The sequence below is a fragment of the Biomphalaria glabrata genome, chromosome 2 (assembly GCF_947242115.1).
Source record: "Biomphalaria glabrata chromosome 2, xgBioGlab47.1, whole genome shotgun sequence".
NCBI classification, from domain to species: Eukaryota; Metazoa; Mollusca; class Gastropoda; family Planorbidae; genus Biomphalaria; species Biomphalaria glabrata.
Window position 1 is genome coordinate 52485045 of NC_074712.1, and position 119435 is coordinate 52604479.

General features: G+C 32.3%; 4 protein-coding genes across 7 annotated transcripts; 2 read left to right on the forward strand and 2 right to left on the reverse strand.

The window, feature by feature from the left end:
* The first annotated feature begins 2049 nt into the window (after nucleotides 1-2049).
* Nucleotides 2050-7038, forward strand: LOC106057698 (beta-1,3-galactosyltransferase 5-like). Its single transcript, XM_056021354.1, has 2 exons — nucleotides 2050-2479; nucleotides 4398-7038. Exons 1-2 carry the CDS (start codon nucleotides 2464-2466, stop codon nucleotides 5702-5704), a joined length of 1323 nt encoding a protein of 440 aa, XP_055877329.1. The 5' UTR covers nucleotides 2050-2463; the 3' UTR covers nucleotides 5705-7038.
* A 6661-nt stretch (nucleotides 7039-13699) lies between these two features.
* LOC106057708 (probable flavin-containing monoamine oxidase A) lies at nucleotides 13700-30902 on the reverse strand. Of its 3 annotated transcripts, none has more exons than XM_056021351.1 (12): nucleotides 30748-30902; nucleotides 27292-27430; nucleotides 25073-25160; nucleotides 23693-23867; nucleotides 21494-21608; nucleotides 20401-20558; nucleotides 20231-20320; nucleotides 20057-20144; nucleotides 19566-19666; nucleotides 16198-16377; nucleotides 15673-15860; nucleotides 13700-15336 (listed from the first exon to the last, which is right to left on the reverse strand). In XM_056021351.1, the coding sequence occupies exons 1-12, from the start codon at nucleotides 30751-30753 to the stop codon at nucleotides 15015-15017; spliced, it is 1650 nt and encodes a 549-aa protein (XP_055877326.1). In that variant the 5' UTR covers nucleotides 30754-30902; the 3' UTR covers nucleotides 13700-15014. The 3 variants fall into 3 exon arrangements, with proteins under 3 accessions (XP_055877326.1, XP_055877327.1, XP_013070480.2); XM_056021352.1 differs by lacking the exon at nucleotides 30748-30902 and adding an exon at nucleotides 30268-30286; XM_013215026.2 differs by lacking the exon at nucleotides 30748-30902 and adding an exon at nucleotides 28698-28795.
* A 43-nt stretch (nucleotides 30903-30945) lies between these two features.
* Nucleotides 30946-44922, forward strand: LOC106054209 (ankyrin repeat domain-containing protein 50-like). 2 transcript variants are annotated; one of them, XM_056021349.1, is made up of 15 exons: nucleotides 30946-31062; nucleotides 32482-32591; nucleotides 32692-32933; nucleotides 33065-33247; nucleotides 35779-35992; nucleotides 37292-37438; nucleotides 37806-37919; nucleotides 38397-38537; nucleotides 38658-38783; nucleotides 39032-39108; nucleotides 39243-39369; nucleotides 39889-40103; nucleotides 40570-40677; nucleotides 40798-40925; nucleotides 43746-44922. In XM_056021349.1, the coding sequence occupies exons 2-15, from the start codon at nucleotides 32537-32539 to the stop codon at nucleotides 44083-44085; spliced, it is 2217 nt and encodes a 738-aa protein (XP_055877324.1). In that variant the 5' UTR covers nucleotides 30946-31062; nucleotides 32482-32536; the 3' UTR covers nucleotides 44086-44922. The 2 variants fall into 2 exon arrangements, with proteins under 2 accessions (XP_055877324.1, XP_055877323.1); XM_056021348.1 differs by having other exon boundaries at nucleotides 30954-31037.
* Nucleotides 44923-45847: 925 nt separating this feature from the next.
* LOC106054069 (uncharacterized) lies at nucleotides 45848-99597 on the reverse strand. The gene is made up of 68 exons (XM_056021359.1): nucleotides 99585-99597; nucleotides 99069-99175; nucleotides 97571-97745; nucleotides 97164-97424; nucleotides 96729-96913; nucleotides 96459-96633; nucleotides 95522-95592; nucleotides 95245-95413; nucleotides 94768-95022; nucleotides 94075-94259; nucleotides 93800-93980; nucleotides 92318-92385; nucleotides 91966-92122; nucleotides 90699-90953; nucleotides 90376-90560; nucleotides 90091-90277; nucleotides 89127-89200; nucleotides 88751-88910; nucleotides 88191-88454; nucleotides 86934-87115; nucleotides 85866-86052; nucleotides 85319-85389; nucleotides 84734-84890; nucleotides 84364-84588; nucleotides 84009-84196; nucleotides 82389-82560; nucleotides 81855-81931; nucleotides 81461-81617; nucleotides 80877-81137; nucleotides 80527-80711; nucleotides 79412-79619; nucleotides 78378-78496; nucleotides 78047-78209; nucleotides 74774-76115; nucleotides 73783-73949; nucleotides 73504-73683; nucleotides 71264-71419; nucleotides 70984-71105; nucleotides 70152-70292; nucleotides 69298-69393; nucleotides 68485-68622; nucleotides 67865-67955; nucleotides 67328-67497; nucleotides 67003-67236; nucleotides 66511-66746; nucleotides 66160-66270; nucleotides 65640-65746; nucleotides 65480-65527; nucleotides 65181-65284; nucleotides 61601-61828; nucleotides 60863-61033; nucleotides 58904-59064; nucleotides 57410-57592; nucleotides 57010-57157; nucleotides 56421-56574; nucleotides 55886-55990; nucleotides 55528-55724; nucleotides 55031-55148; nucleotides 53878-54119; nucleotides 52384-52546; nucleotides 51841-52088; nucleotides 51423-51586; nucleotides 50838-51047; nucleotides 50080-50260; nucleotides 49482-49667; nucleotides 48144-48387; nucleotides 47750-47840; nucleotides 45848-46645 (listed from the first exon to the last, which is right to left on the reverse strand). The coding sequence occupies exons 9-68, from the start codon at nucleotides 95003-95005 to the stop codon at nucleotides 46543-46545; spliced, it is 11046 nt and encodes a 3681-aa protein (XP_055877334.1). The 5' UTR covers nucleotides 95006-95022; nucleotides 95245-95413; nucleotides 95522-95592; nucleotides 96459-96633; nucleotides 96729-96913; nucleotides 97164-97424; nucleotides 97571-97745; nucleotides 99069-99175; nucleotides 99585-99597; the 3' UTR covers nucleotides 45848-46542.
* Between the last annotated feature and the right edge of the window lie 19838 nt (nucleotides 99598-119435).

Genomic DNA, 119435 nt, shown 5'->3' on the forward strand with positions numbered 1-119435 from the left:
GGTCTTGGTACAAATCTCAAAGAAGACTGGAATTTTGATGACGCCCCTGTGTCCACTCGGGTATCTGACATTAGTTGGCAAAATAAAGTCATGGTCGTTAGGCTGGCCACATGACATCCCGTTAACCGTCGGTCTTAGAAACTGATGACCTTTACATCATCTGCCCTATAGATAGCAAGGTCTGAAAGTTTTTTTGTTGTTTTTTTTTACTTGTGCACATAGAGATAAACGAATGAAGGTTGGAATAATTAGGACATAGTGCACGAGCTTCTCAGACTTAAGTGTTATTTATTTGTATTAACTTTAATAAGACCAGGACAGAGGAAATGACGAGGACCAAAATAAATGCGCATGCTGTAACTCTTTGTGTCAAGTGACCATATCCAGACTGCTGATCTTCAGTTTAATAGTCTGAATAAAAAATAAAAAAAATAAACCTAGATTGAATAAGTAGTATAGATGAACAAGATAAACATGAAATAGATTTGAGGAAACAGCTAAAAGATGTGAATCACATGGACTGCTAATTAAAAGAGTACACACTGGCCACTTCTGCTAGGACATGCCATCAATATTTAGTTCGGATTTTATTGAGTTGACAGATAAGACATATAGTTTAACTTAGATTGTTTTGTAAAATGTTTTACATGTTTCGGATGTTCCTTCAGAGTTGAAGACAATCTACATGATTACATTCTAGTCCAAACCTCCTGCAGGACGACGGGGGATGACAGCGGGTATGAACCCGAGACTATCGTGACGACAAAACGACAATCTAACGCGCATACAGGAAGACCAGGCAACCATCACAGCTAGGACTGCGTAGCCACGTGACATCTTGCACTCCTTCTTAATCTTCGAACTCAAAGACAAGACTATGTAAATTAGTGCGTGCTTAATAGTTCATGATTTCTACTTGAAGGATTAAATTTTTTTTATTTCGTCCCATGTACACCAAACAGCCACATTGTCTTACTGACCGATGCCTAAACAGTCCTTTAAAGCCTGAAAAAACTCGGATACTACCTATATAAAAGCAACTCTTGTAATCCTTACTATCAAAAGCAAGGAAACTGTTCTTCAATGGATTCCAGTACACATTGAATTAGAAGGCAATGAAAAAGCAGACCTACTGGCCAAAGATGGAAGAACGAACAAACAAATGAAAATCCCTCTCCACCCAGAAGAAATGATGAAAATAATAGAGTGTAGAATAAATGAGAATTGTGCCAGCTCACATCCCAATTACAAGAAAAAAGGACGCCTATTATAAGCTATCTTGACATGAACAACGCATGATTTTTCGACTCAGAACCGGACACAACAGAATAAGACAACATATGTTCCGGAAGCTTAAAGTCGGGACGAGCGAAACCTGCCCTTGTGGAGTATCACCAGAGAATGCTGACCATGTCCTTCAAAGCTCCATACTATATCAAGAGGCCCGAACACGACTCTGGCCCCAAAACCCTCCTATAGAACAAAAAACTATACGGAGAACTGCCTGATCTGGAAACCACTGCGCAGTTCATCTCAGATATAGGATTACTGATCTGAACCCTCAAACATGTAAAATGAGAACGAAGAAGAAGAAGAAGAAGTTTTATTTCGTAACAGGAATACATTAGACATTTAGATATCAGATTTAGCTTCACTGTTCCAATCGTCATGTACACAATGACTATGTTAGCTACACTTATATAAAACGTGCAATGTTAGATTTCTCTAACAGAGCTCACAAAAGTAGTCCAGAGCGCGCCTATGGTGATGTTTCACGGTGTTCTAGTGTACGCTGGGCCTCTGGTCCACTCTAGTGTTCTTTAATTCTCCCGGTAACTAAGCAATGACACGTAGACGTTGATCCCACTATTGACAAGAGGAGATTACTGCACATGTGTGATAAGAGCGGGCTAGCCTATTTTTTATTGATCAATTATTTAATTAAAAGGATCTTCAACTTTGTTGTTTAATTATAACTCTAAAGATGCTGTATTTTTTTAAAATCATTTTTAAAACAAATTTTGTACTAAGTATTCACTATTAGGCTACTCCGAATGAAAAGAAGGAAAATTGTAAATGCATTTTGATGATTTTATATCCGCAATTTGTCCAGTTCTTGTTTGAAATAAAATATCAACAGCCAATCTGTAACGCAATGGAAATAAGGCCTTCAGATCTGGGTCAACTCTCGGTGGTCATTTCTCACATACGCAGGGATGGCCTTCTGATCTTGTAGTGACTTTCTGTGCATCTAAACCCTCGATGACTTGCAGACGTACCATCAGAAATGAAGATCTTTTCGTTCTAACCTGGACATCCTGCAGGAAAGCAAAGGATGGGCAGGGTCACAGAAGAGAGTATTGTGACGACCATCAAGATGGAGCCAATATATGTATTGAGTTTTAATTCAGGTGAAAAGATTCTCAATGGGCTGTAACTCTTCCCTGTGCTTACATAACAAATATGTCAAAGTTAACAGGTGAGTGTTAGACTTAAGTTTTAAACCCAAAATGTTTTCATAAGTAATGTATGCCTATATTGTTTGGATTACTTTGTCGTGTAGTGTTCAAAGTTGAATATGTAACGACGTAGATTGGCAGACGACTCACATTTTATTTGCTCATTTTGAGTAAGTCATAGGATTTATTTACATGAATTATTTTTAAATGTGCAATATTAAATATTCTCAGTAATAGAACTAATATATTTTAATGTACCAAAGAATAGAACTAGGCAACGTAAATCTAAATCATACGTAAATGGTTAACAAAGCTTAGATAAACTGACCATTGGCTACACTTATTACCCACCTTGAAAAACCCGTGTTAAAAACAACTCACAGCTAATAAATAAACAAACACCCAATCTCACAGCTTACACACCTCTGCTCTTGACAGAGAGGTATTTTTACTCATAAAGTACAGTGCATGTTTGCGCAACTGATGAGCCAAAATGAGTGGAGAAGTACTTTTGTCTAACAAATGTGATACTTAACATAGAAAATGTGTGTCTTCGATATAAAGACTTTTCTTGGTAGGCTTTCATTAATTACGATCATGTTAACTTATGTCATAGCAAGTGTCTACAGTTACCAATACTTCACAATTAGAAAATATAGGAAATTAGAAACGTAGCTTTTTTTAATGAAAACATTTCTGGGTTTATGTTTGTAAATCTTTTAGTGTAAATTAAGTATCATGCTAGTTGGAACAGTTAAAGCCAATATTCATTTTCCTAAATTTATAATGTATTCTTCAAACTTCCTTATTTTTATGTAAGAACAAGTACATATCCTTATCTAAGACTAAGACTAAGACTGCTTTATTGATCCTTACGGAAATTTGTTGTGATTACAATGACTCTTTTCTCATATAAAGACAACACAACAGAAAAATACACATAAATACAACAGACACAACATAAAGAACTCATTCAGCGACTACACACAGGTATCTTGGTGCTTTTCATGTTCCCGGTGATAGAGTCTGACCGAGTGAGGTTTTGATTGTAAGAAAAAGTAGTCACATCATGGACAAGATTAACAATGGGCGTAGCGAAGATTTTTCGGACATGTTTTGTAATCTACATTAGGTTCATTCTGGAGCCAGTGGAACAACAGCAGACACCCTCTTTTGCCTGCTAAATGGTTGGGGGAACGCTCCTACTGCGGGGCTGAGCCCATCTTCAAGCATTATTTCCTTCCTGTATTTGAAACTAAAAAATTCATACTCTGAGGATAGCGCAGTATTCTGCTACTCTTCTATTCAAACATAGTAGGTCAAATATCTAATCACTTTATTAATGGAGCCCAGTGTCTGGTAGACAAACAAATCAATGTGTAAAACGTCTTGTGATAGGATTGAAAGTCACATGACTGTAGTTTGCTTTTATTTTTTTAATGTCTGAGGCTTGAATTCTCGAAGATTTATTTTTTCAATGATTCCAGCAATGGCAAAATAAAGCCTGTTGTTTTGCTTAAGGTTTTTATTGGAGGAGTGTTTTAAACGGGAACCCCCCCCCCTTCCTTCTCATGGCCACGCTCGTTAAACTTGGTGAGCGTGGTTTGCTTTAGTTTTTTTAAAAATCAAAGTGGTTGGTTTAACTTCAAAACCCTCTGGAGGGGGGTTAAAACTCAAAAGCCCCTTGGCTACGCTGTTGGATTTTGGTGACTGTAGTTTGCGTTTGCGCTATGCCCCCATGCGATAAACGTACCGTATAAAGAGATAGGCTTACAAATAAAATAGGAAATACTCGGTCATACTTCACTCCTTAAACTGTTGGAATGATTCCATTCACGAGTCACGAGCTCAAATATTTGTAAAGAAACTATTGTAGCTAAAAAACATTTCAATAATAGCGAAATCACTTTGATTATATCTCCTACTATTCTTTCCAAGGTTTGAGCAGGCGAGAATGCAACCACAGAAAGTTAAGGAACAAAGTATGGTATCGCAGAGAAATGGACTTGTTTATGCCGATTATCATTTTGGCATTGCTATTCTGTCTATTTTTACAGAACTTTGCTTGCTCGACACAAAATAAAACTAAGAACAAATTGCATTTTAGAGCAATTGAAAACGGACATACTGACAACGAAGACATCAATGTATCCATACATAGAACTACATTTTTTTCTTTTTTTAAAAAAGAGCCCATACATTCTGCTCCAACAGTAGACACATCAGAAATGTATTTAGAAAATTCTCATTTTGTGTATCGGCAACTGTTCAACAATATCACAAAAATTAAAGACAAAAATGTTCTGTTTTCGGAAATCTCTGAAGATAACGTTTTCACTAATAGGAGTTTCTTTAAGAAACAAATGTCTGCTCACAATGTGTTCAGTTTTAAAACTTTGATTTCTGGAGAATCAATTTGTTCACAAGTTAGACCCTACGTTTTGATAATTATTCTGTCCCAGATTGAACACAGCAAGCTGAGAGAAGCTATTCGAAGAACATGGCTGAAATCAGCTGAAAGAAACAGTTGGCCTCGTTTTAATATCACGAAAACTATTAAACATGTCTTCTTGTTTGGCTACAGACAACATAAACTACTACATGACACCCAAGTTCTTCAGAAGGAATCAGATAAATATGGCGACATCGTGGCTTTAGATTTTATCGATACGTACAAAAACCTTTCATTGAAAGTCATTAATGGCGTAGAATGGACTCTCAAGTATTGCAATGGCGTGGAGTTTCTCTTGAAAGTAGACGAAGATACGTTGATCAATGTCCCCCTAATGGTAGAATTATTAACACACGTTAGCAGACGACGAAATAATGACGCTTTTGTACTGGGTAAGATTCATTGGAATCCTAAGCCGGAAGTTTCAAGAAAAGGTCGTTGGAAAGTTAGTGAACAGATGTATCCTTTCCCTTACTATCCTCTGTACTTATATGGACACAGTTACGCTATTAATAGAGCCGCCTTGCGCATTATTTCCGTTACAGCGAAAAGAATTCGTTGGGTTACACCGGAAGACGCCTTTATCACCGGCATTTTACCGGTGTTTGCGGGAATACAGCGACTACATGCGCCAAGTTTTACTGTCTGCTGCAGACGTACCTACGACTGTGAAGTGATCTGGAATAAGAACGTCGCCATAACGTCTGCATGGAATGCAAAGCGGCTGAAGAGACTTTGGGCTGGCATACTTTTGAACAAGTGCAATCCAGATGTACCTTTCTATAATATTTAAAGTGGGATCGTGTGAGCTTTTTCTAGGTTGAAAGGCAAGCATTGATGAAATATTTTTTTTAATTAAAGTAATTTTTTTTTAAAAATCCTAATAGCAATAATAGATAAAGAAAAAATCAAGAAATACATAAACATTTCGTTCGACTTTTTAGATGTAGGCCTATATTTAAAAAAACATTTTCCTTTTATGTCTATATTTGAATTCTAAGCTCTAGTTTTAGGCTTAAACCAATTAAATATTGTTTTGAATAGTAGCCTAAATATGGATTTTGAAATGTTTTAAAAGGATATGTATTGATCTTGAACTTTTTCGAAATGAAATGCATTGTTTTGAATTGGATTTTAGTGATCATGAAATGTTTACATTGACTCTTTCTCTCCTTAATTATTTTCAACGTTCCGACGGAATTATTCATTTTAATTATATAGGCCTATATTCCACTACCCTGTCATGATTAAACTTTAATGACTTTTTTGTTTGTTATCAGAAAATGTTAACGAAAATAAAAGTTTATTTTGGATAGCGAAACTTCAAAGTTAAAACGTATTGACTGTGGACAAGTCTCCCTTACTACTAGATCTCGACTAGATCTAGACAATATTTTATGATCCAAATTAAATAAAAAGTCTATTTTTTATGACAGTTATTTATATTCTCTCAAAACTAATAATATACATATATAAAACATTTACATTAATTGTCTAGAGTTCACTATCCCATGACACACCCCCTATGAAAATTAGTATAGAAAAATAGAGCCTTTTTTAGCCCCCACTTGTTAAAAATATCGTGTTTTTTTTTGTTTTTTTGTTGTAAAAACATGATCAAAATGAAAAAAATCCGCATTTTTTTCAAAGGGGAACAACTCAAGATTTATTTGTAAGCAATTAAAAGCGTTTTGTAAGGAAAGATAACAAAATAACTGACTTTTATAGCATACACGATAATATTGTTGGTTAGGATGCATAATGGGATAAAATCAACGATAATTTCGTCGGTTCGGAGAGAAAGAGTTAAAATGTATTGATTTTGAAATGTTTTGAATTTTATTGCATTGATCTTGAAATGTTATGAGTTTCATTACATTCATAATGAAATTTGAATGTTTTCACCTTATAATGTTTTGAATTTGAAATATTATTTGTGGTATTCTTAAAATATCATGCATTCTTTCAAAGAATTCATTAAAACTTCTAGAAAAAAAAGATTACTAAAGAAGTAATACCAAAATACCTTAAAACCTTAGTAATAAATTTTCAAAGCATTAGGAACAAAACAGCAGACTTAGAAATTTTATTACAATGTGAGAAACCAGACATAATTGCAGGAACAGAAACTTGGCTACACCCTGAAATTTATAATGCAGAAATTTGCAATAGTAATTATTAAATTTTTAGAAAAGATAGGCTGATAACCATGGAGGAGTTCTTTTAGCAATAAAAAGCACTCTTATAGCAGAAGAAATTACCTTACCTAACTCAAAAAATATAGAATCAACATTTTGTAAAATTAATACCACCTCAACATCCCTAATAATAGGCAGCATTTACAGACCACCAAATTTTAGTTTAGAATACATGCAGGAACTATGTAATCAGATTACTACACTTAAAGAGACAAATAAAAATGCAGTTTTTTGGATTATGGGTGATTTCAACCTACCTGATATAAATTGGAAAACACTAACCATAGATAAACACCAAAACCTTAAGGACATAAATGAGCTTTTCATAGAAACTTTACTCAACCTAAGTTTAGACCAAATCATTAAAAAGCCAACTAGATTAAACAACACATTAGATCTCTTCTTAACCAACAGACCTGGATTAGTAGTTGATTATGAAATTATCCCTGGTCTATCAGACCATGAGATCATAAAAATACACAGTCAGATAAAAGCAGTAGCCAATACAAAACCCAAAAGAAAAATCTTACTCTGGAATAAATGTAACCTAACACAACTACACCAAGCTGCATTAAACTTTCAACAAACATTCTTATTAGAAAAAGACATTAACCAACCAGTCGATGACCTCTGGAATTTCATTAAAAACCATCTTAAAAGCATTATAGAAAATCATATACCAACTAAATACACGTCAAACAAAATAAATAAATGCTGGTTTAATAATAGACTAAAGAAGCTTTGTAAACAGAAGGAAAACCTATATAGAAAATTTAAAGAAACTAATGCAGAAAGAGTTTACAAAAAGTATATAAAATTTAAACACTTAACCCAAAAAGTAAGCAGACAGCTGCAGAGTGAATACAAAAACAATGTAATATCTAAAGATAACAACAAAAACCTATGGTCATACATTAAGTCTAAGAAAATGGAAACAACAGGCATAGCGCCTTTAAAAGATGAACACAACATAATACATAATGATAATGAAACTAAAGCAAACATCCTAAACAAATACTTTGCATCAGCAATCTCAGCCCCAGGAGACCACTAGCGGATCCAGAACTTTGAAGTGGGGGGGGCGATTTTTTTCCAAACCCTAACCCTAACGCCCAATAAACACTAACCCTATGCATAAACGTGCGTAGAGCGCGCGCGCACACACACACACACACACACACAAACATATAAATATATATAGGCCTATCATTTCTCAACCTTCGTCGAAAACAAAACAACTGAGGCAGCGCTATAAGGTTCTCTTGAGGGGTTCGGGGCGAAGCCCCGACGACAAAAGCGTTTTCTTGCTTTTTTCACTGTAGAAACGTATTCTCCTGACATCTACAGCTCATTATTCGTCAATGGAGTTTTCTTTCATTCTTCACTGCAGAAACGCATTCTCCTGACCTAAAGCTCATTATTCATACTATTAAAAAGGACCTTTCGAATAATGTTGTACTTGAAAAATATTCTAATATAAATGTATAGGCCCATAATACATTGCAAATAAAACTGATTTGTTCCTTGAAAAGATAGGATACTCCACATATTTAGATTTTTGCTTTGAGGATTGCCGCCGAAAAAAAAAAATTTTGATAAATAGTATTTAAGAAAATATAAGTATAAATTGTGAGCTATAGTCCCAAGTTTATTTAACTAGAAAAATATCAAATTGAGTAAAGGTTGGGAAAAGGCGACTATGAAATTGTTGAGTTTAGAACTCATCTCAATCATGACTTTTATACTGAAAAATTTCGTTTGAATTTTAACTTTTCCAATGCATAGTCTTTCTTAAAATAATTATGATAAATTCATGTGAAATTACATAAACTTTGGTCTGGAAATGGGAGGGGCGGTAGAGTGAAAACGATTAATCCTCGCTCCTTTAATAATTTCTGCTAAAGATTGCATTGGGCATTAAAGAATAGGTATGGGGCGACTCGATATAAGAATTTAATTTATAGTATATATAAATTATATTAGTGACAGATTTTTTTAAATTTTGTAATTTCTTAACTATAATACAAAAAAAAAAGTATTGATTTGTCCGATTGGGGAAATGCGATTGCATGTATCGCCCCTCCCACCTGGTACAACCCTTTTTCATTTACTAATGATACAATTTGAGATTAGAGTGTGGTACGACATAATATACAATGGGTCACATATCAATACGTAGTTTATATTATATAGATGTTCAACTAATTTTGTTCACAAACTATGATTCTCCACAAAAATAGGACCGCCCCCCCCCCAGCACTCAGAGGGCTAGAGTGGGGAGGGCAGTACATGCAATCGCCCCCCCCCCTTCACCCCACCGAATCAGCCAAGATACCAGAAAGGGAGCGACATAATATACAATTTATATATTAATTCAACTAATTTTGTTCACAAACCATGATTTCTCCATAAAAACGGACCGCCCCCCCCACACTCAAAGGGTTTAGGTGGGAAAGGCAATAGAGGTATTCGCCCCCCCCCCCCCACCAATCGGCCAACAGGGAACGACATAATATAAAGATCGGTTAAAATATCAATAACAAGTTTTAAAAATATAGATATTTAATTGATTTTGTTAGCAAGCTGTGATTTCTACAAACAATTTGGACCGCCCCCCCCACTCGAAAGTGTAGGGGGGGGGGCGGGATTGATACCATCGCCCCCTCCCGACCCCACCAAATCGGCCAACATACAAGAGTGGGGGGGGGCGAAATAATCTAAAAATAGGTTGAAATATAAATAATTAGTATATATTTTTAACATAAGTAATAAATTCGTATACCAATTGTGTGAATCCTATACTAAAGTTCGTCCGCCCCCCCCCCTTCGGTGGGGGGGGGGGGTCGGCCGAGTGGGGGGGGGGCGATCGCCCCTACCGCCCCCCCCCCCCCTGGATCCGCCAGTGCAGGAGACAAAGACATATTACTTAATTTGAACCAAGTAGACAACATAGAAGATATAGTAGTACAAGAAAATGGAATTCAAAAACTATTAGCCAACACCAAACCAAATAAAGCTTCTGGACCTGATGGTATTCCAACTAGATTACTCAAAGAACTAAGCAATGAGCTAGCCCCAGAGTTCAAAATACTCTTTCAGGCTTCACTTAACCAGGACAGAGTACCAAAGGACTGGAAAGAAGCTAATGTCACCCCCCTATTTAAAAAAGGAGAAAAATCTGACCCAGGAAACTACAGACCAGTATCACTTACCAGCATCACATGTAAAAACCTAGAACACATAATATGTAGCAACATCATAAACCACTTAGACAAACATAATGTCCTCACACCATACCAACATGGCTTTAGGAAATATAGATCATGTAAAACACAACTAATAGGACTAATTGATGATTTTTCAAAAGGTTTAGATAATAGTGAACAAATAGATGCTATCTTACTAGATTTTTCTAAGGCTTTTGACAAAGTTCACCACCATAGTTTGCTTAAAAAATTACAATATTTCGGCATTAATGGTCCACTGCATCAGTGGATTAAAGATTTTCTGATAGGGAGAGAACAAACTGTAATAATAAATGGCTCTAAATCAACACCGATAACAGTAAACTCAGGTGTAACTCAAGGAACAGTCTTGGGTCCACTACTATTTTTAATTTACATAAATGATTTACCAAATTGCATTACTTCAGGAACAAAAGTCAGATTATTTGCAGACGATTGCATAATATATAGAACAATAAAAACAACACAAGACACAGATATTTTACAAAGAGAATTAGATGAATTACAGAAATGGGAATCAAATTGGAGCATGTCTTTCCACCCAGAAAAATGTCAGTTGTTAAGAGTAACAAAAAAAACTAAAACAAATTAATTCCACTTATCTTATTCATGGCAAACCAGTAACACAGACTAAAAACGCAAAATAACTCTAGGTGTTATAATAAATGAAAAACTATCATGGAATCCACATATTGATGAAACTACAAAAAAAAATCAAACAAAGCATTAGGATTTATTAAAAGAAATTTCTATAAATCAAATAAGAACATAAAACTAAAATGTTATTTAACCTTGGTTAGGCCAATAATAGAATATGCATCCTCCGTTTGGGACCCCTCAACTCAAGAAAACATTAAGAAACTGGAACAGACACAAAATAGAGCAGTGAGATTCATAACAAAGGAATATTCACATTTGACTAGAGTAACACCTTTAGTAAAATCACTAAATTTAGAAAGCCTTCAGGACAGAAGGCTCAAAAGTAAAGTAGCAATCATACATAAAACACTGAACCATAATCTTCAAATACAAAAACAAAATTTAATAAAATACTCTGAAAGACACAAAGATAAAGGCACATTCCTCGTCCCATATGCTAGGACAAATGTGTACAAATACTCCTTCTTCCCTAGTGCTATTAGAGCATGGAATGGGTTGCCTGAGCTAGCCAGGAAAACCAGTGACTTGGCAGAATTTAAGTCATTGGTTAATATGCATGACTAAATGCATGACGCGTAGGACGTAATCATCTTCTTTTTTGAAGTAACGTCTGTATTATATAAGATAAGATAAGAAGGTAAGCGTTTCAAGCACAATACATTTTCCAAGTTCGAGAAGTCGGTAAGGAGTTCAAAGAGAACGCCAGGTATTGTAACCAGAATTAAATACTGGACGTAACTGGTGGATCAAAGAATGTGTTAACAATAGAATCCAATATATTTAAATACATATAAGAGTTTGTTTTTTCTTTTTATCTTGATGAAATGATTGTATTGGCTTGGCACTTTCCTACTATATTGTTACTATTGTCATTGAACTCTAAACATGACCATTAGAAAATAAAAGCCTAAACACTCAGTCCGAAGAATAAGACAATTTTCTTATGCTGTTTTCTTGTCCTCTGAAAATTTCGCGCGTTTTCACAGCGAGTCTTTTAAGGATGTGGGAGTCTTCCATTCTGAGACGTGGACTGCCCAGCGCAATTGAGACTGTATCAGAATTGTCTGGTTGCCTTGCAGGCCCGGTCTTCGGATAGCTTCTGAGTCAGGTATTTTATCTAGATATTTAAAATTCAGTCTTTTTCTGAGGCAAATCATGCGAAAGTTTTTCAGTCAAACTTTAAGTTCTTCTGAATACTCTTCACATTTCTAAAGCATAGAGCAAAGTTGGGAGGATGACAGTCCGATTGGTACTTGTCTGTTCCACACATTTCTGTGCAGTCTTTACTTTTGTGGATTCTTTATCGATGTTTCCGTTTCGGGCACATTTTAGGTCATTAAACTCCTAGATGGTAGTTCTTTGAGGAAGCAACGTTGAACACATTGTGTGTGTCTGGATATCAAAGTCTTCAATCTTGCTGTTGACCTAGTAACCCACTTGTCAGTCTTACAATGTAGAACAGCATGTCCACGTTCTAGGTCAGGCTCCACACACAAAAAAAGCAACACCATTTTTAATGACTCCATCGGAACGTGTAGCTTACTGTGTGCCCAAAATGAAAAGCTATCACAGCAGATATGAACAATGCAACAGAATAACTAATAGGAAGTCAATCTTTTGTCAATATTCCATTCTAACCAGTGACAACAGCAATAGGCAAATAGAGAAGAGAATTAATACATAAGCAATAGCTATTAATTTTGGTAACACTTCATCTAGATAGTATATTTTATTTCAGTGCCATTAGTGAAATGTGCTTTTGAGAGATTTCATTCCATTTCAGATAGTGATCAGTTTATCTGAGATGAATGCCCCTCCCCCCCCCCCCCCCCCAAAAAAAAAAATAATTTTTGAAAATGAAATTCTTAGAGGTACCTAGAACTCAAGGGCAATCATTTTCAACGAATACCCATCCTTTTTTTAACCAGTGGGCCATTAACATATAGATCTATCTGACATGCATGTCATGGGCAGTATCAGAGTAAAAAAGAAATTTGTCAATTCCCACAAAACTGAGCCTCAGTTATTTCACTGTGGTCAGAAGTGTCAAGGTGCCCATCAATAAGTCAAAGTTAGGGCATCAATTAGTCTGAAAATAAAATTCTTGTACATAAAATTTGGGACAATCCTATTTAAAAGTGCATTTCTTCTCAGGTGAAACCTATTTTGTTATTAACAGAAATCATTACATCTGGAAACAGTAGAAACAAGTTATGTGACTAGGTTCAAATAACATTCTTCAATCCTTTCATTAGATGGTCAAACTTAACAAATCTACATGATACTACAGAAGTCAAGTGAAAATTACTCTACACTATTCTGAAGTGAGTGAGGCCATCTAGACTGGACTTAACAATTGCATGTTCAATCAAAAGCCTATTCTGACACATAATTTACTAATTTTTAGAGTTACCATCTTTTTAATTCCATTTTTTTGGGACCAAAGTATTATTGTAGGTATTTATTGAATCTATATTCAAAGAACAGAAACCAAATCTTACCATGACAATTTTCTAGCATGTAAATACTATAATCCTCGTTCCATTCAAAACAAAAGAATATGATTTGGCTAAAAGTTAACCAAAAGATAAAGAAGCTTATTGGCCATAAATTAACCAAATTTTGGTTTCAGATGAAAAACATTCCAATCCCTTATGTTCATCCTTACAAATGAAAAACACTGAATAAGTCAGAAAGCTATTTTAATTATATTTATATAAAATCTTATTTGCAAAACTTCAAGCTGTAGATAATTACATAAAAAAAATGACAAAATATTTATCACAGAATATAGAAAACAACAATCAACAAATATATTTAATTTAACATTTGAAGTGGGGGTATTGTAGCTGAATGGTAAAGCACTTGGCTTTTGAACCGAAGGATCTTGGGTTCAAATCTTGGTGAACTTTGAACCACTTAAATATTTGAAGCACTATGGAGGCTTAGAGAATATATATAAGAAGAAAAAAAAAGCACTACTCATGTCAGTTTAATGGAGTAACAACATCCACAACTAATTCACTTTTTTTAACTGAGACTTGTCAAGTGCAGAGAGATGAACATTAATGTGTTTATAGAAAAAAAAAAAGGATATTAATTGCATATAAAGAGCTTACAGTTCCAGTTATGCATGAACCATTAAAATGTTTAAAAAATATATATATATATACACTAGCCAATAGAATGCTAGCAGTTTGTAAGACATATAGATTGATTAAAACAAGCAAAACAAAACAAAAGTTTCAATACAATATGGAAGACATGACTAGCAATTAGACTACTTAATGTCAAGTTAGAACAAAAAAAAAGGTTCTAAATAGAATCATAATGAATTTTAGGCATACAAAGAAAAAAAATTTACATCTAAAATTAGAATTGTGTGTGTGTGTGTACAACTTGTTCATTCAAACAAAACATTCTCTTTAGGATGGAATGACATCTGCTGGTAGAGGAGTAGAAAAGTATCTTTCTTGTACATTAGGATTTTTGCAATCAATTTTTTGACCACTCCTTCACATCCAATTGTCATAATAGTTTGCACACAAAATCATGAGCAATGAAAACACATGAATCAATAAAAAAACTCAACAAATTTGTTGATCAAATTAGTCTTAATTACTTTTTAGAGCATTTTATTACATGTGTAAGCATTGTTAACAAAAATATTTTATTATTTTTTAGTATAATCAGAAATGTTACATCTTGTAAATTATTGTTTTTGTATGTTTCTGAATCTGAGGCATCATGGACTGAAAGAGGTCAAGCTAAAAAAGAAATTGCCTATTTTTAAGGTCATAGTAAAATATTTATTTGATAACGCTTATATAACTTAAAAATCTTTTGACTCAGATATGCATTTAAATTTGTAACTCTCTGTGTAATCCAAATTTGATTAACAAATGATACTATTGTGAAAAATCTGAATAAATAATAGAATCACTTTGTATTACAATGTGTGTTGAAAAATACAGAGTCAGTGCAATAATGGACTGACCCTCTATTTTCCTCTCTTAACAAACCAGGCTACCAGATATGCTGAGCCTATCAGTATACCTACACCTACTCCTAGCTTTACCACCACACACATGTGACTTTTACTATTGGTTTTCAAGCATCTTTTGGATGAGTTCTTCCTGCTGGAATCACCATCACCTAATTCACACAAAGAAGTTTCCTTCAAAACAATGTGATCTTCGGTGAACAAGGAGCCAGGCTGTAGCCTGAATAAAATTTCCAGCGCTGCTCTCTCACCAGCCTGAACAGCACCATTCATGTATCCAGTAAAAGATGTTGCAGTTTCAGTGCCAGCAAAATGTATTCTTGAAAAAAAATTATCAAAATGACATTTTAAAAGATAGAACATATTTAGAGATGAATATTTAAATTTATTTAATAAATTATTCAGATATTTTTGTTAAAGTTTTTTTCTAAAGATATTTCCATATATTTAGCACATTTCTGTGAATACGAACACTTTAATTTTATAAAATTGGGTCTAAGCTCACAATTTGGGAACCTCTTATTTAAATTAATTTTTTTTCTGCAATTAGAAAAACAAAATTTGGCCCTGGTGGACATCACTTCTCTAATGTTAGCTAGTTAATGTAATTAATATAATTGTTTACAAAATACAAAACAAGAAATTTAATGACTACCTTCCTTGCGGACATCTTATGCTCTTGGAAAAGTGTTTCATTCCACCAGGACTCACATAAGACACTGGGGCTCCCCAGCTAAAAGATTCTTGGTTCCAGTCTTTCTCTCTATAATCCACAAATTTATGTGCCTCTGGTCCGAAAAATGAAGCAAAGTGATCTAGTACAGCTTTCTGTCTTACCTCTGCCTGTTAATTGTAAATTTAAGAAATATTAAGTAAGCTAACAAGAAAGCCTAACATTTCTATGCCAATGTATGGGAACATTTTAATAATTAAACTTTCTGAAACAAAACAAGCTTATTTACCAGATAAAATTGTTCTATATGTAACATTTATTTATCACATAACATAGTAATAAGAAAACATATTATTTACTTCAGAATGGAGCTTCAAGTTATATTTCATCAAAAAATAACATTTCCAACAGTAAAGTAATAATTTTTATTCTAACTTTTTTACGTCTAAAACTTTAAAGTTATTATATGAATTCTGCATAATTTGAAGAGTCATTTAAAGTACTTACTGATTGATTTGCCCATTCTATGGCTGGCTCTCCTGCTATAAAAGCTACAAGAGCTGGGGAACCACTATGAGAGGTAGCATCGTAAGAAACACTTATTGGACCTCGGACACAACCTTTCACCTGGGTCTCTCCTCCGTTGGACACTATCTCTCCAGACAACTTCTTGATTCTCCAAAATGCCTAGAAATTATTTTCATTTTAAAATTAACTATTAGCACAATGAAATATATTTTAAATAAGACTACCAAAAACTAAGCTTCATGTGGTCATAGATTAACTTTTAGTCAATATTAAATGCTATTTCAGGAAAATTTTATGACTTTTTGTTTTTTTCCAATGCAGTAATGCCTTCAATCAGTAATAAGAGCAGCTGCAATAAGAGCACTTGGCTGTGAAAGAAAGACAAGAAATCTTGGGTATCTTCAGTAATACTACTACATGGGCGTAGCGGGTGTGTGTGTGTGTGTGTTCATTCCCCCCCCTGATTTTTTGCTTTGATTCTATTTACTTTAGGTGAGATTTTAATACTAAACCATCACTTTTAAAATAAAACTTTTTAATAGCAGGATAATGCACTGTTGATACCTCAGAATATGCATTTTGTTGGCTTTTAATACCGGAAATAGTGCTTGACTCTGCCCCGCTTGGGGAGCTCACAGCGATCCCCCAGACCCCCTTGCTGGCAATGGCTGGGAGTCTACAATTTCTCCACCAATTCCAGGAAGAACATATTTTAGGGTACAATAAACGTCATCCGAAAGAACGAAGGGATTAATTATGTACACACACATGCACACAAATTTTTTTTCCGTGTGGAAGGAGAAATCCCCCCCTGAAAAGAAATCCTGGCTGCGCCCATGCTTCTAATAGTATCTATGTGACAATACAAACAAAAAGAATTTGAAAAGCAAAGACAAAGAGCAGTTAAACCCAGAGAAATAAATAGAAAGATCAAATGACTGATTTTTAAAAAATTAAGGATGAATGTTCTCAGCTCAAATGTTGTCACCAACTTGTCTGGTATTTTACTGATCACTGAGTTCTACAAGAAAAACCTTAAAGCTGACTTGCAGTTGTCAGCTTCACATTTTCCACCATGAAGGACACCTATCCTTCAAAAAGAAGTTGAAAAGGGTACTTAAAAATCACAGCCAACTGGTAAAGATAACATGCCATCTAAATTCATCCACACAGTATGTGAAACATGTAAGCAACTATATGAAGCAAAATCTGGCATACTGGTTCATGGCATAGCTTGCAAAACATCCCCTGGACTCTGTAATTACTAAGAATGGCAACCTACTGCCATGTCAAAATTACGGAACAACAAACAATCACAATCAATCAACTTATGAAGTTCCTGATCATAAAAACTAAAAATAAAATCACACACTGAAAAAAAAAAACATAGCAAAGGATTATACCAGCATAGTAGGGAAAAAGTACAACAGAATACATTTTAACCTGCTAGAGATAAATACCTTCAACAAAAAAGAGTTCTTTTCGAATTTGGAATGGGATTTGGCAGAGTAGGCATGCAGGCACTAGTACAATATTAGTGCAAATCTTAAAGACGATGTCAAGAGTCAACATTACAAGTAACCAGTGTAGCAATGGTTGATAACTGGTTATGTCAATGGTTTGGAAAGAGACATGGGAATTAGACAAAGTTGCTTGCTTTCTTTTGTTTTTTGTTCAACATATTTTTATGGAAAGGATGATGCTTTGAAAGATCATGCTGCATCTAAAACATAGTGCTTGAAAATGTGGACTTTTAATATAGTGGAAGAATATTAGTCTGGCAAATCTAAATAAAGACAAAAGATATACCAAGTAGACTATCATATGGATTCATGTTTATTTAAAAATTATGAATTTTAATCCATAGGTTGAATTATTTACACAAACAAAAAAAAACACATAAAATATTGCATGGAGGTGAGTCTATTTTAAAATTTATGTAAGAATGTTAGGTTTTGGGTAATAGCTAGAATCAATACGAAGTAAACCCAATATTTGACACTGTGGATGCTGTAAAAGCTTAATAGATTAGGATAAGCATAATTATGTAGAAAGATCTTTTTTCTCCCTTCATTTCCATGGGAGTCAAATGCTGTCAAACAATTAAGTATGTATATTTTTCACTGGACTATATTTCTTTTATACTATGTTTCATCCACTTTGCCTGCCTACTTTGTTTTGACCAGCTGTTTTCACCAAGAACCAATATGGCTGATGGAAATGACTACAATGAAATCCACTTACTTTAAAGTGAAAGAGATTAACATTTCAATCATGGAAATAACTGAATAAAGTCAATAATTTTCTACAACTATAATTCCCTTGTAAATGAAATACAAAAAGTGAATATTTCATGTTATTTGTTTGCTCACAATTCTTGAATACTGTTGACAAAGTCCACGACTGTACACCATGGAACAAACTGTTATGCATACATAAAACACAGTGCTAAGAACTAAATAACAGCAGTGTGCTGTTGACCACTGGCTTTTTATGGGTGGGTGAAAAAGCATACAGAGCCCAGAAAAATGTCAATTATCAGGAACCTGGCATAAATTACTTCAAATTAACCACCCTTTTATTCCAATAAGGATCAAAGAGAAAAAGAGAATTCCAATAAAGCAAAGTTTTGACTTCTGTGAACTACCACTGTATGAGGAATGATTCAACACATCCTCAGCATTTAGTATGTAAATTAGCAATAGAAAGATGAATATCATGACCAACAACCTTTGATAGTAAAATGGCAGACATACATAGAGGAACCAGAAATTCACTCTTTCAGATAGCTTGGATTCATTTAGTTAAACAATGCGACAATATCACTAGCATGAATTTTTTTCAAGTATGCTTATAAATAAGATGTTTTCATAAAATTTTAACATTTTAAGCAAAAAGCATTCAACAAATGATGATTTTTCTAAAAAAGTTATTAAAAATTATTTGCTCTTAGTTAAGTATTTCTATAAGCCAAAAGACTTTGATACTTGCTATAACATCAAAGATATTTCTACATAAAGGGAGATGAAAAGATAGTTGAATGACATAAAGGAACAGACAAGCCTATCCTTTGCAGATTTGTTGAAAACAGCACAGAAAAAAAAACAACAACAGATGGTGTATAATTGTGAAAGACATCATTGGTGCCCTAACAATCCTGTCTTCATTTAACAAGAAGGCTACAAGATTGAAAAAGAAGACATTGGTGAAGTCAACAACTTTAAAATTTTGAGGTGTATTTATTTTCAAAAACACTCTTTTACACAGTCTAAACTGAAAAATGCTGCTCTAGAATAAGAATGGGATGTTTTTAAAAAAATGTCCTTAAAATGGAAAATATAGTTAACCTGTTTGTAAGTTACGATGACTTTAATCATGTTTCCCATGGGCATTCTCTTAGTAAAATCGACCCAGTCTGCTGACAATCCTGGAGTTATCTGTATATGTTCTATCAGAGAAAACAATATTACTTAACAAACAGTTATAGAGCAGTGATAACCATTTTTCAATAAAAAAAAATTAGATTTAAGTTTCAAACAAGTAACCCTCATGTTACCCTAACCCTCAAATACAACAAAAACTTGAAATGATTTAGAAAAAAAAACTTAACAAAAACAGCATTTCTAATACAACACTGAAAATGATTTTACCTACTGCTTCATTTTGACAAACTTTAAAAAAAATACTTTGTAAAAAATAAAAACAAATCCACAGAAATACTTGTAAAATGTCTTATTTATCAAAGACCATTTTTACTTGTAAATGATCTGTAATTGTCTAAGAAATATGAAAGATAAGCAATGAAAACATATTTTAAAATAAAATTAGCTTTTGTTACCAATAGCCATTGGAGGCATTGCCAAAATGATGTAAGAAGCTTGACCTCTCCACCCACTTGCAGTTTCAACAGTAACCTTATCATCTGTCTGAAAACCAAAAAGTAGAATAGAAAAGCACTATATAAATATACAGTAATATTTGTATAAACTACCTATTGAATGAAAACAATTACTTGTTGGATTCTTGTTACAGCATCTCCCAGCTGGACATTTTCTTTGCCAATAAAGTCAGCAAGTTTCTCTGAAATTTGCTGTGCTCCTCCCTGAAATAGAGACACTTTGACATTGAAGCCCATGCACATAAGAAATTATCATTGGCAATAGTGAACAATTAGGTACTTACAGATATCTTCCATTCCTGAGCTCTGTTCTCTGTAGCTTCAATTAAATTTTCTATGCCTCCAGCAGTACTGATGAAAAAAATATAGTACAGAAATGATAACTGGTTAACTTCACAGCCAAACATGGTTCGCACAGCAGCTTCAATGGCTTCTCTGGTAGCTAAGAAAGAAAGAAGATTGGAAATACAAAATTCATTTAAAACCATAACATTTTAACTTTTCTTTATTTGTAAAATGATCTTATAAAAGGAAACATAAGTAAAGCCTTCATAAATTGTAGAAAAAAATGGTAGAGAAGAAAATTTTTTTTTCATGTTTGCACTTTGAATTAAACACATGATAATCAGGGTTCCAATCCTACCACTCTGCAGCAAAAGGAGCTATAAAGACAATGTTTTTTTCAAACTCTACATGTTATGACTGGTCAATGGTGGGGAAATACTTATTTACATAATGATTAGTGATTAATTGTTAAAAAAAAAAGAGCTTTCTTGAACTATTTTGAGGTCATGATGACTTCCAAAGTTATCTGATTAATTTGTCTAAAACTTGTTTAAAAAATCCTTTTTGTCAAATCAAACTCTAAAATTAAATGGTATAAGGTCATAGCTAGGTAAGAGAGAAACTTTGACTCGTTCTGTAGTCAATTTAATTTCTAACAAAAAAAAAAAGTTCTAGAATGTTTTTTATTCAATAACTGTACAGATTAAAAGATACATATTAAGATTTCCAAATGATTGCATGCCATATCAAAATAAAGAATGGCAGCCTAGTTGTGTGGTATGTTACAAGCAGCCACTGCATACTGCCCTGCAGGAGGTTTGGGCTAGGATGTAATAATACACCAGTATTTAATTTTGAAGGAACATAACATAAAACAAAACAAAAAATACAGAACATGAGAGTTTTCAATAAAATAAAATTTTGACTTTTTGACTTTTAATGTACACAAATCAAAGACTCTAAAAGTGAGTTAGGTAAAAATATAACTAAACAAGCTGTTAACACAATTTATTTTGATTGTGTAAAAATAATATTTGTTGTATTCTTATTTTATTTCTCAAGGTTATTGAACCCAATCCTTTTTAAATTTACCTCTGGTGTAAACATTTTTATTCATGAAAGTGTCTAAGGTCATACTGTCCCATTCAGTTGCTTGGGGATGAGAAAATGGATCAACTGTAGAGAGTTGTCTAGCCAATTTATCAACCTTAAAATATATATATATATATAGAAAGAGAGAGAGGGGCATTCACATGAGCATAAAAGGATGTAAACTTAGATTATACAATGTCTTCATGCCTTTGTTTAAAGAAATAGCATTTTAAGTAAGCCTAAAATCTAGAAATAAAACTTTTTATAACGACTAAAACAGAAGCAACCGCTATAGCTCTAAATATGGGATTTATAAGAAAATGTCTGTTACATGCAGCCCCACTACTAGGTAAAATGGCTCTTTGAAAGCAATGAGAGACTTAGGAAGTATATAATTTTTTTATCATAGACCAGTGGGCAAATTACACGCTGCGGGCCACATGTGGCCCACCAGTCTCTTATGTGGCCCGCAGACACCTAAAGAAATCAGGTGTGCCCAAAGCTTATACATATAAAAAATGCAAATATATTTCAAAATAAATAATTCTAAATATAAATTTTAGAAAGTGCTGATTCTTATCACTTATGAGGAAAAGGCTAAAGAAACATTGTCTCTACATGTCATTCTCAAAAGTTTAAAGTAAACGACAATTATTCATATTTGCAATATTTCAAAACATTTAATCAAAGACACAAACTCATGCCAGTATTTATTCAATCTTATGAAGAACTATGTTGAAAGTGTTGGATTGGCTTGGAACAAGACAGCATGTGTAACAACTGATGGAACCCATGCTTTGACTGAGAAAAATAGAACAATATCCCAACCATAAACTCTAAATGGAAACATATTATTGACCTAACTATATCAGTGATCAAACCTATCAGAGCTAAGGGACTTAATCACAGGCAGTTTCTAGAAGTACTTAAAGATTTGGAAACAAAACATTCCGATATTTGGTACCACAGTAGTATCCGCTGGCCTAGCATAGGCAAGATGGTATTGAGAAGAATATGGTATCTTAAGGAAGAAATTATGTTTCTTGAAAGACATTGACTGTAACTAATAATTCTAATGAAGAGTGGAAGAAGATTTCACTTTTTACATCGGGAAAAATATTGTAGTCAGTTGTTTCCACATGCAATGTTAAATCTTTTCAAACAAAGCTATGCCTTTTCTCTAGGAAAGCAATTAGCAATTGAAAACAGATTTTGTCAGTTTCCTTTGTTGAAAGGTGAAACTATTTCTAGTGAAATGGCTGAAAAGTACAAGACTTATTTGGATTCCTTGGTTTCGAATTCGAAAGCAAATTTTAAGACGTCAAGAGCTTGGAAACGGTTTTCATTATCCTCAGCTCACCATTTAGTGCAGAAACTTATTCAGCTCCAGAGGCCATACCTCCAAGCAAATTACGATCTTAAAGAGAAGTTGCAGTCAGTTCTTCCGCTGGAGTTTTATGGGTGCCAGAAGCTGTATATCCACACTTTAAAAAAGACTTAGCTGCTAAACTTTCACATTAATAGGGTCCACATGCTTCTGTGAACAAGCATTTTTTTTTTTGAAAATAAACAAGTCTATGCTGACTGACTGTAATTGGAAAGCAGTCACAAGGAGAACAACTAGTAAGCTAGTTCCACAGTTCCGGAACATGAAGTACGAGTGTAAACAGCTAAATACCTCACAACTTTACATTTCTGGTGAAATGTTGTGATGTAAAAAGACTATACAAAAATGTTTGAAATTTTCATAAAATTAGTTTCAGAAATGCCTCTTGTAATTTTTCTATTGGGATGAAGTGTAAAAAAACATTAATGTATAAAACAGTATCAATGTGAATTAAAAGATATTATACACAGTTAGCTAGCGCATATTTCTGATTTGTAATTACATATTTCATATACATATATGCGGCCCCCCATTCCCAAATTGGTTTTTAATGTGGCCCTCGATGGAAAAAGGTTGCCCACCCGTTATGAACTATTCAAGGTTCTATACTAATAATATGTAAATTTTCATTTCATATGTGTAACTATTAGTTAAAAAGCATCTTGCAGTAGGGCAGCAATTCTTTTTTTTATAAAGACCTAATTTGTTCCATTTTGAAAAAATATAAATTATAAATAATAAAATTTAAAAAAAAACAACCAATTATTAATTTTTAAAATTATTAATTCCTATAAATATTACATGTTACAGACCTTTGATATATTGAAATGAAGATCCAGCAAAGAGAACAGAGACAATTTTGGAATATTGGATTTGTACGTTCTGATTCTTGATTCTCCTAATTGTTGACACTTGGTCCCTTCAATGAATTGTGGATATGTTGTGAGCTCTAGCTCCTTCAGAAGTTTGATGATATGAGTTTGGCTTCTAGAATGATTCAAGAATAAAGACTGTTCATACATTTTGTACTTAACAGACAAGATTTTTATTTGAAAACATATATTATATATTCACTACAAGTGTTGGTAATAGAAAAAAAAGATTATTAATTTTTATTTACTTTTATAATTATTTAAAATTGAATTCTAGGCTTCAAACAAAGCATAAATTCTATTTAGTTCAGTAATTAATGCGTTTGTTTGAATGTGAAGATTAAGGAAGATTGCAGAATTGTATATGGCTAAGAAAACTCAGTTGTGAGTTACATCAGAGGAATGTAGAATTTATTGTAAGTTAATATCAATTCTCATTTTGTTTGCTCATTCTCTTGGAGGATTTTCTAAAACTCTCAAAAGTACTAGTTACTACTAAGCCATGGTCTTTGAATGAGTTCTCCAGCTATCCCATTTAGAAGCCAGTTGATGCAAGTCTCCGTTATGGGCATAAAATTGAAAGAAATACTAGAAATAATTATGTTCTGGAGTATGCCAAGCAATTAGAGCCCAGCTAAAATATCAGCACAGAGACACAGCAAACTATGTTCATTGCTATCTGGCATTATAAACAACTGTCATATTATAATAATAATTTCATAAATTATTTTATTAAAAAAAAAATAGATGTAGTTTATTTAATACTATCACAGTTAGGTTTCTCTTCTTGTTGTTGAAAATGCCTATTTGTCGAAGGTGCTAATATGTAGTAACTGTGATACTGGGGATTGTGTAGATGTATCTCTAGATCTTAATAAGTCTTAGAGATTTAATTAACAATAATATACCATATGTACAGAAATAAAATTGTATCAGATGAATATCTTCTTTCAAAGCTCAATAACAAAATATATTCAGATTAATACTAGAGCTAATAAAATACAAGACTTGTCACTTCAAGTTACAACTCAAAACTAAAATACGTCCTATCTCTATGAAATTTCCTCCACAACTAAATCTAAATCCTGCTTTCTTCCAAATCATCTTCTTAACTTCGCCCCAGACACTTGCTTTTAACCAATCTGATCATTCCCCGCCAGATGTCAAGCTCTCACACGATACGTGATGTCATGGGTTTTTCATGACACCTGCACCTCAACTAAATCCTAAGTTTATTTTACCCTAAATTAGGTTTTTTTAAACTGATACGTGACAAATACAAACCAATATTACAATGATATAACAATAATAGAACTGTACCTGCCAACCCATTGCCCACCTAAATCCCAAAGGTCAGTGCCATTTGATGACAGCATTGATACAGTTTGTGTTCTTCCCCCAACTCTGTCTGAAATGAAATATCACATTTTCATTTATAATGTAATCCATATCAAATGATTAATTTTCTTTTCTGGTCTAAAGTGATCTTGAAAATATCTTGAACTATTAATAAAATGTGATAGTGACAGCTGTAGTCAGACACTGAACGAGTACAATAACTAGTGACGTTCAATAATAAAGTCTAATTTATTTATTTTTTTGTTGTATTTCTACTTCTAAAAAATTTGTTTCATAAAATATTGAAAAATTAATTTGTGATGTATGTATAGGAAATAAAGTTAGATTGCTTTATCTGTCCTTGAACATGATTTTTCTTTAACAGAATAAATATTCACCTTACCTAAATATATAGGAATATGTATTGGAAGCAATTTTATTCGAAATATGCATTTCACATAGATGCCACATCATGGAGCTCAGCAGTCCAAACCAACCAAAAGAAAATAGGAAAAGGCTCAAAATATTGGCAGGAGCAATAAAAAAAACACCCATAAAAACTATGGAGGAAACTAATACCCTGGTTTTCCTAGATGAAAGAAAAGAAATAAAAATCCTTCCCAATTCACAAAAATGAAACATTAGAGATGATCCCACTGAAAACCAAAATCCACAAATCTGGTACTAAAAACCATCCAAAGGACTAATTTCATAGTAAATCTTTGAACCCAAAAAGGAAGTACCAACTAGAAAAAAATAGCTCTGTAATCTGCTAAACAATACAATGAATTTTCAGTGGGACCAAAGTTCTCTTTCCTCTATGAGAGACTGTATTGAAAATATAAACAAAATCTGACTAAATTCCAACAGAACTCGAGGAACAAGTGAACTCTTTTCTACAAATTCATTAACCTAACAACAAATGGGTCAGAGTTTACATTGATGGTTCATCTCAAGAAGCCACCACAAATAGCAGAGCTGGAATACTTATTGAATGGCCCAATGGAGAAAAACTAGAAAAGTCCATTGAAACTAGTGAGCTCTTTGACAGGGACAGAGCAGAAAGTGGAGCACTAGAACTAGCAGCTGCCAGGCTAGTTAGCCAAGTATGCCAAAGTATTTTGAATAATCAGATTGTCTTCCTGACTGACGCAAAAACAGTTCTAGAAGCTTGAAAAACTCTGATGCCTCCAATGTGAAACAACTCAGGACAGCCCTTGAAAGCTCAAAAACAACAGAAAGAAAACTGTTCTCCAATGGACCCCAGCATGTATTGAACTAGAAGGAAATGAGAAAGCTGACACATTTACCAAATGTGGGAGAATGAATACACAATAAAAAATTAAACTCTATCCAGAAGAAATAAAGAAACTAATAGTGATAAGTTCTCATTCAAATTACAAGAAAGATGATGCCTATTATAAGCTATCCTGACATGACCAATGTCTAACTTTATTGCCTCAGAACCGGACACAATAGAATAAGACATCACATGCTCTGGAAACAGAAAATTGGAACTAGTGTCACCAGAGAATGCCAACCATGTCCTTCAAAACTGCATTCTTCACCAAGAATCCAGAACAAGGCACTGACCCCAAAACACCCCTATGGAAGAAAAACTATATGGAGAGCTACCTGATTTGGAAAACACTGCAGATCATCTCTTCTGAACCCTCCAAGACAACTTTGAGAATGAAAAAGAAAAACATACGTACTACATTAAAAAAAAATGTTTTTAAGCAAGAAATGTTTCTCCTTATACATACAATTAATCATTTAGATAAACAATAACAAAAATGGGTTGTAGAAATATGAAATGAAAATGGATTTACTTCAACAAAAATTAAAATAGTGTACTCCACCCGCTAAGCAAGTTCTACATGCCGCAAAGTAAGTAAAATGTACTGGGTTCAACTAAAAATAAGGATTTTGACTTGAGCAAGGATGATCTTCCTGGATGCAGTCTTCTATCATGAGAACCTTATTTTTTGTAGATAGATCTAGTATTGATTTAAGGCTAGACTGAAAAATGCAAGAACACTGACCAATAAATTAAATGACAAGGGCAAGGATTGTGTAAGACTTGTACGACACAAATAATTCAATGCAGCCTAGAGTTACCCATCATCCTCAGATAATAGGAACCATGCAATAAAACTTTTTATAAAAAAAATACATAACATTTAACAAAGAGAAAATACCTTTTCCTTCTAAAACTTTGACACTTAATTTAGGATCTCTCTTTTTGATTGTATGGGCAGCTTTTAGTCCAGAGATTCCAGCACCAACAATGATAACATCATAGTTATTATCAGCCATTTTAAATGCATGAAATTCAACCTGTTGACATATAGTCTAGAATAGAGATCTACTATACGAACTAATGCTTAAAGGATAATGTCTAAATTGAGTAAATATACAATTGAGAATTGCTTCAATTTAAAAAATCAGTTTTTTTTTAATATATATTACAAATTTTATTAACAAATCTAAATCTAATATATATATATATTATATATATTTGGGGTGCACTGGATAGTACATTTTGATATTCGTCCGAAGCTGAATATTGCCGAATAGTAAAAAATGATATTTGGCCGGAGCTAAATATCATAAGTGTCTTGTAAATAGCTTGTGATGCTGAACATTTTACGAAACTGTTAAATAACATACCTATATTGGTTGGTATTATATTTTTTTTCCTTTTATATACCTTATTGTTTTAAACTCTGTTACTGATTGATTTATTAAAGCTTAACAGTATTTATAAACAGATAGGCCTATCACAAATTAATCTGTGTAACATGAGCGTGTCTGTGTGTATGTACGAGGCCACCAACTATAAAGGCTGTGTGTGTGAGGGTCAATGTAAAATATGTTAGTATATATTTAGCTAGTTACTAATGTAAATCTCTCATAAGTAAAGTGCAATCTGGCTTTTATAGTGGTTTAAGAATTTCAGACCAACAACTGGTCATCAGACTAGTAATTTAAAGTCCAAATACTGCTTCTGGTTCTGGCTTCAAGGACTTAATACTGATAGTAGCAGTTAGTTAATAGTTGGAATCTGAAGCGTAGAAGGTCATATATTTATTAATCCATTAATCCAGACAGACAGACCTAATAAGACTTTCTTGAGGTACACCTCAGTTTACTGTTATTGGTGGTGATTTAGAGCCATGTTTCTTCTCTCTATATCAGAAAATTATGAATCCATTGATGTAATGAACCATTAATGCCAAAATATTATAATTTTTTAAGCATGCTATGGTGTTGAACTTTGTCAAAAGCCTCAGAAAAAATAAGATAGATAGCAAAATGGCATCTACTGATCTAGAGTTCTATTACTTCTAAAGTTGTGTTTCACATGACTCTATAGAAAGCCTAACAAGAGGCTGTGTCCGAGCTAGGTGGCTATTATTATATAGTGTGACGCATGAGACATTATGAGCTGCACATAGTCTAGATCTAGAGTAGTAGGCCTACTGATGAAAGGGCGTATTGCCCTATGGCTTGCTCAGTTGCTGTGAAAGGAAAACATGTACATCTAGATTAGATCTAGAGTAGTTTATTTATTCTGGACATTACATAAATCCATACAACTCACTGTTTTTTGTGGCCATTACATCTGTATTTTGATATTTAATATGAAACTAGCACGCTGTATAATGTGCATGTCCATTTTCCAATGATTCTGACCTAATTTCCTTCCATTGAGCTGTCTTTTTATGTAAGAAAAAAGAATTTCAAATTTGTAAGTCTGGTTGTTTTTTTTTCCTGTTACCTGGATGACTTTACCTCTTCCTATTATAGGGTTAAGACTATATTTTTTGGCTGGCTAAGTATATGCTAATGAGCCGGCCAACATTTATTCTGTTTTTTTTTAGATGATTTATTTGATTCATAAGCCAAGTTGTTTGATTTCATACAAGAAAAAATTTAATACAGGGTGTTTGTAATAAATTATGATTTTCTTACCAAAATTTATTTCTAACAGAGGCCAGCCAGTTTTGGACATCAATATTAATGATCTTATATTATATTTGTTTGTTTGTTGTTGTTTTTTTATAGAGAATAAATCTAGGCAAATGTTTGGAGTGAGCTTGATACATTGAATAAAGTTAAATGCCTAGATCTAGACCTACTAGATAGATCTAGATTTATATATATAGAGAATATAGAGGATTCAGCTATTTAGGCAAGAATGGCCATCCTATCTTATCTTATATAATACAGACGTTACTTCAAAAAAGAAGATGATTACGTCCTACACGTCATGCTTTTAGTCATGCATATTAACCAATGACTTAAATTCTGCCAAGTCACTGGTTTTCCTGGCTAGCTCAGGCAACCCATTCCATGCTCTAATAGCACTAGGGAAGAAGGAGTATTTGTACAAATTTGTCCTAGCATATGGGACGAGGAATGTGCCTTTATCTTTGTGTCTTTCAGAGCATTTTATTAAATTTTGTCTTTGTATATTTGAAGATTATGGTTCAGTGTTTTATGTATAATTGCTACTTTACTTTTGAGTCTTCTGTCCTAAAGGCTTTCTAATTTTTGTGATTTTACTAAAGGCGTTACTCTAGTCAAATGTGAATATTCGTTTGTTATGAATCTCACTGCTCTATTTTGTGTCTGTTCCAATTTCTTAATGTTTTCTTGAGTTGAGGGGTCCCAAACGGAGGATGCATATTCTATTAATGGCCTAACCAAGGTTAAATAACATTTTAGTTTTATGTTCTTATTTGATTTATAGAAATTTCTTTTAATAAACCCTAATGCTTTGTTGGATTTTTTTTTATAGTTTCATCAATATGTGGATTCCATGACAGTTTTTCATTTATTATAACACCTAGAGGTATTTTTCTATTTTTCATCAATAGTACTATATATATATATATATATATATATATATATATACTACAAGGTATGAGACCATTTGTATTAGAAAATTATTAAATGAATAAAAAACAAGGTTACAAAGACAGTTTACACTTGTGTGGAAAACAAACTCAAAATTGCCCCCGAAGTGGTCCACCCAGGCAGGTAAAAAGGCAGTTTTCAATATTTTCAGAAAGAAAATCAGAATTAAATTCGATCAAAGACAAATGACAGAGAAGAATGGAGAAAGAAGATTGACAGATCTTGTGTGGTGTGCCAGTGGTCCAACAAACCATCTCCCAGGAGTCCAACAAACCATAGCATAGGTGAAAGTGAATGTCACAGTGAAGTTAGATGTCAACGTGGCCTGACATCTTATATTATAATCATTATAATGAATATCTAGATCTAATTGTTTTGTAAAGAGTCAAACTCTTATTCAAATCCTAAAAAAAAAAAAAAAAAAAAAAAAATTACTTTGGTCAGTTAGTTAGTTTATAGATAGATCTAATCATCTATTAGACTTATTAGTTACCGTAGTATATAAATTATAACGAGTCACCTTGGCCTTGGTATTGCATTGATTGGTATACCATTACCATGGCATGATGATTATGATAAAATGATAGTATGATTAAGATTTATATAACTTATAAGTATGATAATAATTTAAATAATTATAATAATGTAATCGATAAAGCTAAAAGTAAAAGTGGAAATTGAATAGATAGATCTATTCTAGATCTAAAATTTAGACTCTTTAAGAAACTCACACTCATAGATCTCCCAGCAGGATCTTATTCATTGATTAACGCATAGATCTATATATTCTATTCTATACTATAGATCTAGATTTAATAGATCTATTCTAATACCGCCTAGCCCTAGACTATAAGTATAAAGATCTAGTCTAAATAGCTAGAGTTATTTCACTTGTATGCAAATTAAAAAAAAAAAAGTTTGTTTATGCTGCTGATCTCCCTTGAAATACTAGTCTAGTCTACTACTAGTCACTAGTGCAGCCAATGCAGCAAAGTGGAATAGTGCCATAGTCTTGAGCATAGTAATAAATAGTGTAGATCTATGTAGTATGTATATATCTAGAATATAGATTATGTCTAGATCTATATAAATAATATAATAATAAGGCTTGTATTCCAGTCCGAAGGATAAATCATATTATCATATAGGGCAATATAGGCTATAGCTTAGTATAGCAGAGCAGAGTATAGCACATGATACTGATAGTGACATAGATAGTGACATACTTATATTTATATTATACTACATTTACTACATAAAGTACATACTTACTATAGAATAGATCTAGTCTAGAGATCTAGAAAAACATCGCAATTTCTGCATATTGATAATAAATTTAATAATAATTAATAATAGGTATTATATAGACTAATATACTAAATTACTAATATAGTAAGTAATATAGTCACTGCCGGGGACTGAGTAATAATTATTATAGTGATAATAGTCGTTAATAGTGACATTATTATTCTAGTCTAGTTCTAGATCTAGATTCATTTCTACTTTAACTAGTCTAAGTCTAGAGTAGAAATTCTAAGAAATCTAGATTAGTTACTTTTACTAAACAACTAAGACTAAACTAAGACTAAATTAGTAGACTAGGTTACACTGTGACTGTACTGTAGTACAGGTAGGATAGATTAGATCTGGAGAAATAGATCAAGATCTACTAAGACTAAAAATACTAAAATAATAGTAGATCTAGATCTAGTATCATCTACTATCTAAGACAGCAAAGGCTTGAGCAGGAAAATGGTGACGTTAACGCACTGTGTGACACCGACCCTAGTGACGCCATTGAATCTATATATATACTATACTTCTATACATATATTATTAATTATAATATAGAATTTATAGATGAATATATATATATGGAGGTGCAGTGGCTGAGCGGTAAAGAGGTTCGAATTCTGGTGAAGACTGGGATTTTTAATTTCGGAATCTTCAGGCGCCTCTGAGTCCACCCAGCTCTAATGGGTACCTGACATTAGTTAGGGAAAAGTAAAGGCGGTTGGTCGTTGTGCTGGCCACATGACACCCTTGTTAACCATAGGCCACAGAAACAGATGACCTTTACATCATCTGCCCTATAGACCACAAGGTCTGAAAGGGGAACTTTACTTACTTTATATATATATATATATAGAGAGAGAGAGACAGAGAGAGAGTCTATATATATATAGCCTCTATATAATAATATTTATATATGCAATATGATTAGAGAATAGAATGGGTTACCTGATTTAGCCATAAAAACCAACGACTTAGCAGAGTTTAACTCACTGATTAACATCCATGACTAGATTGAGACATAATATGCGTAGGATGTAATTATCTTCTCTTTTGAAGTAACGTCTGATATAATATACATTAATTTTATTAATTTTTGTAGCTTTGGCATTGTTAGTAATTATATCCCTTTGACATTAAATTGAGGATTCATAAATTTCTTTATCCTGCAGATCCATAAATAAAACCATAATAGTTATACTCACCTCACTAAGTGAACTAAAGAGGATGAACCAAGATAACACTAGTAATTCTGACAACCTTAATCCACAACCTTCTCATGGTGAGTATTTACCAATGAAATTTTTCTAAATGCAAAAATGTAATAAGCTTAAAATTACTTTTTCTATTTAATATTTGTCTCTTTTTTTCTACTATTCAAGTCAGTACAGGTTCTTCTGTGAGAAGAAATGTTGATGCTTCTGGCAAAGCTGGATTTGAGAGACGTGAGAAAAGGAGAAACATTAGGCTACTGCAAAAAGCCATAATGGACAGGGACATTGAAATGATCAAAACTATTTTAAGTTCTGAATTTGAAATAGATTTCCAATATAGTAGCCAAACTTCCCTTCAGTTAGCTGTTTGTCAAGGATATGCAGATATTTGTTCTTTACTCATAGCTAAGGTAGGCCATGATCATGTTAATGTTATTGAGTTATTAACTACAAATCCTAGTATCACAGAAGACATAATTTACAAATTAGATTTATAATCTTATGTTTTTATAATTTAAAAAAATTGTTTTCTTGTGACTAGGGTGCTAATGTCAACCAGGCTGATGCAGGTGGGAACTCACTGCTCAACATGGCTTGTTGGAGAGGTTTCTCTGATGTTGTTCAATTATTAGTTGATCATGGTGCTGATTTGGATTTACAAAATGAATCGGGTAACTCAGCATTAAATGCTTGTGCAGTTAAAGGATTTAAAGAAATAGCTGAGGTTAGCAATTCTTACTTAGAGTGATTTTATAATGATTTTTTTAATGACTTAAACTGAGAACCTTAACATTGCTGTGACTACTGCAGTGCAGGCAAGGCTCATGACCAGTCATATGGCAGTTGGGACAAGGGCTAGCAACCCCTTACATTTTGCAAACTACATGAATTAAACTCAAATTGATGTTACGGTTCCCTGTTGGCCTATATATTTCCTCTTATAAATGTTTCCAGGAGACAGTGGTTTAAAAGTAGCACACATCACCATAGCTCCAATGTTACCATAAATGTCTCATCTCATCTGTATGTAGAAAATCTTGGCAATGTTCACAAGCAATGGGTTAGAACAGTGTTTCCCAAAGTGTGGTACGTGAATACAGGAAGAGTTTTTTGGAGGCAAAGAATACTCAGTTTTTGAAAATTATAGATGGTTTAGACATATATGTCAAAGGTTTGGAAAACCATGTGTTAGAGTAATCAATCATGCTTTAAATCAAGGGTCTCAAACACGTTGCCCGCGAAACTATTTTGTGCTATTTTGAAACTGCCACGTCCGCGAATTAAAAAAAAATAGATAAAATTTACAATGACCACATATAAGCCGTGAAATGATTTACAACTGCACAAATCAGTAAATGAGGTGTCACTGTCGACCACCGACTGCTTAGGCTTTCAGCAGAAGCTGGATTAACGGTGGCCTGATTGTAACTGCTGGCCGCTAGCGGCTAGAATCTGGCCACCATTATACCACTGCTCTGACCATTTGGCCGCGTGGCTAATAAGGCCACGCGGCCAGTGAAACAGGAGAAAGAGAGGTAGATGGGGAGGGATGGGGTACATGTTTCAAGATTCTGTGAAGGCAAGCTTTGTTGTTAGCAAGATGATAGCACAGGCATCACGACCATTCACTGAAGGCCAGTTTGTAAAAGAGTGTATGCTACAGGCGTGTGAAATTATCTGCCCCGAGAAAAAGAAGCTCTTCGAAGGCATAAGTTTGACTGCGAACACAGTTGCAAGCAGGATCACCGAGTAAGCGACAAATGTTCAACAGCAACTGATTGCCGCTGCAAAAGACTTTGTAGTATATTCCATTGCACTGGACGAGCCTACTGGTGTAACAGACACCGCATACTGTGCCGTATTCATTCGTGGGGTCGACGAAAACTTGAACATTGTTGAAGGGCTATTGGACTTACTACCCATGAAAGGACGACTGGCCGTGACGTGTTTCAAGAACTGGAAGCTTGTATTGACAGGTGTGGGCTACCTTGGGAAAAACGTGTTTCTGTGGCAACGGACGGTGCACCAGCAATGTGTTTAGAGAAGGTTGGTGTTGTCGGATTAATGGTAGAGAAACGGAATCTGCTCAGCTTGGCGGGACCTTTTGCAGCCATACACTGCATTCAGCACCAAGAAGCACTCTGTGGCAAAAGTCTGCAAATGAAGAATGTGATGGATGTTGTCGTGAAGACAGTGAACTTCATACGTGCACAGGGTCTCAACCACAGACAGTTTGTATCATTTCTAGCTGATTTAGAAACGGAATACGAAGAGTTGCTGTATCATACGGAAGTCAGATGGTTGAATCATGGAAAAGTGCTGCAGAGATTTTTTGAACTGCGACGGGAAATAGCATTGTTCATGGCAATGAAAGACAGAGACATACCACAGCTCAGTGACCCAATGTTTTTGTCGGATCTTGATTTTCTTACTGACATCACGCAACATCTCAATGCACTTAATTCACAACTATAGGGCACAAAGCAGCTGATTATCGTGATGTTTGACCACATCAAATCATTCAGATGCAAGCTGACTTTGTGGGCCACTCAGCTGGCAGATGGAAACCTGGCTCATTTCTCTTTTCTACAGAGCATAACGGTTGAACCACAGCGCCTGAAAGACTACGTAGACATCCTCTCCAGACTACTCGCAGTTGACATGAAAAACGTTCCAGAGCAAGTCCAGATGAAACTACTGGACCTGAAGTGTGACACTATTCTGAAGCAAAAATATGCTGATGTTGGCGTTGCAGATTTCTACCAGTTTCTTCCCAGAGCGATGTTTGGGAGTACATACGTTTGGCGAACAGTTTTCCAGAATGATCAACAAAACAGCATTATGGTCAAGACTGACTGATGAGCATTTGAGAGCAACCTTGCGGCTTGCCACTACATGCGACTCCAGGCCTAACGTCGATGGTCTGGTCTCTGCCAAGCGCTCTCAGCTGAGTGGACAGAAACATGAGTGACGAGCCATCTGCAGTAAGCCTAGTAATTACAGTTGTTTTTTTTGGGAAACTACAGTTTCTGCTTTTTTATTAGTGACAGAGACAACGTCAACTTTTTTAAGTAAACTAAACTGCCTGTGCATGTATAAACTACACTAAATGTAATTAATAATTATAATCTTTTATTATATTCTTTTTTTTTTTTTCAATTCTTCAATCAGCCTTATTACTTGCTGTTGCCCTTATAACTACTTAAACAATAATTTTAATTATTCATTAATGAATGTGTAATATGTTTTCTACAGATTCTAATATTAGCCAAATGCAGTTTGAACCTGGCTAACAATAAAGGATTCACACCTTTGTACAATGTTTCTCAATCTGGTAATATTAGCATGGTTCAACAATTACTAAAGGCAGGGGCAGATCCGGATTGGGGAGATTATACTTTTAAAACTCCTTTAATGGTGGCTGTAGAAGCAGGACATGTGGATGTTGTCAAGGCACTCTTACAAGCAGGTTAGTAGAGAAGTTAGATAGTGCAGCAGTGACTAGAACTGCAAGCTTGTATGTCTGAACAAACAAAATTTGATTATCAGTATAAAAAGATGCAATTAGATACCTTCTTAATGTAATAATTATCAGTACAAGACATTCATTGAGAGAGCTCTTAGGAGTATCTTTGTATCAGTTGGGTTGACCACCCTTGAGAATGCTTCCAAATGCACAGCTCCCCATAGAAAAACTGTTTAGGGATTCAATTATCACTGATGCAGACAAGTCAAGCTTATAATAGTTGAAACCTTTTTGTTATGGCATGGATACTGTTCAGTTATGTGATCAAACCATTTCAGCGGATGTATTTATTTTCTTAGCAAAGGAGGAAAGAAACTTGTTTCATGTAGCAGGAGTACAAGGTCCAGTATATAAAAGTGTAGTGTGTCTCAGTGTTTCAGGCTAAGAGGAAAGTTAAGAAAAAAAGATCAGCTAAAAAAAGCAGGCTGTACTTCAATAGACCCAACTTACCTGTGCCTTAAATATAATTGGCTTGTGAAAGCTAGAATCAGACTTCTCAGTCATCTTCAAGTTCATAGGTAACAAGATTTGATAACGAAGGAGAAGATTATTATTATTATTGTTATAATTATTTACTTAGTAAGATTATATACATCTCACACCCTGATCTTTTTGACTGAACAAATAAGCTAATCAACTAAACATAGAAGCTTGTAATCCTGCTGGAATGGAGCATACATCTTACAATTGTTACACTGACACCTTGATATTTGCTAGACTAAGCCATTACTTTACCATCTACACACACTGGCTGGACTGGATCATGAAATTTTCAACTTTACACTTAGTCCATTGCAATTTGTAATTTATTGGAATATGTTGGTATGCTATAGGTGCTAAAACTCACTTGAGGTTGAAATGAAAGGATCTTTCAAAAATGTTAAATAATATTCAATATTACAGTGCAACAAGTGCTACAGCAAAGGTGTTTAGTTTTGTTTTGCACTGACTCAAAGTGTCTTTAGTTCAGTATTGTACCATTATATACTGCAAACATTGGTAAAATTAAATTTAATACATTGTTTATTTTGTTAATGTTTAATTTTATACTTTTATTTATTTTTTTTAAGCTAACTGTGGATTTGTTTAAGAAAATTAATATTAAATTTTTTATTAAATCTTTGGTTTTAGACTCATTGTTGAAATGATGTTTTGACATTTTAATTTAAAAATAAAATTATTCATCAATTTTACTTTCATTCTGGACTAAATAGATATGAGGTTTTAACACATTTTTTACAGGAGCTGATGTCAACAAAAAGAGCAGATCTGGGCGTACAGCTGCTTATGAAGCTGCTAGTGTGGGACATGAGGAAATTATGAAAGTTCTAATTGAATACCATGCTGATTTGAATAACTCCACTGTAAAAGGCTTCACCCCATTGCTAGGTTAGTCATGTTGCTTATGGACCATCAAATATTTTAGTGATAACTTACAAGTTATACAAATTATTTCATTCCATCATCATCATTTATAGAAGCCTAGATTTGCAATGTGGGAGAGTTGAGACAGTGTGCATAACTTAAGCTCTTCACACCTCCTGTTCAGAAGTCATTCACAATAGAAAAATGAATTTCTGAAGCTCAGAATGCATGAAAATGGGTGGGGGTCACTCGTAAAAGTTTGAGAAACACTGCACTGAGATGTACTAAAGACTATGAGAGTGCAACTTTCTAAAGATACTCTAAGTTTAAAAAAAAATCTGTGACATCCCCTTTTGAATAATGATTTTAAAAAATTATTACTATTCTACAGAAGCCATATCTAGCAATCATACAAAAGTGGCAAAAAGTTTGATATCGTCTGGCTGTGAAGTGAACCTGGCAGACAGAAAACAGTGGGCACCACTACATGCTGTCATTAGACAAGGTAAGTACAAACTGGAACATTTGATGACAGTGAAATGGTTTTCTTTTCTCTTATCTTATAAATAACAAATGCCATTTGTGTTAAGTGAATTCTGTTTAAGTCATTGGCTTTCTTCGCTTTTTTTATTCAGACTATTTGTTTATGCTCAGATAAAATTTAAAAAAAAAAAAAAATGCTTTTACTAATAAGTACATTCTCTACTGTGGGAAAGTTGTTTTGAAATGGTTCATTGAACTTTATTATTTCATTAGATTTTTTAATTCTTCAACTCTTCTGTTTGTATTTTGTTTATATCTACATTACATTGACTACCAAGAAGGAAGGAGACATTAATAACTGATATTAACAAATTTTATCATACTTTTTCCATTTAATTATTTTTTTGTTTCTTTTATATGCTTTAAATTGCGGAAATAAATATTAATCTTTTGAATCTAATAATTAAAAGCAAAATCTCAATGATATCTGCCTACATAGTTTCCATGATGTTTGACCCTGAAGAGAATAGTGAAATGCGAAGTTTGGTTGAAGAAATGGTGAAGGCTGGAGCAGATGTCAATAAAATGGATGGAGAAAACTGGACACCCTTGTATCAAGCTGCTTCTGCAGGTGACTTTGGTAAGTCTGAAAAAAAGGTTTTTCAGCCTTGATTTTTAGCAGTAATTCTATTTATGATATAGCTAGTATTTCAAATGGAATTGGTTAATTAAATATATTTTGGTGTTAATGATGTTACAGAAATGTGTAAGTTTTTACTGGCTAATGGGGCTTCTGTTAACCTGGTGACCAAAAAGGGGAGTTCAGTCTTGCATGCAGCTGTTTATGGTGGCAATAAGGACATTGTCAAGCTGTGTCTGGATGCAGGTAAGATGTAGAGCAAGGGTAAGAAATAGTTCCCTGTACTCACTGCATCAATGTACATGCCATGAAATGTTTGTTTTTCTATTGACTTGAATATAAACACTTTTGTTGTATAATGAAATAGGTGACTAGGAGAGTTTGTTATTTGACTATAAGAACCATGTTTCTTATTTTAAAATGACATCAGTATTCATTTTTAGAATGTTTTTGTTTTGTATAACAAAAGTTGTCTTTTTTTTGTTATTTTTTAGGCTGCTCTGTGAATGCAGTGGACATCAATGGTCAGCATGCACTTTTAGCATCTGTAGCATCACGCTGTAATTTAGAGGTATGGAACAATCATTTGACTTTTGAAAACAGTAATTCAGTTTTGATGAGCTTAACAACTAAGAGCCTTTTGTTATATTTTTAAAATGGTGTTAACATCTTTTTTTTGTATTACTTTGCCTCAACTATGATTAGATTATAGAGCTTCTACTTGAGGCTGGAAGTGATGTGAATATTAGGAATACAATAACCAAGCAGACAGCCCTCCATGAAGCTATCTGCCAACATTACTCCCTAGCGGCTCATCTCCTTATAGATAAAGGTAAACAGAGCTGTGTTTCAAAACAAACTATAGAGGGTGTTTTATTTTTAGGAGCGGTATTTGTCTTTATTTTAATTTACCCTTAGTAGAATTAATTAAGCATTGATTACCATATCCAGGATACGTGTCCGCCTAAGATTAATTAATAGACCTCAAATATAGCATTATGTTTTATTTACTGAAATTATGGTAAATATGGTGAGCTTTTGACTGAAGACTATGTTTCAGTACAAACTAAATTCTGTATCTGGAAACCCGGGTGCTAGAAAATATAGCTACTTAAATGATTCTACCAAAGGCTGATCTTCATTATTGGTAACGATGATGTTGTATTACATTTAATGTCAATGAAGATTACAGTCAATATAGGTAATTTAATGTATTTTATTGTGAAATACAAACCTTGAAACTTTTTTTTTTAAATTGTCCTAAATGTTATAATGAGACCAGTATTTTTTTTAAACTCAAATCTTTCTAGATCTTTCTAGAAATCTGTTTAATTTCTCTGTAAACTTGCAGGCAGCAACTTGGATGCCTTAAACTCTGAACATAAATCTCCTTTATATTTGGCCTGTTGGCGAGGCCTGACTGAGATTGTTTCCTACATGCTAAGCAAGAGTGGTTGTTCTACTTCCTGCATCTACCCCAATGCATTACCCATTCATGCTGCAGCAACACAAGGCAGGGCTGGCATCATTCAACTCTTAGCTGAGCATGGTTGTGACATCAACCAGGTAATATCAATAGTTTAAACATAAGATCATCATGGCATGAAATAGACTGAACTGAATAGAATAATTTTATGAAATAGAAATAGACTGAACTCATTATAGAAGATTAAAAATTTTAATTTATTAGAAACAACAAAATTGAAAAGTTTATAACATTACAAAAAAAAATTTTAGTAGCTCTTTTATTGATCAAACTTTCAGTGTTATAGCATTCATACATTTTTTCTCATTGTATTCAAGATTATTGCTTAGAAATTCAAATAGGCTAGAATGATGCTCCTATCTGTTGAATTTTGTGGTCATTTAGTAGGCATGGCAGTCTGGGTTTTTAAAATTCATCTAAAAAGCTTGGATCAAAAGGCATACCAATGTACTTAACCCACCTTAATATATTGTTATTGTGTAATAATTGTATTTGATTATATTGTCTTGGATGTGGACTTAATTTTTTCTTTGTTTGTAAGTACAGATGAATGAGAAAGGGGAAACTCCAATTATGGCAGCTTTAGGAGAAGATAGTCAGACTGCAGTAAGGGCTCTATTGCAGTGTGGATGTGATCTTGAATTACAATATAAGGTTTATTTTCTTTATATAACTACCGGTTATTATCATTGAGCCTTTACATTTTGAGCTTCAAATTTTTTTTTTTACAAGAATAGAATGTAGGCTAAAATATTAATGTACTTTGTGTAACAGCTGAAGTGTCCACAAATTTGCTGCATTCTTCATGAAGATCCTCACCCACATTTAGGAATAGAACCTTTGTTTTTGGCCATGACTCACAAAAATTTGGATACAATGAAAATGTTGCTACAAAATTACAGGTAAACATTTCAATTTAAAAGTATTGTTTAAAACATTCAGTCAGATCTTTTTAATAGAGCATGTCTGCTATAGGAAACAAATCTTAATACTTATTCTGATCAATCTGTATTATGATTGGATTAAAGAATGCAAGCATTAATAAGAACTAAAAACACTTCTCTCTTCTTTCTGATGGTAGAGAATTATGAAGAATTAAGTCTCCTTAGACAAATGAGCTTCTGTGCTATGATATATGGCTCTTCATGTCTCAGAAGACAATGGATGCACCCTGGTGAGTCACTGGGTTTGGATTCATCTTGAGACGGGGCAGAATCTGGTGTGACTGATCAAACCAATTCTGGAGAAGCAGAGTTTGCAACAGTTGGTGCATATATATGCATATGTCCTAGGGCTAGCTGACAGGGCAGCTTTCTTTTTCTTTCTCTTGACTGATGCTGCTTCGTTTCTTTTGCACTCAGTGAAGTTCGTACCAGCACAAACAGTCTGTGCTACGATTAAAAAACAAGTTAAATATATAAAATACTTTTTTAAAAGAGACCATTCGTCCTTTATACAGCTGACCAACCTTTGTAAGAGAAATTATTTTGCTCTTACTAGCTAATAAATGAAAGAGTTAAACAATGAAAAAAAAATTACCCTGCCACTATCCCCCCCCCCCCCCCCCCTTCCCTGAAAAAAAAATCCTGATTATGCAAATGTATAAATCTACTCTATAAAATGATAGACCTATAGATCCAGACTTAGAAGATAGTGTACAAAATATTATTGAAAGTCTATTTATTTATTTTACTCTTTAATGAATAGGGCCTGCAAAAAAACTACATGCCTGTTTAAGGTAAAGATTTTCAAGACCAAATTTAATTTTAGAAGTTAATATTTCAAAATTGTTTTCGCGAACCGTGTCCAGGTTTTTCCATCCATGAAGAAGTTGCAAGCTCAAAAAAAGAATTGTAATAAAAATTGCAAGACCTGGAAAGTGATTATGATGCTCTTATTAAGCGATGAGAAGACAACATCAAAGAATTATTTGTCACAAGCTCAGTATCATGTAGTTGTTTTTCAAAGAATTAGCAAGCTAAAGTAATTCTTGTTAATATATTGATATAAGTGTATGCTACAATAGAAAAGTTATAATTATATCACCACGTGTTATATATAGATCATCATTTAACATAAGACTTCTACCTGTAATTGACAAGCCAGTTATTTTAACGTAAATAATTGTCTTACAATGTGGTCATTATCATTGTCATTTAACTCCACTTGCTCAGATCCTCCTGTATAAAAGTTCAGGATAAAAATCTTACAAATGTACATAATGCATGTATGTTTCAACACAGGTTATAAGCAGGTCTTATCTGTCTAATTAGATGCTATCTTACTAGATTTTTCTAAGGCTTTTGACAAAGTTCACCACCATAGTTTGCTTAAAAAATTAAAATATTTCGGCATTAATGGTCCACTGCATCAGTGGATTAAAGACTTTCTGATAGGGAGAGAACAAACTGTAATAATAAATGGTTCTAAATCAACACCGATAACAGTAAACTCAGGTGTACCTCAAGGAACAGTCTTGGGTCCACTACTATTTTTAATTTACATAAATGATTTACCAAATTGCATTACTTCAGGAACAAAAGTCAGATTATTTGCAGACGATTGCATAATATATAGAACAATAAAAACAACACAAGACACAGATATTTTACAAAGAGAATTAGATGAATTACAGAAATGGGAATCAAATTGGAGCATGTCTTTCCACCCAGAAAAATGTCAGTTGTTAAGAGTAACAAAAAAACTAAAACAAATTAATTCCACTTATCTTATTCATGGCAAACCAGTAACACAGACTAAAAACGCAAAATACCTAGGTGTTATAATAAATGAAAAACTGTCATGGAATCCTCATATTGATGAAACTACAAAAAAATCAAACAAAGCATTAGGATTTATTAAAAGAAATTTCTATAAATCAAATAAGAACATAAAACTAAAATGTTATTTAACCTTGGTTAGGCCAATAATAGAATATGCATCCTCTGTTTGGGACCCCTCAACTCAAGAAAACATTAAGAAACTAGAACAGACACAAAATAGAGCAGTGCGATTCATAACAAACGAATATTCACATTTGACTAGAGTAACACCTTTAGTAAAATCACTAAATTTAGAAAGCCTTCAGGACAGAAGGCTCAAAAGTAAAGTAGCAATAATACATAAAACACTGAACCATAATCTTCAAATACAAAAACAGAATTTAATAAAATACTCTGAAAGACACAAAGATAAAGGCACATTCCTCATCCCATATGCTAGGACAAATTTGTACAAATACTCCTTCTTCCCTAGTGCTATTAGAGCATGGAATGGGTTGCCTGAGCTAGCCAGGAAAACCAGTGACTTGGCAGAATTTAAGTCATTGGTTAATATGCATGACTAAATGCATGACGCGTAGGACGTAATCATCTTCTTTTTTGAAGTAACATCTGTATTATATAAGATAAGATAAGATAATTAGAATTTGCTGCTTTGAAGACAGGCATAATGAACAAGATTTTGGCTTGAACCAAAATGTAGTCAGATTAACTGGAATCAACTAAGTTAGGAATGAGAAATTTAACTTTTTATATTTTAAAGCTTTTTTTTCTGCTGTGAGTTGGCTTCAATCAATTTAATATTGTCTTGTTTGCATGCATTTTTTTTTTACTAAATGAAATGAAGTCTTTCAATGTGATGGCTGTTTCTAAATGAGGATACAGTCTTTCTTGTTTTATTTCGCCATTTTGATCTGTGAAACCTTTTCTTTTATGTTTCAGGGTGGTTCCTTACAAAACTATTCGTATTTTAGAATTATTGCTCAAGAGAACTCAAGGAATAAATACACATTACACACAAAAGCAAAAACAAGACATAATGGACTTGTTTCATTTCTATACTCATAACCCATTCACTCTGACTGATGCATGTAGAAGATGTATCAGGTCTAGTCTTTGTTCACCAATACATCAGAAGGTAGTGGTCCTTCCTGTAGCAGAGAAGGTGAAGGAATATATTCTTATGAGAACTGAGTTTGATGGCTGGATTGAACTTGAACAAGATCTACCAGGTGGCAGTTCCGGATTTTCAGATATTTTTAGAAGCAAGAGTCCAGTGTAAATTTGCTAAAAATTGAAACTGTTAGTTATGATTTTGTGCTTTGATGGTTGAGCATGAGAGTAGAGGAACTTTATCAGAAATACATTTTATAAATTTATTGCGAAATTGTACATTTAAAAGTGATTCAACTGTTATGTTTATGTTCATTTCTATATCAAGGCATAAAAATGTAGGTATGTTTAAATAAGTAAAATGAAAATATAAAGGAATAAAAATATTTAGCATTTCAATTCTTAGTTAAAGTTTTACATAAATCATTTTTTTCATTTAGCTGTTTCTTCATATCAGTATTATAGTTTTTATGAAACTATTTGACTTAATCTTGTTTTCTTTCTTATATTGAATTGAATATAAAATGAAAATGTCATTGTTACAATTTTCAATAGTTGCAAGACTAAAACCTACATAATTATTAGTAAACTATAGATCTAAAACCATAAAATTATATCATGTTTCTGGATCAGTGGATCTGCTTTTACAATTAATGAAAACATCTCAGAGGATGCTTGTGTTTAATCACTTAACTTGAACATTTCATATTGTTAACTTTGTAATGGATTAGAGATGCCATTGCTAATAATTCCATGATTGTCTTCTGAATGAAAGTTTATAAACCAGGCTTGTTGCACTCTGTGTGTGCTTGAACTAATTCAAATATTATGCTATTAGATGTGTGCAATATTATTTATTACAGATTATTTTCAGTGCCTTAGATTGGACTTTTGGCTCTTTAAGCACAATCAGTCTATTCAATATATTATGTATACATTCAAGATTTATGTCTAGAGCGTTACAGTACTGTTATCTTTTGTTTTAATAAATCAATTTGAATATTTATTTCATGTCTTTTGTGTTAATTTATTATGATGTGAAGTTCTAATAATAAACATTCTGACAGTCATTATCTTCTTCAAAGTATAACCTCTTGGAAGGTTGATGATCTTTGAATTTACCATCCTTTTGAACCTATTAGAGGTAATCATCTTAAAGTCAACTTTCAGACCTTTTCATTATCACATTCTGTGTTTGAAATGTTGTGTCCAGCCTTCACATTCACTCTACAGACATTGTGAATAGAAAAACTTCAAATAAGAAGAAACTCAACAAGCCAATGTATTCCTGGTTTGCCTTTGGCTCTCCTGCCTTTTTTGTTTTTTGCGGGTATACTATTTTTGCTCCTCCATGCTCTGACATTCTTTTTTCACCTGCCCAATGTAATCTGGTTTTATTTCAGTCACTATAGAGGTGTCTTCATATAATTGGTATATCTCCTGGTTAGTGGTTGTCCACCATCCAGAATTTTTTTCTTTTAGCACAATAAATTTTTTTCTAATGATTTTCCATTCTCAAGTATTTAGCGATTGCCTACTGGTCTTATGTTTTGTATATTAGTTTTCCTTGATATACTTTTTCTTTTATAAACTATGTGCTGACTGATATAAAATGCTCTGTTACCTGCTGCTAGACATGCCTATATTTCTGTCAAAAGATCATTTTAGAGTCTATCATAGTTCCTTTGTATTTGAACAGATCTACATTTCAAATTTGTATTCAGTAATTTTAATATCTTTTTTTTTTCTGCCAGATTGCTTCCTGTCGTTGTAACATACTTAGTTTTACTGTCATTTATCTCAAGTCCTGCTGGTCGAGATGCTTCTTCCAGTGGTGTGAAAGCTCTAGCAATGTCAGAAGTTTCTTAACCTAATAAGGAAATGTCATCTGGACATATCATATTTGGAAAAAATATAGGCAATAATTGTTTTAATTGGTAATTATTTATTTGAATGAATCAAATCAAGTTTTACAGTAGGTACATGTCCCATAATGCAATAAAATAAATATAAGTTTCAGGCAAATTTTCATACATAGCATAAGATCATTAATTTTAAAATATAACATTAAAGAATAATAACATTTACAGTAAATATGACATATGCACATAACTATTCTTGTCAAGCGTGTTTAGATTATAACATTGAGTGTACAACATAAGCCTACAGATTTCATAAAACATAAGCTTACTGATCTCATAAAACATAAGCCTACACATTTAATACAGCATAAACCTACAGATTTAATAAAACATAAGTAAGATCCCCTTTCAGACCATGCCGTCTACATCCAAGTCTTCACAGATTCAAAACCAGGACTTCATGTTTGGAATTCAAGCGCTTAACCACTCAGCCACTGCTTCCCTCATAAAACAAGCCTACAGATTTTATAAACCATAAGGCTACAAATTTCATAAAACATAAGCCTATAGATTTCATAAGACATAAGCTTACAGCTTTCACAAAATAAGCCTACATATTTCATAAAATATAAACCTACAGATTTCATAAAACTTAAGCCTAGAGATTTTGTAAATTTGAGGGGGGGGGGGGGGAGAGAGATGATTTGAGATAAGTCAACAAATAAAGTAATAGTGAAACAATATAATAGAATGTGCTAAAATGGTCAGTTCAACATAGATCTAGGTTTTTCTGAAACTTTATGGAGCTGTCCAAGTTTTTTTCTAAACATCATTTGCATCAGTTTCTTATTTTGGCCTTCATATACTCTGTAGAATAGAAAATCTTAAGTTTTACTCATGTTTGCTCTGGCATATTTTTTATACATACAGTGAAACAACTTTTATCACTTCCTCATATTTTAAACAGGCTCCTAGGTAACTGTTCAATTAGTACCTTGGAATTATTTAACTTTGAAGATATTTTAAATTATGAAATGCACTTAATATTGAGTCCGAATATTATATAATAAAGAATAGATAGGATACTTCTAATAGCATTGAGATTTTGTAAGGTCTTTTTTTTTCATCCCTTAAAAATCATATTCATATATAAATCTTTTTGTCAAACATAGAAGTTATAAAATCTAACTCTCCCAGTTTTGAATATTTATTTGGGTACATGCTGATAAAATTTTGACAAAGAAATATATATTAAATCCAAAGAAAATAACTATGTTAAACATTTATGTAATGCACAAATTGTAAGACAATTTTCTTATAGATAATAAAGATTATTATTTTAAAATTTTGATATTGCTTAGTTTTTAAGACACTCTATCTGAAATATATATAAATTGAACATGCTTTAGGACTTAATATCCCACTATATAAAGAGAATGTTTTGTAAAACAAATTTGTCAGGTAGGTCTACAACCATTGAGAATGCTAGCTTTAGGAGTCCTGAAGTCTTTTAAGAGATTCAAATTTTAATCTACAAATACTGTGGTTCCAATAATATTTAATAAGATCTTTCTTTTTCCTTTTTTTTCAATATATATGTTTTATTGAAATCACATGACTTTTAATATTATGAGGTAAATATATTTAATTGTAGGTTAAAATTATAGCGGATACAAGTGATCATCACCCAGGTTTTCAAACTGAATAGTTGTGTCTACAATTATTTGTTTTACTTTTGTTGATGTAGTACTGCAAAGCCCCACATTATGTATAAAGCCAGCAAAGGTTTTTAAATGATATATATTTTAAGCAAACAAATGTAAGACTTCTAAAAACATATTTGACCAAAAAAAACATTCATTGTTTATCACAATATTTTGTAACATAATTCTAAAACAGTTCAGCATGTCTTGTTGAAAGATTGCATGTTTCAAAACGAACAGCAGAGAACTGTTTATAAAGAACACTTACTTGAAAATGTTTTGGTCAAAATGTAATATGTTTTGTTGACTTAAAGGATATTCTTCCTCATTCTCTTCCTGATCCTCTTCCTGATTATTGTCTTGAGATGGAAAAAAAAAATATTTTTAAGAAGAAATATTTAAAAGATAGTATTGACCTTAAAAATTTCAGTAACTTTTTAAACAATAGCAAAAGAAACTAAAACTGACTGCAGTGATTATATCGTAAAACTGCATCACCAATATTTTAAATTAATTTCTTTCCAATAACTCTTTAAGCATATTACCCAATGGAAAGAGAAATAGAAAACTATAGTAGTATTCTTGATAAGATAGCTCACAATGCTTCAATGCTCAAGTAAAAATTATAGAATAATATACTAAACAACAATAAAGATACTCACCATTGTCATTGCCTTTTAATCTGTCCAATGGATTTCTTTTACTTCCCATCATTCCCATAAACATATCCCAGAGTACAATAAAAACTTTTGTGTTTTCTCCTTCAAATATTTTTTGGTCATATTTTTTCAACAAATTCATGAGTACAGCCAGAAAGAAGTTGATGAGAAATACCACTACAAATGCAACAAACATGCAGAAGAATAAAATATTCATCCATCGATCTGATATTGGAGAGTTGGTATCCTGTTACAAAAAAAAATTCTTTTTTATAACAACCATTTGTTCTTTCTTACCAAACTAATAACAGATCAAAAGCTGTTAAAATAATTTAACCTTACATATATGCAGTGCTTTTTTTGTGACTTACTGTCACCTTTTTGAATGCGGAGAAAAAATTATTACTTTTCTTTTATTTTAACATCTATTATTAATTTATTAGTAGTTAAAAGTTAGGCAATCCATCACTGAGTACCGGCACCTAGTCACTGAGTACCGGCACCAAGTCACTGAGTACCGGCACTTATTTTTTTTTATAAAATAGGCACTGCATATTTGTAATAATATATATTTTATGTTATCCAAAAAAAAAAATTTGTAGACACGTGCTGGTTATAGTTTTCTTATTTTCACTTGACTTAACATTTAGGAATCAGTGATAAATTTTACTTTAAAAACAAAAAAGTTTCCAAAGAGTTGAATTAAGTTATGTATACATTTTGTATATTTATATCTTTCCCATACTACTACTAATAATAATAAAGATAATAATAATTAAAATAATAAAAAATTAATTATTATTATTATTTAATAAACACAATGTGCTTTGAGAACATAGCAGACATAAAAAAGCTAAAAAAGCAAAATAATCCAAAAATTTGGAGAAAGGACTAAATGATTCCTATGAATCACTCCATTCATGATCTGTTGTTGGGACTAGTTCGTCAATACAGCCATGGCTAGATAACATGACTTTTTAAACATTACTACAATAAGACTCTTCGACATGTTCTTAAGAGACATATTGAAACTTGCAGAAAGGAGTACTCTGAACAACGGGGAGTTGTGAAGCTGTGCTTAAGTGAAGGGCATGACATTCTAATATTTTCAATCTTGAATATGAATAATAAATTATTAAAAAGATTCAAAGCATTCTGTAGCTGGGATAAATGATGCGATGAATCTTTATTGCTCCACCAAACATTTCAGCAGAGTCTAAATAAATCCTGAGAAAAAATGAACACTTTAATTTTTTAATGATAGTGCTATTTAAAAAAATTAGCTTGTGAAATTCTTGTTTTAATTCTACAATGTTTAGACAGGAATGCCTTTATTCTTACTTTAAAACTTGACTTTCCCAAGATGCCAGTGAACATTGTTTCAGTTGTAGATAGGAAATTCTTGAAGTAGGTACTTGTTGTACCAAATGTAATCCAGCTAAAGAATACAAAACTCAGAAGGACAAGTAAAAGGAATATTGAAAAGTTTGGTAACAGAGCCATAGCTTTTGACAGGATGACAAATACCTGCAAAAAAAAAATTAAAATGATAAGATACACCTAAATCATATATTACATTTTTAGGTCAAAAAAGAAGATGATTACATCATATGAATATCCCTAGGTCAATCTAGTCATGAATGTTAATCAATGACTTAAACTCTGCCAAGTCATTGGTTTACCTGGCTGACTCAGATAACCCATTCCATGCTACAATAGCACTAGGGAAGGAGGAACAATTTATCTTCATGATAATATTTACACATATTTGATTTGTTTTCATGAAATAAGCATTTCAACAGTAAAATAAGAAGTGAGCATATTAAAAAATGTTTATAGCTAAAAAAAAAAAAAAAAGGGACAAAGTAGGCTATATCTATCCCTGAATTATTAACAAAGTGCACTAATTATTAATTGTATTCACAAATAAGTTTCTTACCTTCATAGTTTTCTCAGAATAGCTTGCCAACTTCAATAATCTGAAGCAGCCTATTGCAACCAAAATGGCTAGACATAAAGTGTAGGCTGAATCCCACACAATAACATGGTACATATTGACAAACTGGGCTCTGTCTTCTTTTATCTTACTCAAAACTGACTTGGTGAACTTCAGGCGTAGGCTTCAAACAAAAAAATTTTAAACAAAGTAGAAACCAAAAACATTATATTTAAAAAAATGTCTATTTTACATTGAGATTTATAAACATGTTGACAATAATTTTTCCAGCTATGGACGGTTTTTAGAATCTAGATCTAGTTTGAAGATCTACATCTGCCTAATAATATATTTAGTGAGAGCCTGGCAGCACTTACACTTGAAAAGGACTTTATTATATTGACAGAGGTGGAAGCAAACAAGGCCTAAACCAGCAGTTACAGCCTGGCAACCCAGGCTATTTTCCATCAATTCTAATTTAGAATGTTTCTATGTTAAACATCTTGGTGCCCTCACTGCAGGGAGGAAATGGTAACCCTGTCTTAATCTCTTGACTTCACTATCTGATTTACAGAGTCTAATTCCATGAATTATACATAATGATAAATGCAGGGGTTTTAAAAGGAAAGACTTGACAGTATGAAAAATTAAAACTTCTTGCAAATAATCTTAGTCTTGAATTCACAAAACAATTGTTTCAATCATTCAGGAATAAATTTTAGAATAACTAATTAAAAAAAACTTTCTAAAATGATACTCACAACATCATGGCAGCTGCAGATATGCCAGTTACAAGAGCAATCACATCCAACAAGAACCAGAAATCTTTAAATGCCAAAGATTTCTTCATACCAAATATAAAAACAACATAAAGCAGTCCAATGAATAAGAAAATAGTACCAACAATTTGACAAACTTGAAGATAACTTCCTAGTGCTCCTGGTGGATAATGAACTGTGAAGGGATAAATGCTGAAACAGAGAATCTGCTTTTTTAAATTTTATTTTCTGTCATACTTTCATTGTCTTGTCTCTATTTTTTTTTTTTCTGTTTTCAAATAATTGCTTAAATTTCTCTTTAATGTTGAATTAATGGAACTTCAACTCCCAGCATTTATTCTGAGTTTGGTTTGATATAATTTTATTTAATTTTGTTACAAACAAAAATCAGGTCATTACTATATTCAAAAACAAATTGAATGAAAATAAAATAACTATGAAAATTTTTGAGGAAGATCCATTATTATTTAAAAAAACAGAGATGATTGTTAATATAATATTTGGCAAAAAAATTTTTTTTTAAAAGTTGTTCAATATAAATTTACAATATATATAACATAAAAATACCTAAAATATGGCAAAATGCCTCCAGTTTCCATAAACTCTGCCAAAAGAATCACAAAAGCAAAATGGTTTGTATTTGGGCAATATAGTGTAAATTCAATAAACACAGCTCTTGTCTGTCTATCTATCCACATCTGTCTTTTTAATTTCTTTACAAGTTGTAAAGCCTGAAGGTATAGAGAATTTATTATCAGTTGTAACAATATACTAAAATGCTATCAAATTGAAAAAGTAACAAATATTTTATTAACGAGATAAGCACTTTACTTATTTAAACTAAATTTGATGTGACTATAGAAAATACAATAACAATAATAACAAACATAAATGGTTAAAAAAAAAATTAAATTAAATACTAATTAGAATATTTCATAATGATGATAAAATAATGTAAAAAGTTAAAAACAGTAAAACTTCTAACTGTATTCTTGAAGCGAAGCTGAGCAATGTAGCCTCCACCACCATATATTCCATATTCTCCGGCTATTGGCAGACCCCAAATGTCTTGAGATGATGTGTATATCCAAGCATCAGTAAAATCAGTATCTCCATCTTCATTTCTAGAACAGTTATCTGTCCAACCTGGACAATATTTGTCTATATCTTCCCCACTAAGACTATATCCATACACACACTCTTTCACTTTGATTTTTTGTAACGAACATTGTTCTGAAAAAAAAATAATAGAAGAAAACAGTTGCATACGGTGAATGAGTGTGTGCCTCTCTACAAAAAAATATAGATTCTTTCATTTACTAACAAAAATTAAATATTTTTTTATCAAAACTTCAATAAATAAAATAATTGCAATTTCTTTCTTAGACCTAAATAATATCCTAGAAATTCAAAAAAATGCTATCTAGCAATTCTATACCAACTGTTTCATACAATGTTTAAAATTCTGACAAATTTAAAAAACATTATATGCTTCTGTAATGCAAAGTAACTAACTAGATTTATTTACCTTTAATCATACGTAATTGCCTTATTCTAGGTGTACCTAGACGATACAAGTCATTTACTTTAGTAAAATGTGTTTGATCTGGACTGACTAAATTAATGTCTGGAAAGAGCCATGAAGTGAAATTTCTTGGTATCCATTCCAGTAAACTTGCTGAAGAATTGATCTATTAAAAAAAACTTGAAAAAGTTATAAAAAATATACTTTAATTAAACTAAAAAATGAAAACGCCATATAATTTGAGACATCTAAAATTGTCAAGATCTTTTGTTCCAATACATTTATTGTAATATCCTACTTCAATGTAATTATGTTACATTTATGCAATGAATATCTTTGGTACTAAAAGTTACTCAGTAGATACAACCAACACCTAACAATAAGACAGACTGAATAAGTTTGACTAAATTACTTTGTTCCCATCATTTCATTTCTTACCTTAATAGTCATAATTACATTCGTTTATAATCATAAAAATGAAACAATGATATAAATACTGTCGAAGGACTACAATTAATTTTTTCCCTTTAAAAATCTCGATCTTGGTAGTGACAGAAAATACATATTAGCTATGTTTTTATCAGAAGGAGGCTGAGGGGTAAAGCGCTTGGCTTCTGAACTGAGGGTCCCAGGTTCAATACATGGTGAAGACTGGGATTTGTAATTTTGTGATCCTTGGGCACCTCAGAGTCCACCCAGCTTTAATGGGTACCTGACATTAGTTGTGGATATGTAAAGGCAGTTGATCATTGTGCTGGCCACATAACACTCTCGTTAACCGTGGGCCACAGAAACTGATGACCTTCACATCATCTGCCCAATAGATTGCATGGTCTGAAAGGGGAACTTTTTAAAAAATGTTTTTATAATATATGTATATCTATAGCATTCTTAACAATCATAGTTTCAACTCAAGGTACTTTAAAAACCTAACAGACACACATAGCTCTCCCATAATGATCAAAGATAAGCACCATCTCATTTCCTATGAACTCAAAACACAAAGCACTGTTGAGAATTTTAATTCTCTTGTGTTGAACCCTTTTTAAGTGCTTTCCAACATAGCTTCCTAGAAGTCCTAGATGGACTACAGACATAAAATAAAGATAAAAAGGAAAACTAATCTAAAGAAGTTTTGGACAGGTAGGACTTACTATTCTTTAATTCTAAAAATGCCCTCCATCAATAGGTTTTGAGAGAAAAGCAAGGCAAGACCTGTCCATGGAGATCAGGGGATCTCCTAAGGAAATAGAGATTTATCTTTTCGTAAAGGACAAGGGCAGTTCATCATTGTACAATTAGGAATTGGAATTTGAACTTGGGCTCCTTTGACAGGTAGCTAGGCCACTCACTCAAACATATTTTACATGTTAAGTTATACAGGTACAATCAGAAATATAGGACAATCATAATAATATAGCTATTATAATCAATGGAGCTTGTTAGTACAGCAAGATTTACATTGAGAGGATAGAATGAAATAACTATTTGACTTACTTCTAAAAATCTAGAATTAGAACCATTTACTACTTGCTGAAAAATGGCCCTGTACATATTATAATCTTGAGAGCTGCGGTTGGCATGACAGAGACTGGCTACAATAAGCAGATACATAAAGTGAATTATGAATTCCTTCATAAGCCTATTTATCATGATATGAATCTTGCGTCTCAGTGTAGCAGCTTTGAGTCCAGTTTTAGAAAGAGGAGGTGCATAGGATATGTCCAGCTGAGAAAATTCTAAATGTAAAAAAAAAATTTAATGGTATAGTTTTATAAGCAGCTTCAATGTAATGATTCCTAAAATTAATCAATCAAAAAAAAAACACACACTACAAAATATTATGGAGTAGTAACCACAGGATGGCATTTTAAGTTTATAGGGCACAATTGCAGATCTGTAAGCCTGCAAACATTTTTGTTTAGCCCCATACTATATGCATGCAAACTATTCAACCTAAACCTGATGCTTTATTTGTGAACTAGCTATGTGAGTAGCTAGATAGCATTTGAAAAAAAAAATGATAAAAATCTTTTTTTGCACTTTTGGTTGTAGTCTGAACATACCATAAGAAACTTAAATAAAATCTAAGACCAACAACTACATTTTAAACTTTATTTTCATTTTAAGAATTTTACAATATGCAAAGGTTATCCTAAACAAACCCTTTTGGAGGAGAAGAAATAAATGCTTTAATATATTTTAGTCTTATCTTTGTTGGTACTAAAAACATAATTTAATTTTCTTAACAAACAAGTACATATAATCTTAGGATTCCTCAAGAAAAAACAAACAAACTGAGAAGCTGACCCGGAATGCTAAGTATAAAAATAATAATTGAATACATGTCTTTAGATGGTAGTATTGACATGTTAACAGATATTGTAAATCCGCTTCAAACCATTTCAAACTTCCAATTATGTCTTGTCTCTTAAATCTTAGTAAGACTCAAACCTCTATTAATGTCTCTAAGTCTAAGACTCAAGATTCCAATAATGACTTGTTTCTCAAGTCTTATTAAGACTTAATTGTACATTCTTGTCTCTAAGATTTCAATAATATCTTGTTTCTTAAGTCTATAAAAGAGCTAGTGATAATTTCTACAATCTAGGTTAAAAAAAAACCAGTGTGAAAATGAAGCTCAACTTACTTTCTTTCACTCCGTATTGTTTGTTCACTTGAGCAATTAACTCAAGATCCAGTTGATCAACTTGTTTTACATTTGCTTTGCGCAGTAGAAGTGAAACAATAACAGAAATGACAACCACCTTAAACAGAGTCAAGTATAAACTACAATCAACATTTTAAAGCTTATTTAGTTTATTTGCAACTAAAGTTCAATGTTTATCATCTATTATTACAATTTCAGTATTTTTGAAATAAAATAAAAAATATCTGTTCGGTAAAGCAACATTGGGAATGAAGGTTTGTGTCCTGGTTAATGCTGACCTTTGTTTTGTTGCTAATTATTTCTTTTAATGTTGCTTTGTGATATCAGTGCAATCATTTGTTTCAGAAATCATACTTTAACTACTATAAAAATAACTTGCACACTTCTAATTTGTAATTATGCCTTAAAGAAATGCATTCCATCAGTTAATATTTGATAAGTGTAGATTAGAGGTATCTTAGCTACTAATGCATTACCTTGACAGGGTCTACTATCAATAAAGACTGTAGGAAAGTTAAAAAAAAAGTTGACATCCAAGTTTCTGTAACATCTTTGCCCCATTCCATACTGTAGAGTAGGACAAAAAAACTGCTAGTGATGATGGCTAAAAACAATATCACCCAAGCAATGTATCTTAATGGATGTGACCAGGTTCCTTTCATACTGTCTGCTGCTGTGGAGATATTTTAAAATATAATTAAGTATATCCTAAAAGCATAATCAACTGAAATGAAATATTAAAATCTAGATTTTTTAAAAATTCAGTTATAAAAAAAAAACAACTTATGTTTACAATAAAATATGTAGACCATAAAAAATAAGTTTTCAAAATACTTGGTTTTAAAAGTAAAAGTTTCTCCAAAGCCTCTAACTGACACTCCAGTTTTGTCATCCAAGGTAAACAGCTTTTCTTTTTTTCTATTTTTTTATTCAGGCAATCTGGGGAAAAAAAGTTAACTTTTAATAAACAAAAAGTAAACCTTGAAGATTTCTACTAAAATAAACAAACGAGGTATCTAATTTATTTATTTATCTTTATTATTTACATTGTTTATAGGCACTAAGAAAGCAAAATCATGCAGACAAAAAAAAAGACAAGCATATAGACAAAATAAAGAACAGTTTGCCAGACAATAGTGAATAGGAAAGGAAAAAAATTCTTGAGGTTTGTTAAGATAAGTCTAGCTTTGAGATTAGAATAACTTTCAATAAGTGCATTTCAATAAAGTTGCTTTTTAAATATATTTACAAAATAAAAATTTTATAGGCCAGGAAAATTACTCAAACTACTGCCATTAAAAATACATAAAAAATAGACAATACATAGTATTACATGAGTTGTGAAATGAAATGTGAAAGCTAAAAATACCTGAATTTTCATTGAGTTGTTTAGAATTATCTTTTATTTTATTGTTACATAAACACCCATTGATGTTCTTCTTTGGTCTTGTTTTTCTAAATACCATCATGACAAAAACCATGGGTACAGCTGTAATCACTGCTGATGTTAATGAATGAAAGAGCTGTGGAGCATTGTCATTCTATTAAGAACTAAGATTTTAACATTATTTCTTAATTGATGTGTAAACCTAAGTGCTAGGCCAAATGGTAGGTCAATGTAGGATAATTAAACCTTTTTTTTTTACATGGATCTTTGTAGTAAAAAATAATCCATAGATAAGAACATTAGCAAGTTTATTAATGACTTAATAAAGATTTATGTTGATATTTGTTTTGGGTCCATTAACAAAATGAGAAAACCAAGAGAATATCTTATCAACATGAAATAAGCTGATGAAGGACTGATGGAGAAGTATGATATAGTTTAAATAAATAGGATAAAATGTAGACTTTTAGATTTATAGATTTACCACACCTAAACTCTCCATGTAGTAGAATAAAGCGAATATTTGTATTCTCTTTAACCAACAATTCTCTACATTAGACTACAAATATACCTGTTCATAACTGAGTCGAATAACACCTAATTCTAAGTCTGCCTTTGTTTGTTTTCTGTCAATGCCAGGAATGTCTTTGTAAAACATAGCACTGGTAATCATGGACAATAACAGAAATGCCAAACAGCACAAAGCTCTTTCAACACGGCTGTTTAAACATAAAAAAAGAGAAGTTACTTTCAAAAGAAAAAGCTTTGATAAGATATGAAAAAAAAAAGACACTAGTGTATCAAAAAGTAAAAATCTTTGAATAAAAATTTTAGGATATGTGTAAATCTACCAACATTACTTTCATGAAATTATTAGTCATATGTAAAATAATCTTGAGTTTGCCCTATAATACTTCTCCCTGAAAGTCTTTTTCATACTTTTGTTTTAGCAACTATTTTCCCTTCTTAACCTGAAATTGCTCCTCTGTGGCCTAATGAAGAGAGAAAGCCACATGTGGTCATCAGTGATGTGTTCTTTTGTATTTGTGAAAAACAAATTTTTCATTTTCTCTAAGTCTTCAATGTTTGAAGTCTCTATCATCTTTTCAATTCCATATTCAGCAGCTAGCCATTCATCACAGATGAAATAGAATCTATGAACAAACAAATCAAAATGCACCTCATTGGATGTGACAGCTAAATGGTAGAGCAAGTGACTTCATGTAGAGAAAAAAATATTTCTACCAAGCTAAGTAATTGCCCAGTTCAAAGACTTTTTTTGACTGTTGAAAGGTAAATTGAATAACAAAGTATTGTGAATTAGAATCTTTCTCCATATAAAGCACACATTATATTAAACTGCCTAATTTAAGAATCAACAAAAATCAATGTGATTCTCAACACACTTTTGTATGGGTCTGGGACCTGGATGCTCTATAAGAGGCATCTAAGGCTCCTTGAAAACTTCCATCAAAGGGGCCTTCACTCCATGATGGGCTTACACTGTCAAGACTACCTTACAAAACCCTTTCTGCTGGACACCAGCATGGAAAGTAGAATAATAATGACAATGTCTTTGATGCTGAAGATTAAGGATGAGTGCAGTGTTTCACATTACATGACTAAGCAAACCCAATTGCGATCTGCATATTTTTTCTGCATCTCATGCAGACAAAGCCATTGTTGGCCAGCAGTCTATTTAGTTTTCTTTTTGCCCTGCCAGGACAGTTCTATTGCCACTAGGACAGATTTCCACTGCAAGCAGTCGTTCATGTCATTGTCCTGCATTCTGTGGACATTCCAACAAAAGAGGTAGACTTTTTTTTTACTCAGGTGGTGAATTGACATTATGAAGGATTTGTAAAATACTGTAAGGCATCCAGCCTGCACTAGATATTTTTATAGTGGAATGTGAATTGTGCAGACCAAAATCCCTTTTTGGGTTAAATTGGCTCAGTAGTCTGTCTAGAAGCACTACTAACTATTCAACAGCAGCTGCGCTGGGTCTGACACATATCCCAAATGGGGGATGACTGCATGCCAAAAGCAATCTTTTTTTTTTGCACACTTAAAAGAGGATGGCATTAAGAGAGGAGCCCCTCTGAAAGTGCTATGAAGATCAGCTTAAGCTCCATTTCACCCTCACTGGCATAAAGGTAAGCATCTGACAGAAACAGGTGCAAAGACAAAAAGAAAACCTGACTCCAAGCCAACAACGGGCTTTGACTGCATAAGATGTGGCATGATATGCAGGTCACAACTGGTTTGTGAGGTTGTGTAAAATACTGCAATCAACTTAAATGTTTTGAATCGAGGAGATTGACTTATAATATCTTAAATGCCTAATTGAAAAGCAATGATAAAATAGTTAGCTTTAAGGAGTTTATTAAAGTATTTTTAGTAGAAAATAATTTTAATTATCAAAGAAAAATACAAGCACAACAAAGTAGTGTATACAAAATTACATTTTTCCAGTGTGAAGATCCAAAACATCTATTCTGTTTAAGTACCAAGTAGAGTTACTTCCCTTGCCAGTGCTGTCATGCCAAATCTTCAAAAATTGTAGTTCCCCAAGTGATCTAGGACAAGCCATTACAAAGTGATAAACACTTCCAGTAGGGAAACCCTAGAAAATATTGAATAGGTTTTACACATGAGCAGTAGTAAAAAAAATTATAGTTTAAATCCCAATTCAGTGAATAGGTTAATGGCTGCCCCTGGTTGTATGGTATGTGTGCCTCACTGTCTTCACATGGATTGAACCCTTCGCTGCTACCAACTGCAGGACTAGTTGACGTAATTATAATCTTTTCTGAAGGACCATCCAAAATGTACAAAACATTAGTAAAACACTACTAGAATAAATCTTTTAGTTGAAATACCCACTGAAATAGTTGTTACAAATGCTTATGATTTAATATTGACATCATGGACCCAGGGAAATAATTTTAAATAGTTTTATTTATATTAAGACTGTTTTATGTTATGTTTCTCTGAATAGTTAGTTTTAAATATTTTTAGTATCCTTTATATGATTAAAGTTATGTATCAGAGGTTCAATCAAATCCACAATAAGCTAATCAACTCTTATCCAATCTAATCCAAACATTATTTCTCTAATGTTATAAATAAACCCTCTGCTTTAAAATTATCACTCCTTTGTATGTTGGTGTCAGGGTTATGTTAAGGCCTTAGCTCGTTTGCCCGGGCCCCTGACATTTAACCAGGCACCTTCGTGCTTACAATAAATAAATGACTCACTGGTAACAATGTAAATATTTAATGATATAAATATAAGTATGATGACAAACTAATGGAGTAATGACATTGAATTTGGAACATTTTAATACTGTGAATTTATTAATTAAATAATAATTCTACCCCTTGCTGTCCCACAACGTACACATTAATGTTCGAAAACACAACACACTCTGACACTGCTGTCTTTAGTCACCAGCGTAGACTTCCAATCCCAAGCTAATTCCCCTAAACAGGGGAACACAGAAGAATCTCAACAAATGTTACACCAGCAGAACAAAAACACTCCATTAACTTACAAGCAAGGCAACAAAAAGAAAGTGCGTTCAAAAATAGTGCACTTAATACACATTGGTGCTAGAATGCCATAATCTATGCACCGACAGTTGGATGCCCATACATCAATAAAGGCTCAAATCCTTTTTGTAAATTTAAAAAAGAAATCCCTTTTTTTTTCATATATTTTGTTAAATCTTTTAAGCTATGACTCAATAGTGAAATTTGGCAAATGAATTGTATTTAGTTGCAAAGTTGTTTGGTTCTAATTTAAACTTTTTTTTTTAACTTGTATGTACTGTTAGATATAGATAGATCAAATATTGAAGTGTAAGTTTATCTATAAGATAAGGGGTATATTGATAAGTAGAAATAAGTCTACAGTCTAATTTAAAAGAATTTCATGCAGACAATGGCTTTCAATAAATGTTTATGAAAGTTTTAAAAAGTTACCTTTGCAGAAAAAGAGGAAAAAGGAAAATGCACAGAAGGAAGTGGAAAATAAGCAACTGTACCATTGCGTCTATATTTTGTGAGGAATGAAAAATTATTAAATCCAAGAAATTATCACTGCAAAGAAAAATCATGCACAAAATATCAATTACTGAGTGAGACAGTTCTGGTTGTTCTCATATATCTTATCACAATATGTTTTATATTACATGATCTAAATCATACTTTATATATCAATCTACAGAATTTAATATTATCTGTCATTCTCTCAACTAAATTATGCCATATCTTTCTAAAACATGTTTGTTTTACATGGTTTGGATGTTCCTTCTGATTTGAAGATAATGACATCCTCCCTCAGGACAATGCAGGATGGCAGCAGACAGGGTTCAGAACACATATCACAAGACCAGGTAGAAAAAGAGTTTTAATCTTACTTTTTTAACACCATCAGATAATCTGCGTAATCCACTATCACCATGTTCTCCTGACAAATCAAAGCTGACATTGGAAGTAGTTCCAGCTGATTTCCTAAGTCCAGTGTGGACAGTGATCAAGTAAAAGTAGTCATCATAGGCATAGTTGTCTGAGAGTGGAAACACTCCCCACTAGAAGAGGCAATACATATAATAAGCTTTACTAAATCTACTAAAGGTTTCTAAAAAATAAGTGAGTAAAATTATTTAATGTACATTTTACTACAAGTGATTATTATTATTTCTAACTATAGATATAGAAAGTATAAAATATTTAATGATCAATTTCTAAATATGTTGTTATTTATTTATTTATCTAAATTAAGAAAGTTTTATTTTTTTTACTTTTTGTTAATTTATAATTGGGCTTTTGTCATTGAGTGGTAAAATTTTTGGCTACAGAACCAAGGGTTCTTAGGTTCAAATCTTGGTGAAAACTGGAACTTTGAATTTTGAGATTTTCAGGACACCCCTGAGTCCACCCTACTCTAATGAGTACCTGACATTAGTTGGGGAAAGTAAAGATGGTTGCTCATTGTGCTTGCCACATGATACCCTTGTTAACAGTCAACAATAGAAACAGGTGTCCTTTACATCATATGCCCTATAAATTGTAAGGTACTGCACTTTATTTTTATTAATAAAAAGACTAAAAATGAAAGAAAACAAAAAGTTTCAAAAGAGACAAATTTAGTTTACCTGAAACATTGCCTTTCTATCCATATAGTGTGCCCATAATGCAATACAAGTAAATAGTAGATAGAGACTAATCAGTACACCAAGAACTAGACCTTGACCTTTGATATCAAATTTACTGAAGACTGTAGCAAAGTGTATTGTGTTTGGTAAAAAGTTGAAAGACATCCCATTGATTATTTCAGTTCCACTATCACAAGTACAAGCAACTTTTCCAGTTAGGTTAGATAGCTTAAAGAGAAACATGTTACAATTAGATGAATACAATGTTTATAATTCCACAAATGAAAACATAATAGATTAAAACATGAGATAAGCTACAGTCATCAAATGACTATAGGCACACTTAAGATTTTGTTTGATTATTTTTTTAATTTATAAAGCATATTTTAAAGAAAATTTTCCTTTTTTTTTCAAGTTTTTATCAGCAACCCCGAAAGGGGGAAAAGACGCTATTAGTTTTGTGTGGAATGTCTGTCCGTCCGTCCTGTTTAGATCTTATAAACTAGAAAAGATAGTGAAAATCTGACACCATAATATTTTAGACCATTCAAAGTTTTTTCATAAAAATACACCTACTTTACCTACTTTACAACTATTCACTATTAATAGTAACAAACACAGGAGGCTCTTTAGAAGGGGAGATACATATTTACCATATTTTTAACATATTTATGTAAATGTTTTAGATTTTTTGTCAAAATTTTTTTTATTACATTTGTATTGCTAAGTTATGTATGTTCTGTCATACTAACTACTACATTTACACACAAAAAAAGTTTTCTTTTTTTTTAAAGAGGAAAAATCTATTTAGTATGCATATAAGCTGGTCATAATTTAAAACAATTAACAAGTAGTTTTTCATATTATCGCATGAACTGCAGTGCATAGCTGCAATAAACTGCAAGACACTAAACTATTGTTTATTTTTTTTTACGGAAATTTTTTTTCTTGAGGATTTGAATAAGAGATTGACCCTTTACAAAACAATTAGATCAATTAGATATTCATTATAAGACATCTGTTAGGCCAGATTCACATCTAACTTCACATTCACTTTCACCTATCCTTTGGTCTGCTGGACCACTGGGGCACCACACAAGATCTGTCAACCTTCTTTCTCCATTCTTCTCTGTCATTTGTCTTTGATAGAATTTCATTCTGATGTTCTTTCTGAAAATATTGAAACCTGCCTTTTTACCTGCCTCCTGGGTGGACCACTTCGGGGACCAATTTTGAGTTTGTGTTTCCACACAAACTGTCATTGTAACCTTGTATAATTTGTAGATTTTAACCATATAAACAAGCAAAATATACAAAATCCTTTTTAAAAAAAAACACAAAAAAGCTTATCTACAGGGAAAGAACTCTGCCCTATAGTACTATATCTATCAATAATGTACACGTTATTTCCCTCATTTGATATCAAACAAAATATTTAATTTAATAATAATTAATTGACTAAATGGTTATTTTTTTATTGATTCATATCTAGTTAGGTACAATAAATAATGGTTTAAAGTATCAACTTGATAGATAAAATACAGAGTAAAGGCATCCAGAGACTATCCCTCTTGAAAAAATTAGCTGGCACAGATTGGGGAGCTAATCACAACATCCTGAAAAAGACCTATACCAGTTATGTAAGACCTGTACTAGAATATGGTGCCACAGCATGGGGCTCAGCAGCCCAAACCAACCTAAGAAAAATAGACAAGGTTCAAAATATTGGTCTAAGGATAATGACAGGAGCAATCAAAACAACACCCATAAGAGCTATGGAGGAAACCGCTGCCCTGATCTCTCTGGATGAAAGAAGAGAAATAAAAATCCTTTCCCAATTCACTAAATTGGAAACCTTGGAGAGGCACCCACTCAGAACAAAAATCCACAAAACTGGCACAAAAAACCGTCTCAAAAGGACCAATTTCATACAGGAATCTCTAAACCTAAAAAAGAAACACCAACTTGAAAAAATTACTCTGAAATCCTCGATACACTATAATGAATCTCCACCCTGGGACGAAAGCCCTCTTCCTACTATAAGGGACCATATTGAAAACATAAAAAGAAAATCTGATTACAGACCAACAGAGCTCAAGGAAATAGTGAACTGTTTTCTACATACCAATTACCTTAGCAATCAGTGGATCAGAGTTTACACGGATGGCTCATCCCATAAAGCCACCACAAACGGAGGAGCTGGAATACTTATCGAATAGCCAGATGGAGGAAAACTAGAAAAATCCTTTGCAACTGGAGAGCTCTCTGACAGTCACAGAGCAGAAAGGGAAGCACTAGCACTAGCTGCTACCATGCTAGCAAATCATCCAAGTTCCCCTCACAGTCAGATTGTCTTTCTAACAGACGCAAAAACAACCCTCCAAAGCCTGCAAAACTCTGATTCCCCTTATATTAAAAACCTCAGAACAGCACTCACAAAGCTCAACCACAACAGCAAAAAAACTGTTATTCAATGGATACCAGCTCACATACAACTAGCAGGAAATGAGAAGGCTGACACACTCGCCAAGAGTGGGAGAACAAACTCACAAGTAAACTCTGCACTCTATCCAGAAGAAATGAAGAAATTAATTGTAGATAAAATAAATGAGAAATGGACGAGCTCCCATCCAAATCACAAGAAAGATGATGCTTACTATAAGCTATCCCGACAAGACCAACGTCTAATCTTTCGACTCAGGACCGGACACAACAGAATGCGACAACACATGTTCCGGAAGCTCAAAATTGGAACCAGTGAAATCTGCCCATGTGGAGTATCACCAGAAAATGCCGACCACGTCCTCCAAAACTGCTCTCTCTACCAAGAGGCCCGTATGAGACATTGGCCCCAAATCACCCCAATAGAAAGAAAACTATATGGAGAGCTCCCTGATTTGGAAACCACTGCGCAGTTCATCTCATGTATTGGTCTAGTCATATGAGCACTCCAACATAACAATGAGAACGATGAAGAAGAAGAAGAAACTTGATAGGATAGTGTGTGAGGGAGAAATAGCGTTAACAATTATTTAAGGGGACTAAATCCAACAAATTTAGCAATATCTGTGAATAATGAAGTTTCCCTTGTTGGTATCAAACAAAATAATGAAGTTATTGACTAATTGGTTACTTTTTAATTATTGAAGCATGTCTTGTCTATACCAATGAATAATTGTGCAAATTTTCAACTTGATTCCATAATGGGTGTGGGAGAAATAATCTTTGTACACCCTTTTTACCAGATAGACAGACAGACAGAGTGAGTTGATATAAGCTTTGTAAAAAATATATTTTTTCTGTGACTTTTTGAGTGATTATTAAGTGATTATTTGAAAATCTAAATTTTCAATTTTACTCTTGTAAGTTTTTTTTTTTAAGAACATTTCAAAGCAGTTTAATTTTTTGACATCAATTCAATTAATATTGGCTTTACAGCAACATTTAAAAAGAAAAGCACATAAAAAAAGACATGTTAGCACAGATGCAGTTCCAAACATTTTTCTTTTAAAAGCACAATACAAATCAAATCATATAGAAATGGTGATTTCCTTAATATTTTATTGAGGTCTGTTTCTACCTTGCATTTACTTGTATCCCAGTCTTTAAGAGCATTGTTCCATGACAAGCAAGCAGCAGAGCTAATTCCAAATTTATAGGGAGCTTCCAAATTATTGTTCGTAGCTAGTAATTGTTAAAAGAAAAACAATTTGCATAAAATTTAAAGAAAACTAACAACTATTTTTTAGCATGTTTTAAAACTATATAAAATGTTAAAACTAAGCATTTTATTTATTTATAATTGTTAATATAAAAAAAGACCACAGTACAATTTGAGACATTTTTATCTAAGCATCTGTACAGTTTAGTGTCAACTACCTTCTCGTTTTTGCCTTCCATTCTCTTGGCTTAATGTTTCATTTGTATCTGAGCATGAAAATATTTTTTTTAATTAAGCAGTAGAAATCTATCCAATCATTTTTTACTATAAGAAAATAAACATTTTTGTTTTCACCACTGTAATACAAAGTAAAATTACCTATAAATGGTTGTAGTCCAATATATATCATTCCCGATTTTGTGAAAGTGCCTGGCTCAAAACATACTCCCTTACATGCTTTAAAAGAATCTCTGCTCAGTGTTTGTCTGAAAATTCAATTATGAATTTTAGATTGTTATTTTACAAAATAAAATCTAAACATTGAGTCAACTATTTTGAAAGACTTTAATTATATTTTTTATATCTATGTCTACAATAATGGTCTACATTACTAAGGGTTTAACGAAAGAGTGTGGAGAAGAAAGTGCAAATTATCTTGAGATAAAAGATTCTAAAATTGAAACAGAATTATCCTTGACATATCAACCAATTAAATGGACATGTGACATTATGACATTAAATTATTTATACAATTTCGATTTACCAAACTTTATTTGATGCTTCTAATTGTATAGACAGTTTATTTCAGCTTTGTAGAATAAAAGTATGTATAGCTTAAAAAACACATTTACAAAATTACCTTAAATAAACAAATGTAACAACAATATTTTTTAATAACCTGTAATCATAAATGAAATCAGTTGGTTCCAAATCCATCTTTAAATACAACTTGTATGACAAAAATGGGTTTGTAGGACGCAATTTTAAGCAAAAATGTAGGAATATTTCACTGTGAAAGTTGAAACAAATACAAAATATATATATATATATATATATATATATATATATATGAGAAGACAAGACATTAAATAAATAAATTAGAAAAATAAATCTAAAGAAACAAATTTTTGCACCAATTACTTTGTTTCATAAACATAAACATCTACGACAAATTCTAAACTAAATGTATATTTATCTATTTAATTGTAATAAAATTCTTGATAAACGGAAGATATATTAATCTATTTACTTGTAATAAAATTTGTGATAAAACATCTGTGATGCATCATCTTGTATAAGTGTTGGTTTGACAAGCAGTACATTTTCAACAGAACAATCAGTTGTCTCATTAGTCTCATGATAAATTGTGGGATTTGACAAATTAAGTTTGTTACCATTGTCTTGCTGGACAGATCCAATAACTATTTCAGTATTAATATGTTTAGCATTCAAACCATATGTGTAGATATTAACTGTTTTTACAGCCTGTATAAAAGAGTATCATTAAAATGTGTATATTACTCACATTGCCCTATCAATATAACACCATTTTAACTTAAAGATCTCATATAAAAATATAATTTATTTTTTTTAAGACACAAAAAATTCTACAAAGAAAGGCCTTGACAAAAAGACAATTCACAAATATTCTATTCAAACATGACCATGACCATCTGTGGCATCATTTATCTATGTTTAATTCCCTTACATGTTACAGTTGTGTGAAATAAAAAAAACTTACTTTAACTTGTACTCTGTTAGCTTCCTCTACATTGTCACTGATGCCTTCAAAAGTAAAACCAAGGGGGGATATCATGCCTGTCTGGTTGAGCACATTTTCCAGATAAGTTTTGTGTAGAGCTATCTTGTACTTATTTTCATCTGCCTCATACTTGCCATCAGTATCTGTCATTTTTTTAACAACATTAAAAACATCATCCCATGCTTGAGTCACATTTTCCACTATATTGTCAAACTGTTGAAAGATAATTATAGAGATGTTTAGACACATTGCATTAATTAAAATTAGAACACATCTTCCTCATTTATATTTTTAAAACATTTACCTGAAGAAACTTTGGTTGTTCTCTAGCTTTTAGAGCTTCTTCATCAAGTGTAACCAATATTCTCATTTGTTCTTCTGTGTAGCCATCATAGTTTTTATTAAGAGAGGCAAACAGCTTTTTAGATTCTAAATCCTGAACTTTTAAAATGTTGCTGACTATGTTGTGTACACCTTTAGGAAGAATGCATTAAGAAGAAACATGCAAGCAAAACTATTTTAAAATGACATGAAATTGATCCCACTTAAAAACATCAGAGAGAAAACTATGACATTTAGGTTGAGACAGCTAGAAAGAGAGACATCTAGAATATTAAGGAATATTTAGAGGCTAATTGTATAGAGAGATGTAAATACTATAGTTTTATTGCTGGAGTGAAACTAACATTTACTAAGACAGTGCGAGGTCTTAATATCCTGACATAGACAGGAGCATGCTTTAATCAAAGAACTAAGTGTATGGTTATATTATTTAATCAGTGTTAAGAGATATGGAAACATTAATTCAAATTATAGTACCAAAATGCCAGTGACAATATACCTTCAAGACAAGGTGATAAAGCAGAGAGTTCCATTGACTGTGAATTTTTTAAGGCATTTGTTAATGTCTTGACAGCCCCTGATGCAGTCTCCTGAAAGAGACAATGATATGTGTTGTTAGGTGCTTCTACGGTGTCTAATGCAGAAAAACCAAACAGAGGTAACACTCAACAAGATCCAATAACACAGGTGAAAGGCCAAACAATCAATATCAGTTAGTCGACGCTGATACTGAATGTCAAACAAGAAGTTAAATACTTAATGAAGCAAACCATCGAATGTCAGCTAACTTCCTATCTCTAAGGCATTGTAAAGTAGTCTGTTTTCATCAGCTGATGTTTCACTATCTCCCCCTAGAATCTAGTCATGTTTTTACTAATCACGTCATTGTCTCTAAGTCAAAACTTTCCCTATTTCCAAAACAAATAAGTAATTCTTAATCGTGCCATAAGTGATCAGTTGTTTTTTTTATTTTTTAAGTAGGCTACATTTTAAAATAACCTTGAATTATTTATCTTGTGTCCACTGCTAGCCATCATATAATTAAATAAACCAAAAATATTTTTTTCAATTCCCAGTTTAAGAAATACAACAATAAAGAGCATAATAGAAACATAGTACCATTGATTTTGTAGTCAACTGTTTTGTGCTAGTTGTCACAATGGCCATAGAATTTGCAAAGATTTGAATTTGTCCAGAATTAAGGTCAGAATCTGATTGGACCACTTTGCTAACTGTTTCCACAAAACCATTGATCCTCTAAAGGTTAAAAAAAAAGAATCATAGTTTATCTTTATAAGTACCACACTATTCGATCAGAATGATATCAAGCGTTTGTAAAACAGGATTTTGATTTTCATTAGTGGTAAGACTGGCCACATAAAAACAATAAGTGAAATGTTAAATGGATGGTAGTCATGGACACAACATGAAAGGCATTAGGTTCAATTAACTAAAATTAATGTGAAGTCAAACAAGGTGATGGATGAGATCAGCTTTAAAAAGCAATGAATACAAATGTAGATGAAAACATTTGGTTGGAGAAAAAAACAACAGTGAGTTCAATAGGATTATATTTTATTTATAGAACATAGGATAATTTTATTGGTCCAAACAAATGGGAAATTCAGTTTGGCTACAATTGTCCACATCATCATCAATACAATAAAATGACATTAGAGATGCAAATACTAATAATATACACACACAAATAAGGAATTAACTGGACTAAGGAACTAAAAGAACCTTTAGAAAGCGCATTTAAGTATTGGCTTAATGGGTTGTACTGTAATATCACACATAACAATGTTAATACTATACAAAATATTAACATGGCACTTTAAAAGTAAATAGTGCTTCCTCTTAAAATGTATAGAAAGCATTTCTTAAATATATTTAAAATAATTTTAATACTCATAAAGGGCAATAACTTACATTGATTTGTTCATTTTGATAATCTGTGGGTGCAGTTTTTGTGGTGGTGGTGGTAGTAGTAGTTGATGTTGAGTCATACAAATTTATATCTGGTCCCTGAGGACAAAATATTCCATTCAAATATTCTGTCACAAATAATTACCTGATTGTACTTGAAATTAGGGAATACAGAGCGTGAAGGTGTAAATAATAATAATAATAATAATAATCTTTATTATCCGTAAGGAAATTTGTCTTACATTTTGTGCATTACACCAAACAAAAAACATTATAACTATAAGAAACCAAAGTGTATATTCACACCAGACTCACTCATAAATAGTGAGTACAAATTAAGTATGAACAGAATTAAGGTTGTATTTGTAGGAGAGATTGAGAGTTTAGTCAGTTGGTGAAATGACTTGATGAAGTAGTTTCTAATCAGTTGCTGTACTAAGTTTCTGGTCATTTGGAAATCATCTAACAAATCAGTCTTTAGTCAGTTGATGAAATAACTTTTGTAAAGTCAAGTGATATGGCCATGTTACAAGTGAAGTTAGAAAGTTTACATAGTAAATATATTTGTATTGAAATAAAAGTGATCTTTGTAAATAATATTCATCAATTATCTTCATGATAGTGGGATTTATTTTATCTAAAAACAAATCATATTATATCAAGCTAGCACATAATTCCTGCAAGTATTCTAGGTCCAGTCTCCAGACTGTAATGATGTGTAGGAATGATATGCCTATAAGCATTCTACAAAATATAATGTCATGATATTCTTCATTTCCATATTCCTTTTTTCTTAAAGAATGATTGCAAAGTAATACAAAATTTAACAAGGTTGTAGAATAGTTTATCAATCTTACAGTAATAAAAGTTGAAAGTGAAGCTGCTCGTTGGGCTATTTTTAGTGGATCACCAATCATTTCAACAGATTTCATTTTTTTATCTACAATGGAAAAGAAACTGCCAATATCCATATCGGATTGACTTTGAACTTTATTAACCTGAGTTTAAAAAAAAAAGAAAAAGAATTATTGAATAAAAACTGTGCTAAAAATGTTTAGTTAAACATTTAAAAGCAAGAAATATTACATGAAACAATAGCTTTAAAAAGGCTGCTACAAATATATTTGTTACATTATAAATGCTGCTACCAACATTTTTGTTTTTACATGCTCAGTTTAGAACCAGGCACTAATTTAGAGTTGAATAACTTTAGAAATAAATCATGAATACAAATTAAAACTAAGATTCACTCTGGATTGGCAGTCAAAGTGATTACCTCCAGCTTTGTATAGTTCAAGTACATGGAAATCATAGTAATTAAGTGCCTTCAATAATGTTTCCATTCATATCAATATAGATTTACACTGCCTAATGTTTTTCATAAAACCAAGTGAAACATATGTACTTGAATAATAACGCTGAATTTTTTTGTTTTCTTTGTTTTACACGTTTTTGGATGTTCCTTCAGAATTGAAGATAATCACATCCTAGCCCAAGCCTCCACAGGATGTCAGTGGATGGTGGCAGGCTTGGTTTGAGCTCAGGTTAATTGACAGTTCAGAGCACATATTACATAACCAGACAGCCATCTAAAGATGAGTAAGGTGGAGCAGGACATATATATATTAGTATTTAGTAATTAAATTTGAAAGATGGAACAAGCAAACCTATTGTTCATTTCATTCTAACCTTTACAGTTAAACCACAGCTGGTTTTTGCTCTGAACATATCAAAAATATAAACCGTTACAAAGCAATCTTCATTTGGGCCTCTTTTGCCTTCTGTCAAAAAAGTTGATGCAGAGACTTCATCTAAATAAAAAAAAAAAAAGATTCATTCAGACTGTTTGTATATGTCTTTGTGATCTCAACTTATTTTTAAGTAATTTTATACAAAAACACATACAAAAAAAACTATGGAACAAAAACATTAAGTCAATAGAATAGTATGCTAACAATTTATTACTCACTCCCAGAATAAACTAATTGCATTCCTGCTTTAGTTTCTTGATACACTTCATACATAAGTCCAAAATTAGTATCTACAGAACTGTTTTGTGTGGTTCTGATCCCTTCATCTTTCCAACCAGGAAAAGTAAATAAAAATGGAGTCTCTGCTGCATTTCCTTCAAATTACAAAAAAAAAAATAAAAAAAATTAACAGCTTGCATACTCAATCCATATTATATATTGGTTTTTCTTCAGTGATAGAATGACTATGGTTCATCTCGAACACTTTTTCATATGGCTGTGGAGCCCTATTTTGGAGAGACACTCTCGTCAACATATATTGCAGGTCAAGGTGGCCTTCGCTTTGGTGGTAGAGGAGCCAGACATTTTTGGTATGGCATGCTTTTCTTTAAGAGCTGAGGCCCATGTTTTCTTGCTGTCCATGGCTTTCTTGGTCACCATCTCTCTTCAGCTAGTGCGGTCTAGGGCTATGTCTTCCCAATGGTCAGTATATTACATTAGTCATAAACAATATTTGATGTGTTTTAAATTGAAAACATGAAATACATTTTCCAAATATTCTATTCAGTAGTTTTATATGTCCCTAAGTTAAAGTTAAATATATATTTTTATAAAAGTTATAATAATCATATACAATCATTATTTTTTAAATCTTACTATTCTTTAGACAGAAGTAGAGGAAGCAATAAGATCACTTAAAAGTGGCTAGTCATCTGGAATCAATAAAATACCATCAGAACTGTTAAAAAATGGCCACTCACAAAAACTAAATGTTTTAGAACAATCTGCCAGAAAATATGGGACAAAAAACATGGCCAAAAGAATGGATCCAATCTTTAATTGCCCAAAAAAGGAAACTTGAGGCTATAGAACGACATGTCTGATCAGCCATCGGATAATGCTAAGAATAATTCTCAACATACTCAAGAGAAATGCAGAGGAAGTCCTTTCCAAAGAACAGGCAGGCTTCAGAGCATGCAAAAGCATTGTTGAACAAATATTTAACATCAGACTGTTAAATGAAAAATGCCTTTTCAACACTAAAAATAACTGGTACAGAACTTCATGGACTTCAAAAAAGCTTTTGACCTGGTTTGGCATGATGGTATGTGGCAAGTGATGAGGGAGTTCAACATACATAACATAAAAAATTATCAATATTATCACTGCCCTATACCAAAATGCAAATAGATAAGTACTTCTGAACAACCTAATTGGAGAACATTTTAGGACATCCATAGGAGTGCGTCAAGGATGCATTCTCTCTACAGCTCTTTTTCACATATTTCTGAAGCATATTATGATGAAAATTCTAGAAGGATTTACTCCTAGCTGGACCATAAATAGGCAACCTATTTCCAATCTCAGATGTTGCATACGGTTGAATGGCCACACATTAGAAGAATTTGACTCATTTAAATTCCTAGAATCAAACATAGCAAAAGATGGAGGATCAATAAAAAAGATCAAAACCCGTTTACGCTTGGCATCAACTGTGGAAAATCTGGAAGAGTAACATCAGCTTCCAAGTAAAATTAAAGTGGTATTCTGGTCTCTGTACTTCTACATGGTTGTAAGAGTTGGAAACTGAAAGAAGAGTTCTAGCCCTTGAGAGTACATGCTACATAAAAATGCTGTTTATCAAATACCAGGAAGACACATGAGTTTTTACTGTTCCAAGTCATCACTCAAGTACTCCTGAATACTGTGATGAATCACTGTTTAAAGTCATCCTTTCCAGTAGAGGAAACATGAAGAAAAGCTGTCTGAACAATGTAATAATAATAAAACCAGCCTCTTTCTATTGATATCCTATTAAGAACAGAGCTGACCAGGAAAAATGGAGGGATTTGGTTACACTTACTGTCACTGTCCCTACGACGAAAGTCAGAAGCAGATGATGATTAATTACTAAATAGAATTTTTAACAAGAGGAATAATTGATCAAATAATAGTATAGTGTAGTTCAGCTGACTGTTACATTTTTTAAAAAATCACTTTATTTCTTTATGAAAGTTATTTCTGCCTACAAATGTTATTTGAGCAACATTTCACCAATGCAAAATGTTCATATTTTAAATTTCTTTGTGAGACAATCACTTTCATTGTTGCATGAAAGCCATTAAGAACATTAAGGGATATCTGTAATGTACATGTCAAAATTAAATACAAAATACTATATTATGTCATTTAAAAAAAAAAAAAAAAACCCGACTAATTTAGCTCTTGAATTCCTTACCTTCTGATGGTTCTACAGTACAATTTCCGCCATATGGCTTAAAATTGATAAGGACAATTTTCATTGCTTTCAATGTAATATCATTGTCCAGAACTACTTCAAGAGATATTGAATAGGTTGCACCTTCTTCCCACATTGTTCCATCAGTGTCAAATATATAGCTTGAATTACTTAAATTAGCTTGAGTTTAAAAAAGAAAAACACATTAGTATTATTGTTTATTGTCATACAATTTTACTTTTTTTAAATGAAAGGTAAAAGGTAAAAAGGTAATCTTACTTGAATTTATTTGTATCTCTGTCTCTGTAAATCCATTCAAAACATATTGTATCACAGACCATGTATATTGAGCTTCTTTGATTGCCTTGGGATTTGCATTGGTAAGATTGGCCTCAAAAACTGTTCTGGAGTCTTTGACTAGTTTGTCCATACAATTCCAAACACACCTGATATTAAAATTAGTGAGTTACAAAATGTGATTCAAAAATGAAAAAAAAAAAAATATGAATTAAGATTAAATTTTGTAAAATGTATGAAACCAGCATTTATTTATCATTGCAGTCTAGCTCCTCTTTGCAAAGGGATATCCCTATCATAACCAACTGCTGCTAAATTTCAGTTTAATCATCTTTTTTAAATTGCTTTTGATAAAAGCTTTGCCTTCTAGTCTGAAGATAATAAAAGAGTGCAGTATCTATATTTCTACTTAGACAGAGGTATGACCTATATATTTAGATATATGATGTAAACTTATAGTCAGCAGAGGGTATATTCTGCAGTAGAGTTTCTTTGGGTCTCAAAGCCAAAGTCTTATAAAGCATAAGTAGCTAGTCTACTCTTTAATATTAAATATTAAAAAATATTTTTTTTTTTTATGCAATGCTAGAAGTTATATGTAATAAAAATAAACTTAGTAAAAGAATAAATTTGAGTTAAAATAAGAGCATGAGAGAGAAGTCAAATATTAAAAATGGTACTTTCCTTTTGTTTCCTTTCTGCATCAACCATCCTAACTGATCATGTAATATTTAATTTATACATTTCTTTTTTATGCATGAATTACTTTCCTATGTATATTACTATAAAGTAATTTAGTTAATTGTCACCTAGCATTTTGTTTTCTAATAAAGACAATTTTGGAAAAAGTTCATAATGTAATTACAATCAATGCTAATAACATTTAGATTTAGATATTCATCCAAAATTTTTGAACTATTGTTGCTCAACAACATTAAATAGTAATAATTATAGACTATTTCTTTCAACTTACTCAATGACTACATCAATAGGCTCCAAGTCAGTCATTTCAACAACTTGACCTGCAGAACCACTTCTATCATCATCTTGTGCAGTGACATAAAATAGTACCAAATCTTGTAAAGAGAATGTTATTGTTGGTACAGTAATTTTTCCAGCTTTTGAATTTAGTGAGATGTTGCATTTTGTTAAGTTCACAAAACTAACACCACTGTTTAATTCTTTTGTATATTTAGTTATTTCCTCTTTGGAGTTCAACAAATAGCATGCCCATGTGTAGAAATATTTGTTAGTAGTAGTTTTAGATGAACTTAGAGCAAGACTTCTTGTCTCAGATTCTGCATCCAGAGTTACATCTTGTCCAACTTTTGCCTGCTTAAATGGACCATACTTTATCTTTACTGCTATTGGTGGATATGTAACTTTTAAATACATAAAATCTGTTTCATTCTCATTTTTACGATCAAGCAATATTTGGAGTTGAATTTTATAAAATCCAATAGATTTAATGACTGCAAAGTTTTGAACAATGGTTTTTTCAAGGGTTAAATTTTCCATAATCCAGTTATATGTTAAAGAATTATTTTCCATTTTCCAAACTTGCCACTTCATATAAAATATGTCAGTTATATTGCAATCAACTGTCCTCTCAGCCCTAGCACTTATTGTAGGTAAAGTAGTTAGCCAGGCTTCTAGAGGTTTTGATATATTTCTATATGTTACATCAAAAAAATCTAATGTTGAAATGCAAGGAATAAATGTTTCAAATTTATAACTTTCTATTTCAGTAATATTGTCCACTTCTATCAGTGCTTTGGCTTCTCTGACTGTTTCATCAGTGTAATTAAATGTAACATTCATAACAGTCTCTCCATTTTCAAATATCTTATTAAGTGTTTCCATTTCATTAACATCCCTAAAAAACTTGACATTCAAAGTACCATTGGCTGAATATCTCACTAATGTAAATGTGCATGGTTCTTTGATTCTAACAAGCCATCTTTTCTTTTCTTGCAAAAAGTTTATGAAATATCCAACACGAATATGAAAATTATATGTTTTGTTGACCCCAAATGCTTCTATTACAGTTTTAATATCATACTCTCCTTTTTCAGAATAGCTATAGTAATAATCAAATGTGTCTTTTACAAATGTAACATTCCAGGTTGAGTTGGTAGTCCCAAAGTCTAAAGTGATGATCAAATCAGGATAGTCTGTGTAGATGTAGTTTTGAATGAGCCTCACATTCCCTATTCCTCGAGTAGAATAAGCATTAAAAGGTACCAGACTTTGGACTAAAAACACATCAGCTTGATCTACTGGAGATACTATGGTAAAGTTGACTGTATCTGAAACTAAAATATAAAAAAAACATATTTTTCATTTAATTTAATCATAGGTATCTAAACGAAAAAAATTACTTCACTGAATAAATGTTATCTCTGTAAAATTATACTAAAATAAGGGAAAAAAATAAAATCTTCAAATACCCTCTTAATATAATAAGAAAATTAAGGAAGATTAAGAAATTCTATATGACTATGGAGACAAACTATGGCAAACATATTTGTGGACATCATTTATATGAAGCTTCTGTCTACTGAGTGGTGTCAAGATTTAATTCCCCTTTTCATGATCTGTTATTTTCTGCCACTGCAGCTTTGCTTTGAGTCTATGAGGTGTATCTATTCAAATGCCAATTAATGACTACCAAAGTACTCTTTTACTAAGATTTAGAAGATGTTAGAAGATCTTTGTTGTTCTGTTCTCCTTCAAATCTAAAGAACTGAAAAGAATTTCTCTGCATGAGGTTCATCCACCTTTTGAAATATTTTATTCACTTGGAGCATTGTCAAAAATTAGTCAAAACTGTCTACATAGATACACCAGGACATCATTTTTTCAGTGTGTAATCCTGACCTAATATGCCCATGTATTTTTGATGGAATTGTTCTAGAAACTTAGATGCTTTCTGTGCAGAAGTCAATATAAGGGTTGAGAGAACTATTGTCTGGTAGATGATGATCTCTTCTGCTAAGGAGACACATTGTCTTGTCCTAAAACTTCTCATTGGAAAGGGAATCTAAACTTTAGCAAAGGCATTTATTAGATATGATGCTCAATATGTTTGTAAAATGTTTTAGGTTTTGGATGTTCTTTCAGAGTTGAAGATAATCTACATCCTAGCCCAAAACTGCGGGCAGGGTTTAAACCCTGGGAAGATATAGACTACCTAACAACAGTCCGGCCAATATAACGCACAACCAGGCAGCCAAATGATAAAGTAGTAAAGTACCTCTTTCAGATTTTTCTTCTGATCTTTAGGGCAGATGATGTAAAAGTCATCTGTTTCTATGGCTGATGGTTAATAAGGGTGTCATGTGAACTACCAACCACTTTTACTTTCCCCAGCTAATTTCAGATAGTTGGCATCCTAAAAATTCAGAAATTCAAATACTCGTCTTTACAGAGACTAAGATCCTTCAGTTTAGAAGCCAAGTATTTTACCACTCAACCCCCATGCTTACACTCAATAGTTAAGTAATGTGATTAACCATGTCAATTTTTATAATTACTGCAAAGATTGTCCTCTATATGATTTTAAAATGAAAGTGGACATCTATAGACGTTCCTTCCACAAACTTCCTGAAGGATAACAGGGGATGGCGGTTAGCAGAGTTTGAACCGAGGATCTTTATAATGAGGAGCACTTATCACCTGAGCAAGCAACAGTAGGATGTAATATGTCAAACATGAAAAAACTTCCTACTAATTTTGCAGTGCAATTTCACTTTAAATAGATGTTTATCTTTTTAATCTATTCAATTGTTCCATAAAAACTATGAATTACACTTATACAAAAGTATTAGTGGGAGAAAGTCAAAATGCAGGAATTTTCGGCTAGGATTTAATAATCTTCAAACCTGAAGGAACATCGAAAAAAGTAAAAACAAACTCCATGTTAAATTTTTTGTTTGTTTGTTTTTTTTTTCAGAAAAATATCTCCCTTTTACTGCCTACGCCAATGACAAAGCAAAAAAGGTTTGCATATGATCAAATCATTTTAAAACATATGAACATAATGAGATTGAGAGGCAGAGAAACATCTTGGGTCACTTCCTAATAAACAAAAAAATATGAGAACTTAAATAAGACAGGAAGACATTTGCCCACTATATAATTACAAGTTTAAAGATATTCTTCCTGAAAACCCTATGTGTGTTGTATGTTACATTGCCAAGACTAAGTTGTTTTTTTTTTTTCAAAAACAATGTAAAAACTGTACCTCTAGTCATAACATTATGACACTCAACATCAACAGTATATTGTCCTGGTAATGTATAGCTGTGACTTCTGGCATAGATGTAACCAGAAGATTGATTTGGAGTTAAATTAACATTCTCCTCATGAAGTGTCTCATTGTCACCCCAGCTTATTGTACAGTTGGGCTAAAGTAAAAATATATTTCAAATTTGCTGATTAAATAAACACATTTTTTTATTCACTACATAAATTAAATTTTTACATAATAAAAAAGAGCTTTTGTACACTAACAAAATTATACAAAATAATAATGAAATCACAAATATTTTACAAGAAAAAAAAAGTATTCCTACTTGTGTTGGAGTATTTGTACTCAGAATTTTATCACTAACTTTCAAGGCTACTGCAACAATATCTTTGGGATAAAAGACAGTGACATTTTTTCTGTGCTTTGTAATTTCATAAGTCAGATCTGAGAATAAAAGTGTTGTGTTTATATATATATATATTAGAACAAAACTAAAACCTAGCCAGTATTTAATGGTATCGTAAATTAACACGTTTTAAGAAAACAAAACATTTAATGATAATACCAATCTTTTCTAACATAAAGCATCATTGGCATTATTTGCCAATGAAAACAAAATGTGATGGAAACAAGTAATTGAGCAAGTAATTGTCCATTAGGATGCTAAAATCTGACCAAAAAAAAATTTATCTTATTTTTTTTGTATAGACTTCCTGTGCATGCAAAGTTTCACATTTGAGTCAAATCAACAAATAATAAAGTACAATGAAACAAAAAGGGATGTCCACATTTCATTAAAGAGTGTAATAGCAATAGTAATAATTATATCTTTGGAGGTTTTTTTAATTGCTTTGTAAAGTGAGACTTTCATGTTATATCATGCTCAGTGCCCTCTGGTTCAATCTTTTTTGTAGACAAGTGGGTGAAGTTAGTACTGATAGAAGCTTTCTGAGCTGCTCAAGTCCAAATCCAGTTAAAAATTCCTAGTTTGCATTAGGATTCAAAATCAAGCCTCTTTGTTAGGAAGTCAAGCTTTTTATGTCACTTGGCCGAACATACCAAATTTGGATTCTTTTTTCAAAATAAATAAGAAGTGATAATTTTCTTACAGCACTCGAAAAATGCAAATCTGAATCATGCAAAATATATATTTTTGACTAATAAATGTTTTGTTAAGTATTTTACATGCTTTAGATGTCCTTTCAGAGTTGAAGATAATCTACTTCCTAGTCCAAACATCCTGCATGATGACAGGGGATGGCAGTGAGCAGGGTATGAGCCCGGTACTATTTATAACTGAACAACAGACCAGGCAGCCATAACAAACAGAATATATACCCACCTTTAATTATTACCTACCTAATTTACTATTCTGTATTCCATAGTGAGCAAAGAAAGTAATATTTTGTGTCAGAACTTCTGTACATGCAGAAGTAGCTATAACTTTGATAAAGTATCTGCCCTCATCCATGGGAGGGAAAGAAAATTGAGCCTTCTTATCTGTAATGTATTCTATTGTGATGTTGTTAACATTAGTTCTGTTGGTGCTTCTCTCAGGTACTGTTATCTGAAATGATGATATCTCATTATGTAAAATGTTTCCATATATTTTAACTCTTTCTCTCCGTAATTATTTTCAATGATCCGACGGAATTATTCATTTTGTTCATTTGTACATCACTTTCCTGTTATGATTAAACTTTTATAACTTTGTTATCAGAAAATGTTTTATTTGGTATACAATTGAAGGTAAATGCATGCTACTTTTATATTACACAAATTAATGTTTATAAAAAAACAAAAATTAATGTAATGGGGTCAAATAAATGATGGTATCGTCAAATAGGAGAAAAAGAGTTAAGAAAATTTTTCAAACAATGTTTCCACATATTCTAAGAAAACTTGTCAAAATGATCTTTTGTGTAGTAGAATGTTAAAGTATTTATAACACTTTGTAATATATAGGGAACTTTCATGTTTTCCTCTTTCCAATGTCAGTTGACAACCCCTCTCCTTTTAAGTATATTGCATAATACAAGTTTTTAAAGTGTGGTCGAGAGGCTAAGTGTGCTTGAACTTGGCTTGGCTACCAAGAAGGGGGCTCGAGGTTCGACACCCGACTCGGGCAGAGTTGTGTTTACTGAGCGCCTAAAGGCAGCACGGAAAACCAACTTCTAGATAGCCCCTCCCCCACCACGGGTCCCTAAATGAGATTGGACCAAAGTGCTCTGAGCATGCTATAAGCATGAAAGAAGCGCTATACAAAAGCTATAATAATAATAATAAAAAAAGTAAGAGCAGCTGAGTACTTTCAGACTAGACACCCAAGACAGACAGTTATGGTCACTTTCAGACAAGACAACTCTAACATTTATTTATCTATCTATGTTGTTGATAATTCAACTACTCTAAGTTATAGTTATGAGACATCTATTCAATAAATATAATATAATGTATAAGACAATAATACTTACAACTAAACTAAATTTCACTTGCAACCCTAAATTGATACTTGCAGTTCCATTCCACAAAGACCCTACAAGGACATCACTGACAAATGAAACATTGAGACCATTCAATTCATCAAAATGGATCAAGCTTAGATTTTTCACAAAAGGTTCTTGAACATGAGGCATAATGAAACTAAACAAAAGAGTACCTGTAGCAAAAGAAAAATTATGATTAGAATTATTTCATAAAATTCTTACCACATCTATTGGCTTACATTAATTTTTTTTGTAAAGTTTAAAAGAATAATTTGAAAGAGAATCAAACATATAGCTGATTGATCAATTTAAAAAGAAATAAAAATATTGTTTCCTACCACTAGAAAATGATGAATCCAATATTACTGAAGAAAAATTTTTGGGTGGAATAACAATTTCTTTCCAAACAGATAGAACTGTGTATAGAACTTTGACATCAAGTGTGTAATTGTTGTAGATAACTGCCACCTCTTCACAAGGATGGTTTAATCTTCTTATAATATAAATACTTGAGTTAAACCAAAAACTGTCATTGCCATCAAAATTATTGTCAGATGTAGAGAAACAAGTCAGTACAATGTTGAATTGAACTGGAACATCTGTTTAAAAGTTTTAGATGTCAACTATGTCAGTCATTTTTTGTTGAATTTTGAAATTTGAGCAGTTGAATTATTAACTATTTTATTAATTTTTCTAATAATACAATTTATTCTCACAAGTTTTTAACAAATTAGTAACTAAGTCATTGTTTTATATTATATATAACTGAAAAACAAACAAATTTATTAGGAATTGAGTAAAATGTATTTTGTTTCTAACAAAAGTTATGAATTCAATACTTTTATTAAACATTGACAGGGTGTAGGTAAAAAAAAAAGGTGTGGCGCTATCATTAATAATTATAACAGAATTTTTTTTTTACCATTCTTTGAACATTTCAATGATGATGCATATTTGTTCATTTTTCCAGTTGTAGAGTTAATAGAATGTTTATATCCTATTATTTTCTGTAGTTGAAGATCAATACTGAACTCAACAATGTTAGTTTTGTAGTCATCCCAAGACATTATGCAGTAAGGCTTAACAAAAAAACAAAAACATTTAAAGCCAAATAAATCTGTCAAGATTTGATTACAATTTTATAAAGATATAAACTAAAAAAGCAAATACATGTTTTTAGTATATAGAATATAATTAGCTGTAAAACTGTTATTGTGTAGTGACCCTAGGTGAACATATAGCAGGCAATGTCAACCAAGACTGTGACATTAGCACAACATTAGAAAAAAATCTAGATGATTATGATAGAAGATTACCAAATGTTCTACATCAATCCAAAAAGTTTCAATGTCAAATACTGTTGATGGTGAACTATTCATGCATAGCTGTGCATCTGAAGAATAAATCACACTATTCAAGGAAATTTTTATCATAAATCAATAAACTGCATTTGGTGTACATGTTCATGATTAAAAATATGTTACTTTAATAGAAAAAAAAATGAATGGACAATGATACAATATGATCATAATAACCTTGGTTAATAATCCACCTAAATTGAAAATCTTGAATGTAAACCATTACTTCCTAGCATCTAATCAAATGACTTGAAGAAATAAAAACAGGCAATCAAAAATAATATACTCTTGCAGATCTAACAAAGTCACTGAGACCTTACCATATTAGTCTCATTGGTTTGAGTTCAAACGATGGGTGACTAAATAGTTAACATTTCAAACATAAACTCTTTTAACTCATGAACTCATGTTAGTTTACAATGTTTTCTATGACAAATGCTGGCCAGCAGAAATGAATTATGAAAATTTAATAGAAGAATGAAAACTGCTCACCAAAATGTATTGTCCGATTTAAAACTTCCCTACAAAATGATGTTGCTGTCACATATAGCCAATAAGTCCCCACAAAGTCTGGTGTATATTTCAGTGTGGCAACTCTATCTTCACTTTGAGCTTTGATAGACATATTGCTTGGCAATAGTTTGTTGTTTAATGGAGATAATATCTTTAAAAAAAATTTGCAATAATATCATCAATGATATTTAATAAAAGAAACAATTAAAACAAGGCAAAAAGACATTTATATTATTATAAACTAGTTTTATACATAAGCTACACTAGGTTTCATAATATCACTTACCAATACACTTTTTTATATTATTTAAATTTGTTGATATTTCTATTTTTATTTAGTACTTTAAAAAATATTATTACATTGTAAGAATAGGTGTAAGGTTGCCTTAGGCAACTGAAAGTTAATGTCAAATATGACAATATTTATTAAAAGTGAGACTGTAGTTTAGATGACAAACAGTACATGCTAGGCTTTCATAAAGGCCACATTTATAAATATTTGTGACTGAAACTAGGCCATTCCTGTTGTGAATTAATTTTTTTAGTGAAACCTCTGCAGATGATTTAGTCTGTTTGCATTTATTTAAATCTTGTGTGTTAAGTTAATAATCAATGTGCTCAGAAAGAGGCATGATCATTAACAACTCAGCCTAGACATATTACATTAGAATATTAAAAAAATAAAAAAATAAATTGTTTATGAATTCTATTACTTTTCCATTTGATCTTCCCTCCCCCATTAAGCTTAAATCTTTGTAGGGTTAATGAATTTTGTTTAATGTTACCAATTAACTACTAATTACTTTACCTCTATTTTATTGCTTTAAAACTATGATAGCTAAATTGCAAAAAATCTACACATTGTAACCTAACATTTACAACATTTAAAGCTGCCTTCAAAACTAAGTATTTGCAAGTCATAACTGTTTTTAACAAATAATAAAAAAGAAATAGAATGAAGTTTTAATTTGATTAAGAATAACATTATTACAATTTTGAAGTATTAATTTTATTAGGAATAAAATTATTACAATTTTTAACTAACTCACTAATAAACTCTGCACTCTATCCAGAAGAATTGAAGAAATTAATCATAAATAAAATAAATGAGAAATGGAAGAGCTCTCATCCAAATCACAAGAAAGATGACGCTTACTATAAGCTATCCCGACAAGATTAACGTCTAATCTTTCGACTCAGGACCGGACACAACAGAATGCGACAACACATGTACCGAAGCTCAAAATTGGAACCAGTGAAATCTGCCCATGTGGAGTATCACCAGAGAATGCAGACCACATCCTCTAAAACTGCTCTCTTTACCAAGAGGCCCGTATAAGACATTGGCCCCAAATCACCCCAATAGAAAGGAAACTATATGGAGAGCTCCCTGATTTGGAAACCACTGCGCAGTTCATCTCATGTATTGGTCTATTCATCTGAACACTCCAACATAACAATGAGAACAAAGAAGAAGAAGAATTACAATTTTTAAAAGTCTTTTTGGAGTTATAATTTTTTTTTTAAATATAGCTTTATTTTAAAATAATCTAATTTTTTTATTACCTATCTGAAAAACAAATACTATAATATTCTTACTTGAAAATCAAAAGTAACTGTAACTCCTGTCTCCACTAATGCTGTAAAACTACACTGCTCACCACCCAATAACACTTTTGGCTCATAATTTATAAGAAGACTTGTCATTGCTTCATGATATCTAAGTGTCATATTTTTCTTATAAAATTTTCTATGATATGTAAGCTCAAAAGAAAGTTGTAGTTGATCTGTAAACATATTTAAACATTCATTGGCATAAAACAGATATCTTTATAAAAAAGAAATACACTTAATTGTGTAAACTAAAAATTAAATTGTTAGATTAGATAATACAATAATATCTAAATATCATTATTTCTATATTCATTAAATAATAAGAATTTTAGTTTCTTACCTGTGATTGGGTCCGACATAAATGACTTTGGAAGAATATCTTGAGCACCAAGTGTTGCATTTAAAACATTGAACTGAGTATCATTATAATAATTGTTGGTAACATGAAATTTATTTCCACTAATTTTGCCTATTGTCTGCAAAATGTATATTGTTTCATTTGAAGCAAGTCCATCAAATTGGTATTTGGGACATGACAGCAAAATGTTGTAATATAAAACATTTTCTGAAAACCAAAAAAGGATTAAAAAAACAAGTATTGTAATATTTAAGTTAAAAGCAGCATTTCATTGATTACTTATTTTTAACAATATATGGAACTGACTCAAATGCATTTAAGAAAAGCCTTTTTAAATTCAAACAATAAATACCTCCTAAAGTGGATTCATTGCAGCATGTTAAGTTGTGAAACAAAGCCAAACTAGCATTTTGGATAACATTGAATCTTGCAGGTTCCAAAGATGTTAAATCTATTTCTATTTGTGTTATGGTGTTGTTATCTTCACTCAAGTCCATTACACATAAAGGCTAAATGAAATATAGCAAAACAAAATTGCAAATTTATCTAGTATCAGTTATTATAAAAAAATATATCAAATAAAGAAATATTTCAGCATGCTTATCTTAAATGCTGAATATTTGTTCATATTTTGTATTCTGTGCAATTATCTATACAACAAGAAATGCATAACCACTAAACAATCTTTAGGCCCATGTATGTATATATTTCTCAAATATTTCAATAATAAAAATCAGATATTATATTGTTGCTCCTAAAATCTATTTTGAAAAAATATTTTAAATTGTATTTTAAAGTCTTTTTATGTATAATTTTGTACAAAAAATACTTTTCCTTTTAATTTTTATATTTAAAAAAATATTGGATCTTTGCCAAATAAGAGACTAGTGTATGATTTTAAAATATTTAATGTAATTAATAATAATATAGTACAAACCATTGATTTATTGTTGGTATCCTTGGTACCATTACTGATGCTGACAGATGCTCCATTATCAAGACATAACTCTACATTAAACATCCAAATGGTAGAGTAGATAGAAAATTTTATAGTTAAATAATTATTATCTAATTTGTAATTAATATTAAATAATTATTATCCTATCAGATATTTATGTTAAATAATTATTATCCCATCTTTAATTTGTAGACAATCATTTGATAAAAAGATTTTTAATAATTGGTATAGCATCCAATTATACATTGTTTAAAATAAGAGATATACATTATATATAGTTAATTGAAATTACAAACAGGTCTATATTATGAAGACTGTATAGTAGGACTATAATAAGACTATAATATGGCTGCCTAGTCGTTGGGTTTGCACGCTGGACTGTCGTTTGGATTTATCGATGGTCCCAGGTTCAAACCCTGCCCGCTCACATCCCCTGTCGTCCTGCGGGAGGTTTGGACTAGGAAGTCAACTATCTTCAGCTCTGAAGGAACATCCGAAACATGTAAAATAAACAAAACAAACTAACCTGGATACATAGCTGAGACAATAAGAACTTGAGACAAGTTTTCTCCACATGAAGATTTTGCAACAACTTCAATAGTAAAGTTTAATTCATCAAATGCAATAAATAATGCTGAAGACTGCAGATTAGAAGTTGGTTTTTCTTGTTCCAAATATGCCAATATTGAGTCATTATTATCAGGCGATATAATCTAAAAAAAGTAATTACATTTTTGAAGTATTTAATAGCTGCATAAATAATAAGCATGTCAAAAAAGTAAAATAAAAAAAAAGACAATTCATCTTAATAAAGCTGAAGACTGTTTCGTAACAGCGAACATCACTCTCTTAACAACTAATGAATGATAGATAAAACAAAAATCAAATACTTTCTACTCCGTCCAATTACCCCTCCCAAGTTAAGTGTATGCATAAATCTATTTACAGTCAGAGTATATAAAATTCTAATGATATATAGATTTAGACTTTGAAGACAGTGTGCAAAATGCTCCTGAATATTAATTTATTAAACTCTTGAATAAACAGAACCCACATACCCGTAGGAGTAGAGTTTGTTCAAGATTAAGTTTTTTAAAGTTTTCTAGTTCTCAATTTTCTATTTATACTTATGATTATAAACTAGAGTTTTTCCAATGTGACAAATTAGCTAGTAATTCTTTTCAAAAACATATACATCAACTGTCAAATTTCTAGAAAAAATTGTTAAATCAATTTTCAAGTTCAGTGTCTAGGTTCCACCCAGGTTTCGCCCATAAATCTGCAAGCTGAACAGAGAAATTGTAAAAATATAAGAATAGCAACTTTAAAATTTTATGTTGAATCTAATAATTTACACATCTTCCCTTAAAAAAAAGATTTCTTAAGCATATTCATGTGTTAAAGTATTTTTCATATTTGAAATTTAAACTGTAAAAAGTCATGATTTTCAGGCAATACAAATTATGCTAAAATACTTTTAGTAAATAAGTAACTAACTAAATGTTATAATTTTGAAATTCACTGAAAGTTGATAAATATATCAATTTTTTTTCAATTTAGCTTAACCTTGACTTATCTAAACCAATGTAGTTACCTCAAATGTAAACTCTGTATCACATCCAGAAGTTACAGAAGCAGTTATATGTAGAACTTCTTTGACTAAGATAACTGGTTTATATTGTATTTGAAGGTCTTGCAATGCTTCATACTTTAACCTCAAATTCATAGAATGAGATTCTTTGTTGGTTTTCAGAGAGAATGTTAAATTGGTGAAATCTAGATAAATGTATAATACAATCCATTTAATCAAGTCATTTAAAATCCAAAAATTCAATAAAATAAAGGAACAATACTATGAGATAGCATATGAATACTAAATGATATCCCTAAACCCACGGAAAATTTCAGAGTCTTCAATGTGAGCATTAAAATATAAACATGAAACAATATCACTAACACTAAATTCTTTTCTGTATTCAGAAATGTCAAAACAAGAAAAACAGCATACTTTTTTATAACAATACCTCCTTTACACAACTTTGAGAGCAATTGATTGCCTCTCTAATAACTAATGAATGTCAAATTAAAAGAAAAAATTGAGCATTTTTTACCCTGGCCCATTCCCCCTCCCCCCACCAAAGAAAGAATCCTGGTTAAGGGAATGTATTGATATACTATTCTTTATAATATTCAAATGTTAGGTCTTTCTAGAAGGCGTTGCACAAAATATTCCTGAACAATAAAATATTATACTCTTTATTGAATGTGAAAATATCCTAAGACATTTAATTCGTTCAAGATATTTTCTGAAGGCGTGGTGGTTGAGTGGTAAAGCACTTGACTTCAGAACCAGGTGTCCAGGGTTAGAATCCTGGTGAAGACTTGGATTATTTTTTATTTCAGGATCTTTGGGCAACAGTTCTAAAGGGTACCTGGCATTGGTTAAGGAAAAGTAAAGGCAGTTGGTCAGTGCTGGCCACATGACACCCTCATTAAATCTAGGCCAAAGAAATAGTTGACCTTAACATAATCTGTCATATAGGTCACAAGGTCTGAAAGGGAAACTTTCTTTTTTAAAAGATATTTTCTAGTTCTCTATCCAAATTTAAATTTATTTCTTTTTATACTTGAAAAATTACAACAATCACACTAATATAGCCAATCAGCTAGTAGTTCTTTCCCAACAATATACATGAACTGTCAAATTTCTATGAAAATTATTAGAGCCATTTTTTGACATCTGTGTCCAGCTTTTTGAGCCCACCCACCCAGGTTTTAGTTTCATAAAGTACAAGATAAACAGAGGTATTGTAACAAAAACATATTAAGTAAAGTATTTAAAATATCATACCGTACATTAAAGCCTTTGTTAATTTAATGGAAGAGAAACTTTTAGACTCAATCATGAGATCTTTATGATTAGTTACATCTGAAAGTTTTAGTCTGACATCAGCCAAGTAGTTGTTTTCAAAATAAAATACTCTGTTGCAGGTGTTGTTTACATTATGTAACATGAAGAGGGTCTCATTAAACTCCAAAAAAGGTGGTATATTTTCATATATAGGTTTCAATGTTTCTATGCATGTTAGAACAAATACAACTATCACTGGAAACACTGAAAGAAAAAAAAAGGAGCTACATTACATCAGAAGAAAATTTTGTTTACAAATAGTAATGATCTGTATTTTGTGTGGTATTTGTATCACTATTAGTTTTATATTGTACTATATTTTAAATAAAATTTGTTTAGTCTCTTTGGATACTAAATCTTTTTTAGTACATCTTAGGTTCAAACTATGGCTGCAGAAACAAAGCTAAATTATATTCTACTGGTTGATTTAAATTATTAGAAAGGGCCTAACAGTACCAAGTAAAAATAACATTATCAATTTAAAATGAAAAAATTCTTACTTTCAGATTGTGGACAGTAAACATTAGCAGTCAAATTCTTGATTAGTTCAGTGCTTGCATTTTGGCCATAGATAAAACCACTATTGGTGCCAGTAGTTAAATCTATGTTGATAAATGTTATTTGTTTCTGATCATAACTTCCATCTTTAAAACATACAGGCTGTAAAGAAAAAAAAAAATAAAAGCTTAAAACTTTTTGTTTTTACATAACAAAGTGTTACAAAATTAAAAAAAAAAAAGACTAATAACATTAAGTTTGTGTTTTTATTGGTTTTAACTATGATACTATCTTGGGTAAAAAAAAAAGTTAATGTGTACTTTCAAAGATAATCATGATCTAGATTAACATCTAATTTACAATGAATAAACAAATTACCTCAAACAGATCATCAGACTCAAAAGAATTTGTGTTATTAATGGCTGTTCTATTTTCATTTCTTGAGCACATATCTAGGAGTATATTTTGAATGATAATCATTTGAACTATATTAATTCTAACTCATTCGCATGGCAAACAGATAAATTCTGACAAGATTCTTCAAACCTATGTCATATGCTTAACATAATATAACTAACAAACTTAACTACAGGCTTTTAAATCTTAACCATTTTCAATTATTTATTTCTATGTGAATTTCACCAACACCAAATATTTTTAAGGCTTGTCTTTAAGTATGGAGGGGTGGTGGCTGAGTGGTGACGCATGAGTGGTACACCACTTGACTTTTTAACCAATGGGTACCGTATTCAAAGCTTGGAGAATACTTGGATTTTAAATTATGAGATTTTTAGGATGCCACTGAGTGCAGCCAACTATATTGGGTACCTGAGCTAGTAGGGGAAATAAAGGTGGTTAGTCATTGTGCTGGCCACATGTCACCCTTGATAATCATCAGTCAAAGAAACATATAACCTTTACATTATCTGCCCTATAGATTGCAACAGGATACTTTACATTTTACTTTATGTCTTCAAGTCCAAAGATTACAGTTTTTCACATGGCAATACAGTCCTAACCGTGACCTATATATTTTGCCTCATCCATTGAATACAATTTGTCTGACAGTGGCTGTCTAATCCAGTCTTCAGCATTAGCTTGTGAACATTATTATGAGTACAATTTTAAAGTATTTAAAGCCAACACTTGTATTTCCTAGTCATTATTTAAAGTGTAGATTGTATTTAAAGTATAAATATTATATATGGCAGTTATAAAGAATTACATATGTAATGTAAGATATGTAAATGTTTGAAAGTAAATCTATAAAAAGACAGTTGAATGAAAAGATACATCCTATTACATCCTACAAAAATTTCTTTTACATGCATAAAAGTATCACCTGTAAATTCAGCTGATATTGTGATGGTTTCAGTCAAATTTTCCATGCAGGCAGTTCTTACATCCACAAGAATTGTGTAGTTAGTCTCATATCTAGGACTGAATAGTACGCTCTCTACTTTGTCATTTGTAACATTTCCTGACTTGGTGTTTTTTATTAAAGCTTTCATATCGATGGGTGTCACCAACTTTAAACATAAAATACACATTTCAAGAGAAAAGAAACATAACTTTCTTTTTTTTTTTCAGTAAAGATAATAAGAGCCCAATGTTACTTGATACTCACATTGAAATCTATTGTAAAATCACTTCCAGAAAACACTGTGGCTGTTATATTGTAATCTTCACCAATTATAGCAACATCACTGTAGTCCATTTCAAGCCCAGACAAACTCTCTTTAGAGATCCAATTCAGGTTTCTACTTACAAAGCCTTCATTAGTCTCCACCTTAAAGTTAAAGCTAATTGGAGCTTTTGGGATCATAAAGAAACATGGTTTAATTTCACAACAAAATAATATCAAATGAATTTTTTCAAAAAATTATTTATTGATTGAAGGTTAGGAGCTTTAAACAGTTATAAAATAGAAATCTTTGTTAACTTGCTTACCTTCATAAACTAAAGAGTTTCCAAGATTTACAGCCTCAGTATCACCAGGTAGAATGAGAATACTCTCACTGTCTGTTGTATTAGTTAGTGCTAGATAGACTTTGACTCTATAATCGTTCTTTATATAAACTATGCTGTCAAATGTATGGCTGATATTATGTAATAAGTAGATGGTGTCATTGAAAATAGAGTTATAAGTTTGATGGCTGACATTTTGATGACATGATAAAACTATCATCATGATCGTCTGTTTGTCTGAATAAAAAATAAAAGTTAAGTAGATTATTCTTAGTGATAAGAACTTTTTTCTTGATCTAATTTCTACCATATATTATGAACTAAAATCTTTATTTTTCAGGCTATAATGTTTTTTTAAAGATATTGAGAAAAGACAATATATTTCATTGAAATTCAAATAAACTTAAGGATTATTTTAATTAATATTTTATAAAGTAGATCAGATACACCATAAAGAGTGAGCCTAAAAGAAAAAAGTTAAAAACAAAAAAGAAGTAAAAATGAAAATATATTTTTTTTTGCTGTATAAAAATTTAGATAAAAAAATTATTTTCCAAAAGAATTTTTATCCGGTAAATCTGACCTCCGGTTAATTGAGTTATTCACTTATTTGGGCTAAATCCTAAATTAACATGATATTAAGTTGATTTAAGTTTAATACTTTCAAAATCAATCCACAAAATAAGGATATAATTATAAAATATAGAAATGAATCAGAAATAAAAAATTATAAAAAAAAAAAATAACTTTAAATATTTGTCCAATTAACTAATAAAAACAAAGCTTGACAGACTTATATAAACTGATTTATGCTGACCAACTATGACCATGAGATGCACTTTGGTCTTTCTTGTATAAAATTTTTTTTTAAATTCCAGAAATCACACTAATCTCTTTTATTCAACTATTCCTTTTTAGGCTGGCCACTGTACTTGTTTACAAAATAATTGTTCAATTTCTCAATGTTTTTTTTTTGACCAACTGTCTTCTGTACCTAATGTGCATTCCAGCATGAGAGGTACAGAAAATTTATTTAATAATTATCTATAACTTCTACAACATTTCTCAGAATGTCTATACAATAGCTAAATGGCCTAAGTAGTATTTTGTAAAGGAAAGCATTTTGTAAAATATTTTTTTTTACATATGCAGCCTACTAGCAGTTGCAAATATTCTATGCTGCCCACTAATCCAACTGTAAAACTAATTAAATTTAAGACATAAACTGCAACAAAGCCAGTTATCTTACCCTGAGAGATTTGGTAATTTAGTTCTGAAATCAGTGTCTGCATACTTTCAATGCTGCCATTCAGGACATTGTTAAAACCATAAGAAGAAGTTGAAATATCTAAGTTGATTTCTGTTATTAATATCTGGTCATTGTGTGAGTCTTTAATACAAAGTGGCTGTTAGAAGAAAAAAACTTAAAATTCCTACTAAGTTTACAAATTTATAAACAATAATTATAAAAAATTAATTATTATCATGCTTATTAGCTCATGGTATAGTTAAGTCAAATTTCTTTAATTTAGTGTGCTATTTCAGTTTATAAATGAAACTTATAGATATAAATATACAATTAGAATAAAAGTTATACAAACCTGAAAATATATACTTTCCTTCAGTAAATAATTTTGTTGAGCTGCAGTCTCATTGCTGTTACAAAGTTCTGTATTAAAATGAGATAAATTTGAGGGGTGTTTTTAAAACAATTTAGAGAGATCACTGTCAAATTAACACTATATTTAAAAAAAATATTATTTCAAATATTTTGATTTCCAAAATATTTTATGATTTATTATCCAAGATGAAAACAAACACAATGCTATGTGTTACAATTTGTCTTTGTCATTTACATAAGTAAAAACAAACTGAAAAACTATTAAGGTGATAAAGAAAAGACATTTCTCTGTCACAATCAACAATCCTATGCCACCTTCAACTCCTTTAACATTTAGTTTACCATTTACAACTACACAGAGCTACCATAATTGACACATTGTTATTGCTAATAATCAAACTTACCCTGAAAACAAATTGTATTAAACTAACTAAATATGTAAGATAGTATTTTGTGTTTGTATGTATCAATATAAATAAACAGAAACCACTCTTCAACATGGAGACGCCGTGGCAGAGTGGTTTAGCACCTGACTTCTGAACTGGGGTCCTGGGTTAGAATTGCAGTGAAGACTGCTAATTTTGAATTTTGGAATTTTTAGGGTACCCCTTAGGCCACCCAACTCTAATGGGTACCTGAGGGAAAGTAAAACCCTTGTTAGCCATTGGCCAAAGAAACAGATGACCGTAACATCTCATTTCTAAACAGAAAAAGCTATAATTTGCATCACTAGACAGGAGAAAGCTCACAACTTAATGTGTCATTTTCTCTATTGATTTTGTATTCCACTTAATTGACAAAAAAATATGCATTGACGAACAGGCAATAAGATGTGGCCTAAATACTTAGAAACTTTCAGCACAATTCACAACAAGAAAAATGTGATTAAATCCAAGTACAACAAATAACAAAAATGTAGAAATCTAATTCTATCTGACACACTGTTGGACTAAATAGTCCCAACTCAAACTCTTTCTTAATATATTTTGTCTGAAGCCACTATGACATTTGACCCTTTCTTAGAAGATGGAGTACTGCGTGGCACGTTTATTTACATACTTTTTGGGGTAAAATTTGACACATATTATCTTACACTTTCTTGTGCAAGTCTGGAATGTATTTTTTCTTACCTTACATTGGAAACTTGCATAGTAAACATGTATAACAGAATAATTCAAAAACTTTAAAATAACAAAAATACTAATTTTAAATATGTTGAAAGAAACATCAATTTTCAAATTAACATTAAATTACCATTATGAAGAATCATTTTTTTTTTAAATTAACAGTAAGAATGATATAAATAAAATGTTTAAGGTGAAAAAATATATAATTTTTAGATACCACTTTGGTAAATTATAACTTTCCATCTTAAAATATAAATTTGTTGGGTTATTTTTATGAATATACCAATTACAGAAAAAAAAATTAGAAATATTACAGAAAAAAAAATTAGAAATACCTGGAAATGAAGCTGATATATTAATGATGACTACTAAAGCTTCTTTACAAAATGAGCTGGCATGAACAAGTATTGTGTACTTTGACTTATAGCTTGGCTTGAATCTCATTTCCTTGATTTTGTTTGTTTCATTTGTTATGTCATTTTCAATCAAAGCATCAAAGTCAACAGGGAATAAAATCTGTGGATTTTTTCATAGGCAAAACTGATTTTTTTTTTTTTTAATAAACATAGGTTAATATTAAGTTTTTTACACAATGCTAACATCTACTTACACTGAAATCAATGTGAACATCACTACCAGAAAGAACTGTGGCTGTTATATTGTATTCATTGTCTACCAAAACAGCATCCATGTATTCAACATCAACACCCAGTAAGCCTTCTTTATAAATCAAGCTGATATTTTTGGAAAAATACTGTTTACTCGTGTTTACTTTGAAGTTCAATTGTCTTGGAACTTATAAGAAGAAATGTATGGAACGCATTTCACTTTGCAGTATTTCAGGTATAAATGAATCAATGATATGAGAAGAAAATATTAAGAAAAACTACTTTCATTATTCTTGTTTTCATAAAATGAATTTTCTTAATACGTTTTATCATATATATATATATATATATATATATATATATATATATATATATATATATATATATATATATATATATATATATAGTGATATATATATATATATATATAGTGCAATGACATAATTATTTATGTATTTTGTATTAATCTTAACTCTGGTGCTTCATAAGTTAAGATAGAACTTTAAGATGCATAGAAATACTTGGGCTGATGATGATATATACTTAGATCTTTAACAAGATCATAAGTATGTTTTTTTTCTTATAATCTAATTATGCCTTTACATTATTTTAATTTCATATGTAATCTAAATCTTTTCAATAAAAGTAAACACTACTCATAGAATTTTGAACATTCAAAGAAATTCAAAGCTTACCATTGTAATACAAATAGTTTCCAAAATTGATGAAAGCAAAACCATTTCTAGGAGTAAAAATTAATTCAGAGCTTGTCTCATTGAAAAGTTCAAGATAAACATCTACAGGATATGTATTTTTAATAAAAATTACATTCTGAAATGCATCACTACTATTGTGCAATATGAAGACACTATTGTTAAAGACTGTTTTATTTCCTAGCTGGTCCATGTTTGGGAAACAGGATAAGATAATCATGAAGATTGATTTGATTTCTGGAATACAATGTAATAGTCTTAGAACATTATCACCACAAAGACTTTCAGTTAAACTAACTCAAATTTTTTTAAAAATTCCTTTCAATGATCTATGTTTAAATTTCAAAATGCATTGATATTTTATGGTAAACAAAATATTTTTAAAATGTACATTATTTAGATATAAATTGATTAGTCAATAATGCTAATGAAATTTAAGAATGGAAAAGATTGTCTTACCTCCAAGAATCAGAACTCCTTGGTGATCAAAATGTGACAGAATCTCATTTTTTACTTGGTTATAATCCTGATGTGCATAGACGTAGCCACCAATATTTTCAGACGTTAAATCTACATTGATTTCATTTACAGAGATCTGGTCCTCATTCCAGTCTTTAACACAAATTGGCTGTGCACAAATGTGAAACAAAATTATTTTATGAAACTTATTTTCAACTGTGTAATATCCCTCAATAAAAGTTTTAGCTAATATCTATTTATATGTAAAAGAACAAACCTCATTTATATCAATGGTCTCGATGTCTTCCACTGTATAGTTTGTTATAGGCTCTATTCTATGGCAAATTTCTGTACAATTTTTTGATTGAAGATGAATAAAACAACAAAAGTAAAAATAACTTCTTTTTTTTTTCAATATAAAGAAAAATAATGAAAATGCTATTATAGTTGTGGTATGTATATATAAGGTTTGTTAATAAGGTACAAATGGCATGGTAAGACAGTGGAAGTGAGGATAAATGAAGTTAAATTACATATAATATATATATACTTGTTTATACAATTTTCTTAACTATATATAAAAACTTCTATTTATAATAATCTGTAATGCATCCCTTTTTCTTTGATGTTTTTATAATCTTCTTCCCTGTTATAAAATACAATAATTACTGAACTTTAATATGTTGCGGAGGCACTGTGGCTGAGTTGCAACATGCTTGGCTTCTGAACCAGAGGGTCCATGGTTCAAATCCTGCTGAAAAATGGGAATTTTATTATTGGGATCTTTAGGGTGCCTCTGAGTACGCTCAGCTCTAATGAGTACCTGACATTAGTTGGGGAAAAGTAAAGGCTGGCCACATGACACCCTTGTTTACCCTAAATACTGCATAATCTGAGAGTGGAACATTAATATAATGCAATTTATATCACTCAATTTCGATTAACATTACAACATAAATAGTTGAAAAAGAGAAATTTATTTTAGTATCATTATTATATAGATGTCCATTTTGAAATGATGAAACAATGGTGATTTGGAAAAGGAATATTTTTTATTTAATCTCTTTGGATATTAGAGTTCTACTAATACCACTCATCACAGTGCTTAACAATTATTTTTGCAAATAATATTTCTAAACCTAAATATATACAATGTATAAATAATATTTAAAATTTTTTTTTTTTTCAAATTCTACAGTCTTATTATTTCTAACCTGGAAACTCAGCTTTTAAAGTAAAAATTTCAATCAAATTTTGTTCACAACTTGATGTAGCATTCACAAGAAATGTATAATCAGACTCAACACTAGGTTGAAACAAGTACTGAAATATCAAACTGCTTGTCACAATGCTTTGAATAAAAGCTTTATCATCCACTGTAGACAAAAGCTAGGAAAGAATACAAAATCAATTAACTAAACTGTGTCGAGTCAAAAGTTATGTTTTTAATAAAATGCAATCAAAACAAGATTATATTTACTTACGTATAAATCTATATTAACATCACTCCCAGAATATACAGAAGCAGTAACATAGCTGTCTTCACCAATTGTGACTGTGTCTTTATAGTCAACATAAAGACCTGACAAGGACTCTTTAAATATTAAGTTTAAATTTTTTGTCCGATTTTCTTTACCATCATTTACCACAAAGGTCAATAGTGTTGGAGCTACAAGGAGATACAATATAAATACACAATTTCAGTAACAAAAAAAGTAATTTTGAAATAGCTTTGGTGCTAAAAGGAGATAAAATATAAAATCAGAATATCAGAAGAGTAATTTTAAAAAAGCTTTGATATTTTAAGATTTTTTTAAAAACATTTATTAGCATAAATTACATTTACCTTCAAATTAAAACGAGATTGTAAGAAACGTTATCTCAGCCTTTGTATCTTTTCTAACTATAATAAATCATACCATTATAAATAAGAGTTTTCCCAAAGTTTATTGAATTCCATTCTCCAGCTGAAATGAGTAGATCCTGAAATTCTGTTTCAGATGTTAACAGTTCCAAGTAAACATCGACTGTGTAGTTATTCTTTATATAAAGTACTATGTCATTGGTCTGACTGACATTATGCAATATATATAACACACTTGCATTTGTGACACACTTAATGTCATTCTCATTACAGCTTTGAAAACAGGATAAAACAATAATCAATATAGTTTGGTTTTCTGAAAAAGAGGAACAAAAATAAATCTATAGTTAACAATGGAACATGTGTATTAAGATTAAATAAAAATGTAAGCGCATTGTAATGCAATAGATTTGAACTATTATCCCACATGAAAAATTATCATGATTTAGATCTATGTGTTACCTTCAGGATAAGTCAGCTGTGAAGAAACATTATTTGCAGAATCAATAATATCATAAATACTGATATTGTTTTTAGAATGTATGTCTAAATAGACACCATTTACTTGTGAAGATAAATCTATTTTAATTTCTGTTGTGACTATGGGTCCCTCATTCCAATCTTTAACACAAGCAGACTGTTGAAATAATAAAAAAAAGAGTTTTTTTAATTAATAATTATAATTTAAGACTATCGACCTATATCCTAGCCAAAACATACTACAGATTATAATTATACTTTATATAAGCCTACTAAGTAGCTAGCATATGATGTCAACTTATCAAAGAGCCAAAGTTATTATAAGTAAAAATGGTTTTGATGTCTTGAAGCAAGAAGTTTAAATAAATGCAAGCCTTTTTTTTATTTCATTAGATCTACCATATTTAAATGAAAAGCTAAGTTTTAATTGATTTTCAGTCTGTGAATTAAAGGATTCTTTTCAAAAAAAGTTAACACTGAAATCTAGTCAGTCACCTTCTTGCTCAAAGTTCATAGGAAAAAAAGAGAAGAGAAGAGGCCCAAAAATGCAATCATTAAAAATTAAGCTTACAATTTATTTGATATACATGTTTGTAAATCTATGGTTGTTAAACTACTTTATTAAGTTACAGACAAAATGGCTGTTTGCAAACATTTCTTTCACACTGTCTAAGTCCAATGTGCTACTGTTCTTTCAGCAGTATAAACGCTTTTGTTTTTTCAAAAGTTAAATTTAACTCTAGAGTAATGAGTTGTTTTTTTTACAGCCTTGAATATGTTTTTTATAAACACCTTTGTTCATATAGAAGGTAGACAAGAAAATTTGTCATGTTTTGGTACTGCAAATTTCAAGTAAGCCTACCAGGTCAACAACCAAACAGCATTCACATTGTATCTTCAGGGAATCTATATATGCCCTCTTCTTAGAAAGTACAATGTGTAATGGCCTGTACAGAGTTCCATGTGTATGTTTGTATAAAAGGTTAACTATGGTGCAAAGTCACTTCATTTAAAATTAAAATACTTAATTTAGAGGTTAAAACCAATGATTTACTGATGTTTCATCAAATACACTGCAATTTGTTTAAAGCTTCTTAGACTTTCTTTTTACTCTTTCGCAAGGCTTTTGTCCTCATTTTTGGTATCCTATTAACATGCAGTGTCTGATAATTCTACTAAAATTTATCTTTTCTTAATCACTTGATGGTGATTATATTTTCATTATAAAACTTTGTTTTCATTTATAAGAACTCATCTTCAAAAATCTCTTTTCTGTCCAATCATGTGAAAAGTGATGTAATAAATATGGTAGCATATGGTGAGCTAGTGAAAGGTAGAAACGTCCTGCATGCAACTTAAACCTGACTGCATCCTTATGAGTATGACTAGTCAGCTTACCTTGAGTGAGCTGTACATTACACCTTTTTTTTTTTTTTTGGGGGGGGGGGGGGGAGGGTGAAGATTTATTTTTTTCACTTACCTTTGCATTTTGTTCATGTGATTGTGAAATCTGTTTTCCTGGACTCCAAGAACACAGATTTAGGACAGGCTGAGTTGATGTTTCAGCAGTGCTGTCTACATCTGCTGCTAAATATATATATATATATATACATTACAGGACAAAGTTATCAGAACAAAAGTAAAATGTATGAAAAACATATCCTGATACTCGATGATGTGTAGGCAAAGTCGAAAGTGCTGAAATACAGGGGAAACAATTGAGCACGTAATTGCAGGATCCTCAAATTTGTCAGAATCTTTCTACCTAGGTCGTCATAACCAGACTGAGATAGCGAAACTAATTCACCAGGTGACCAGCACCTGGCCTTGACATACGATTAAAGAGAATTTAAATAATCCCCCTTAACTATAAATACTCACAGAAGGTTCTCCAGTCAAGCAACTACCTAACTAACAGATAAGACAGTATCTAGATCTATCTAGCAGATCTAGACTTCTAAGATCTATAGACCAGATCTATCTATAGTCTATCTACCTTTTGATAAACATGAAAAATCTGCAATTTAATTATAGATTTAATCGACATTGCAGTAGGTTAGTAGGCCTATAAACATGAAAAGTTAAAAACCGTAACTGACAAAAGAACAAAATATGAAAACCTTAACTTGGAGATTAAGCGGCTGTGGAAATTATCTTTAATTAATTATTACAGACTTTACTTTAAAAAAAAAAGAAGATATTACTTCCTACGCATTTCATGTGTCAATCTAGTCATGCATGTTAATCAATGACTTACACTCTACCAATTTAAGTCGTTGGTTTTCCTGGCTGATTCAGGCAACCCATTCCATTCTTTAATGGCACAAGTAGAGAAGGACCACTTGTAAGAATTTGTTCTAGCGTATCTTGTACGATATAAAATTACAAAATAGATCTATAACACCCAACTGTGATGACCGAAAGAATACTGACTAATGACCTTGTCGTCTGACTACATCTCTGTGACCCTGAACTTTCTTACTTCTTAGAGATTTTCATTAGGCCTACTTGTCAGAGAGCGGTATTGTTGCAGACCAGAGTATCATACGAATTAAAATTGCAATGATTTTTTTTTTCATTAGGATCCTGGCAGCACTAAATAATTTGAAATACGTTTCATAATACGTTGCAATAATAATAGACTATAGTAATGATAAATTGTAATTAGATTTCAAAAATAAAGAGCCAGAAACAATAAAGTCTCCTATTTAATAAGAGAAAATGTCTGGTTTATCATGAAAGAAAGAAGCTGTTGTCTCCATGATTAGGTTTACCAGGCGTCTGGCAAAAGAAGGATGCTTCTTTTTTGAGGTCATGTCTTTAGTCCGACGGGAAATAATTTTAATTGTGAATATGTCCAGCTTTTACTCTGTTGTTCGCTGCAATCCTTCAAATGACTATCTTTTGGTTTAAACACACTAACTCATACTTACAAGTTGTTGTTTTTTGTGTACAATCTCCTTTCCGAACCCGTGTTTGTTTATTCAAAAGAAACTTTATTCTCAGAGCTCTTAAAGAGCTGTGATTTTTCGTATTCCCTGGTATAATAGGGAACGTTGAAAGTGTGTTTTTGCTGATCGACACACAGCGAACTAAAGAGAGAAGACTCCGCTGAGACGCATTTTTTTCCTGGATCAAGTAGAGTGGCCTACAACTAAAAGAAATCTTGTGACTGGAGTTCCACACGTAATCTGTGCAAATGATGCACTACTGTGTAAAGTCGTTATATCTTAACAAAATAGTCTATATTTATTTATATGATGGTTTTACAGCCATCGGTTCACTGAAAAGTTCGTCAAATAAATTGTACGCCCAGTTTTTAAAGTTGACTTCGACTTGTTTATTTTCAACTCTATTCTTGGGTTTGTCTTGCTTTGTGATGTCTGTGTCTGTTAGGCCTAACACTATCCATAGCAGACGTGAGAACGTCTACCTCACCACACACACCACATTTGCCACAAAATGTGAGAGGAAAGCTAGCAAATGACTAGATCTGGTTCTCTTTCCATGTCGAAGAACTCTGACAAAAAGTCAATGTAAAACTTTCGATCGGCTCTGGGTGTAGATGTTTGAAGGAGAAGCAATACTTTTGGTGCCCGGAGATCTATACCTATACCTTAGCAAGTCTAGGCTTAAATTTAAACCAGGACGCCATTGCAAGTCTTTTTTTAAAATGACATTTGGGTGTTTCGTGGCGGGAAATTAGAAATAGGAAAGACATCTCAGAGTGAAAGGTAATATTGAGAGACAGCGATTCGTAGATATTACCGCGTCATCTTTCAAGGGCAATTACAGGAACCAGGTAAAAGTTAACAAATTACAAGCCAATGAAAAGTATTATGTTATTGATGAGTTTAACATTAGACTTTATGCATTTATAAAATGGAAATTAATTTTTCATTTTAATTCTATATAAAAAAATTTATTAAAGTCTACACGTCAAGAAAAATGCATTCTAAACAAATTAAGGCTCTACTAGATCTAACTATAGTGATCTGAAGGCAACATCTAATAAAGTACTCAGAAAGACACAAAGATAAAGCATATTCTTCGTTCCATATGCTAGGACAAATTTGTACAATTGCTACTTCTTCCCTAGTGCTATTAGAGTATGGAATGGGTTGCCTGAGCTAGCCAGGAAAACCCTTGACTTGGCAGAATTTAAGTCATTGATTAATATGCTTGACTAAATGCATGACGTATAGGACGTAATCATCTTTTTTGAAGTAGAGTCTATATTATATAAGAAGGCTTACGCCAGTAAAAATATTTTCTTGCTTAACTTAAGCATATTGTTACCCATTTTTTAAAATTTTGTTTCCAAATTAAATAACTTAATGAATAAATTAAATATAAGAAATACATGTGGATTATAAACTAACAAAAGCCTGCGCTTACAAGTTGTAGTACTCTCTTCGGCCTTAGTCACAAAAATATTTAGACTCTCAGTTCTAGTCTCTCCACAAAGAGAGCTAGCTGTGATCTTCACACAGTAGTTGCCTTCTAGCGAAGGGGTAAAAGAGAATATTGCTGCTTTGTCTGCAATGTGTTTGGAAGTCACTGTTGCATTGTGGTTTTCGTCTTGCATATAAACCTAGAGATTGAAGTTCAAACAGTGCATTAATTTTAGAGGTAAGAATAAGTAGAAAGTTTGTATGATACAGAAAGACCATTACGTTATTTGAGTTTCAACACTTCTACCTCGTCTGGTATTATTTAGTATTATTGGAATTTATAGCAGCTAACAAGAGACACTCGGACTTAATTCGATTATATAGGCCTATATATATATATATATATATATATATATATATATATATATATATATATATATATATATATATATATATATATATATATATATATATATATATATATATATATGTATATATAGGTATATGTGTGTGTGTGAGAAAGAGAGAGAGAGAGTGAAAATTATATTATATTGTAATAGTATAGGATTGCAATGCTTTCTAGAGACACCAAAGAAGAATGTTTTGATTAAAAAATCATATATAGAACTCTATATGGCTACGTAGTACTTACTTCTATTTCAAACTTGACTTCAGTACCCGAAGTGATGTTAGCTGTGATGTCCACAGTTTTACCGATGCTGACATTATTTACATAGTGCACATATAGACCATCCAATACTTCGTATTCAGAAATATTTACAATTTTAACAAGAGTGTCATTTTCTGATAAAATTGTGATTAATAGGAAATTAACGTTAGGATCTGAAATGGAATAAATGAACATTTCTTTTACAAATAGTCACAAATATATGTCATAAGAAGCAGTTGTTACTTTATAGGATAATAATACAAATAAAGGAACAATAACAATAAAGTACAGCCTGTAAGAGACACTTTAGAAGACAAATAAGGAAAGTAGCAATAATACATAAACCATGGAACTGGTTGCCTGAATCAGCAAGGAAAAACAAGAGACTTTCCGGTGTGCTATGGTCCAATCACTTTTGTAGACCAGTTGGTGGGGGCAGGGGTATCTTGGAGGTTTTTGTGCTGCCTTTTCAAAACCATTTTTTTTTAAAGTTTGCTTAAATCTGAATTCATGCTCGAGCTTACAGACGGCTGACGTGCTAGCCTATGAGCTATTCAGGTACTTACAAATTTGAAGGTTTTGTTAATTTGTTTTACATGTTTCGGACGTTCCTTCATAGTTGGAGATAAATCTACCTTGTACAACAGGGACAGGGTTTGAACCCGGGACCATTGAGACGACTGAACAACAGTCCAGCACGCATTCCATACGACCAGCCTTTTATAGAATGCCGTTTTTGGCCAAGTATGAAACGATTCTCCATTTCCTACTTTGCCTATGTTTTATTTAGAAAGATGTTCATAATTAAATATAAATGAGTGAAAAAAAAAACGCAAATAACAGTATTACTTATGACTAAAATTCTCTTTGCAGGTCCATCATGGGAGTAGCCAGGATTTTTTTCGGGAGGGGGGAATTCCCTCCCCCCCCCCGCAAAAAATGTGTGTGTGTATGTACATAATTAATCTTTATTAAATTCTGACCCTTCATTCATTCGAAAGACGTTTATTGTACCCTAGAATACATTTTTCCTAGACTTAGTGGAAAAATTGTTGACTCCTCGCCCATTGCCAGCAAGTGTTAGGGTATCTGGGGGAGTGCCCCGCGCCAAGCTCTATTTCCGGTATTGAAAGCCAACAAAATGCATATTCTGAGGTATCTACAGTGCATTATCCTGCTATTAAAAAGTTTTATTTTAAAAATCTTATGTACTATTCTTACTGACTTAGATCCTCCCGCGTCGTTCGGCGCATTGGGCGGCAAGCTGCTTCCACAAAAATCTGTCACTGGCAATGTCTGAAGCCTCTTCCCATCTGCTCTGAGGACCTCCATGAAAGTGTTGGGCCAAGTTGTACTAGGTAACTAGGATGTCCCTGTTTGCTCTTTCCTCGTAATAGCATCAATGTCATTGCAACTCTTATTATGCGTAGGCCTAATTCATTTTGTCAGAGAACATGTCCCGCAAACCTCATGCGACGCTCTGTCACAACTTTACTTTATAAAGTATCTTATGTTGAGAAAGAAAAAAACGAAGTAAAACCCACTTACCATAAACCTGCAAACTCATTGGACAATAAAAGAGACAAAGGTTTACAATGGAGGAAAGAAAATAAAAACAAGACAAAGGCTATCAGGCTTAGCACAGACCTGCTGCTAAGAATGTGTTCAGTTGGACTTGAGACATGTTTTCAGCAGGCACGACTATTTCCATAAAGCTGTACCCATCAGAAATGTTAGCTGTGACCTCAAATGTATTGTTGTTTTCTATGTGAATCACATTGCCACAAGTATCATTGTCGTTTCTTTTCCTGTAGATTTTGTCTTCTTCATATCCATTGATAATTACACCAGTCAGTTCACTCAGTACGATCGAGCATGAGGTATATATTGTGATTGCAAGTAAATACGGGCCTGCAAGAAAAGATAATAAAAAACAAAAGTGGATGTAGAACAGCTTTGCAGTGTATGAATAAGAACTGAAACGTGACTTGTGAGAGATCGGCACCTGCAGGATGTATTTTTGCAGTAGACAGAGGCGAGCATTTTATTCTTAAATTTACCATCTTTAATCTGGTCTGGAATATAGACAGCAAACTTTACATTTGTTGAATGGATCTTAGCGCAAACAGTAACTACATGACCAGCGTAATGCGGGGCTGGGGCCTACAAGCTGGGCATGGTATGTCGTCAGATGTTGTAGCCTACTGTAAGTACTATAGCATATACTTTCCAACTACATTACCGCACTAGAATGGATACAGCAACAGTTACAAACTAAACACGTCTTTTTTGTTTGTAATGTGTTATGTGTAGAGGCCTAAAAACATTCTGGCAGCCAGACTATCCTCCAACCTCCTACCCCTTAGTTATACCGGGCCCTGCATGTTCAGAGAAGTAGATCAGCACTAATCAGCAGTCAGGCAGAAAAAAAAATCCTTTCTGTCCAGTCGAAATGAAGGAAGTCATGAATAACATTTATCATTATCTATATATATAATTCTCTTTTACCCCACGTAATCTACTCTGTATTCACCAGTCACTAAAGAGCAGGACCGGACTCAACCGTTATGGATTTCGCGGGGCCTAGTTTGGGTAGGGATATGGATAATAAGTGAAAATTAAGAGTTTGTATTAGAAAATAGATTCGTATTTGCATTTTCATTCTTAACTACGTACAGAATTACTTTACGAGCCTTACGTGTAGCAAAGTCATACAGTATATCCTATAAAATTCTATTTTATACATAGATCACGCTCAATAGCAAGAATTACCAAATATTTCAATCTATCTAAGAGAATTTTTGACCTCAAGTAATTCTTCATTAGTTTGAGGCACGAGAAGCTTCTTTTACCCGATTCCGCAATTACCGGTATTGCATAATGCCGTTTTTTTTTATCGCTCATAAGATTGGGAAGATTGGCGTTTTACATATTGAATGACACCCCAAAATGACAATTTTTGTCTCTATGGTTAGGGTTAGGAGATTTGTATGAGTTTTCAAAAGATTTTAATAATTTTAGGAGATTTCCAGGAGCTTTGATAAACCAGGAGGCCGCGGAAAATCTGTTATAAATTATAAAATGGTTTAATTTAATAATTTACACCTAGAATTATAGCAAGCAATACAATGGGTCGACTAGTATCAATATATATAATTCTCTTCAGGGCGCAACAGTTTGGACACCAAGAAGTAAAGAAAATATCACTCTTTTATTTCTAGAAGTCGACTAGAGTTACCCTACGTAACTTTAGTGGAGAAAAAAAAAGAGAGGGGGGGGGGGAGAACAAGTAATATACTCTGTATTCATCCGTCACTAAATAGCAGGGCGGACATAACAATTGTTGGGCTCTTCGCGAAACGGATTTCGCGGAGCCAAGTTTGGGTAGGAATACGGATATTAAGTGAAAATTAAGAGTTTGTATTAGAAAAAGAAAATTCGTATTTGCATTTTCATTCTTTACTAAGTAGCCTACAGAATTACTTTACGACCTTTTCGTGTAGTGAAGTCATACAGTAGATCTTAAAAATTCTGTTTCCTACATAGATTACGCTCAATAGCAAGAATCACCAAATGTTTCAATATATTTACGTGAATTGATGACCTTAAGTTATTCTTCATTAGTTTGAGGCGCGAGAAACTTCTTTCATCAGATTCCACAATTACGGGTATTGCATAATGCCGTTTTTTTTTCTATCGCGCACAAGATTGGCGTTTTCCATATTGAATGATACCCCAAAATGACAATTTTTGCCTATATATTTCAGGAGATTTGTATGAGTTTTCAAACGATTTTAATAATTTCCGGAGATTTTCATGACTCTTTGTATATTTTGCAATTTCAGGAGATTTCCAGAAGCTCCTGGTAAATCAGGAAGCCGCTGGAAATCTGTTATATGTTATGTTATAAAATGGTTTAATTTAATAATTTACACCTAGAATTAGCGCGGGTCCTATGAAAGAGCGGAGCCCACTGCGATCGCATAAGTTGCAAAATAACTGCGTATGCTACGACGTGGGTCGACTAGTTAAAGATAATCAAACTCTCGCGCAAATTTAAAGAAAAGAAAAAATAAAAGAAATAAAAAATAATATAATGGTAATTATTATTATTTATGAAAAAAACAACAACACATATAGCCTACAGGCGATTACTGAAATTAATACACACCTGCCACTCCGTGATCCCTATATAAGATCATAATGATTTAAGAGTCAACTTTAATGTGCGTTACTCTCGCGAGTTGTAAAAAGTAAAAACGGGGAATCCAAATGACTTCAAAACACAAAATAGAAATGAATCGGCCACATCTGAAAAGAAAAAACAAAAACACTTGAGTCAAATGTAAGCCTTATTCAAAGAATTTTACTGATGTGATCCATTTAGAAGCAACTACAACGGGCCGTGTCATATTGTTTACCGGAAATATTCAAGTGAAAACAAATGGAAGTAGGCTGGCTAGTCATTCATTCATTTTTCATGATCTGGCTTACAGGCTCGTTTACACGTATCAATTTACAGCTAAACACTGTGTAAATTATAGATTACAGACATCGTTCAGTGTAATGGACCTTAACGTATATATGTCCATGCTTAATGACCCATAGAACAGGTAAAGTAGCCGTCTGAAAGACCTATTTGGTCAATAATCTTTTTGAAAAATACTTTGTAAAAAAAACAAAAAAAAAAACAGTATTTTCTGCTCTCTATTTGGCTTCATTTCAGTCTGGGTTTGTTTAGAATGTAAGTACATCTCAATAGAATAGTGTTGAATGGGAACGTCTTACATAGTAGAATGTTATTTTATGAGTTTGAAACTGATCATGTTATAGGCGTAGGTGTCAACCTTTTGGCCTACACATCTAGTTTCTAATACTTTGTGCACCTTATAAAGAGATGCAAAATAATTCAATGAATGACTAGATGCATGACGCGTAAAAATGTTTGTAAAATGTTTTGTAAAATGTTTGTAAAATGTTTTACATGTTTCGGATGTTCCTTCAGAGTTGAAGATAGTTTACTTCCTAGTCCAAACCTCCCGCAGGACGACGGTGGATGGGAGCGGGCAGGGTCTGAACCCTCGACCGTCGATAAATCCGAACGACAGTCCAGCGCGCAAACCGCACGACCAGGCAGCCATCCACGCGTAGGACGTAATCATCTTTTTTTTTTCTTCGAAGTAACATCTGTATTATATAAGATACGAGAAAAGAAATCAGCAACTTATAAAATTAATAGATGCGTAATGCCACAATTTGATTATTTTGTTTAGAGATTTTTCTAGAAGTAAGACGAACAAAACAGAAAACAACAAAATCGTATTCATCAACACCCGTATGAAAGGAAGAACAGCTGGACATCCTGTTACCGCAATCACTTCCCCTCCCTTTTCTTTAGTGTACGATTGTAACCCGACATCTCATTTTTACAACTGAGTTATTTACGTTGTGATGTTTTGTTTTCAGTCTTAGTGTTCACGTAGGTCTAGGAACTATTCAACTGAAGACTGAAATGCGAAGATTTCTGAACATAGTCAACAAGTTTAAAATGACAGATCATCCATCGACCTAGAAGCAAAAGAGTAATTTATTATGTCAAAATTATAAATTGAAAGTTCATCTGTTGTCTTTGTTTTATGTTATACTAATTTGCAATATATTTTGATTCAAAAGACCTCAAATGACACCAATTAGCTCTGCAGGTTTCAACAGACCGCAATGGCATCAATTAACTCTGCATGTAGAATATGTTGCGTGACAAGGGAATGTTTCTGTGTAGGAATATTCAAAGAAAACGTTTTAGACTAGATGGTAATGTAATCAATCAACAAGCTGACGATAAGCAGGTATACCGAACATAACTCTAAGAACAGAGATCTACACAATATGCATTATGGTTACTCAGTGCTTTTTTGTAAATAAAAAAAATAGGTGCTGGTACTGGATTGCCTAACTTTTAACTACAAATAAATTTATAGTAAACCTTACAATACAAAAAAGGAATCATTTTTCCCCACTTTGAAAAAGGTGCCGGTGCACCGTACCTATGCGTACCGTCACAAAAAAAGCACTATGTTTATTTGTGAAAACGTTACAGTTAAATAGATATGTGCATCTAAACCGTTTTTCACTCAAGAGTCGTCTCCCTTGCAGCTCTTGTTTGAAGCCGTAGCCTAAGAATAGGACCATGAAGTGGAACTTAACAGACGCTCGTCTTCAGGTTGACAAGCGAAACCAAACACTAACTATAATGAGTTTAATGAATTCTACTGTCGTTTCGACTGAGTCCTTAAATGTGTAAATGTTAACGATTTTTTAGCGGTCCCCGAAAGAGGAAAAGATGCTATTAGTTTTGTGTGAAATGTTTGTCCGTCCGTCCCGTTTAGATCTCGTAAACTAGAAAAGATAGAGAAAATCCGACATCATAATATTTTAGTCCATTCAAAGTTCTGATGCAACGGCTACTTTTTTCTTTTCTAAAAGCGAAAAATCTAATTTTTTAAAATAACTTATGAAAGCATTTTTTTCATAAAAATACACCACCTTAACAACTATAAATAGTAACAAACACGGGAGGCTCTTTAGTAGGGGAGAATACCATATACTATATTTTCAACACATTTATGCAAATGGTTTTAGATTTTTTGTCAAAAAAATAATTTTTACATTTGTATTGGTACGTAAGGTACGTTATGTAAGTTCTGTCCTACTGTCCTGGTAGTAGGGTCTGCCTAAGGTGGATTATGAAGGGGCATTCAAATAGGTTTACGGTTTCATAAGGGTGGGCGCAGTGTCTACATAGGGGAAGTTTGTGTGGAATTTATGTTTTACGATGGTAATATAACAGAGGTGTGTGTCATTTTCTTAGTTGGAAGATTGTAGATTGCTCTTTGCGGGGGAGGAAGTTAATACCGTCCAGTTTGTTAGGCATGGTAATTTCTTTGATCTGCCTGTGTTTCCTTATGCCCATTGATTGAGCCACTCTTCTTTGTGATTGTTGACTAACATTGACCTTAGGGGGAGGTAGTTAACAGAGCTATCTAGTTGTTCCATAGAGGATCCTGCTTTCAATACAATACAAATTCACATTCTTATTAAAACAAATGAAAGTATTGACAATTAGTTAATACATTTTTGACGCAAACATTTCAAAGGGTTAGGGTAAACAATGCAACATCTAACGAACGCATAGTTAACAGCAGAGCCCCGAGGGGCATCGCCATTGTGGTACATTTTATGCACTAATGATTTTCAATCGGATAGTTCTTTTTGCACTTAATGAAATATTGCTTGTGGTATGGCTTTTCATTTTTTTGCTCTCAGAGAGCTCAGACGTAAAAGACTATTTCAGATTTTAAAAATAGTCAAAACTTGTAAGTATATCAGTACAGTCTTAGAAGATACATTTCACTGTAAATAGGCCTACAGATTATATCAAAAAGGGCAACACAGATTAAGATTACTAAGAAAATTGTCCTCGTTTGGTGCTAGCAAAAAGCCTTGCCAATGATTTGCCATGCTCACATCAAAAGTATTATAAGTTTCAACATTACTGCCTTGGTTTGGCAATCTGAACATTAAAAATAAATTTTATAAAATTATAAATGCTGCTAGTAATGTCTGATTGTTGTGCATTTATTCTGATATCTAAAACAGTTATAAATTAAACATGTAAGCTAGATACAACTAGTTGAGAAAACATTCACAAAAAAAAAGAAAAGCTTGAAAGATTTTTAAGATAAAAAAAAATCTTTAGATCACGGTTTCAATTTATTAGCATCACAGAGTAGATGTGTTAATATTAGAAGATATTACGTCATTGTTTGTTGTCTATGTTTTATGCGAAAGCAAAGAATCGGACGGAAATAAAAGGTAGATCTATATGTCTACCTTGATCAAGACAGTCTCGTTATTATCATTATTAATTAGTAACGTCTACAGTAATTTATTATTAATCTGTGACTACAGAACATGGTGTCAGATTTGGTTTCAGATCTGGTGTTAGATTAGGTGTCCAATCTAGTGTCACATTGCTTTAAAGTGCTGGTAATAGATCTCTAGATCTAGTGGTTTCTAAATTGCTAAAAGTACATTTTATTTGTGGTGTCGTTAGTTCATGTTGTTAGATCTAGATCTAGACATAGAATCTAGAATCTGTACGAATAATGGAATTATTCGATCCTCCTAAACCGTTATCACTATACGGTAATCTATCTGAAAGATGGAAAAAATGGAGACAAAGTTTTGAACTGTTTATGGTCGCCACTGAAAAAAAATACGAAGCCCGAGCCAGTGAAGAAAGCTTTATTGTTACACCTGATCGGTGAACCGGCTCGAGTCATCTACAATACTTTTCAAGCATGTGAAGATGAGACTGTCGACAAACTCATTGAAAGGTTTCAGAATCATTTTTTGCCTAAGTCCAACACTGTATATGACAGATTTAAATTCTTTTCAAGAAAGCAGAAAGACGAAGAAACGTTTGAACAGTATTATACTGAGTTAAAGAATTTGGCAAAAGAATGCAAGTTTGACAACCTTCGAGATGAACTCATCAGAGATCGATTGGTATGTGGCATACAGTCGGATCGAGTGAGAGAGAGACTTCTGAGAGATGTAGACTTAACTTTAGAGAAAGCAGCAAGCATAATTCGTGCTGACGAGCATACACAGAACCAAATGATAGATATGAAAGGACTACATGTGGATGCTGCTAATAAATTAAAGAAGACAGAAGATAGAAAGCCAGTCAAAACCTCACAGGGAAAAATGACAAAGAATCATGTAACAAGTTTCATTAGAGATTGCAGATCTTGTGGTGGATCTCATGGAAAATACAATTGCCCAGCATTTGGACAGACATGCCGAAAATGTAAAAAGAGAAATCATTTCGCTGTAAAATGTCGTTCGAAACACTTCAAAGCTGTGAAGGAAAAATTGCTACCTCATGCTGTACCAGACAGACCATGGAAAAAGGTTGCGACAGATTTGTTTGAATGGCAGAAAGCAGTCGTCATTAAGAAACATCCATCACCCAGATCTTAGATCATAAAGACAAATGATGGGAAAACATACAGACGAAATCAACGGTTTTTAAACAAGAGCTACGAAGAAGACATCTCTGGGTACTATGACACCGACGAAGACAATGAACAGCAAACTGTTAGAACAAAAGAAACAGACAATTATGAACCAACATCTAGAGAACTTGCTGTGCCGGTCAAGACAACCAGAAGTGGTCGAGTTGTCAAAATTCCTTGTAAATATAAGTATTAAGAACTTTAAAAGGAAGGATGTGATAATAGCTTCAAAAGGAAGGATGTGTTAATATTAGAAGATATTACGTCATTGTTTGTTGTCTATGTTTTATGCGAAAGCAAAGAATCGGACGGAAATAAAAGTTAGATCTATATGTCTACCTTGATCAAGACAGTCTCGTTATTATCATTATTAATTAGTAACGTCTACAGTAATTTATTATTAATCTGTGACTACAGAACAGTAGATGCAAGACACCCATCAGAAAAAAAAAAAAAATAACAGACCCTAGAATTCTTTTGTTCCTCTGGCGATCAAATTATTACATTCAATAGACTAGCACTTTGCCGGTAACATATATAGATCTTATCTTAAATAATACAGATATACATATATACAGTGAGACCTCAGAGAGACAGAGATATTTTGTTAACGTTTTAGTTGTTTAGCCGATTAGTTTCTTCTGAAACCACTATAAAGGGTCAAGCTTGCGCCCTTTTATAAGCCTTGACCTTTAAGTTAAAGTTTTTGCCCAGAGGCCAGGAATGATGGATTGGTTTTTCGCCGAGTCTTCGGTCCACAATCGAATAGATCTAGATGATCATTTAATCACATCCGTCTATTGTAATTTGTAGTACTTTGTAATAAAGAACAGCTTCAGGCATACATAAAAGCAAAGCTATTATTTACTTATTCTTTGCATTAGGAAACACTAGATCTAGATATTACTAGTTGTCTTGTATCTCTAAATACTGAAATCATAAAAGCATCAAATCATGCACACACTGGTTCGCCTTATAATAACTTAAATGCGTCTTCTAAAATGTACTTAGGGGATTATTTAAAGTGCTGCTACGTGTTTTTTTTTATTTACCAAAATATTTACTTTAACTATAGTCGTGTTATAAAAACAAAACACTTTTAAAAATCTAGCTTGCATTTTTAATTTATAGCTGTTTTAGATATCAGAATAAATGCGCAACAATCATTTGTTTGCTAAAGTGAAATTTTAAAAGGAGAGTGATCTCCGCCCCACCCTTTAATTAAAAAAAAACAACAGCTTTTTGAATGCTTTGTCTCAGAGTATGTCTGTGTAAGCTGTCCACGCTTATTAATTTATCATGGGGCTATATGTGAGCAGTAGATAACACACAGTTATTTTCACAAAATAAACGAAAAATACTCTTTAACTGTTTCGCCTCTTTTCTGATACAACTGATTGTATTTATTCTGATATCTAACACAGCTATAAATTAAAATGCAAGCTAGATTTGTTAAAGTGTTAAAATCAAGTAGCAGCATTTAAAACAGTCCCCTAGGTACATTTTAGAAGACGCATATAAGTTGGGTGGGGCGGAGATCTTTCTCCTTTTAAAATTTCACTCTGCGAGCATAAACTAATGTGGGACATGACTCTAAAAGAATTTAGAAACTGTAGTGTTATCCTATGTCGTTGTTCATGTACCCTCCCCTATCATCATTTGACTTCTTTGACATCGATAAGTTGTATGGTTCAGTAACTCTCGTCAATAAGAGACGACGAGCTTATGACTTATGTAGAAGCAGGGGTGGAGTGAAATGGTGCATAGCTGATAGATCTACTAACCTCAGAGAAGGATCTACGTGTCTTGCGTTTGACAACACAATTAGTTTTGCTTGAAGGAAGTCGGTCCACCCTGTCAGAGGATGATAAAATTTTGTCACTTTTAAGGTTACCGTAATTGACATGCTGAGCACTTTCTTCTCCACCCCGGGATATCCTATTCAAAGCAGATGCCAGACTTCAATTGAGATATATATATATAGGCCCCTATATATATATATATATATATATATATATATATATATATATTAGGGGTGCACCGGATAGTACTTTTTGATATCCGGCCGGAGCCGGATATAACCGGATAGTACAATTAGATATTCGGCCGGAGCCGGAGCCGGATACCTACATGACTCAAACAGCTCGTTTTACTGAAGTTTTTGCAAATCTTCTATATAACATACCTATATTCATATTATTTTGTTATTTACTTTCTTACTTTAAACTCTATCACTGATTGATAAATTAAAATGAACAGCATTTTTTTTTACAGATATGCTTATCATAAACTAATCTTTGTAACATGAGATGGTGTGTGCGTATGTATTGTAAAGTAGAATGTGGGATAACTCATGCAGAATATATAAACATATATGTAACTAATGTAAATCTTTCAAAGGTAAAGTTCACTCTTGGTTTTATAGCGTAAATCTTTCTTAAGTACAATTTAAGTTGTATAGTGGGTAGATGTTTGTGTTCATGTATTTGACACCATCAACTTGTCATTAGGCTCGTGTTTTAAAGGCCACAAACCGCTTCTGGTTTGTATCTAATACAGATAATGGCTTAGTAAATATCTTAAGTACAGCAAATTTGCAGCCGTATGCTGGCCATTAAATTTTGTACAATGCAAAACATAGCTGCTTCGGTCAAATGACTCATTCAACCAATGGGCAGTTAAACCAAAATATGATTCAGTGGTATTATCAGCTGTCCAAGTGAACGTTGAGAAAGCGATGCTTTTAGCATCAGATAGCATTTCACGAAGCTTTGAGGAAATATTGTCGTAGATATCTGGAATAACACGTTCTGTAAAATATTTGCGACTAGGCACAGTGTATCTTTTCTCCAGTACTTTTAAAAGTCCAATAAATCCAGGCTTCTCAACTACTTGGTAAGGTTCCATGTCAGTTGCAATCATCTTTGCTATGGCCAAGTGAATGCGTTTAGCATTATCACTATTAATATCCCACAATTTAGCTTTGTCTAAGACCTATTTAATCCCTGGTTGCTGCTTGTGTGTGAGGCTTGACGAATCACGGGAGCTCGTAGACGTACTGGCACAGGCAGTGATATTACTTGATGCTGATTTCAATGCAGTCATTTCGTTGAATAAGTCTGGGTGTTTCGAGCGTAGATGACTAATCATAGTGGTGGTTGAGAAGTCTTTAGGTTTGCCTGGTTTACCATGTGACAGTACTATTTTACAAGCATTGCAAACTGCTTTAGAGTAGTCCATTGTTTTGACATTAAAGTAACGCCATATAAGTGATGACTTTTTATCAGCCATTATTATTTCTATTTAATTTACTAAATGCCCTTGCAAGCCACTTTTATACCCGTGGCTTGTGTAACAAAATACTTGTAGGGGTGTGTCCTGTAGTAGTTCAGCGCTCTAATTTACATTTCTCTTCAAGTAAACAAACTTAGTGTCATCATCTAGTGACCTCTAGACTGTGTCAATATGTCTTAACAATTTGGTTTGTGGTCCAGACCCTTGATTGACAACCTATCTCATAATAAACAAACTCATACCAGATTAACCTTATAGAGATTTGGCTTGTAGTCCCGCCCCTAATAAAAATTCTACTCCAAGTAAACAAACTCAGTTCCCTCATAAGATGTGACCTCTAGAAAGTGTCAACACGTTGACATCTGGCTTAATGTGGTCAGCTGCCTATCCGTGAACTCAATGTTATGGACTAAACAAACAAAAGGAGGTGGGGGTGCTCATCTCTACCTCTGGAGATATACTCGCACATCTAGACAGATTATCAGCGTGACGCAGTTAAGGAATATTACGTGTTTACAAGACCACTCAAAGGTCAAGACAAGCTTTTAAAATGTGCCAGACATCGCTGCTACGTATGTAATACGAATTTATAATGTAAAGTCTAGCCCCCCCCCCCCCCCCAATAACAAACCTAGTTCCCTCGTGTGACCTCTAGAGAGTGCTTACGTCCATCGTATCTGACTTGGGGTCACCTGTCAATCAATGAACTCAATGTGATGGGCTAAACAAATAAAAGGGGAAGGGAGTTGTTCATCTAGAAATATACCTGGTTACATTAGAGGTGTGGCTCTTGTAGTCCAGCCCCCCCCCCCCAATAAAGATTAACTACTAAGTAAACAAACTCAGTTCCCTCGAAAGGTGTGACCACTAGAGAGTGTCAATACGCTGACATTAAACCTACGTCCATCGTATCTGACTTGGGGTCACCTGTCAATCAATGAACTCAATGTGATGGGCTAAACAAATAAAAGGGGAAGGGAGTTGTTCATCTAGAAATATATCTGGTTACATTAGAGGTGTGGCTCTTGTAGTCCAGCCCCCTCCCCCCTAATAAAGATTAACTACTAAGTAAACAAACTCAGTTCCCTCGAAAGGTGTGACCACTAGAGAGTGTCAATACGCTGACATTAAACCTACGTCCATCGTATTTAACTTGTGGTTACCCAACCATAAAAAACTCAATGTGATGGACTAAACAAATAAAAGGGGGTGGGAGTTGTTCATCTCTACCTCTGGAGATATACCCGCACAGCTAGACAGACGTCTGGTCAGCATGACGTAGTCAAGGAATGTAGCATTTTAACATGTTAACTAACTTACTCAAAGGTCAAGACAAATTGAAAAAAGTGCCAGCCATTGCTGCTCTGTATGTAAAGCGCATTTATGATGTAAAGTTTCATCTCTATTTATATTAAGTTATTAACACGCCTTGTCTTTATAATAAACGAAGTTTGGTGCATATTCATAATGGCTCTATTTTTAAGCATATTATTTTGTTTTAATATAAACATTAATACATTCTATAACAGACAGTAATGGAACGAGGTCCACTTTATGCATATTAAATAGGTGTATTTTTTACTATCCGGTTTACTATCCGGTAGTGATATCCGACCGGAGCCGAATAGCACCGGATAGTAAAAAATGCCGGATATTCGGCAGAAGCCGGAGCCGGAGGGACTATCCGGTGCACCCCTAATATATATATATTTTTATATATATATATATATATATATATATATATATATATATATATATATATATATATATATATATATATATATATATATTGTAGTGTACTAGTTTAGAGAGTAGGTTAGTTTTGTTAGATAAATATATTGTGTATAGTTTTAGCGACGGTAAAAGTAATGACGTAGTAAGACAGACTAATGACGTAGTAGACTTAGGCGAACAAGAGACCAACATGGCGTTATGTTAGAAATAGGCTGTTTTGAATAGTAATTGAATAGTAGTTAGTTATAGCGACGTTTTAGAAAGACTGGACGGATTTCACAGTGGTTAATAAAGCATCATTTTATAGAACTGAATGTTGTTATCAAGTATATCTATTTTGTAATGTTCTGTGGCTAATGTTAAAGTAATAATTGCACTACATGAAGTCAGATTAGATTAGCCCACAACAATATATATATATATATTAGGGTTGCGCCGGATAGTAGCTCCGGCTTCTGCCGAATATTCGGTCTTTTTTTCCACTATACGGCCATATTCGGCTCCTGTCAAATATATCACTGACGGATGGTTAATGTCTGTTATAGAATTTATTAACTTTTATATTAAAACATAATAATGTGCTTAAAAATATGAATATGCACCAAACATCGTTTATTATAAAGACAAGACAAACAAGATTACAAAGACAGTTTGTGTGGAAACACAAACTTAAAATCGGCCCCCGAAGTGGTCCTCCCAGGCAGGCTTCAATATTTTCAGAAAGAACATCCAAATGAAATTAGGCCTATATCAAAGACAAATGAGAGATAAGAATGGAGAAAGAAGGTTGACAGATCTTGTGTAGTGACCCAATAGTGCTGCAGATCAAAGGATAGGTGCAAGTGAATGCAATGTTAGATGTGAGCCTGGCCTAATTGGTTCCCCATTCAGACCTTTTGGTCTATAGGGCAGATGATGTAAAGTTCATCTGTTTTTGTGGCCTACGGTTAACGAGGGTATCATGTAGCCAGCACAACGACCAAACGTCTTTACTTTTCCCCAACTAATGTCAGGTACCCATTAAAGCTAGGTAGACTCAGAGACGCCCAAGGATTCCGAAGTTGAAAATCCCAGTCTTCACCAGGATTCGAACCCGGGACCCTCGGTTCGGAAGCTAAGCGCTTTACCGAGCCTCTCCTGGTCTTTATTATATGTAATTGTTTTGAAAATGTCAAATATTTTATTCGAATACTTTAACTATGTACACTCATAAAATATGTTCAAGAAAATGATATTTAAAAGATTACTATTCGTTTTAAATTAGGTCTAACTTATAATGCATACTAATTAGCTTTTTCTCTTTAAAAAACTGCTTGCATAACTAATTTTAAAAATTAGATTTTTCGCTTTCAGGAAAAAAAAAGTAGCCGTTGCATCAGAACTTTGAATGGTCTAAAATATTGTGATGTCGGATTTTCAATATCTTTTCTAGTTTACGAGATCTAAACCCGGGGTCGGCAACCTGCGGCTCGCGAGCCACATTCGGCTCTTTGGGTGTGAAGCTGCGGCTCTTTAGTTCCATACACAAATATTATTTATTGTATCGAAACATTTTTTAAAATAGTTCTGAATCTTCTAACGAATATTAGGCACCGATTCTATCTCTCAGCCACTTGTACTCGCTTTTCACCACACCCCTCCCCCATTACACGCGCCGTCACTGTTGTCAGTCCGTCGGATGTTTCTTTGTAGGTATTAATTCACTTCGACGCAAGACAAATTGGCATCTTAACCACCTGCCATGACTGTGACGTATAGTTTGTTATTGTTTTTAAATAAGTTAGAAGGGAATTATCTTCTCAAACTTAGAAGCAATCTACAAGTAATGCTATTCTGGCAAGCTTTGCGGCACCACTAGAAATCGCACAAAAAGGAAAACCATTTACGATGACGAGAATGTCAAAAACTGCTTCCTACGTGCATCTGAAGAACTGCTTCATGTTTAAAAAAAAAACAACAGAAATTAAAAAAAAAAAATCAAAGATTTGCCACTATCCGCTGAAACAGTACAAGACAGTATAGCTAAAATGTCAAGTGTAACATATTTGCAGGTGGAAGATATTCAACTTTTTTTCTTCCTTATCACTTGCTATAGATTAGTCTTGGGACTTACAGACACGGCACAAGTTGCCCATTTTGTCAGATATAGGCCTATGTCTTCCCAAAGTCTAAAAGAAGAACCTCTAGGATTGCTACCGCTTGCCTGACAAACTAGAGGGGACGATAGGGAAAATGCCGTGCAAAAATACCTTGAAGACAGTAAGATCGATTGAAATAAAATCATTTAAAAAGCAACTGACAGAGTATGACAGGAAAAAGTAAAAGGGCAACAACGATTCGTCGGAGCAAAATAAACCAAGAAATTCTTATGTTTCACTGAATAATGCACCAAGAAATGCTTTGTGCCCAAAACGATTCCAACCTAAATAGATGAGGTCATGAATTTGGTAATCAAGACTGTTAACAGCATCTTGTGAAAAGCACTCTACCACTTAAACGAAATGGAGACTCAGTATTCCGACCTCCTTTTTCCCAAAAAAGTGCTATGACTTTCTAAAAGTAAGGTGATGAAACGTTTGCTTTGTGCTTGAATGAAATAAATACATTTCTAAATGATAAAGGCATTAATCACCCTGAATTAGAGAACGACAAATAGTTGCAAACATTTTACTTTA

Excerpts from the sequence above, each read along its gene's own strand:
- LOC106057708 (XM_056021351.1), bottom strand. Across the intron at positions 21,609-23,692 it reads TTCATTTCAATATATCAAAG|GTTGATAAATTGGCTAGACA; the intron begins GTCTGTAACATG and ends ATATATTTTAAG. Across the intron at positions 15,861-16,197 it reads TAGAATGGGCAAATCAATCA|GCAGAGGTAAGACAGAAAGC; the intron begins GTAAGTACTTTA and ends TACAATTAACAG.
- LOC106054209 (XM_056021349.1), top strand. The coding sequence starts at position 32,537 with ATGAACCAAGATAACACTAGTAATTCTGACAACCTTAATCCACAACCT. Across the intron at positions 32,592-32,691 it reads TAATCCACAACCTTCTCATG|TCAGTACAGGTTCTTCTGTG; the intron begins GTGAGTATTTAC and ends CTACTATTCAAG. Across the intron at positions 40,104-40,569 it reads ATGGTTGTGACATCAACCAG|ATGAATGAGAAAGGGGAAAC; the intron begins GTAATATCAATA and ends TTGTAAGTACAG.
- LOC106054069 (XM_056021359.1), bottom strand. The coding sequence starts at position 95,005 with ATGATTATCTTATCCTGTTTCCCAAACATGGACCAGCTAGGAAATAAA. Across the intron at positions 73,950-74,773 it reads CCTATTGATGTAGTCATTGA|GTGTGTTTGGAATTGTATGG; the intron begins GTAAGTTGAAAG and ends TTTTAATATCAG. Across the intron at positions 67,237-67,327 it reads AACAACCAAAGTTTCTTCAG|TTTGACAATATAGTGGAAAA; the intron begins GTAAATGTTTTA and ends ATCTTTCAACAG.